General features: G+C 43.5%; 2 protein-coding genes across 7 annotated transcripts; both read right to left on the bottom strand.

The window, feature by feature from the left end:
* Positions 1–12,521: 12,521 nt before the first annotated feature.
* On the bottom strand, positions 12,522–43,857 carry TOM1 (target of myb1 membrane trafficking protein). Of its 4 annotated transcripts, none has more exons than XM_079993867.1 (16): positions 43,698–43,857; positions 34,753–34,837; positions 31,732–31,810; positions 31,111–31,260; positions 30,164–30,298; positions 28,704–28,850; positions 27,939–28,055; positions 27,571–27,704; positions 27,424–27,457; positions 26,864–26,972; positions 26,292–26,412; positions 20,986–21,061; positions 19,582–19,644; positions 15,654–15,713; positions 14,095–14,134; positions 12,522–13,652 (listed from the first exon to the last, which is right to left on the bottom strand). In XM_079993867.1, exons 1-16 carry the CDS (start codon positions 43,747–43,749, stop codon positions 13,504–13,506), a joined length of 1,551 nt encoding a protein of 516 aa, XP_079849993.1. In that variant the 5' UTR covers positions 43,750–43,857; the 3' UTR covers positions 12,522–13,503. The 4 variants fall into 4 exon arrangements, with proteins under 4 accessions (XP_079849993.1, XP_079849994.1, XP_079849996.1 ...); XM_079993868.1 differs by having other exon boundaries at positions 26,864–26,969; XM_079993870.1 differs by lacking the exon at positions 43,698–43,857 and adding an exon at positions 43,101–43,250.
* Positions 43,858–48,203: 4,346 nt separating this feature from the next.
* HMGXB4 (HMG-box containing 4) lies at positions 48,204–66,409 on the bottom strand. 3 transcript variants are annotated; one of them, XM_079992614.1, is made up of 11 exons: positions 66,222–66,342; positions 63,268–63,373; positions 62,536–62,681; positions 61,676–61,751; positions 59,751–60,757; positions 56,977–57,058; positions 55,503–55,567; positions 55,084–55,189; positions 53,697–53,866; positions 50,894–51,016; positions 48,204–48,409 (listed from the first exon to the last, which is right to left on the bottom strand). In XM_079992614.1, the coding sequence occupies exons 2-11, from the start codon at positions 63,296–63,298 to the stop codon at positions 48,365–48,367; spliced, it is 1,851 nt and encodes a 616-aa protein (XP_079848740.1). In that variant the 5' UTR covers positions 63,299–63,373; positions 66,222–66,342; the 3' UTR covers positions 48,204–48,364. The 3 variants fall into 3 exon arrangements, with proteins under 3 accessions (XP_079848740.1, XP_079848742.1, XP_079848741.1); XM_079992616.1 differs by lacking the exon at positions 63,268–63,373 and having other exon boundaries at positions 66,222–66,409; XM_079992615.1 differs by lacking the exons at positions 62,536–62,681; positions 63,268–63,373; positions 66,222–66,342 and adding an exon at positions 62,042–62,158.
* Between the last annotated feature and the right edge of the window lie 44,913 nt (positions 66,410–111,322).

Raw genomic sequence — 111,322 nt, 5'->3', positions numbered from 1 at the left:
AGACCTTTGGTCTGTTCCACTAAGACTAAGGGTATTGTGCTCTTGAAAATAAGTAGGAGATGCTTTTGAAGTAGTACTACATGCTATCTGCAGATCAAGCTGCTGCAAAAAAGTACAGGAGCAGGGCCAGATAAGAAAGGTGGCAACTCTTCGCAGAAATTAATGACATGGAACCATGGAACACTAAGCAACATCATAATATAAGGTGGTTCATTGACTGATTGGTCCAATGTAGATGCAGGGCCTCTCCAATATTGACATGTAGAAAATGGCTAGCTGAGGATGTGCATTTTCATTTGTTTTGGCTTAAGAGGAAGGCATTTTGAGCCAAGTGGCTGGAAGTTCGGAAAAGGCAAATGTGTTGACACTGCAGCTGACTCAGTCAAGCTTCTTCACTGCTTCACTTTTCTTCGCTGGACACAAGCAGATCATTCCAGAACACCATTATGAATGTGCTCAGGTCTGTTGCATGACTAGCTAGCTGTCAGATGCTGACCCATTCATTCCCTGTGTCAATGTCAGATTCCAATGCCATTCTGACCAAAAAATTGTATATGGAATGAAAGGAGGCGCCATCTTGTCCTTTGCCTGAGGCGCCAAAATGTGGCAAGCAGTTCCGCCACTGTGCTCGTTTTGCGTATAAAGTAAAATAATTATATAACAGCACGGGTTGTCACAAGAGGCTGATGCATTCTATGAGCTGATATAGCGAAGTACCATATATGTTGATGACTGTCTAATGGTTCCATGTAAGAATGACCATGAAGGACAATTACCACGAAGTTCTGGAGAGATTCTAGTTTAGCAGCAGGAGCAGGGATCAGAGCCTACAAATGACAGCCTTCCTCGCAGTTCACTTGACTCACATACCATTCGCTTTCAGGCATCGGATTTACCTCACAGAGCACCATCGTGTTTTCACAGGTGTTTCACTGGCATTACTCATCTATTCATCACAGCTGTCCAAGGTGTTCAGTGTGACAGCAGTTTCCCCACTTCAATATGTAGGGACAGAGAAAGAGCAGTATGGGGGAAATAGGGTATAAAACCTGTGCTGTCACAAAGACCCCACATTTATCAGGATTTAAGAATAATTCCAGTGTGGTGTAGGCAACTGATAGAACAGAGTCTGGGAAGCTCAGGTCTGGGGGGTGGGGGGCAAATGAAGCTCTTGAAGCTTCTCTGTACAGTGGTACCTCGGGTTACATACGCTTCAGGTTACAGACTCCGCTAACCCAGAAATAGTACCTTGGGTTAAGAACTTTGCTTCAGGATGAGAACAGAAATCGTGGTCCAGTGGCGCGGCGGCAGCAGGAGGCCCCATTAGCTAAAGTGGTGCTTCAGGTTAAGTACAATTTCAGGTTAAGAACGGACCTCCAGAACGAATTAAGTACTCAACCTGAGGTACCACTGTATGGGCATAGCCAAGGGGGTGCAGGGGGACCTGCCCCCTAGATCAAATAAAACAATAGAAATACTTAACTAACTAACCAATCATGACGTTCTGCCCCCTAACAAAGTCCTATCCCCCCCCCCCAATCCTGGCTATGCCCATGCTTCTCTGCTGGCCCTCAGGACTCCCCTCACTGGCCCTTCTTTCCAGCCTCTTTGCATGTTCATGCCCAGCTAGAATGTGTCTCTGAACTTTAATCATTCCTCCTGCTTGCCTGGATGGAAGCTTAGAGAGGAGTATGTGAGTCTGTGTAGAAACCAGCCTACTGCACAGACTTTAGGATCACCAGGAGTTGAGGAAATATGCCTCTTTCCACCTGCACCAACCAACGGTTTTTGTGTGACAGAAAGATATACACCATAATGCAAAGCAGTGATGAGACAGTATGCTTAGTGAACAGCATGTATGCCTTTGGTGACTCCCAGTATCACCAACCGCACTCCCCATGATGCTCAACAGTACCCATTGCTTTGCTGAACTTTCTCCCCTCATCGAGTTGTTGAAGGCACAGCACCTTACCATAAATAAAAATAAAATAAATCCAGTTGGTAGAGCATGAGAGTCATGGATTCGAGCCCCATGTTGGGCAAAAGATTCCTGCATTTCAGGGGTTAGACTAGATGCCTCTTGTGGTCCCTTCCAACTCTACAATTCTATTATTCTAAATCTGACAGATCTCTGAAAAAATGGCCACAGTGGTTGGTTCAACAATAGCATTGAAGTATTTTTGCACAATAATATTTTCCTAAATTATCATTATATTCTGTTTTTCCTTTAGAAAGCTTAAGATTGCTTACATTGGGTTTTCATTTAAAGACTGCCCTGGTCCCCATTTCCTTAGCTTCGCCATTGTTACAAGGCTAGATGTTCCTGGACTGTACACTGGGACTTACATGCAACGACATTACCAGTTATAGCACATGACAGTAAATCTGAAAGTCAGCCTTAAGTTACCTCCGAGACTGGCTGTATCTTTTCCAGCTTCAGGGAACAATGCCAGAGGTTAGTTTCGGAGAGGGTGCATGTATTACTCAGCAAAAGCAATGCCTTCCTTATAAGGGAACATCGTGACACAGCAAAATGTGCTGCTAAAGCCTCAAAAGGAAATGCTGAATCAGAAAACAGAATGTACAGCTGTGTGCAACAGGAAAAAACAACAGCTATTCTGAAAGCGGTAACAGATTTGTTCGTAGAGGCTGAAAGGCCTCCTTGTCAGTGCAAGGGAAATGCAAGAGGGAATGGACAAAGGTTAACAATTATTGAGTGAATTCAACAATTAAGAAAGCAAAACTAGTTTCACAAGTGTTTTGGTAGCACAATTATGTTTGCCCACAGCCAGGCAACTCACATGTTATACTCCTATGGGGCAGTCATTTGTTTTTCTACAGACAGATCAAACTTTGAGCTCGATGTTATGGTTCACATGCCAGGAAAACAGTGAGGAATTCCAAGGACATTTTCCATTAGACATTTGTGTAGCAGATTGTGCTGAAAATAAAAGCTGGCATTCAAAGCAATCAGCTTTCTAGCCATCATGATAATTAACAAATCTTCCAGAACTGCTGAGAAGAGCAGAGGTTACAACATACCCCACTTTACATGGCAAACTGTGTACTTACTCAGTGCTTGTCTATCTCCTCCAGTTCATGAGAAATCTACAAATGATCTTTAATGTAATAAAAAGGTAAAGGTACCCTTGCCCGTCAGGGCCAGTCGTGACTGACTCTAGGGTTGCGCACTCATCTTGCTCAAGAGGCCGGGAGCTGGCACTGTCCGAAGACACTTCCGGGTCACGTGGCCAGCGTGACGAAGCTGCATCTGGCGAGCCAGCACCAGCGCCACACACGGAAACGCCGTTTACCTTCCCGCTAGAAAGTGGTCCCTATTTATCTACTTGCACTTAGGCGTGCTTTCAAACTGCTAGGTGGGCAGGAGCTGGGACCGAACAACGGGAGCTCACCCCGCCACGGGGATTCGAACTGCCGACCTTTCGATCAGCAAGTCCTAGGCTCTGTGGTTTAACCCACAGTGCCACCCGCGTCCCTTTAATGTAATGCATTCAGTCAAACATTAAACAATGCATTCCATGAAATATAGACCATTTGATAGAGTATGTTTGCTACTGGTTGTGGCTTTCTCTATCATTGCTGAAGTCCCAAACTCATCTACTTGAAAGTAAATTATGGGAAAATAAATTGGATTTATGAATAAACACGGTTATATCAGGGTGTAAGAGGCTGTACCTGATCTCTTATTCTCACAGTGTAGAGAGGAGAGAGGAGCTGTGAAGTAATGATCATATATTTCAAATCAGGAAAGTTGTGGATTAGCACCTTCTTGCTCCAAGTCATCAAATCTTTGGGAAATGCTTGTATTAGTAATGGCCAATGGACCCCCAATTTGCACACTGGAAAGTTTTCCGTTCAGTCCCATACTACAGCAATAGTGCTTCCTGATGTGCTTCTCTCAGTCTCCCTTTCCATCATAGTCCTGTACTTTGGCACTTGTTCTAGACCCCCATTCAGCAAAATGTGTGAGGACACACAGTGTGTCAGCTTCACCCCAATGTCCTCCTGTACATTGGACCCATCTCTCCACTCCTGATCTTCACCCTTCACCCATTCAGAGATTCTTAATGTTTTCAGCTAAGTGTACTGACGATCTACCTTCAGACCATCTGGAGACTGGAGTTGGCAAGGCTGATGTGCAAGGGGGTGTTCAGGATCAGACAGGTGTTCATGGTGCCAATCACCTGAACACACCTATAGTTTCAGTCATTATGGTCCATGTTCTAGTAGAACTGTAATTCCTGGGACCTTAGCAGAGCATCACGCACATCCTTGCAATGCCTTCCCTTGGTTTGTTTCATTTGCACAAAACCAGCAGCGTTTTCCCCTCAGGAAACTGTCTAGATTAATCTAGCCAAGCCACTTTGCAGCCTGCTGTAACATACACATGTGAAAAACAGCCACAAGAACATCTCCTGTTAAGATAGGAGCCAGCATCTCCACTTGCAAAAGTGGTTTGATGCCTTGACAATGAGTCTCCTGTTGGGGAGAAAAAGACCCAGGTGTGGCTCACTTGGTGGGTCAGAGCTGCATCAATAGTCTCCCAGCAGCAATGTTGCTGCGACTTAGTGAGAGGAAGCTGTGTGGATGCACTTGTGGGAGCAGCCAACAGGTTCTTCTAGTGCATCTTCTCAGCTTTGACCTTGCCACCAGCTCAGTCCTCCCCTCCTGGTTAAGTGCCAACAATACCACTGCTAGGAAGCGATTGTTGCTGTTCTGCACCATGGCATGAGCCACTCCTGGAGGGACCACATAGCTTAGTAGAGAGCTCATGTTTCTTTGCACACAGAAGGTTCCAGGTTCAGTCCCTGGCTTAGAAGGATCAGGTAGCAGGGGACATGGGAGACTTTCCCCCTTAGCTGCCAGAGAGCTGTTACCAGTCAGAACAGAATAGTATTGCAACAGACTGAGTTGGCAGCTACCGGTCAGAATGAAATTGGCCAGATTGCTGGATCTGGCCTGAAACTGCAATGCATACACACTATGCGTGCCCAAATGATTTTGATTAAATGAAAATAGATGGTGATCCCTTGGTTCACCTGTATAATATTTGTCAATCACTAGATCATATAGGCTTCAGAGCGTCTGAATCAGCTTAGATGGGAGGGCATGTGGTTCTGGACTAGACTCACAGCAGATGTGAATACAGAGCCTAAGACTGGATTCAAGTCAATCAGTCATTGGCTTGGAACTGCCGCAGATCACAAAGGCAGCTTGATAGGCGAGGCTCATTTTTGTGTAGGTGTGAGATCAGGAAAGTCATTGCAATGGGAAGGAGCATAGTGAGTTCTAAAGGGCTCCAAGGGAGGCCAGTAACCCTGCTCAGTTGGTTGAGCAGGAGACTCTTAATCTCAGGGTTGTGGGTTAGAGCCCCAAGTTGGGCAAAAGATTCCTGCATTGAAGGGAGCTGGCCTAGATTGCCCTTGTGGTCCCTTCCAACTCTACAATTATATGATTCTACAAAATCAGGAAGCTGTTCCACTGCAAACTGGAGGTCAGGTCGTTGTGACTCCTTTAACTACTGCTTGTCCTGCCATACCAAGGAACACTATCCTTAAAGGTAAAGGGACCCCTGTCCATTAGGTCCAGTCGTGACCGACTCTGGGGTTGCGCGCTCATCTCGCTCTATAGGCCAAGGGAGCCAGTGTTTGTCCACAGCTTCTGGGTCATGTGGCCAGCATGACTAAGCCGCTTCTGGCAAACCAAAGCAGCGCACAGAAACGCTGTTTACCTTCCCGCTGGAGCAGTACCTATTTATCTACTTGCACTTTGATGTGCTTTCGAACTGCTAGGTTGGCAGGAGCTGGGACCAAGCAACAGGAGCTCACCCTGTTGCGGGGATTCAAACCGCCGACCTTCTGATCGGCAAGTCCTAGGCTCTGGTTTAACCCACAGTGCCACCCGCATCCCTACACTATCCTTAAGCAGGCTCAAAAACAAAAAGCATCTCTGATATGACAGAAATGACCTTGATCCTAATGGCAGTATTAATGATGCATCTGGAGAGAAGAGAGCACACAATGAGCCCCAGGTAATTATTGCTTGTGTGATGCAGGTGCATATGAGACATCTCTGGAATGAGCTGATGTACACCTTGCTGATGTACACACACATACACACACATACACATACACACCAGTGACTCATCGTATTGACATATATGACAGAAGCTGGACCGACACACAATGCAGGAAACCGTCCTTCAGGGCTGTGCTCTGAAGATATAATAGGCATTGTTCTTGAAGACGGGGAATTCCTCTGGACATTTAGGCTCTAGCCGTATGGACTCTTACTCGGGACTTAAGCCCCACTGAACAGAACGTAACCAGGCAAAAGCCTTCGCTGTGAGCTGGAAAGTGGAAAAATGAACTGGGGCTAAGAGATCTGCCTTCTGTGCTTTTGAAATAGTAACATACACTTCTGGTTCTTACAGTACAATCCTAAGCATGTTTACTAAGAAGTAAGTCCTACTGAGTTCAGTAGGACTTAGTCCCAGGTAAATGTGTATAGTATGGCTTTCTTGTCTTCTCAGATTAACAATTTGGCTAAAAGCAGAGGTAAGACACGCAAGAATAAAATATGGTTATTTTTTTGTGGAGGAGGTTCATTTGTCTTTTCTTGTTTCTTGAAAATTCTATTTGGTTTATATTTCATTTGTTCAAATTGCATTAGTTTTGAGTTCCATGAATTAGCATTTCATCTTAATATTTGTCTTGGAGTGTTTCTCCGCTAATTTCCCTTTTCAAAAGAAAATTGCTGCTCATGGACATCAGATACACACTTTAGTATATGTATTTTGCCCGAATAAAGTGCCAGTTTTGAAGAATGAGTGTGTTTAGGGTCATGCATTGTTTCAGAAAGGACAAATGAGGTAGATTCATGTTTAGATGTGAACTGAATTGAATTTCTAACCCAATCACTGGCTCTTTAATTACATCTGTTGAGAACACAGAATGAGCTGTTGGTTTGCCTAGATGGCAATGGTGGCTGGATATAACGTTGCTGCAGATCTCTCACTCTTTCATGCCAGCTGAGCAAACATGTTCTTAAAAAAACAACCCTGTACTATTTGACTTGTCCTAAATTCAGGGAAATATTAGACATGACCTACTCAGAGTCACAAAAGTCATGACATTGTCTAGTAAATCTGTATAGCCGTCTTTCTTGACAAGTTCAGAATCCCTTAGAAAGCTTACTGTTCCTGCTCATGCTGCGTTGCATTGAGTGTGGAAGTCTGCCAGCTTATAAACCAATGCAACCCATCTCAGTTTTTTTAAAAAATAAATCTTTCAACAGAGAACACAACAGAGTAAAAACTCTGTATAAGAAATAGGTGTAGTTTTAAGGGCATGTATTATTCATATTTCCCCTGGAGTATTCATTAAGGAACAGAAAGAGTTAAAGGCACAGCAATCAGATCGCTTGGAAAAATAGTTGTTTCTAGATCATTCTGAAGGTTTAAAAAAGAAGTAGGGATGTGAGCCAATGCATACAGCTGCAATCTCAGGAAAAGCAGCAGGAAACCATTTGATTCAATACAGGCTCACATGTTCTCACCACAGTGACTCAGCAAAAGTGGCCTCAAGACTGGAACAGCTTAATCAGCAAGTGTGGAGAGGCAAACAAAGCCTACCATGACACAGCAAGATGTAGAGACAGATGCATGACTTGGAAGGTTCTTGAGAGGGTTAGTCAGCACAGTTCAGACCATTAGCTCTTTCTCTGTACCGTGTGCTGTTGTTTTGTAGCTGGAACTCATAATGCAGAAAATATGGCTGAAGGGCTCCTCCAGATTGATGTGGGTTTTTTATGGGTCAGTAAAAAGGGACAGCAAATAAGAAGAGTTGGAACATGGGGATGAGTAGCAGAGCATCCATTTGTCCTAACTCCTTATTCCCCCGCCCTGACACTAATCCTGTACAATACATAAGGATCATGTTGTTACACCTCCCCTCGGAGGAATCCTCTTTGGAAGTTGACTTGGAGCTCCTCAAGGCAGACAGCACAGAGGAGCAACCTGTGTTGAAGGGATTGTGAGGCACAGCAGGGAAATCGGGGACTTCAGGGGTCACAGCAGCTCAACCTCTTCCTCAAGACAAAGATAACCCCTTCACAGAATCAGCAGCAGAAGCTGAACAGCTGTCAAATCCTAAGGAGCACAGGCACTTAAAGGTGAAGTCTCAGCCAGACACTAGAAGACCGAGTGTGTGCCTGAGGAGCAACTCCTCCAGAGTAAATGTATATGTGAGTAAGCTTCACAGGTAAAATGAAATATGCAAGCCACACAGGTATCTTGTGTGTTCTGGGTGAAGCCTTGGAAGGTCAGGTTTCAAAGTCGTCTTCTTCCAGGCTCAGAGTGGTGGAACAACATCTCTGCACCTTGCCACCTTGATGGTCACTAGACCACCCCTTGTTTGGACCGTGGACTGTAAGAACATAAGATGAGCCCTGCAGGGTTAGGCCAATGGCTCATCTAGTTCAGCATCCTGTTCTCACAGTGGCCTATCAGATGCCTATGGGAAGCCCCAAAGCAGAACCTGGGAGCAAAGCATTTTCCCTGCGATTCCCAGTGCCTGCCATTTAGTGGAGTTGGAACATAGCCATCCAAGCTAGTAGCATCTGAGAGCTTTATCCTCCAGATTGCTTCTGGACCTCACTTCTTGTGTTAAAGAACTGCTTCTTGTTCTTCCTTCTTCTTTCGCCCTCCCATTTAGACTCCAGACTATGGAATGGCTCTTATTCTTGGACTTTCTCTGTTAACTCTTAGCTGCTCACCTTGAGGCTTGGTCAACTAATCTTGGGCCATCATGAAATAATGATCCAGTTCTATGTGGATCATACAAGAGAAGAGGGGGAAATGACCTTCCTGTGGGTTAAAAACGGTCATGTGAACTCAGCCCTAAGAGTTCCACTGGCAAAAATAAGAAGAGGAAATCATTTCCGCTACAAGCAGCAGTTATGTGAAAATGCAAGGGAAAATACTGATGGACATATCACAAAAGTTGATACTATCAGCAGTTTCTATTGAGTTCCAGTTCCACTCAGATATGCTCAGCACTTCTAACAGTGGCAGACCATGGCATCTCAGATGTCAGTGGCACTCTGTGCGGCACCAAAATCTGCCCCCTCCCCAATGCCTCTTGCCTTCCATTGAAGTAATAGTGGCAAAGCTTGCTCTGGCATCCCAGAAATTCCATGCCTAGTGCGATTGCATTGGCTGCACTCCCCAAGAGATGCCTCTGCTTCTGAAAAGCTAGGAGATAAATATCCAGTATTTAGGACTGGTGCAAAATGGGATAGTCTGGAGTGCCTAGAGTAGACTGTTCCACTTTAGACTGTAGGGAAGTCGTAAGACCTGAAGTCTGAAATGGTGTAGACCATTCAACTCTTTTCAGATTGTTACCACCTCATTCTCTTGCATATGTAGGTAATGGCAAAGGACCCTTGTATGTTTAAGTCCAGTCAAAGGCAACTATGGGGTGAGGGGCTCATCTTGCTTTTCAGGCTGAGGGAGCTGATGTTTGTCCATAGATAGCTTTCCGGGTCATGTGGCCAGCATGACTAAACTGCTACTAGCACACGGAGGACTGTGACAAGTGCCAGAGCACATGGAAACCTTCCCTCCACAGCGGTACCTATTTATCTACTTGCACTGGTACGCTTTTGAACTGCTAGGTTGGCAGAAGCTGGGACAGAGCAACAGGAGCTCACCCCGTTGTGGGGATTTGAACTGCCGACCTTCCGACTGGCAAGCCCAAGAGGCTCAGTGGTTTAGACCACAGCATATGTAGAAGAGACTGAGATCGAATAAAATGCGTAACAGCTGGATGGAGAGAATAAATCAGAAAGAGCAGCAAACCAAAATGGAATAGGCTTGTCCCTGTCATTCGCATGTAAAATTTCTTAAGAGAAAAGGTCGTTTGAATTGGGGAAGTTCTGATTTCTCAACTAAAGCTGTTGTGTCTCTACTTGTCTGTTATATCTCTGAGAAGCCAGAAAATCAAAGGTTTAGAAAAAAGGTCTTAGAAACCAGGATAATTTTTATTTTATATTAAATCAAAGTTCTGCGGAATGCTCTTCTTGGGAAGACATGTCTGGCACCTTTGTGGTCAGTCTTTACATGCCAGGCTAAGACCTTTAGGCTTCCCCAGGTCTTCAATGTTGCCTCTTATGCTGGTTGCCACTTTTTAAGTTGGGTGTGTGTGCAGGACCCCCTCTCCCCCTCTGCTCACTGCTTTCCCCATTAGTTACTCTGAGCCAGAAAGGAGAGGTGTGATTTTGTGCCCTCTGACACACCCCTGCCCTCACTCAGACAGTTTTATGTATTTTGTACTGTTACTGTTTGTTGTACAAACCATGAGATAACCATGAGTTATATCCCATAGACAAACCATGGCTTCTCTCCAAAATTTGGTTTCTTCTCCAGCTGCTAGTCTTGGGTGGGTGTCTGGGGTGGTGTGTCTGGACAAAGCACAGCGAAGGAAGGATGCTAGGTTCACATGTATCATGAAGCCATAGTTAAAACAAACTAAAGCTCGTAAGCCACCAATGAGCCATGGCTTTTTATCATGGTTTGTTGCCAGTAAACGAAGCACAATTAAACCACTGGGCACATAACACTAAGTTATGATTTAATGAACCATGGTTTAGCATTGCGTGTGAAACGGACCATTGGATACAGCAGCAGCAGCAGTTCTAGCGACCCTGTAACAACACATCTCTGGTGCCAGAACAATGCAAGTATAGAATTGCTTTGCCCAATGTTTACAGAATCATAGAATTGTAGAGTTGCAAAGTAGGCCAACATTGGCACATCAACATTTAGGGTGAAACTTAACCGCCTTTTCATATTATCCCAATTACTGTAATCATATATTTGTACCCGAAGTATTAAATGCAAAGCTCCTAAAGGATTGCCCCTTATGTGAATGCAGCCAGTGTTGCAAAACTGTAGTTACCCTCAAAATAATGAGCCAGCTTTGCTGTATTATAAAATTGCTTAATATTTTAAAATGACATTTGCAGTTTTGCTTCTGCTTTCTGAAACTTGCGCTGTGACACGTCAAGCATTGCTCAGCAGTCAAATAGGGTACTGCTGCCTCTATTTTCTGGTAGAGCTCTTGTACCTTCACAAATTCTTTACAAGGCAGAAATAACACAGGAGCTGTTTTCCCCAGCTTGGAGAAGTAGTCTTAAACATTTTTAGAACATAAAAAGCCTGTAACAGCTTGCCTGAAATGCAAAATAGGCACACGATCATATGCAAGGTAATCCATAAGACGAGGAAGACAAAGAACTGTAAAGTAAGCTCTGCTGACCTCTGCTGGCCTGTTTATTTTGGATGCAAGCTCTTTTACATGGACAAAGAACAAGATTTCTGCATAGAGAAAAAGTGCGAAACTTTTAAGTCTGTCACAAGAAGTGGCAATCTTACCCGGATGTATTTCCCAGGACTTATGCAAGTGGATAGGTTGAGATTGGCCAATAGCTCCTAGCATATAGTGGCATGCCTACATGTACACTCTATGTAACTTTATGTACATGTAACTTTATGTACACTCTGTACACTGATTTATTGGGTTTCCTGCTCTAAACAGAAGTACTTTTTTGTGTGAGAAAAGTATAAAAGGGTGAAGCTGCTGCCTGTGAACATTGGCTTTCCCTGAGCCCTGAGCCATTGGCGATGGTGCCTGGTTGAATGGCTTAGTAGGAGACAATTTCCTAGAGACATTTTAAGAGGCGCTGTGGCTTGGCCCTTTCATCCCCACTGCAGGGAACTAGTTCAGCAGTCATGAATGGAAAGCTCTGGCTGGACAAAGGAAGGACAGAAATCTTATGCTCTCCAGGCCTACAATTTTTTTGATCAGGAGTAATGGCTGATGAAAATCATGGAATACACAGAGATGGCAAAACTGATAGCGGTGATAAGAGCCACAGGTTTAGAATCTTTCAAGGAGGACTGGAAACCTTTTCTGGTCTATCTAAAATAAAACTTCTCATATGCAAAGTCCACAGTGGGGTTTGAAGTCTAAGAAAGAAAAAAAAAATATAGCAGAACCTATAAGAACTTTGTTTAAAAGAATGAAACTGGGTATGATGGAATTTTAAAAACACAATTGCATGTAATTGCAATTATAAACACCGAGGTTGAGTGAGCGGGAATTCATCAATTTTGTAGACTAGGATTATAACTGTTGAGTGATGAAGTGTACCTTTGAAATGAAATGAAATATTAAAAGTGTGTGTGATAGAAATTATTTTTAGTTTGGATGTGATGGCTCTAGTAGTAAATACAGATGGTGTCTGATACCAGCAAGAGCACCATTGTTCCTTTCCTTCCACTGCCTTCCCAGACAGGACTCTGTTGAGGATGCAGAGCCACCATCTCTTGCTCAGAAGCCCAGAATCTTCTCCTGCTCCTCCTCTTCCCCACCTTGCAAGGTGGCATTTTATGCCAGGAGGCAAGGCCCACACTTCAGTGAAAGCACGCACATCTCTAGTGAAGTCAAATATTGTCTTTAATAAGGAATATAAAAGGCAAGTCTCCCAGTTACATGGAATAATTCGGTATTTCACCCCATCAAGCTCCACCCATTAACACAGTGAACGCTGTTTCCTCAGTGTGTTTTCTGATAATGCACAAAAAGTGTCCAGCCTCTGCAGCAAAGAGGGATAGTTTGTGAGGAGGAGCTCTAAGGGAAGGTTATGGCAGGGATAGAGAGATCATGATCAATGGGGGCCGTATGAATTAGTTTCAGAAGAGAGGCTGCCTCCTGGATGTTCCTGTTTAGGAGGCAGGAAGAACCCAGCTTTAGAAGGATTTGGTACCACTGAGAAGACATATGCCTCCTTCCCTGTGTTGCTTCATGAGAAAGGTACCTGGGATGGCTACAGTGAACTTGGGTGTTCTCAAAGCAGTCCTTACACAACAGGCAGTGTTGTAACAGAGGCCCGCTGGGGTTGTTACCCTACTACCAACAGTGTTCTCTGGTCATACAAAGGGTTTCCATCGTTCCTGCTCAGCCAGGGGAGGGCAAAGGATGGAAAAGACACAGACAAGCTGCTCTGTTTTACAACGCAGTGCAGCTGCCTGCAGGGCTGGTAAGAAACTACAGAGCCCACTACCAATTTCCAGCATGGCTTCTTAGTAGTCTCTTCATCACGAAAGGAACAACGAAACTGTCTTGCCCACAAAGGAGGAAACCCAAGCCCGTCGACTCACCAGGCGGCGACCCATTTGGCAGCTCTGCAAACCCTTCCCGCTTGTTTCTCTCTTGCGCCCCCAAATGCAGCAATGATTAATCTAACCCCAAAGCAGCCTAGAAAAGGAGGCAGGAGGAGAGGAAAGGGGTGGTGGGGGAAAGGTGTCTCTTCCCCAACACACTCTCCTTTTGCTTCCCTCCTCTCCTACCCCAAGAAAGAGGAGTGCAGTGCAGCACACAGGTCCTCTTGAAACCACAGCACACCAGTCCACAGTAGGGTTCATAAAGCAAACATTGCCTCCTCTTCTTTGTCCTTCTTCCGCGGAGGGCCAGAGCTGCTGTTGGAGGAAGGAGCTCCAGTTGGGGGACTGGGAAGCGTAGGCAGCCGTTCTGCCACTTTTGCTCGCTCTTCCAGGAACTTGTCAAACTCTGGCAAGGAAGAAAAAAGGGAGAATGAGCAATCAAATCAAGAGTTGGAAAAGCCCCGAGCATTGCTTCTTATGTAATCGTTTCCATGGACTGGACACATCTATAATTCCAGATATATTTGGAGATTGATAGTTCACATTCACTGTTCAGGGGTGCCAATTATAAACACAACGCCTTCATGCAGGACATTTCTACATGATTAAACATGGGAGAAACACATCCCAATAGACCTGTGCAAGGAGAGCCACATTTTGGGATTTTTTAAAAAAATCCCATTTGCTGAAAAGCCATTTGCACAGATTGCTTATTCATAGAAAATGTTTTATATATATATATAAATGTATAGACATGGAATCAATCAGCAGAAAACATCCCATGCCTGCAAGAATTCATTGGAAACGTAACCCTCAAAGGCAGGGCACAGGGTCTGCTAGCAACTTGCCTTCGCTGGTGACACCCTTTGGATCCACCGTGTCGTTTCCCTGAGAAAAGAGAACACAAGGAAGTGTGGAAATTATGGCAGATCAAATGAAAGTGTGCAGGGCTTAATTACATGGACAGAAAATCCAATTTTTATTGGGACAGGGACCTAGTGTGTGCTTACTCACCTTGGTTTCCATCACCCATACCAGTAGAAACAGACAGCATTTTAAGGCAGAAACAGGATGACATGTGGATACCAAAAGTCTACTTCCCCAAACTACCATTTTAGTCAAACAACAGTCATTGCATTTCAGAAAGGATGAAATGCAGAGAAATTAGTTCTACACCAACATCAGAACAGACAAGACAGTGGAAAAAGCAGATCCTGTTTTAGCCAGTAAGTGAGGAGGCTGATTCACACAACTAACTTTCCTGTGGCAGGAAGCTTCAGCTATGTTTGGCCTGCATTTGGTTCATGGCAAACTAGTTATTTGAGAATTGAAAACTCAGGTCATGTTTAGGGTTTACGATGATGTAATCCTGGACTGGGGTGTGTGGAAATGAAATGACCCACGGCACATAGTGTGGCAATGCAAACCACACCTTAGCTCAATATACTGCAAGCAGTGGGTGCTTACAGTAGTTTGCAAAGTAGTAAGAATGGGAAGGGGCATTAGAAGCAAAGGAAACTGCATAATGACATGCCAGACCAGTGATGCATGGAGCTCAGTGAAGTTGGCCGCAGAGGCAGGCAATGTAGTGCCTTCCAGATGTTATTGGACTCTAACTCCCATCAGCCCCAGGCAGCGTGGCCAATGATCAGAGATGATGTGAGTTTGAAGCAACATCTGGAGGGTATCACACTGGCTATTTCTGCAAAAGGGTTTCCGAACAGGCATCTTCCAGCCCCACATGAAGATGCCAGGGATGTCAAACTGTGACCTTCTGATGTGCTTTACCCCCGAGCTAGGACCCCAACTCCAGAGACAGAACACCCAAAGGCTGATTCTAGGTAGCTCTGCCGAGCATCTATTAAAAAAGGTAAAGGGACCCCTAACCATTAGGTCCAGTCATGGCCGACTCTGGGGTTGCAGTGCTCATCTCGCTTTATTGGCCAAGGGAGCCAGTGCACAGCTTCTGGGTCATGTGGCCAGCATGACTAAGCCGCTTCTGGCGAACCAGAGCAGCACACGGAAACGCTGTTTACCTTCCTGCCAGAGCGGTACCTATTTATCTACTTGCACTTTGAGGTGCTTTCGAACTGCTGGCTGGCAGGAGCAGGGACCGAACAACAGGAGCTCACCCCGTCGTGGGGATTTGAACCGCCAACCTACTGATCGGCAAGTCCTAGGCTCTGTGGTTTAACCCACAGCGCCACCCGTGTCCCTGAGAATCTATTACAGATATTTAAAAATAGAAAACTGCCTCATACCATGTCAGACCACTGGTCCATTTAACTCAGTAATGTAGATATTGACTGGTGCAGCTCTTTGGGGTTTTAGGCTCTACCACTCACCTAATAACTACATTCATAATCAGCCATCACTAATAAGTAAGTGCTTTGGCTATGTTACTTACCACATCAGTAGAGAGCCACTGCTCAATATCTTCCATGATGGCAGCTTGGGGGACGGGAACCTGGCAGAGAAAGGGAAAACAACAAAGAAAGGAAGGAAGGAAGGAAGGAAGGGAAGAGCATGAATGAAACCCATTCTTGCAAAAATACTCTCTTAACTGACAGCCGCTTATTTTATTCAGCACTGTTTTTAGGACCAGTATCTGATGGGAATCCATTTCTTAGCTAATTCCAACATCACTTGAGAATGGTAAGATGATTCTCAGGTTCACCTTTCAAATGGCCTAGGCTTACACCTGACCATGAATGACACTGATAAACAGCTATGTCACGGACTGGGTCTCATGGGTGATATCAATTAAGTAGTAGTTTCAGTAGTGACCCTCAAAGATGGCAAAGTTGTTCAGCCATAAGATCTATCGTGCATACATAGTATTATCCAATATTATGCCACCTTGTGCAACTCTGGGGAAAAGGGCAGGATATAAATAAAATAAAATCAATTGGGAAGCCCTTGCTGATTTTTAGTCTTTATTAACACAACATGAAAAAAGTTCTTATTTTGATTCTTAGCATGAAACATTGTGAAGTGGCAAGCATTTTTTAAATCCAGGATTAGATTTTGGTGAATTGTGACAAGCTGCCTCTCACAAGTTGCAATGTATTCCAGTGAACTTCAAATACCACAGAGCAAACTCCCTGTAGCCATGGCATTTCAAAAATATCAATATTGCAGTCTTTTGCATTCCTGGTCAATTCAGGACACACCATCCTGTTTTTCAAGCTTTCCTCCATAAATCAAAGAGGACTGGAAACTTCTGATTTTATTGAATGAAAGCAGCGAATTTGCACATGCTAAACCACATTCTAGTGCCACAGGAAAGTGCCTCAGTGGATTTAACATTTTGCCACCACTTCCTGATGTTAATGCCACTCAATGCTCTCTCTACCGCCACTGAAACAGGTACATCATTATTAGTCAATTGGGATGTGGCATGTCAGATCTGCTAAGGATTCTTCATTCACTTTCTCTCACCCTTCCTGTTCTTAAAGGGTTGGTTTCACTTTAAAGTAAAATTCAGTGAGATTGTTAAATGCAATGCTGTCTGGACCCCTGCCATTCATATTGTCACTTTAGAAAATTGCTGTGTTTACACCTCCAATTTGGAGCACATCTTGGGTCTGGTGGTAAGCCCAGAATTGGTGGACTGGCATGCAGGGTCCACCTGGCTTATCTGTGAACTCCTGGCTGTCTTCAATGGATGGCATGCATTGCAGGTTGCCTTCCTGCATGTCTGCATCTTGGGTACTTGAATGTGCCTGCACATCTCCAGCATGCCACCTTCAAGTTGCTTAAAACAATTTCGTGGAAGATAATCAAAGAGCAGCTAATGGCCATGACCTTCATTTGCTCTGCTTGTGAACTGTCAGCAGCAGACGACTAGTTATGGCTAGAAACCAAATGCTGGATTATCACTTTATGGACCCTGGTGGGACCCAGGAAAGCATCTCATACAATCTTAACACCCATGGAAACATAAGGCCATGCTAAGACTATTGGACTCAGCTGAGAGGGTGAAGTTGATATGTGCAATTAAGAGAAAAATCATTGTCAATATTTATTAAAGATTGGAAACTCCTTTGAATGAAAAAGAATTGAAGTGGATTTGTATGAGGATTGAAGAAATTATTGGTTTATAGGAAGGAATTATTGGGTGTTATCCTGGAGTGGATGTCTTGAATATTTTTCTATATATAGCTGACAGACGAAGAATCAAGAGTTCTATTCTTTTCTTTTTTTCTCTTCCTCCCCCGGCCTTTTTTCTTTCTTTTCTTTTCAATCTATTTTTGGATTGTGTTTTTATTTAGATTAGTTTCTTGGCTATTTGATATTAACCATTGTATACTTTTTTCAAACTTTAATAAAATCTATTGAAAAAAAGAAACAGAAGGCCATGCATAAATTCTTTGGTATTTTAGGTGAAGAGCTGAGCTATTGCTACTGAGCATATAACCTGCATATGCAGTCTAACAGAATTCTGTCTTCATCCTAAACAGAAAGGAAGAGCCTGCATGATACATTGGGTTGTCTGGAATTATACTGTAATTCCAGGAAATGAGGAAGAGGTAGGTATGGCAAGGAGAAAGGCTTACTTCTGCTTAAAAGAGAGAGAGAGCGCAAGAGCACAGAAGAGAACTAGTAATTCCCATAGGTTACCTTAAGGAGAAGTAAAAGCAAGCGGTTTCTTGCTATTAAGTGTAGGAAAGTTTGCTTCTAAATCAAAGAAAAAGTGTAAAAGCAAAATGTCAGACTCCATCTCACCCAAGAAAGAAAAGATCTCTTTAAAGCCATTTCACAAAAGCCTGAGCTATTCTTGCCTAACCTTCTTTCCTCTGCCAGGGTAAAAGCTCTCCATCAGACTGGTTAGCATAACTGGAGATGTGCTAAGGTTTGAGATGGAGTGGCACAATTTAAGAAAACGAAGCCAATATCTCCTTTATCCCTAGAAGAGCTTTCCAGGACAGGGGGAAGACAGGATTACACAAGCCAGTTGGTACAGTGTGTGGGCACACCTTGGACAAAGCATCTCAATGGGTCTTCTAATCCTGTAGCCATTTCCCTCCACCGGTTCAACTGTATATATTGAATTTGGAACCACAGAAATCAAAATGACAGACAGCCCAATACTGATCAAGTTACTAGTGTAAGTTCCCCTTGAGCTGGCTCTTATTGGGCATTGTCGAGAGAATAAGCGAAAGTGGCAGAAACCTGAAAGGGTTGGTGCTGCATGGAGGATCTGGAAAATGGTGTGTCATTCATGAGTTCCCTTCTGTGATGTGGCAGCCTAAGAGCTGGCCAGTAGTACTAACCCCTCATCCCATAGATGTTCTCACCTAGTGGGAGAAACATCTCTAGTCTCCAGTGCAGGAGGAAAAGACAGCAACGGATCATGGATATTTCTTGTAAAATTACGGTACAGATCCCTGGATTGTGAAGCTAGCTGAAAAAGGCTGGGTGGGGGGAGGTTATGCTAATGGATTCAGAGATCAGTTTTTATCCCACTAAGGCAGGAATGGAAAGTCTCTAGCCTGCCAGGCCTAGGGTTGCCAGATTTCAAAAAAAAGTAAGATTCCTGACACCTGCAAAGTTGTTGAGCTTTTTTTTAGGAAGACCCCAAAATTGCTAAGCATTGTTGTTGAGCTTTTTAGGGGAGACCTCCCCCCAAAATAGTGATGTTAAGCTTTTGGACCTGTTTCTACTGCTTTTTCATATATCCAGGTTTTCCCTTACATTTTGACGCTTGGGCAAAATTTCCCCAACACCATTTTTACACCTGGAAGCCAGGACATGTCAGAGGAGTTTTCCTGACATATGGCAAACCTAGCCAGGCCTCTCTTTGCTTCTGGCACTCCAATATATGTCCCTATCCCAACCTGCATTGAACTGGCTTCATGGCCAGACTGCCATGTTTCAATTCTGTGTGCTGATAAAGGAGCTCTTTTCTCAGTGCACAACAAGGAAGGCAAAGTAGAGGCATGTGTGTCAGACATAAAGCATGTGATGTACCTAAATATGTATGCTTTAGCCCCATTCATTCTGTGTGCTGGCCCTGCCCACTTTGGGCATGAAGTCACAAACTACTTTCCTCCAAGGGAATCCCCTGAGGGGAAAATATTCTGCACTGTTGCACTATGTTGATGAGAATATAAGGCTTAAAAATGGTTCCTTGTTTTCTTTCATTGTGTTAAGATTTCTGCAGTCCACGAAGCCTTGTGGACTGTGGATATTATTACTGGGAGAGGTTGCTTGACTTCCAGCCCAGCCACATTACTTTCTCTGATGTCTGTCCCCACACACTATTCAGCCAACACCGCACCCTTGCAAAGCAGCCTCTATTTTGCTCTTCCTTGGCAGCGACACATTCTCACCATTCCTTGGCGCATCATCCAGTTTGCGATTGGGGCTCCATCAGTGGAAGCACCTGGCTCCGGCTAGTTGAGAGAGAGTTTGCTTTCAAAGCAGCTGGAAAAGGTGGGAAATGTGGGGCAGGGTAGGGAGAAATGCAGGTGCCTTCCAGGATAAAGGGCTCATGAGCTCAGAAGGGAGAGCAGCTCCCCCCTACAAATTAAAGAGAGATGGAAAATTTCCTACCTCCTCCCCATTTTTGTTGAACACAAACAGAGTGTGGGAGAACCCCCAAACTGAGCTCATGGCTTATGACCACAAAGATATAGTTGCATTGCCTCTAGGGACGGAAAGGTGTACAACCCCAAACCAGTTTCTTTCCCTATGGGTGGGAAGGTCTGAGTTGAAGAAGGATGGCCTGCTAGCCTTCTAACCCAGACCTTGAAAGGAAGCAGGATTTTAAAGCCTGTGGGATCACAGTTAGTCCAGTCTCATATACTTAACAATGCACTGGCCCAGGGGCTAATCTGGCTGCATTCCTTGCCAGACTGCTCCACACCCTTCTCAAGTGGCTTAATAATATCTCTTGACAGAGAGACAGAGAGACAAGAGAGAGAGGAAAGAAACCTCTAATTTTGTGTGGCTGGAATGTAGCCTACAGTATGATGGCACAAGTCCTTTGGTCTGCCCACCTTTGCCTCTGTGGCCCCTGGAAGGTTTCTTAGGATGGAATGTGGCCCTTGGACTGGAAAAGCCCCCCCCCCCCCGGGTGGATCCCCTAGAAATTACACCCCAAACCTCTTTTTACTGATTTTTGTGATTTTAAAATGCTTATTTAGTTGCAGGCTTTTAAGGCTTTACATCTTGCATTTTGATAGCTGCTACTAACTTGTTACAGCTCAGAACCATTTTCAGCAGTAACTGAAAATGACTGGAGTATTACTGAATTATAATTATTTTTACTTTTTCGTCTTACTGATCGAGAATTGTTTCAACAGGTTACTAGTTCTCCGTATGTACTGAATTCTTAAATAAACTGCTTGATATGCTGATGCTTGCTTGTTGTTGTTGTTTTGTGCTGTGCAATTAGGTACTTATGATTTAATAGTGTGCAGTTGCATGGTCTGCGACTACCGCTGCGGGGACAGGGGAGATGTGTGAGTCCATGTTTAGGTGTTAATGAGAAAGGAAAATACACGAAACTATGTAATTAACCTCCAAAGCTGCTCTGATGAACTGAGTCCTACTCCCACTAGCTCTAGTCAGCATGGTCCATAGTCAGGAATTTTGGGAGTTGTAGTCCCCCTAAAAACCCCATACGGAGGGCACCATGGTATACATGGACCTACAGCTGATGTCTTGGGAAGGCAGGGGGATCATCTTTTACACTGAGTGCTCATGGAATACTTTTATAGTTAGCAACTCACCGCTGCTGTGTTCTGTTGCCGGGCATCCAAGGCTCCAGCTAGTCCTTGCCTGGCCAGAGGGTCTTCATACTTCACCCTGGTAGAGAGAAACAGGTCAAAGAGAGAAAAACCAAGCGGAGAAGCTACTGAAGGTTATGCGCTATGGCATCATCTTTGAAACTAGATATAGAAAATTGATGTGCTTGGGGATCTGGCTTTCCCTACATACACAGGATTGTTTACATCCTTTGTCATAAGGAAGAATGACTGAAATCTGGTGAACGTCAACCCCACACTCTCTCATTGACAGAAGGCCAAGCTGGAATAATTTTTGTGAAAATGTTAATATCGAAAGGCCACTTACTAATCATTCAGCAATTTTTCAGGCTGGATGCACATGTGCTAGCAAGAGCCCTAATGGGCTAGGATAGTCTAAGTGATCATTATCTGAAGTACTGATTTATTTCTAAATGGACACTCTTTGCCCTTCATGACATAAGCTCATAGCCCAATTGGATCAATCGCAGCACCGTGATGCCATTGGGTCTAATATGTGATGCTGATTAGGTGGGATCACTTGAGGATGGAACGAAACAGAGAAAGAAACAAAGAGTACCAGGGCAAGAGCAGGGGAACGGTTGTGAATAGTCACAGACAACCATGGAAAAGTTTATAGCATTATAAAAGGTTTTCAGGTTCCAGGTGGTGGAACCTGGACATTGCCTGTTCTAAAGTAGGTCTGAACCGGTGGAACATGGCTCAGTTGTACTTAGGAATCCCAACAAATGTGACGATTATCTATTTGGCTGCCATGAGTGCTCAAATGCATGAAAGAGTGAGCAATGCAATTTATAAACAAATAATAAACAAATCCCTGTGAGGCAGGTTAGTCTGAGAACCAGTGACTTGCCCAAAAGGATGCCCTGTGAGCATTATGGCTGAACAGTGGATTTTAGCATGGCTCATCTATATCTATACCCAAAGCTTTTGCTATTATACTACCTTAGTTCACACATGTATATATGCCTAGTTAGAGATCCCACTAAAACAGGGACAAGCCCTAAAGTTGCACCAATATTCCATGAGTTTGGGGAGAGTTTATTGTGGGTTTTGCCAACATGGCCTAGCGCTGTGAGTGTCAGCCTTGGTGCTGGTGTCAAACCCAAGCTCAGCCATGTACCAAATGGTTCTAGGCAAGCCCTTTCTCTCCATCCCAACCTGTAACATAAAGAGGGGCTGCCCTCAAGGGTTTGAAGGAAGGTAAAATGATATAAGGATATGTGTCTATCACGCACCTTAAGAGATAGGATATAAATAGAGATTATCCCTTATATGCATACTAGGATACTCAGACCATACACAACCCCTTCATTGCTAATATACACCACACATCTAGAGTTGCGTGTAGAAGTGGAACAATAACAACAACAACTTAAAAAGAACATTCTGTATCCAGACATTCCAAATTCTGGACCAAGAAAATTTCTGCACCCTATAGTGTTCAAATGAAGTACATATGCATAACTTCTCTTATTTTGTACAACAGATGCTGTGATCTTTACAATCTTGCATGGTTTAGTCTGGTATTGCTAATTATGAGCGGAGTCAAGGAAATATGGAGGACACCGAAGCTTTAACCCAACCACCACTCCACCTCCTGAGATTTCTGCAAACACTGCCTCCATGCTTTCAAGCAGAGCTTTATAGACACAGGGACTAGAAAAGTGCCATTTATATATGAAAAGTGGAAAAAAAGAGAAAGCTGGGATTCTCAGAAAACTAAATTCTGCACTCCTTGTCACATTCTGCACTTTTTCTATGCTATTGCAGAACTGTGACATGCACAGAAACCTGAATGCACTTCTGTTCTACCTAAGCACATGCCCTTAAAATACATTCAACATCCCTCCACATTTCTATTTTGTTTCAGGAGACACGGTGGGCAAACTTATGTGGTGCAGATGGGCTTGGACAGACTTAACTGTTTCTGATTAATCAGTGCATGCACAGCTACAAGACCTCTGCAAATATCACGACTGCCCCATTTCCTGCAAGAAATACCTTCAGTTTCAAGACCACCCCGCCCACCCTTTGCCCTCACCCTCCAATCTATGCAGATTATTTCTTACACAGGAAGGCCAATGTTTCCTTGGACGATGACATCCCAGTGGTGAGCTCCCCCAAGCCATGTCTCTGTCCCTCCCATGGTCACCGGGAACCGTTCCCTGCTGGGGCCAAGGGGTTGGGCCACTTTTGCTCAAACTTTTCAAAAAAGAGCTCGTCCGTGAAGGGCCCGCTGTGCACAATGGCGTCAAGGATGAAGTAGAGTGCCACCACCATGCCGCTGATGAGGCAGAAGGGCAAGAAGGGTTTGAGGTGCTGCCAGAAAGTCTGCAGACAGATGTTCATGGGGCTCTGGGAAGACACACGAGCCAGCTGTGGTGGTTGCCCACAAAAAGGGTCTCGGTCTGGAAGCGAAGCCGCAGGAAGGGAAGGGAAAAAAGGCACAGGAGATCATGAGGGGCTGTAGAAGAGACAGTCCTGAGATGGCTTGCTGGCAAGAAAGTTAAAAGTAGGAGGCAGATAGTCCAGTTGGAGAAAGAGGAATAAATAGAAGGAGCCTCTTTATCGGAATGATCACACCCGTCACAGTAGGATCAGGTTTTGCTGGAGAAGTTAACAGTGCTCAGTTCCAGGGTTGGGAGGAGAGTGGCCGGAGTGTGCGCCAAGAGGTTGGGTTTCAGTATAAGATCAGCTGCTTCCAGCCTTCTCGCTCTCTGCCTTGTTTCTTCAAAAATCAACTCCACTCCGCACTCAGCAAACTGTTTGCTGAGAACAACATTCGGACAGCCTGGTACACAGGCTCACAGCATCCTTCTCCCTGTGTCTGGTGTGCTCGACTGGCGCTCTTTGGGAGGGCAATCTGTGAGTCAAGAATTATAAGCCCTTTCAGCGGCAGAAAGAGCTGCAGCAACGGCAATTAGAAGGATGCTGGCTCCCAGCCCGGTTTGCTAAGTGTTGGGGGTGGAGTGCATTTCGTGCTCAAGCGTAACCGCACATGCCCAAAACAAACATCTGTTTCTACAATCAGCAGGGGTCACTGAAAGGCTTCTTGCAGGTTTTCATTACCGAGCCTAGGACTTTTCCCTCAGACACATCTGTGGGTTTTGGAACTACAAGGCCGAATTTGCCGAGTACAATGGAAAAGACCAGATCTTCCACACCTAAGTCCTCTACAGAATAACCATGCTTAGCATTATATACTACTTCCTGAGCATGCAGAGTGCTCTGCATAATTCTAACCAGTAATCCTTCAGGCAGCCAACCTGAAAGATAGGTTGCAATTATAATTAACCCCATATTGCAGATTTGGGGTGGAGGGGGAAAGGGTGGCTGTGAGAATAGTGGCTGCCCTGAAGCCAACTGGTGAATTCATGGCTGAGGTGAAATTGGCCTCAGGAACTTTCTCGTAGCGTTTAGCTGAAGTGCCAGACTCATCCTATTTGTGGGAAGTAAAGGAGATGGGGAATGTTTCAAGGTAAGATCCACTCACTAGTCACTGGCCATCAATTCCTCACCCCCTTGATGTTCCACCATGATGTCCTGTTGCACAGGGGAAGCGTTCTGGGGAAAACATTTGATGGCCCTTCTTCCCAGAAATCCCCACAGCTCAATGGTACATCATGGTATAGCATGTCAAGAGGCTTCTGGAGGAAAAGGCTGTGGCTGTCAGAAGGAACACTGACTGCTTCAGCTGTTACTGCCATGTGGTGGCTGTGAAATAAGGCATAAGGATGTGAGCAGAAGGATGTGAACCCTTGAAATTGTCGCCAAGTTGCTCAAAAAGTTTTCATTGGAGATGAAATCTAGATCATTGTGGCTGGGACAGCAGGAGCAAACAAGGTATGTGACTTAAGATACAGATAATGTATGGTGCAGGGGAAAGCAAACCTCCTCTTTACAGGAATATTCATTCCCTGCTTTAAACTCCCCCTCCCCACATAGTTCAAGTCATTTTTGTATGTGTGAGATTTGTTTTCAAAACTAAGGAGGAAAGGGAAATTCCAAAAACTTGAAATTTTCACTCTAGGTTACCCCAGAGAATTTTTAAAAATGCATTTATTTACTTAGTACCACAATAGCTATTTCCCTCTGGGGACTGTACAACAAAATACTAAAGCAAAATATAAAAAATAATATGAATTCTGTAATGGAAAGAAGCAATGCTAAGTAAAGTAGGTGTGCATCATGAGATGAGGTTTGTCTCCTTTTCCAGGCTACACGCATGGGCAACCATAAGAAGCAAAATACAAGTACTGGGTATGGCTGGTGTTTATTCTCCTGGAGTATTATCTGCAGCACTGAAACACAGCTCTGCTCTCCATTTGGCCCACAATGTTAACAATAAATTATCTATTTCACTGCTGCTAAAATTCCTGGAAGCCATTAGAGAATGACAACATAACAGACAAGGGGAAAAAAAGAGTAGTGGAGAGAGTTTAAGTGCTAATAAAAACTCAAGTCTGCCTTCATTAGTTCTGGTGGGGATGGACAACAACAGCAGCAATAAACAAAACCAAAACAAATCAGTCTCCTAAAAGACCAGGGTTTTAAACAATACAGACAGTCTGCTCTTGAACTCCACCACCAAAGAACATTCAGACTGGAAAATCAAAGATGGGTGTGACATTGGAAGATTCACTCCTGCACTACAAGCAACCCTGCAAAAGGGAAATGGAAGCTGGCGAAAGAGCAGGGACAAACATGTAGGCTTTTTCCTATCCAGAAAAACTGAGCATAAGCAGGGCTGAGCCAACACCGTTTGGAAAACAAAATATTTAACAGCAATTCACTGGAAATAGAAACTATTTGTCCCCAAGGGGCTCTGCACTGACACTCAAGTCCCTAGCGGGCTTCAGCTACACCTGCTGAGTACAAGCTTGTTTGTTTGGTATCTCTTATTAAACATACTATTCATCCTACAAGCACCCTTGATTTCAGTTTCTCCTTTTCCTACTTGTGATACACTAGAATTTAGGACTTATCTATTTGCTTAATCACATGGAAAAAATATCAAAGGGCAGAGGGCCATAGTTTCTAGCAAAACAAGTCCTGCTTTTGAAAAAAAATAAATAAAAATTCTGCATGGATATAAACCATATTTTGCACCGAAAGCCAAATTCCTCTGTTTCTATACATTATGCAAACCTGCATAACTTCTCTTGTTTTGAGTATGAATGAATGAACATTCATTATTAAGCCTGAACAGCCAGCATACAACTCTTGTATACAACACCTAATTTGCCGCAGCAGGTGCTGTCACTTACTCTTTGCGCTGATCGGCCAAGTTGCTGCCTCGGGTCAGTGCAAACATGTCAAACTCTTCCTCCAGCTTGCCAGAATTGTTGAGGGACTGCAGTCCTGCACTGACGCTGCCGGAACCCAGATCTGAAAGGTGTAAAAAGTCAAGAGCAAGGTAACATCTAACACACGTTCAGATCAGCAAAGCATAATGTGATATACTAAGATACCTGTCTGAAAATAGGATCACAGGAGGTTTCATTTCTTTTTGCCGGTAAGGATAATTTTATGAAGGATTGCATGCGCCATGCCTCCTCTGTAAACTACCTCTCCCCTCCCTCCAACCCACTCATCCTAAGTGCTGCTATCAGGGTAAGTTATGAACATCTGCATACATTTGCTGGCTCGGCATGATTGATTCTGCTACCTTATATTAAATTAATTCTGAAGTTTTTAAAGCAAGGACTGAGAGAACATAAAGAAGAAAAGATACAGCAGCTAGAAGACAGGTGAGCTAGTGGCTCCCAGAATCATGGGGTTGGGGTAGTGGGCAGACAAGGAAACCACACAGCAGAAGGGACACAAGTAAGTTACTCACTCATTTCTGCAAGCTGAGATGAGAGCGTGGAGGCGGCTTCTGGTTTTTTTTCTACTGCATTAGGTCCCACATCAATCAAATTGCTTGCATTTTCTGCATTGTTTAGCTGCTTAAAAGAGACAGAAAATTTGCTTCACTATTTTGAAACTGTTCTCACAGCATTTCTAACCAATCATCATCATCATTCATTACTTATATCCCACCCATCTGGCCAGGCTTCCCTAGCGTGGTTCTGCTTTGGGAGGCCACAAGTTTTGAATAATTGAGGAAATCTAAAACACCATTCATCACCCAAAAAAGTCTGAGAAATTTGGAAATAATGGAATCAGCCCCACCAAGAATAAGATAAAATATCTGAATCCGCCACACTGAGGACTGTGCCCCTTGGTTCTAATGTGCTACTATCTTACCCTTCTAAGAAACATGAATAATAATAATAATAATAATAATAATAATAATAATAGTATTTTTTAATTTATACCCCAGCCACTCTGGGAGGCTTTCAACAGATCCTTAAAAACCTTGTTAGCATGCATTAAAAGGAAGGAACACTCATTCACCTTAGCAGGCTGGCCAGATCGGAGCCGTTCGAACCTATAAGAAAGAGAGAGGTGAGCAGATGAGCTCAGGTGGAAGGTTTACACAAGCTGTTTTGCTTGCAAGGAGGTGTGGGCAGAGGAACGAGCAGGGGAGGGGCATGGGAATACCGTTCGTGGCGCAGGAAAATGTTGTTGAGGTTGTCATTGACAATGAGCAGCTCCTCTGTTAGCTGTTCATTGAGGATGCGGGGGATCAGCTCCAGCACGCGCTGCTGCATCGCTTTACATGTCCGGTTCAGCTCCTACCCATGGCAAGAGAACGTACATTGTGAAAACTGAACCAAACAGCCTAGGTTAACAAGTGGCAGCTAGTAACCAGCCCGGGCTAAAAATCCATTCCTGCTACTCGAGTCACTGGCGTGATGGGTTATTTTTGTCGGCATAAGCTAAGCCCACCTCAGCACTTGCTGACCCGAACCAAATTAAGTCCTAACTCACAGCAGCAGAAGCAAACTTGTGTTGCAGTGGCTTCCTACCTGGAGCAGGTCAAGGTCGGAGGTTTCAGCTTGTCCTGGCACAAGCTCCGTAAGCATCTCAGACATCACTTTCACATTCCCATTCACCACTTCCAACTCGCTGCGTAGTTTCCCAATCTGAAAGCATAAATACACCCATTAAGTCCAGCTGGACTTTCCACTCTCAGAGAAGGACGCAGGAAATTACCTTGTACTATCAGACTATTGATTGACCTAGCCCAGTACGATCTGATCTCTCCAAAGACAGGCTTTCCCCCACCCTGCTGCCTGTGATGTATATCTGTGTATACATACGTGTGTGTGTTTATGTTTGTGTGTGTGTGTGTGTGTGTGTGTGTATTAGGACCTGGCCATACCCTTGCTAAACAAATGAGACCTCTGACACTGCTCCTTCAGGCACATTTTCATTACTGTTGTAACTGTGGAACTTGCAACCAGTTGCGACCATGGAAGAACAGGGGTTCCTTTTAATGAAACAGTCTCTTCTCCATATGAGGAATCGAATGACTTGTGGAACATGTGTGTGGGGGAGAACCCCCCAAGCTGGATGTATCACAATAATATCACTACACTGTAGAGATGGAAAGGCCTAGAAAAACCCCGGAAAAATTGGAAAAGTGTGTGGGATATTCAAACTATATCAAACTGTGTTTTTTTCAATTTTCCCGGAAAAAACAGCTTTGGGGAAAAAACAGCCCCCCCCCCCCCAATTTTCCTGTTTTCCCCCAGGCTTTCCCATCTCTACTACGCTGAAGTTGAACCTACCTGCTCTGGTGTTGGTGTGATGGGGGCATCCGTGGCGGCCCCTGGAGAGACAGGGAGAGACACAGGATGCAGAATAGACTCTATTGCTTGAGGGGAGTCTGCTGCTGGTGAATTCACTCCGGTAGGGGAGCCTGAGGTATATACAGTCTAGAGAGGAATCCGTAAAATAAAAGAGAAAGTGGTTCAGTAACAGCTTGAAAAAAGCAAAGGATATTCCCCCCCCCCCCCACTCTATTAATTCACCCAGCAATGTTCTACGGTGTTTTCTGCTCTCTTTGGTGTTCCCCTGAGTAATTTGTTTATTAATTACATTTATATCCCACCTTTATCTTCCAAGGAGCTCAAGGGAGTGTACATGGTTCTCCTCCCCATTTCATTCATACAACAACCCTGTGAGGTGGGTTAGGCCAAGAGATGGTGACTGGCCCAAGGTCACCCAGTGAGCTTCAGGGCTGAGTGGGGATTCGAACCCTGCTCTCCCAGGTCCTAGTCCAACACTCTAACCATTACGCCACACTGGCTCTCCAGTAACGAGCTGGACATGAAGCCTGCCAACCTCCTTACATTCTCTGGGCTGACCATTAATCCTCCTCTATGGCTTCCAAAACAGACTGCCCTCACTGAGATGCACCCCAGCCACAGGTCCCATTGAGCTGGCGGAAACTAGGTTTTTGTCTCCATATGTGCAGTGAGGACTCTAGTAAGCTTCAATGGACTGCTTGCTTTTTAAAACTGAAGAGACTGAATTAGGTCTTGTACTAATGGAGAAACGGCTGAAAATATACTAGGGTCAAACCTTTCAGGCCAGCTTTTCTTCACCATTGTGAAGTAGGAAACCACTTCAGACAAATGCAAATGTTTCCAATAATCCAAATGTTGCTATATCTTATAAAATAGCATAGAAACCTATCTTCATTATACCTGAATGCAACAGCAGTGCATACATTATTGCTGAAAATGCTGGAAACATTCGTAATTTCTACAGTTTATCTTGAACACAGAATTTGGACTCTCAGTTTGTTCCTCCTTTGCTAATGCCTTTCTCTCTGGTTCTTCACTCTGCACACTAGACCGGCTTTGTATTTAAGCCCTTCCCTCGTCGCCATAGACAATAAGCAACAGCATGCAGAAGAGTGCCTGGGATTCCATGCAGGCTTGTGAACTGGATGGCGGAGAAGGGGGAGCAGTAGCTCATTGCATCTCTTCCCCAAACATGAAAACTAAGTGGGCTGCCAAAGGTGAAAGATAATCTCCCTCCTCTGTCCCTAGAACAGAACTGCAACAGGCTGGTGCAAGAGGAATGGAGCTCTCTGCCTCTCTTCTGCCAGTCACTAGCAAACTAGTAAATATGCTTGCAGGCTAGTAACTTTTGTGGGGTTATTTGCAAGGCTGCATTATACTCTTCCAGGAGCTACGGGCTTAAAAAGACCCTCATGCTGAAAGAAAAGTGTTAACCTTACCCTTTGTGGTGTATGGATGGGTGAGAGCATATCCAGATCAGTCATGGGAAACTCCAAGCCTTTCCTCCTCAGGTCCTCATAAACAGCCACAACTCCTGTCAGGTCTGGTGTACTACGGAATGCATCTGCCCAGGACTGCAGAGACAGAAAACAGGTACCGCCTCACAGTCTCATAATCTGTCTTCCCTTTCTTAAATTCTCATGGGGGAGAAGAGCAGGGTGTGTTATTGCTAAGATTCTGTAAGAGCACAGAAAAATTGCATAATGTGGTATCGGGAGCAGGATTCATGTTTCCTGAAAATCTCTGCTTTATTTATTTATTTAGCTTCTAGGCCTTATGGCTTCAAATATATGTATTAAAAAATGTGTCAACTATGTCAGCTGAAACCTCAGCAGTGGCTGAATAATATGTTTGGTAGCTGAAAGCAGGCTTCAGTGCCCTGTCTGCCTTCTTCCTCCTACCTTCCTTCCTCCGACACCGGGATACATTATGCAAAACAGCATATGCTGCAGAACACATTATGCAAATGAGATAATATATTATGCAAATTGAATATATCTCTGTGTGTGTGTGTTGCAGAATTCAGCTTTTCTTGACTTAGGTTTTGGATTGTAAAGAGTGTAACTTTTTACTTTTTAAGAAACAGAATACATCCAGACCTGAAAAAAACCCTGGGTGTGTGTCTCAGCCTAGGTTCAGACTCAAAATAACTATATATATTGTGGGGGGTCACGTTTTAATTCTGTGTCGCTGTTCACGTGCAGCATGGTAGGCACCCCCTGAAGGGCAGACACAGTGCTAGAGAGATTAATGCACAAAGTAGCACCTTGCCATACTTACATTTGAACTGACTTCCTTTGCTCCCTTCTGTTTAATTTGCTGGGAGTTATTCGCCCGCGAAGGAAGGCAACTGTGCACACTTGTGCAACTCATCTCATGCACTCACCTGTATGAGCGTCAGCACCTTGTCGTGTACAATGGCCGGAGGATTGTTTTTGGGAAGAATAGTTCGCACCAGCACACCTTCTACAAAATCCTGGCTAGCGACCAGCGTGTGGAAGCGGTGGCCACAGTTTTTGACACATGTTTCAAGGACCTGTAGAACCAAATAAGAAGTCAGTGAAGGTGTTTTAGGTCCTCCTTCCCATGCAATCCCAACTGGAAATATCAGTATTTCCACTGCAAAAGTTCCAAATGGCATAAGGATATGTTTTGGTACCCAGGGTATTTCCACTTGCTTTTGATTAAATCAAACACGCACAACATATTTTTGTAGTCTTTTGGTGCTTTCCCACTACTTAATCCAAGATTTAACATTCCAGCTCAAATGTTATGCCCCCTTTTTTGGATATACCTCTGAAAGCTTTTTTGGATATACCTCTGAAAGACTTCAGATTGATTTAGCTACTGAAGTTAACAGCATCAAATGATTATAATGGCACCCTTCCCTATAACCCCCCCTGCAATAGATGGCAAGAGGCAAATGCAGAAGACTGTTGGGTTGGGGGTGAGGTGGGAAGAAACTGATGGGTTCTTGTGCTTATTGAGAAAGGAGCATCATACTCACTGTCAAAGCCAGCATCACCTCATGGAAGTTCTTATTCCCTACAATCCTTTTCTTTATGGCTCGGAAAGCATCTTTGGGGCTAAGAACAGAAGAAACAAGATTACAAAAGAACTAGCATTGGAACAGAGACAAAATATGCAGCTGGAATTTGGCAGGCCATAAGGTTTCATCAGTTGTGGTCCTCAGTCACTACTGTTAAGAACCCAATTCAACCAGCCAATCGAGTCTGCCAAGCTAGCCATTCCCACAATGTCAGTATCTTATCCGCAAAGCGTATTTGCTTGAATTAGAGGCAGAAATGCAGATAGCAACAGGAACAAGAATTGCAAAGAATGCAAAGAGCAAGCTACAGATAGGTACATAAATTTAATAAAAAATAAGTAACAAAAAGATGTGCAAGGAAAAGTGTTATTTATGAAACATGTCCAGGTAAGTCCTATATTGTTGTGTCCTTTGGAATGAAATGAAAGAGTCATATATAACATGCCAAAAAGGGACAGCTGTTGGGCAAAATCAGAGAAGAATATAAACAGCCCACCTACTGAAGAATATCCTGTTTCAAAGAGCACATTCATTCTGCAAGCTTGAGATCCATTCCACTGGTAGCTTTACAGGAGTAATAGTGAACATGCTATCTGTTGCCATGTTACGGAAGATGAAGAATTCAGAAAGCAAGACATACAAACCAAACCACCGTTATTTATTTGGGCATGTCTTGCTTTCTTGACACTTTACAAGTTTTCTGGATAAAACCCAAAACTTTAGCAACACCTAACAAACTTTTCAACACCAAGGCAAGAAGCTAATTATCTTTGCATGACTGTGTTGTGGGTGGTTTTCTTTGGCAGGGGGAGAAAGTGGAACAAGATACATTGCGGTATAGAGAAAGAGAAGCAGAAGACAAATGTAACCATGCTAGGAGGCAGTGGATTTTGAGAGCAGTTAATGATGGTTGGGGGCTACCCAGTGGTAATCGAAGCCCAACTGCTGTGCTGTTGCCTAGCAGCAATGCCAGAGGACTCACAGATGTGGGGAAAGGGTGGACCAGCAGATGACAGCTTGCTGAAGGTCCCCTCAAACCTGGAGTTAGCCATGAATAGGATTACTAGCCTTCAACAGAGGGCCTTCTAGGTAGTGGCACCTGCCCTGTGGAACACCCTCCCATCAGATGCCAAGGAAATAAACAACTATCTGACTTTTAGAAGACACCTGAAGGCAGCTCTGTTTAGAGAAGTTTTTAATGTTTGATGTTTTATTCTGTTTTTAATATTCTGTTGGGAGCTGCCCAGAGTGGCTGGGGAAACCCAGCCAGATTGGTGGGGTATAAATATCAAATTATTATTACAGTGGTACCTCGCAAGACGAATGCCTCATAAGACGAAAAACTCGCAAAACGAAAGAGTTTTTCGTTTTTTGAGTTGCTTCACAAGACGGATTTCCCTATGGGCTTGCTTTGCAAGATGAAAACGTCTTGCAAGTTTGTTTCCTTTGTCTTGCAAGTTTGTTTCCTTTTTCTTAAAACCATGCATTCACTTCGAGGAGCAACTCATAGCACGTGGTGTGGTAGCCTTTTTTAAGGTTTTTGAAGACTTTGGTGATTTCTGAAGCTTTTCCAAAGTCCGTGCTTCGCAAGACGAAAAAATCGCAAGACGAAAAAACTCGCGGAACGAATTAATTTCGTCTTGCGAGGCACCACTGTATTATTATTCACATCACCAATGACAGCATATTAAAAGGGCTTCATAATGTTTACTCCGCTAAAAAAAAATACACCAATGAGCCTTGCATCTCCTGAAAACAAATAAATAAAGGCAAACAACCGCCCATGGATTAGACCACACCATCAGATGCACATCTTTCACTCTCACAACAAATTCAGATGGGGAGCTCCTGAGTAGCCTCAGGTAGGACCCAAGCCCACAGCTAAGCTAGGATGCAAATCCATTTTCCCCCAATGTCCGAGTAAAATATGGAACCTACTAGAACAGACCCAATGAGCCATGATGGTGTGTGTGTGTGTGATGCAGTCATGCTGAGCTCACGGTGGGACAAATGCCTAGGGTTGGAATAGACACAGGGGCTGCAAGGCAGGTGCAAGGAGATACAGCTGACAGGACAACGCAGCCTGAAGTCATACCACGTTGCAATAATGAAAAGAACAAGAAGGCGTCCTTTATTTTCTGTGTGGGGAGATATCTGCAGCCACGTAAGCACTGAGCTGCATTCCAGAGAGGCACCACTCCTAATGCATGTTGTTCTTGCCCTTCCTGCGGTCGCCAGCAAGCCCACTGAGAGTTATTTATAGTGTTCAGCATGGATGGGTTTGGCATTCCTCAGATTTCTGGATGCCTCAAGCTGGGTTGTTCAGGGTATGTGTATAAGAGAAGAAGAAGAAAAGATTGGCAGGGGGAAATTAAGGATTTGGATGGACTGGAAACTTCACACTTCTTTGCCCCTCTCTGCTATTACTGTACTATCCGTATACCTGAGAGAACCTCAGTTGGAACTGCACTGAATGGGCCAGCTGAGATTTTTCCTGTCTCCGTAGTCACCAGCCTGGAAAGTATTAGACTCCCAGCGAGGGAAAAGAAGGCAGAGACAGAGAAAAAGAGAGAGAGAGAGAAACGGAGAAGGGAAAGGAGGACAATAAAGAAGGAACCCATTGAGCAGTAAGCTGTCCTTGTGAGAAAAGGAAAAGAACAAAAAAAGAAAATGCCAGTGAAAGAATGCAAGACAGAGTTTAATACTATGTGAAAAAATTACGGGAAAGGTCTAATGGCATATCTGGCAGCTGGTGGTACAAAAGGCGGCTTCAAGCAGAATGTTGCTCTGGCAGCATTCTCTTCTGAAGGTGTCAAGGGACTTGGGCTTTTAAGACTAATGACTTACAATGCCAACTCAAGAGATTTTTCTCTGAACACTTTTTCCACTCATACACATTAGCGAAGTAGACTGACGCAAGTCTGTCAGTGAGCATGTGGATAAGGCCACTTGTCTTGTAAGCAGCACTGGCTTCCTTACCCTTCTTCTGTCTCATTAATGATATCACAGATCTCCATGTTGAGGGCCCAGTTTTCGTTCTGTAGGGAGCCATCAGTAGCTTTCTCTGGAGGAGGAAAACAGACAACATCCCTAGATCTGCTTTTGAAGTATAGAATCATAGTTGGAAGGGACCATGAGGGTAATCTAGTCCAACCCTCTGCAATGCAGGAAACCTTTGCCCAATGTGGGGCTTGAACCCACAGCCCTGAGATTAAGAGTCTCTCTTTTTAAATTTTTATTTATCATTTTCAATTTCATAATTTAAACAATAACAATAATCCAAAAGTAAAACACACAATTTTTTTTACTTCCCTTCCCGCTTCCTTAGTTCATTTTATTATTTTCTTCTCCACTACATATTCTATTTCCCCCCAATATCTTCTTTTTCACCGTTTTTTATCCCAGTAATTCTTACTGCTGAATGTACTCTATCACTGCTAACTTTTTAATATGTTTACAATAATTGTCAAAACAATCTATAAAACATTCTTCTTGAAATATTTTTTCATCCTGATCTCTTATTCTGTTTGTTAATCTTTCCAGTTCTCTATTTCTCTACATTAATTTTGTCTGCCATTCTTCCTTTGTTGGTATTGTATCACCTTTCCACTTCTGAGCACATGCCATTTGTGCTGCTGTTGCATACATAACAAGAGATTTCTGATCTTTAAATACACTTACATCTATTATACCAAAAAGAAAAGCTTCTGGGTTTTTAACAAATTATCTTTTAAAACATTTTTTTCAGTTCATTGTAATGAGATTAAAAGTCTCAGGCTTTATGAATGGCAGCTGCAGCAGAACTGAGAATGGAAGAAAGGAAGAGGCAAGATTCCAAATATACACCCCCTGCCCAATATTTTTTCCCCACAACAGACCTAGAAATAGCCTCCATATGGTCAGAAGCACTGGCAGTCTGTGAGGTCACCATGACATCAGTAGCCTGTGCTGGCCACTGCGAGCCACTCAGCTGCCATGTACCTGAATGGTGGCAAACCCAGCAGCTGCTAAACCTTTGCATCACAACACTTTCTGGTACAAGCAACAGGTCCCCATCCCTCATGTCGCCAGATGCTGGTACAGTAGCCTATAAACAACTGCCTCCTGAGCCACTGCTGTTCCCAGGTCTCCACCTAGCGACAGCTTCTGACTGTAACCAGCCAACACCTGAGCCCTATTCCAGCTTTCTCTTCATGCCGCTGGCTTCAGGCCACTCGCCCTCTGGCAGTGCAAGGATTCTCCTTGCAGTACAGCATCAAAGACACGGGAGGGAAGACAGTGACTTCCTTGTTCTTCTGTTGTGTTGCAAGGAGAATTGCAATGGGGCGCTGTAGTGAAGCAACAGACAGCTAACATGGCCAGCAGCTAGGAGCAGAATCTCCATGCTGCAAGGCCAGAGAGTAGGGCAAACAACACGGGGAAAACACAGCAGCCTGTTTGTAAACTTCCAGAAATATCTACAGTGACTTTTGTCTTCTGGGTTTCTGGGGGTTTTCCTGTTGTTATTCTGTCTCTCACAGCTACAATAAACCTACCATTAAAATTATGGACTGGTCATTACTTCATCAGAGGGCAAACTTAGCAGGGGATCAAATACTTCCCCCCCTCACTGTAGGTTCTTTCGCATTCTTAAGGGCTCCCAAAGAGGCCCCATAAATCAAGCCAAATCAGGAGTAAATACGTGTGAATGTATAAAGAGGAAGGAAAATCAAGCTTCTTATTTCCATATGGATCTTGTCCTATGGGAGCCTTCTCATGAGAGGATAGCGGCTCGCCTTAAGACAGCAAATTCTGGGATACTCATTACAAGGCAAATTGTTACATAGTATTTTCATTATACAGTGGCACCTCGGGTTAAGTACTTAATTCGTTCCGGAGGTCCGTTCTTAACCTGAAACTGTTCTTAACCTGAAGCACCACTTTAGCTAATGGGGCTTCCTGCTGCTGCTGCTGCAAAGTTCTATTTCTGGGTTAGCGGAGTCTGTAACCTGAAGCGTATGTAACCTGAGGTACCACTGTATTTTTACTGGGGGGTGGGATGGGGAAGAGACACACCAAAATGTCATGGATTAACTCTGGTCGTACAAAAATGGAGAAGCTGTTTAACTTCTTAGCAACCAAATGAGTGGGATGGGTAACAGAATGCAATGAGGGCAAACCCAGTCTTCGTCTGATGGTGTCTCTTTCAGTCGGTGTTACTCACAGCAGAATGTTGAACAGCAAGTTGTTATTACCAGCGTCTCCACCCTGTAATCAGCTCAGCCTTAACCCCTTATGGCAAGTGGGCCCAGTAAGTCTAGGCAGAAGCCTGGACTGTGTACAAAGAGAAAATGGATACCAGCCTAGCAGCAGTGGCACATGAAAGTCTGCAAAATATTAGGCTGAAAGAAAGAGGGAAACAGAGAACAACTCTATCTATTGTTCACAGTAGCATGTACCAGTGGCCAGTGGAGTAGTGGGACAACTAAGCATTGTACTTACAAGTACAGGTAAGGATGGCCATCAATTGTACATGGAAGTGCTCCTCTGCCTTTGACAGGTATAAGGTAAGCAGAACTTCCAACACTTGACTGCACTGCAAATATCAGAAAAAGCTTTCCAGGAGAATTTCTGAAGCTCTGATGAAAGGGATGGAGAGGCAGACCTATCACTGCTGTCTAAGGAGTAGTCAAGGATGCCAATGAGATAAGGAGGGCTGGAAGTAATCTGCACGGAAGAGGCTTGGCAACAAGAGTCCTTGAAGGATGGTACAGTCGTACCTTGGTTTTCGAACAGCTTAGTTCTCGAACGTTTTGGCTCCCAAACACCGCAAACCCGGACTGAGTGACTGTTCCGGTTTGTGAACTGTTTTTGGAAGCCGGACATCCGATGGGGCTTCCGTGGCTTCTGATTGGCTGCAGGAGCTTCCTGCAGCCAATCAGAAGCCGTGCTTTGGTTTACAAACGTTTTTGAAGTTGAACACACTTCCAGAATGGATTTCTTCCAAGGTACGACTGTAAATGATAGGTAAAATACATAGCTGCTAAAGTCATCAGATCTTGACGATACACTGAAATTCTCTGTATCAGAAGCTAGCAATTTTAGTACCTTTTTAAAACAAAACAAAACAAAACCCAAAACACACGTGAGATAATTTCTGAGTATACCATACTCAAATTTCATTAGGTTATTAAAGTGGGGGATACCACTTTTGAATACCTCTCTGTGTAAAAAGACTCAGACTGAGCTGTTGAAAAGGGGGATGGATACTTTAATATTCCTCTTCGTTACATTTCCCTCTGCCTCGGTTCACTTTGCTAACCTCTACCCCAATGTGAAGAGATCTATTCAAGGTCCCAAAATATTTACTTTCCAGAAAGGAATGCAAACAAACTGCACATACTCCTCTAGCTGCTCAGGAAAGAGGCTTACTAATAAGAAGAAAAGTCCAAACAACTAGATGACTATTAATCCACCAATTTAGAATCCAGTTTTATTATGGCCAACAGCAAAAGCTTTGGAAATTGAAACAATTCCTTGTATTTTGACGCATGTAAAGTGCACACGGAAATCGGAGCAGAGACCAACACCAGCCAGTACATGGTGAGACAGGAGTGAGATTAGCAAATAAATCCAAGGACATTGTGAGCAACAATATGTAAGGAAGGCTGGGCATATGCTGCATATCCTAAGTAAAAAATAAACACAGAAAATCCAAACTGCTTTCAGAACTAAGGCTGCACATTTTCGCTATGCACAACGATTGTCGGACAGATAGATACAGATAGATAGATACAGATATATTGCAGTATTTCACCTATTTTAATGAAAGTAAATGTCCACATGTTAAATTCTACACAACTTTCCATGATGTGTTTGCTGGTCAGCACAGAACACACACAGGCAAGGTTTTACAGTGGGTGGCTAGCATTCAGTTCAGTGGGGTTTACTGCTAGGTTTATTGCAGCCCAAGAGCTTAACCATATTCTCACTAGGGACCATAGACTCATATTTTAGACTCAGCAGCATACCTGCAACACTGATATAATACTAGCATAGCTTATAGGATTGTTGGAAGAGTTGCTGCGGTAACAACTGGGAAGCATACTGAATCCAATTTTTCAAGTGTCCTGTAATAATTATAATTATTATGATGATTATTAAGTTCTGAAAGGAAGTAAATGTGATAGAACAGACATCTGTCTGTGAAGATACAGGCCTGGGACCTACACCTACGTACCTAGACCAGAAGTATATGGATGCCAGGATAGAATCTTTGTCACTGAAGGTGTTAGGACATGCAAACTGGGGACAGAGCTCAGCTGCCATCTTGGGTATGGGAAGGCCTCCATGAGATCTTTGGGAGAAAGGGGCTGTTCTTCTCCAGCCTAGGTAAAGGTAAATGGACTCTTGACTGTTAAGACCAGTTGCGGACGACTCGGGGGTTGCGGCACTCATCTCACTTTACTGGCCGAGGGAGCTGGCGTTTGTCCGTAGTCAGCTTCCGGGTCATGTGGCCAGCATGACTAAGCCGCTTCTGGCAAACCAGAGCAGCACATGGAAACGCTGTTTACCTTCCCACCGGAGCAGAACCTATTTATCTACTTGCACTTGATGTGCTTTCAAACTGCTAGGTTGGCAGGAGCAGGGACTGAACAACAGGAACTCGCCCCATTGCGGGGATTTGAACCGCCAACCTTCTGATCAGCAAGCCCTAGGCTCTGTGGTTTAGACCACAGTGCCACCTGTGTCCCTCTTCTCCTACCTAGCATAAGACAAAGGTGGGCATCATGTAGATGTAGACCTACCACCCCACAAACCCCTTTAAATTAATTTTAAATAGCATAAAATAGTTGACTGAAGTAAATTAACTCAACAAAATATAAAGTATATTATTTAGTCAAATTATTTTTCAGTAATCGATTATAAAGGAAAACAAATTAAAATCGTTATCAAACACACTTCTCTTCCAGACCCAAACAGAACATGCTGTTATTACTACTAATTCAACTTATCATCTGTTTTATGGAAACTGTCAGTGCCATTTCCAGCAATTAACAATCCCTCTGGCAGACCACAGACATTCAAGCGGAAGTGGTTGTGGGTGAGTGTGGGTGGTCCAATTCTGACACCTGACAATCTAGCTCAGAGTTTTTTTTAACTGCCTAATAGGGAGTCTCCTAAAATACCTATATGCAAAACCCTTCAACGTTCAACTCAAATTGTATCATCTCATTGATCCCATCCTTCATCTGAGTGAATGTGGGATTATCAGATGAAAAAAGAAAGGAGGGAGCATTACCACACGGGACCTCTGGAATGACCTTAAAAACAGAATGAGCTACACACCCACTCAAACACTATCTACAAAAGAAGTGGGCCACAGGGATGCTGACAGTGCTACAAACCTCTTCTGTCACTCTAACTGAGCATTTTAAAGAACACCTTTTTAGATGGACGCTTCATACAGCTGGAATTTTAATCAGTTCCAGCTTCTTATTTGTAATAAATCCATGGGATGGATTTTGAGTTAGTGATGTTTTTTTTAAAAAAAGGGGGGGAGGAAATCCTGGATTTTACCGCTTTGATGAAGATTTACATAAACACAAAGGCTATTCATTGGTCACATGAAGGATCTGGATGCTGGGCTCTGCTTCAAGAGCTGTAATTAGAACCATCCACACCTTCTGAAAACTAACCCAGGGCAACATGGCTTCTGCAGAGAAGGGTGTATCAGACAGCAGACACAGGAGCACAAATCTCACTGACAACAAACATGCCAAATTGGAGGTTAGCAAATGGAGCACTCCAAGCTTCAGCTTGTGCAAGCGTCTCTGGCTTACTTCAAAGTCAGTTCAGGAGGGTGTCAGTTTGCCTCCAGGGTGTGGCGACTGGCAATTTTGTCACACAACATTTAAGTGTTATGTTTTACAGGCTGGTCAGGTTATTTCAGATTTCAGGGGGCTCTGGTATGCTCTATAACTGAAGCATTTACTAGCTGTTCTCAAAATAAGGGCCAGGAAGGATGCATCAGTGAAAATTCTCAGTGCAACTATCAGATTAAGAATTTATTCTAAAGACAGGGTAGAACATCAAGGGCAACATTATATTGTTAACACACAGCACTGGCTGCAAATTTTGCAGTTGTAAAACATAGATTTTAAAATCGGACTTTAACCCTAGCTATTCTCTGTGATATGGTTCAATGCTGATTACATTGTTGTAAACAATACATGTGCCTCCCTTGAAAGAGGGCAAAGCTTTTAAGATGGTTTTGAAACTACAGAATAGGGATTTTAGAAATATTACCTAGAAAGAAATATTGCAGTATTTCATTCAGTTTCAAATCACTTTTACTCAAATGATTCATCAGGCACTACTTCACAATAATCCTAATTGGATAGATTTAGTCTTCATTCAGTATCTTATACATTGTTAAAGGTAAAGGTAAAGGGACCCCTGACCATTAGGTCCAGTCGCGGACAACTCTGGGATTGGGGTGCTCATCCTGCTTTATTGGCCGAGGGAGCCGGCGTACAGCTTCCGGGTCATGTGGCCAGCATGACTAAGCCGCTTCTGGTGAACCAGAGCAGCGCACGGAAACACCGTTTACCTTCCCGCTGGAGCGGTACCTATTTATCTACTTGCACTTTGACGTGCTTTTGAACTGCTAGGTTGGCAGGAGCAGGGACCAAGCAACGGGAGCTCACGCCATTGCGGGGATTCGAACCGCCGACCTTCTGATCAGCAAGTCCTAGGCTCTGTGGTTTAATCCACAGCGCCACCCGTGTCCCTATACATTGTTACTAGGAGATATTTTCTGAAGACAGACATTCTCAGTACAGTACAGTACAGCCAAATCAGTGTGTGCCATGGGAATGAAATAAGTAACTACGAAGAACTGTCATTTTATGCTAGCTCTTCCTCATGTTTCAACTTCTGAATCATCCTTCATTCATCAGTTACAAACTCATGACCAGTAACCATTTAAAGGGATTAAGTCTACACTGGACAGAAAATGCACAATTTTAACCACGTAATATCTCTATTGTCATCTTAACTTTTTTAAAAAAATAAAATAAAAAATACAGTAATCTCCACCTACTGGATCCTGACTCACCAGTGGGTCTGATAATCTCCAGAATTTTCCCATGCACTATGGAAGCTTCAAGTGAACATAGCATTGTCAGAAGATGGATATGAATGACAGAACAGAGCATTTAATTTCTGTCAGCCTTTAGTGCATCCTTAACTAATGAAACCTGGAGAAAATATACAGGATTAGGCACCCCACTCTACTCCACCCCACCTTTTTGGTGTGGGGTGCAGTGGCAGCCAAAATTGTGGTACCCCAAAGCTCTGTGCACAGTGCAACCAAACTGACCACACTCGCCTAAATCTGCCTCTGTGGTGTTCCTGTTTATGTAGAGTTTACAAGGAATCCCGAGGGATTTATCTGACCTCAGCTTTATAATCACTCGTAGCACACCTCCTACAGATACCACTGGATTGCCTCAGAAATAAAAATTTCCGTGCCTTCCAACTCAGAGCCAGTATCAGCGATAGTCATCTGCTAAACATCCTAGCAGGCCCGCCACCAGTATCCACCATGGGCTCTCTTTTTGTGGCTAGACTACCCAAAGTGTCAGGCAGCTGGGTCTCACTGCTGTTTAAATTTCCCACAATACCCAGAGCAACAATGCCAGCTACCCAGGGCTGTTCCTGCCATCCCAGCACATGAATCCATGGATGAAGGGCCACAACCTGTGCCTACCCCATCCATGTACACAGTGCAGGATTTACATATAAGCTAAACAAGCTATAGCTTAAGGCCTCACTCTCTTGTGCCCCCCCAAAAAAATTAAAGGAAAAAAACCCGGATGTACATTTCCAATATATAAGATAAAAAAACAAATAAAATAAAACCTACATACAGCAACAGTGTTTTGTGTTGTGTATTACTTTGATAAAATACATATTTTGTTATGTGCAAATGGCTTTAGATACCTATTAGGTCCATAAATTACCATATAGCATATATTCAACACAAAAAACAGTGACAATTTGCTGTTGGCAAAGGACAACTGGACATATAAAGGGCCCCATCACCTTCAGTAGCTTAGGACCTCATCAAACCTAAATCCGGCCCTGCATGTACACATCTAGTGGTTCCCTGGAAAGAATATCAAGCCTGTTTCTCTGGAAAGGCGCTTTTCTCTTATGTCTCTCCTCGGAACAACCATATGTGACTAGCAACTTTTAGGACTGTCTTTGGAGATCTCTAGGTCAAAAACAAGCTTGCCTGGAATGCTGCAAGGAGGTGCAAACAGAAGGCCCGAAAGCAGCACCTGTTTAAAGTGGCCTGCCAACAAATGCCGTTGCGACACCCGCAGCTTCCTCCACGCCTCTACACAGAGCCACTAGGTTGGCAGCCGAGGAGGGCAGCGGGACTTTCCCCTCAGCCAGGTACCGGTACTTTACAACCTCTCCATATTGTCCTCAGGCAGCCCCCTGCTCCCCTCGCTTTGGGAAGGTGGCCGGGGGGAGCAGCAAAGAGGCTTTGGCTCCAGGGGGCGTGGCGCCAACTCGGAGAGGGGCGCGGCCCCTTTAAATGAGAAAACTTTTTATCTAGTGCGCGAGACTCCTCCCGTCTCCCCCCTTCTCACCACAAGCCCCGATTGGCTTAGGAGGGCAGCCCCGAGAGCCCACCTACTAGCTCGCTCCCCATTGGCTAGCAGTCGTTGCCGATCAACATAATCCCGTCTTCCCATTGGCCCAGGTACCCTGAACCCCGCCTATTCACCGTAAAGGTAATTCCCCCCCCCCGCCTGAGGTAAGAACCTCGACGGGAGGGGGGGGAATGGAGGGAAATACGCGCAAACGCCACAGAAGCGAATTTGCGGAGTTGGTAAAAGGAGGGCCGCGGCGAGGTTTGGCGTTCTTACCGATGCGCTGCCCCACGGGAGAGCTGAAAGGGTTGCCCAGGAGAAACTCCATCGCCGCTGCCGCACAGCTCAGCAGAGATCAGCTGACATGGCCCGCGAGAGCGCGTCACGTGACCTCCTCGGGACCGAGAGAGGCGTGTCCGCGGACCTCCCTCCCACCCCCGCCCTCGTGACGTCAGCGCCCCGGCGCGTTCCAAGCTGAACTTCAAAGGCGATGTTGTTGGGGAGCTTTACGGAAGGGATGACTCAGCGCACCAAGGGGAAGAGCCCGATCCCAAACATGCTCGCCAGGAGAGCAAGCCTTAATGAGTGTGGGACTTGCTTCTTTGCGAGCATGCTTGGGAGTAGAGGTTTTCAGCGGAGAGGTCGATTGGTTTATGACGGTGGCGGGTGACGTCACAGAGGATTGTTAACTGGGACACAAGCACGCCCACACTCTCTCCACCCTTCCCCGGTGGTCTAATATGTTCCTTAGGCAGTTGCTGCTTTTGAAATAGTAATGTGGCCAGTGCAGGTCTTTTGCAATCGTACCTGCGGGTTTCATGGATCGTTGTGGTGCCTGCCAAACGAAAATGTTTTTCCTCCGTTACCATCCAGACTAAAGAAGCACAGGAGCAAAAACCTCAGCAGCTGCTGAAACTGTAGCAAACCAGCTTGGAGCTAGTCTTGGATTAAGAACAGGATACAGATATGATTGGGAAAGATGATGGGCTTCATAGCCTGGTGCTTAGTTGGAGAGGTAGGTTTGTCTGTTAACACAGCAATTAAAAACACACATAGAAATTTTAAACTGCTTCCAGCATTCTCGGTCACTAGAACTTCCTTTGGGAGTGTGTTTAAATCCTGCCTAACCACAAAAAAACCTCACAAACAAAAGAATCATGCACACGAATGTTCGCTTGAAGAGTAAATGGTTTCCAGATTTGACAACATACAGTATATAGGTGAACCATTGTGTTCTTCAAATGAACACACTAGGATTCCTCATGGCTGTTTCATATCTAGGCAATTACAGCACTGGACAGTATTTCAACTTGGGCAGCATAGCAGGCACAAAGTCATTCAGAATCACAGAATTTGTAGAGTTGGAAAGGACCCTGAGGATCATTTAGTCCAACCCCCTGCAATGCTGGAATATGCAGCTGTCGCATACAGGGATCAAACCTGCAACTTTGGCATTATTTTAAAATATTTATATGCCACCTTTCTGAGTAGCACTCTTCCAGAGTAGTTTCAATATTAAATTTCAAAAATAGTACCAATGAAAATGTGTAACATAAAACAAAATAGTAGTTCCAGAGAACCAGCAATTCATGAAGAACAGGTTAGGAAAAAAGGTCTCCTAGCCAGTGTTGCTTATGTAAAGACACCTTCTGACACAGTCTTAAACCTTCTGACAAAGTCTTAAGAATTACACAGAAACCCAATTGCAATCAATAAGTTAACACAGTGACCGTTACTGGTAGATCATACTGCTTGCTTTCAATCTAAAGAAAACTGGTGGAATGAGTGAAAGTAGAAAGATAGTTATGGACTATACTGAGGCATGTAAAAATCACCAAATAGAGAACTTATATAGTTGTGGAGTGTGGGGGTTATGAACAGGGATGTTGTAAAACTGATTTTTTAAAAAAAGAAGTAATTTGCCAAGACCAAACATCTCATAGATGAAATATTGGTGGTCATGAGGCATATGAAATTAATCAAGATTCAAGTTCCGATTTTTAAAAAAGTTTATATACATTAGCAAAACATTTATACAATGCAATTTGGACTAGATGGCAGGAAATAACAAATGTAAAAAAGTATGAGGGGTATATCCAAAGCTCTCCAGTACCAAATGTCACACAACACAGATTATACAAATGTTTACAAATTTTAAATAAAAATACATCAGTACATTTATCTTTTAAAAAGTCAAGTTTGCCATAGTGCAGATGGCAGAACTGAAGCAGAGCCCCTTCGACTGTTTGACTCAAAGGAAGTTTCTGACAATTACCGTATTTTTCGCTCTATAACACGCACCTGACCATAACACGCACATCGTTTTTAGAGGAGGAAAACAAGGGAAAAAACATTCTGAATGAAACAGTGGATGTATCATTTTTGGGCTTCATGCTGTGGCCACAGACATGTGATCTGATGGTGAATTTGGGGTGACCCAATGCAAAGATCCTGAGTATCCCTGTGGATCCATGCTTTGTAACCACGTTTTTGCACCATTGCAGCCCCAGGCAACAGTGGGTGCGTGATTTTGGGGGGGCAGGCTGTAGCCATGGACATGCTATGTGATCTGGTGGTGAATTTGGGGTGACCCAATGCAAAGATCCTGAGGATCCATGTGGACCTATGCTTTGTAACCACATTTTAAGTGGGGAGCAAAGGAAAAACAAATAAGGGACATGAGAGGGGTGTGCAGAGAAGCAGCTGGCTAAGAATGCAGGAGAGGGATTTAACGGGAGGGAGGAAAGAAAGGCAAAAGTTTCCCCCCACCCAAGCCAGCTATCTCTCTCTCTCTCTCCCTCCCTCCCTCCCCCTCTCTCTCTCCCTCCCTCCCCCCTCTCCCTCCCCCTCCCCCCCCTCTCTCTCCCTCTCCCCCAGCAGCACAGAAGCACAGAGAGGAATTCCCCTCTGCTTGCCTGGAGGGGAGGGGCTTTCCCTGCTCTTTGTTCCGTTTCAGCAAACACAGCAACGAAACAGAGGTGGGTGGGCAGTAAGACCCTGAGGCAGAATGCAGGAAAGCATCCACTTCCTCTTTTCAGTTTTCCCTTCTCCGTGAAGCGCCGCGATTTGATTTTTGCCTGATTTTTCGGCTCCAGGGACCACACATTCGCTCTATAACACGCACAGACATTTCCCCTTCCTTTTTAGGAGAAAAAATCTGCGTGTTATAGAGGGAAAAATACGGTATCTAGGTTTAAAGTGATTGCGCCAGGATTCTCTTCACCACTCAAATGTTACTTGAGACACAAAAGGCTCTGTAAAAATCAAGACGTTAGCTCCCAACACATGGGCTTGTTTACAGAATAGCACCTAATACAGCTAGCCTGTCCCCCTTGGGATTAACTAGGGAAAACTTGTGAAGAAAGTGATAACTTTTTTATTAAAATGTTGCCAAGAAGTTTGGAAAAAGTGGGCAGAAATAGTTTTCATACATTGAGCCTGTGATCCTAAAGTGGGTGGAGTATGTGGAATGCAAAGGTGGTTCTATTGCCATTGTCAATTTCCTACTGGGCTTAGAGCCAGCTGGGCGGAATGTGGGTAGGGGCTTTTAAACTGCCAAGACCACCCTAGGGGTCTGAAGACAGGGCATGGAATTTATTTATTTAATTTGCTAGTCCTGGAACCAAAATTATCCCACTGTCTGCTACTTTTAAGTTTTCTAAATAACAAGTGGCAGAATATAAAGTTTTCAATTTTTGTTTCCAGCCACCATCCAAATCCCACCGCTACTATTTCCTTCATTGTCAGCCTATGCTTGAAAACGGCAGATAAAATGTAATTTTGGCAGGGTATCCAGGTAAAAACACATAGTTCTCATTTTCCATACATGGTTGGTGGAGGGAATTTTTGCTTTCATTATAGCTATATACATAAATATACAATATAAATTAATCTACTACAGATGCAGTATATGAAAATGTAAATACACATGTTAAAAATGCCACACTTCATCCTAGGTGAGAGAGAAGTGCTTCCTCAAAGAGCAACAGGCACTCAAAGCGCTAAATCCTGTGGCTGGGATAAAGGACCTGCCCTCTCATTGTCTTCCTCTCAGCTAAAAGCCCTTAAATTTCAGCTTAATCACTGCCTCTACAACACACATTTCAGCACCATGAGAGGAGGACCACGTCAGTTCACTGCTGGTGATAAGCTATTATAAATCAGTATGTGAACTGTAAGGGAGCTGGAGGAGCCCCGGCCCTCATTCTTTTATGGTGTCACCTTAGGTATTAGTATTTGAAGGGTACTGGGGGTGGGGGTAGAGAGATAGCAGAGAGGAAGAGAAATTAGCTAAAATCAGGAGGAGTTGAAGGTGGGGCTTGTGGATCCTCGTCTTTAGAATATCCCAGCACAGTTCTAAAATACCACAATCCATTGATTAGTTACAACCTGTGAAGAAATGATGCAGGCTTTCACTAGGATTTACTACTTATCCATATTAAGAAGCCCTTGTTTCTCCTAAGAATTTGAGAATTCACTCACCACACCTGAATCTGTATTTAGCAACCTACTTACAAGTGGAAGATTTAATGAGGATTCCTGGTGCCAGCACAAGCCCTCAGCAAAACACTATCCCCTCAACTTTCTTTCCCAGCATTATTTTAACAACATGCAAGCCAACCAAACTTCAACCAAACTTGCTTGACTTTTCCAAGTAAAACCAATTCATTAAAAAAAAAACCCAACCATATTAAGGCTAATCTATCAAAATATTTCCCAACTCTTAATTGTAGAGACATCCAATCTGAGACAAAACTGATTCCCACAAATTACGGTTGAAACTTTTCGTAAAATCAAGCAAAATAGTTACAAGTCTATTTGATATATTACAGATAGAAAAACTCAAAGCCCTATACATTGTCCTCTGGAAGAATACTAGGATAGTGTATCTGTACACACTTCAGTTACTTGGCAGCAGGTCACTTCCCATTATCCTTTTCCTGTCAGAGTCCAGGCATGATGTATGCAATGTTGTCCAATGTGTTTGACTGGAAAGGTAGCCAGGGAGAGAGAGAGAGAGAGAGAAATGCATATTAAATTGAATCAGTATCTTATTAAAAAAAACAACCAAGCATGCTTTTGACATTAATGCAGCAGAACAAATGACTTAGGAAAAACCAAACACCTAAAGACACGACAAAGGCAGACAGAGTGCTTCCTTAGGAGATGCACAAAAGCCTGTAGATCTTTCAGAGGTACTGGGGAATATTTTCATTTGCCCTGGGCTTTGATAGCTGTCACTAAGCCAATAAAGAAATCTTTCAGCACCAATGATTTTGTGGCACCCAATTCTATAGAAGCCAGGGCCACAACATTTGGCTGGTCTTGGTAGCTGGACCAAAATCTGTGGTCCTCAGGACTTTCAGCACATGAGCAATAAGCTCCATGATGCTTGCAGGGGTTTACTCCCTGGAAACTAGCCCTAAGATTGCAGTAAGGTCCTATCTAATTCACATCTGAGTAGACAGTAAGACTGGGTCACTGACTGTGTGTTTTATCTTTGCTACTCATTGCCAAAACGGTCACCTCACCCCCCAGAGCCAAAGGCTTTATACTGATCACAGAGACTCAAAATGGCAAGACTCAGCCCTCTGTGGAACTGGAAAGGGGAACAGATATCTTTCTGTACTTCTGTTGTAACCCCCAAAGCTCATTGCAAGTCTTAAGAGATGATCCCCACTGCTTCCTCAACTCCAAGATGGAGAAGAAAGGACAATGGAACATTCACCATGGTTAGCAAAACTGGACTGCTGCTCAAAATTAAGTTTTACTGATTTTCTGCTTTTTAGCACTGAACGTATTAGCTTGCTGCATTGTGCTTTAATTTTTAACATGGAAGGTGCCTTGAGCATCCTAGAAAAGGCAGGATATGAATATTTAAAATAAATTCAAGACATGTTTTTATAAAATTGCAGTTCTTACATAACACAGCCGCCTGCTGGTAGAAAATATTAACAGCAGGTTGCAGAAGGAACAGCCTTTAATAAATGTTTCAGCTGCCTGGGACAAATGAAGCAACTCTCCACATAATTAGGTGTGCTCCACAGCCAATGTGCTGTGATGGTTAAAGGGTTAGTTTAGAATGGGGGGAGACTTGGGTTCAATTCTCATTAGGTGAACTTGAGCCTGCCACCACCTCTCAGGCTAACCTATCCAACAGGGTTGATTTGATATGTTGCCTTGTATTCATTGGAGAAAAAGTAGGATATGGATGCTATATTGTTTTCTATCCTCTATTGCACTATCCTTTATTTTTATTTTTTTACTTTACACAAGCTTTCTTTCAATAACAAAATCATTATTTATTTATATCCCACCTCCCCCCCCCATGAGCTCAAGGTGGCGTACATAGTTTTGCCCCTTCTCATTTAATCATCACAACAACATCCCTGAGAATTATGTTAGGCTGAGAGACAGTGGCTAGACAGTGGCTAGAAAGGGCTCAGGTCCTCTACAATTTATGACTGGCCCAGGGTCACCCAGTGAGGTGCAGAGCAGGGTTGGGATTTGAACCCTGGTCTCCTAAGTCCTAGAGGGACGCGGGTGGCGCTGTAGGTTAAACCATGGAGTCCAGGACTTGCCGATCAGAAGGTTGGCGGTTCGAATCCCCGCGACGGGGTGAGCTCCCGTTGCTCGGTCCCAGCTCCTGCCAACCTAGCAGTTCGAAAGCACGTCAAAGTGCAAGTAGATAAATACTACCTCCGGCAGGAAGGTAAATGGCGTTTCCGTGTGCTGCTCTGGTTCGCCAGAAGCGGCTTAGTCATGCTGGCCACATGACCTGGAAGCTGTACGCCAGCTCCCTCAGCCAATAAAGCAAGATGAGCGCTGCAACCCCAGAGTCGGTCACGACTGGACCTAATGGTCAGGGGTCCCTTTACCTTTTACTCCTAAGTCCTAGTCCAGCAGTTTAACCACTACACCACACTAGTCCTCTAAATATTCTATGCATATACAATGAATACAAAATCTGGTATGGAGTGTATATTGCATCATCTCACATACAAAAAAGTGTGCTTTGAACACAGGAAAAGGTGGGACTGAAGTGCAACAAGGAAGACATGTGGACACCACATGTGGACGCCAGTATTGCACCCCCCATATGTTGTAAAGAATACAACTCCCATTGTTACTGACCATTGACCATGCTTGCTAGGGCTGATGGGAGTTGGAGTCCAACCACAGCTCGAAGGCACCACACTGGCTACTCCAGGATTAAAAATACATGATTGTGCAGAAGGGCAGATGGGAAAAAAAACACACAACTTGAATCCTGCTAAGTTCAATCGGCATTTCCTTTCTAGAAATTCCTTAAGCTGTGAGAGAAGAGGGTACTAACATGGGAGTATCCTACATATACAGCAAAGTGCTGAATGTGTGCTACAATTATGGCAAAAACCATGCCTTTCATGGGCAGAGGGAAGTGGTAAGAAATAGTATGAGACCTTGGCATTCCAAAACAACACAGAACTTACCAAAACGTGTTTGGGGCAGCCGTTTAGTTCAGGGAGCTGGGACGTCAGGCATGCCAAAGGGCCTAGAGCACAAATGATTGAATCTAGGAGCACTGATAAACTTCCCGATACAGCTACCATACCCTGGGAAGGAAAGAGATTTGTCATGATGTCAGTTTGTTATCTTTGTCTTAGGCCCAGCACGGATTCTCTCATTCTCATGGAGCTGGCAACCCTGATTTGCTTATTGAAGTGCTCTTCCCTTAGAAAAGATGAAGCTCAGATGCAGGAATGAACGATCAGAGATGGAAGTTATACTTTCTCATTTTTGAAGTTATTTCTGGCCACTTCTACTCAATACACCACGGCTGCAACCCTGCGCCCTATGTTTAAAGCACCAGGCAGAATGATAAATATGGGAACACAGCAGATGACAAAGCAGCTTTGCGCAAGATGCCAGTAAGGTGCTCCCACCCTGTACTTCCTTACTGTGATGCTTAAATGTTTGATGTGCTGCTGCTGTCCTGCTGTACACTGTACCTGGAGCTTCCATATAGTCATCATGACTACAAGCCACAAATTAAGGGCTATATGAGGGGTTGGAAAGCCTTTCCAGCTCAAGGGCTTCATTCTGTTCAGGGAAGCATATTCTAGTAAAGGGCAGAACAATTAATGTAAATCTTATCTCTGTACAAGAGGCTGGTTTTTTTGACACGCCCCTCGAGAGCCCATCCAGGCAAGCAAAAGTCCTTCTCAGAGTTCAAGAACTCATTCCAGCCAGACAAAAACAAGCAAGAAGTCTATCAAGCAGGGCTGGTGAGAGGCATCACTGGGGAAGAGGGTGTATGGCTGGGGAGAGTCCCAAGATTCACGGACAGTACTGGAGGGTTGCATTTGGCCCCTGGGCTTAAGGACCCACACCCCTGGGCTGTTAAACATCCATGTTCAGAGGCAATAGATCTCAGTTTCATATCCTAGCAGGGTTTCCCAAACTTGGGTATCCAGCTGTTTGTTTGTTTTTTTGGTCTACAACTCCCACCATCCCTAGCTAGCAGGACCAGTGATGATGAGAATTGTAGTCCAAAAACTGCTAGAGACCTAACTTTGGGGAAACCCTGTGTTATACTAAGAACATAAGAGGAGCCTGTTGAATCAGGCCATTCTGGTCTCTATTCAGGGTCCAACCACATACCCATGGGAAGCCCAGAAACAGAGCCTGACTGTAGCAGAAGTAAGTCATATAAACAAAGTTGGAAACAAAAAAATCACCTGAAAGCAAAAATAAATAAAGAATACGAATAAAGGGAAATGTACTCAGGAATTGTATACCCAGACACGAAAGGTAGTTAAACTAGTAAATGAGGGTAAAATCAATTTGGGTGGATTGTTACTTCATGCTACTTTACAATGCAAGAGCTTTTCACTCTTAATGGATTCATCATTTCAGGGCAAACTGTTTGGGTAGCTGCCAAAATCCCCATTTGGGCATTTTAATTTAATGTCATTAGCAGTAATGCAGGGCGTGTCATCTTGTTCTGCGCAGGCAGTCATCCCAGAATGATGCCATGAAATGGCTGCGGGTAGTTTGTATAATAGACTAATGTGATCATCAGTTTCCATCTAATCCCTCAAACGCAGCAGTAGCCAAGCAAGAGCTGTGTCTTATATGTATTTTGGAAAACATTTATTCTGCTTTATATATATAAACCTTAGTTCAACCAAACATCTTGACATAGAATTGGAAACCATGAGATTTTTTTTAAAAAATGATAGCAACTCAGGAATGAAGCTTGCTTAAACCTGCAAAAGTGGAGTCTTGATACAGTGGTACCTCTACTTATGAACACAATTCGTTTCCGGGTGCTGTTTGCACCCCGAAAAGTCTGTAAGTAGAGTGTCGCTACTACGCAATAGAGCACTTATGTACGAAGCGCACAGAACGCTTCTGCGCATGCACGAAGATCACTTCTGCGCGTGCAGTGAACCCGGAAGTAAATACTTCCGGGTTTGCCGCATTGGTAACCTGAAAAGCCACAACGTGAAGCAAACGTAACACGAGGTATGACTGTACACAAATAAGAGCCCTTGGGGCAAATAAAGTTCCAGTGAGTGGTGTACACACTTGTTCAATTTGGCACTGAATGCAGTATGCAGAACAAGCAAACTTGTTCAATTCAGCTTATTCCAATTACCGTATTTTTTGCTCTATTGGACGCACTTTTTCCCCTCCAAAAATGAAGGGGAAATGTGTGTGCGTCCTATGGAGCGAATGCAGGCTTTCGCTGAAGCCTGGAGAGCAAGAGGGGTCGGTGCGCACTGACCCCTCTCGCTCTCCAGGCTTCAGGCAGCTATCCGCAAGCCTTCTGAGCCTGGCGGGAGTTCCCGCCGGGCTCAGAGGGCTTGCCGAAAGCAGCCTGTTCTGGGGGCCGGAGTCGTGGGAAGCTCGGGCTTCCCCCGTCCCAGCCCCGCAGCTAAAAGCCCCAGGAGCAGCGACGAGGTTGCTCAGGCTTCCCTCGTCCCAGCCCCGTGGCTAAAAGCCCCGGGAGCAGCGGTGAGGTTGTGTGCAATCTCGTCGCCGCTCCTGGACCTGTTTTGGGGGCTGCGGTCGGGGGAAGCTGTCTTGGCTTCTTTGCTCTTTGGGGCTGGGGGGGGGGGACATAATTTTTTTCTCTTTATTTCTCCCCCTAAAAACTAGGTGCGCCCTATGGTCCTGTGCACCCTATGGAGCGAAAAATATGGTAGTTATCTGAACTTTGTGAATAAAATAGCTCTGTTGTTTAAAAATGACATGACTACATTCACGTGTGAAGGTTCCTGCACCTACCTCTGTCTCCTGTAGCCTGTGGCCAATAAGACTTAGAGATTCACCCAGTAATTGCAGATGTGCAGCTACATCTATGGGATCCGTTTCAGGAACTTTGACAGGTGATGCAGATAGCACTACAGTGCTAGATGGAGACTTCTTATGGGGTGAAAGTGCCCCTGTTAGAGAAGCTGAAAACAGAAAGTAAAACACTTATTTCTGCATTTTCCATATTACGAAACTGCACAGTTTACATAGCCAAACTGTATGGCCATAGAAGTTCAGCCCACACTATTTCTTTAACTTACTTTATTTTTAATGCAGTTTTATTTATTTATGAACCATCTCTTACATTTGGCTCTAGCTGATTCACAAACATACCACAAAACAGCTAAAAAATAGTTTTCAAAACAGTACAAAAAGCAAAAGATAGGTGGTTTGTTTTTTTTTACTGTTTTTAAACCTTTTCATCCAGAGAGAGAAGCTTGTTGAAACAAAAATGTGTCCAATTCTTTTGCAGCTACAGTAGCAACAGCCTTAAGGAAGCTGAGAATCAGTCTGTCCTTAATTATTCAGGTTTCACATTGTTGGCCTAATTTGTACAGATCTATTGGGAATTTGCTCCAACAGCATTTTTTGAGCAGCTTTATATTCTGTACCATATACCACACGTGGAATAACTTTCCCCAGAAAGATCTTTCAAGTGCAGATCTTAGATTATCTCCTCAAAGCAAGCATAGCTTAATATGACCTTACTTATAGGTTTGGAAGTCCTGTGGATACCCAGGTATGATTCTGATTAAACTGCATTCCTTAATATTTAAAGACCTTAAAGTATTCCAAATTACAGTGGTACCTCTTTTAAGAACTTAATTCATTCTGGAGGGCTGTTCTTAACATGAAAACGTTCTTAACCTGAGGTACCACTTTAGCTAATGGGGCCTCCTGCTGCCGCTGCACGATTTCTGTTCTCATCCTAGGGCAAAGTTCTTAACCCGAGGTACTACTTCCGGGTTAGCAGAGTTTGTAACCTGAAGTGTTTGTAACCCGATGTACCACTGTAGTATTACTGTCTGTGTATGTGGCCTAGGCCTTCTATCAAACAAAATAAGTTTTGTTTTAGCATAGTTCAAAGGTAGATGTTCTTTTTTTTCAAAATGAAAAGAATTCAAAATCTTAAAAGGGTCCCTCATACTAAGCATGGATGAAGATACAAAGGGCATGTCATCTGCATAAAGCAACATGGAGGGTCTGCCATCAAAAACTGTGTGGGATAAATACTGAGGTTCTTTGAAGATCCTGGATTACACATACACACTCAAAATGGACTAACAGAAACCCTCGTTTTACACTTGAACAGCCTCATTTTAAGAATGGCATGGAAGAAACAGTGGAATGTAGAGGTTACCTTTCAGTTTTGGTGCACCCTCTGATGAGGTTGCTTTCCTCTTCACTGTTGTAGCCTCTGCTTTATTCTGCTTGTGTTGCAAATACTGCGCCTTCTGCTTCCAAACCTGAAAAGAATAGGGAAAACAAAACTAGTGTTAAAAAAGGCAACATCAGCTGTCCAACCATACAGATGGAGCAATTGTAAAACAGGATGTCTGGCCAAGTGTGTGTGTGTGTGTGTGTGTGTGAGAGAGAGAGAGAGAGAGAGAGAGAATATCAATACCAAACATTTTCCATTCGCAAGCAGGGGTAGCTGATATGCAATACACAGATTTGGAAGGTAATAAATACAAGAACCATGGTGGCGGTATTCCAGGACCAAGTCAGTTTTCTGCCTACACGTGTCATTTTCTGTACAAATGTTTATCAGATATTTACCAGCTTATCTTTCTCCGGAAGCTGCTTCCAAACTTCTGCCAGCTTTTTGCTCAGATCACCAAAATCTAACGGGAAAACAGGGAAAGTAAGCCATTCAGAGAAAAGCAGAGATTTTCTATGTACATTCAGTTAACTACTTGAACCGTTATAGGACTCATTGTTTACAATACATATGATGCTAAAATGTCTCATTATTGTCTGCATACATGGAAAAACAATCCATGGAACAGTTGCAAAAACATCACAGCGAGGAATTTGAGCAAGAACATAAGAAGAGCCCTGCTGGAACATACTAGAGACCTAGCTAGCCCACCTCTTTCCCCCACAGGGGCCAACTACATGCCTATGGAAAGCCCACTAGGAGGACATAAGTACAGCACCACTCCCACTTTTGTTCCCCAATGAACAATATTTAGAGGTATACTGATTCTGGAGGTATCACACAGCCATCATGAAAAGTAGCCTTATTCTCTATGAATTTGTCTAATCCCCCTTTTTAAAGCTCTCTTACATTAGTGGCTGGTCTAGTCCATTCCACACAATGTTGTAATGCATGTTACATGGTCAGGATTTGGGACAAAAAGTGGAAAGGAGCAGGAGCCAAGAAATTCAGAATTCTATGCTTGGGAGGATATGTGACAGCAGAATGGAAGGTAATTTCTACCGCTATGCATATATGTGGCATTTAATCCTGTCATCTACCCAGAGAAAAAATATTGTACGCCTGCCTACCCTCCAAGTATTCACAATTTAAATGCTAACATGTTTGTTCCTAGCAAGGGTGCTAAACATTTTTGGTTTATGACATAAACCACAATTGCCCGTTTCTAACAGGGATCTGGAGGTCTGATATGGTTGTGTTTCTTAAGTTTGAAAAAACCCCACACCCTTCAGTCCCTTTACATGGGGTTCTGCAGAGGGGACAAGGATGCTGATCTAGACTCCCCAAGCTCCAAAAGTCATGAGCACAGAGCCATCTTGAATCCAAGGACTTTTGAATGCCCTACTTGATAATCACACCTTGACCAAGCAGTGAAAAATGGCATTTGCATTATAACCCTTAGTGCCATTTTTATTTCTGCTGCCACTTTAATACCAAAGAGACGGCCCAGAATGATTGGTTATATGCTTTCTGAAAAAGTGTATTGCCCAAATTCATAATGGGAACACAGAGCCTTCGCTGGAGCAGACAGAGTTCTTTCAAACATTTAAACATTTCTTCTCCGCAGCTTGTGCTTTCGTTTTGCAGTGGCCCAATGGGCAGGATCCAACATCATGCCAGTAAAGATGCCAGGCACCCCCCTACCTATCTCTCCCCTGCCTCTCCTTTCCAAAAGGTCCCCCAATTCTCTGGAGCAGATTTTAGGGGGTATACAGGTGGGCTGCAGGGGGAAAGAGAGAAAGTGAAGTGCAGTGTGCCAAGCAGGATGCCACAACTGGATATCTCCCAAACCTTACCGGACACTTCTATTACCTATTCCTGGATGCTCAGCCACAATGTTCACACGATACTCTTTACAGAATACTTGGTAGGCAGACATGTTCTTCTTCTTTGGCTAATCAGGAAGAGGAAAAAGAAAGCAAGACGTTTATGTTGGAATATGTTGTAAAATATTCAAGCTCCTTTAAAAATCCCCAAAGAAAATAATCTCCTGGTGCATTCTCTTAGACAAGTTAGAAGTGGGTTAATTTCAAGCTGACTTTTTGTATGATGTATGTTATCTAGCTACTTATATTCATACTCAGTCCTTGAGGTCATTGTTGGAGACGTCTCTGAGTGGTAGTGCCAAATGAGACCCAGAGGATGGATATGAAAGAGAAGGTATTCTCTGTGGCAGCACTGCATCATCTTTCTCAGAAAGGCATGCCTGGCACATACTTGGTAACCTTTTCAGTACCAGGCAAGTACTCTTTTATTTTCCCATGCTTTTTAATGGATTTTTAATCAGTAGATTGCTTAACATCAAGGTTATTTATATCAAAAAGAAAAAAAAGTCAATGTAAGTCTGATTTAAATCAAGTTTCCTACGGATACTTCTTCCTATTTCCTAAACAATGGTGGGAATCTGACCATTAAAGAAGGTTAATTTACAACTAAGCAATACCATTTGTTGTTACTATTTTTAATGCAATTTTACAACTTATATATACATCATACAATATTCATAATTTATCTCTTATCTTCAGACTTCCCAGTCTATCTCTCTCCATGGCATTCTAGGTAGTCTTTTGTCGGCTGCATATTCTATTATTCCACCCATTCCTTTAGTTAGTGTGTGTCTTCCTTTAATTAGTGTTATCTGCTGCTCATATGTTCATTCCTACTTGTAGGTTAAATTGACTATTATACCCTCTAAGATACTCTTCAAAGCACTTCCTCGCATCTTATCTGTGACTCATCCTTATTTCTTAATTTCAGTTACTAATTCTGTGTATTCTATCAATTTATTCTGCCAAATTTCTTTTGTGAGTATCTCTTTCTTTCAATTTTTTTGGATATACTACTCTAGCTGTGGCAGTCATAAACAATACCATTTAAACCACTCTTTCTTACAACTAGGTCTTGCATCGCTTTGTTGCACTGTTCCTTCTCTACTAACAGCTAGAATGTATTTAACCCCTTCCCATATAGACCATCTTGGCTATGAGTCCTGGAAGACTTGCTCCCTGCCTTGCAGACCTTTCTCTACCTGGCCTGGGAGGACAGGGCTGTGACTGACTCCTGCTAAAAAAGCTGAGGCTGCTGAAGAGAATCTTGGACTGAGGCATTGTTTAAGTGGTTTTGGGAGGGGAGGTTTTGCTGTTAATTTTTTGTATCTTTTTTTTTGTATCTTATGAGTTATGTGGAAATGGTTCAATTTGGTTGTGTACTTTTTGATGTCTTGTTTATTGTTTACGACGACTTTTGCTAGTAATTTTTTATATGTTGTAAACCATGGCTTGAGTGTGGTGTAACTTTAGAAAGGTGGAAACAAGTAAAATAACTGATTGACTGATATTAGGTCTTTCTTACAATAAGCCCCATAACAGCATACAAACAAAGTTAAGTATGGGGATATACTGCACAGTGGGCATTTTTGTTTTCTCTTCTTTCCAGTATGGATCTTCTCTGCTTCACTCTTACCTTGATAGGTAGACGTCTGAAAGGTACCGGGCAGACTACAGCAATTTATTTTCATTAGGTTAAATTGATATGCCTATGTTTGGCAGGTAGAGTATACATATCCATATTTCAGAAAGGATCCAATTGGTTTTTCATTTACATAAAAGCCTTTTTTCAAACTCAGCGTGGGCTATATCTCACCACACCATGACTTAGTATTATTAATTTCCATGGGTATACTCTGCATAACTTAGATGGACAGCATCCTGTATCTGGTAGAGACATTGATTGAATTTAGACATTTACTGTAGGGCCAATGTTCGAAACTCCCATTGTTCTAGTTGCATTTTGTGACAGGGAATTTCATTTTTTTGGGCATTTTGAGGTTTTGATTTTAAAAGTTTCAATGCCTATTTGTATTTAACTTGTATTGATTTGTATCTGGTGTGCTGTGTTTTATATTGCAATTTTAAAGTTTCTTATTTTATTCTGTAATAGTTTTGCTATTCTCACTGTATTTTATCAATGTTTATATACATGACTCAAAGAGCTTCAGCTACTGGGCAGTACAGGGCTGCCACCAATGAATAAAATAGCTACTTCTGCCAGCTACTTTTACCTAAATATTTCTAAAGCAGAAACCAATTTGTTTCAATGTTAAACACATTCCGGGGGGGGGGGGGGGAGAGAAGTGTACTCCTTTAGAGTGTTTCTGCTTATCTGCAGTTCAGAAATACAACAATCAAGATAATTTACTGTATTTTTTGCTCTATAAGACTCACTTTTTCCCTCCTAAAAAGTAAGGGGAAATGCATGTGCGTCTTATGGAGCGAATGCAGGCTGCGCAGCTATCCCAGAAGCCAGAACAGCAAGAGGGATTGCTGCTTTCGCTGCGCAGCGATCCCTCTTGCTGTTCTGGCTTCTGAGATTCAGAATATTTTTTTTCTTGTTTTCCTCCTCCAAAAACTAGGTGCGTCTGGTGGTCTGGTGCGTCTTATAGAGCGAAAAATACGGTATATATTTGGTTCCTATTTCTGAAGTTAACTAACAAAACTGCAAAGAACAGTCTAGAGCCCACTATTTTGGGAACAACAGTCCTCAGCATTTCTAATCACCCACTTGTGCTGCCACTTTTTCCTTTTTACCTTTTCTTTGTCCATTTTTTCAACCTTCTCCTTTTCTTCTTTCTTCTTCTTCTTCTCACTCTGGCCATCTGTATGGAAAACAGGTGGCGGTGGAGGCGGTGGTGGTGGAGGGGCAGGAACAGCAAACTGCACACTGGTTGGAGAGACTGGGAGTGGAGCTGTTACTTCTGCTACTGCCAGTGAAGAGGAAAGCCCAGAAAGCCCAGAACTCTTCTTGGATTTGGAATGCTTCTTTTCCTTGTGTTTCTCCTTGTCCTTCTTCTTTTTGCTCTTCTTTGATTTCTTCTTCTTCTTTATCTCCCGATACGAATCATCAATTACTAGCTCTCCAGCTTCCAGTTCACCTCCAGAGGACGAACCCGATTCCGCTTGTGGTTCCAGGCCTGAAAGCTCAAATTCACTGCTTTGGCCTTCAGGGAAGAGGGGTGTGTCTGGGCTAAAGCTCTCAGCAGCTGGAGAGGGATGGGGATCCTTCTCCAGTGGTTTGTGCTTCTTTCGGGATGATTTCGAAAAGCCGTGTGAATCATGACTTGGGAGAAATGATCCCTGCTCGTCCCGAGCTGACTTCTTAGAGGATTTCTTTGTGGCTGACGGATGTGGAAAGGGCTCCTCCGTTGTGCTTCCCCCCTTCTCCTTCGGTGAGAGGATGAGTTTCATCTTTAAGCCATCAGGTTCACGCAAGGTCAACATTTCAGTGTTCACATAGGGGGGCTTCACCTTTTTGGACTTGTGGAAAGTACTTTCATCCAAGGACAGGTCACTGCTACTGCCACTCAGTTTTTTCTTGTGGTGTTCCTTCTTGCCTTCTGAATGGCCAGAGGCAGAGAGTGAAGAATGAGATGACTTTTCAGATGTTTTCTTTGAGGACTTGGAGCTTGTGGCCAAAGGCGAGGTGATGGCCTTAAGCAGATCCATGGCAGTGTCAGCAGAGGGTGGGCTTGTCACTACTTTTTTCCTCTTCTTTGCAGACGATTCCAAAGGCAGGGATAACTCAAATGAAGAAAGTTCTGAAAGAGTTCAGAGAAGAAGGATCAATGGAAGTATACCCAACAACAAGTGCATCTTCACTTGCACACCATCATAACTTCGCGGCCTCATGTCCGGGTGAAGGTAGTTGGTCTTGAACAGCTAAGAGCTATCCTACAGTAAATCAATTCTGGTTTATAAATCAGTGAGGCCAATTGGTGAGGCTGAAATATAAGGACACATTGGTTTTTAAGAGGCTATTTTGTTTCTGGTTTATTCAGTAATGGTTGGCAGCTTTTACCTGACCTGTGAGTGGTGTCAGTGCAATGTTCTGGGAGAGGGGAGGTGGCAGTGATAAACAAACACACTGACAGCTGATCTTGCCTCTTCTCCTGTTGGTAAGCCAGTGACACCTGTGATAAGTTGGTGAGGCTTATTTGACAGCAATACAAAACCAAGCCTCGACCGAGCCCTGTGGAATACTCTGCCAATAGATTTATCAGCACCTTCCGTTTCAACCTTTAAATGCCTGCTGAAAACCTTTCTATTCAACAAGGCTTATTCAAGCAATTCAGAATGCCTATTTCCATAACATTTAGCTGATTTCTGACTTTTAAATTTTATTTGTTGTTTATTGTATGGTTTTATGTGTGACTGTTGTAAGCTACTCTGATGCTATTTATGAACAGTGGTATATAAAGATTTTTGTAAGCAAATGAAAATAAATTAGCTGTCAAAGTGAATATGCAATATATACAGCTGCCTCCCTTTCACTGATTGGCCTCTCCCTTATCTATCTTTAGACTGGAAGCTTTGTGGGAAAAGACCTGGCCTCTCACTTTACCTCCAGGAAGCACAAAGCCTATTGGCAGAACCTTAGAAGTACAAATTGAACCTTAAAATCACCTCTCAACTTTTCTCCTTTGTCATATCCCTTCCTATGTTGCTTCCACTCTTACCTCTGCAATAGTACTCGTTGGAGTGCTTCCTCTTCTTCTTATAAGCGTCTGTCCCCAGCAAGAAAATGTCACTTTCCTGCAAAAGAAGATAACAGCACTTTAGAAAGAAAAAGAACCAAGTAATGAAGGCATATACATATTAATTTCTAATACAGATGATCATAGACGTCACATTAGCTAACAAATATGCTCTCTATGGCATGGCATTTCTGTGCTTTGAAACAGAAGATGGTCTGAGTTGCCATGTGAATTTTAGAAATGATATTCTCAAGAGAAAGCAGAACTTCCCTGTTTAAGAGCTGAAAACAACTTTTCCAAGCTGAAGATTTAGAAAAAACAACAAAAGCAAAGCTAAAATATAATCACCTCTAGACTAATAGGAGAGATTTCAGGTCAAAGGAAATGTTTTGAGGAAAAGCTATCTGTGTTAACATCTCCAGGGAATTGAATGAGATAAATCACACCTCATTATTTTTCAGGCTATCTGCAAAATCAGGCAAATAACAACATATCAGTTTGCATCCTGCAACAATATAATGATGACCTATGCATCCAAAAGAATAATTTCTATTCTGTAATGATCATTCAATCTCTAATTCAAACAGCAGTTTAAGATGAGTGGATGATAAAAAGTTACATTCATCTCATCCTAGTTTTTAGAAGAAGGGGATACCATTTTATTGAACTTTCTAAAATAGGGAAATAGTATGACTTCTACATCTGTTTCTATAACTCCAAGAATCCTCTTCTCTCATTTCTCTTAATGTGGCATTTAGTACCAACAGAGCATTTCATATTGGGCTGGGAGAGGCAAAGTTGGACTGACAAGCTTTTCTTATTCTCTTCTCAGACTCTCTCACCTTCAGCCTCTTCTGTGAATTCTTCCTGACCTGAGCAGCTATCTCCTCCTCTTCTCGAAGCAGGTCCTTGTAGGAACGTTTCTTTTCTCGCTGGGTTCTGCCAGCTACTAGTCCCACGCCATCAATTCGGTCACTCTCTAAGCAGTCTGAAGGAGGAAACACTGGCGTGGTCAGAAACAATCAAGGCACGCTCTCATAACTGTCACTGTGGCCAAAGATAAAACACAATGCACAAGAGGAAGCAAGCAGTCACATACACACACATACACACAATCTACGCACTACTGTAAAGCACTGCCCCAAACTTTTAGGGAAATGCTTTAGGCTGCCGTATCAAAGGCTGAAGTTTTATTCCTACTCTTGGGTTTTCCGCCCTTGGATAGCAAGAACTGAAAAGGCTTCTCAGCCAAATGAGGACGTAGGCATCAGTGTTGTGCTGTGTTGAAGGTCTGGATCCAGTCCCCAATCCAATTATAATTCTACGGAGCTGACAAGGGTTAGGAAATGTTGCTTGCTGCCAAGCCTGATAAAAATTAATCAGCACTTTGGAGCTTGTGAGACTCGTGTTTCAATCCAGGTACACTTAACTTTCTGAGTACAAGGGAGGGATCTGGAATGCTGCAGAAACCCAATCCATGCAGGACACTGGCTTTCTTTCTTAGTCTCTCACTCCACGGACTGGGGGGGTTGTACTTTCCTCGTAACACCTCTCAGATTATGAAACAATCCTACCTTCTTTTTTCTTGGAGTCATCATAAGCCATGGTGGTCCTGCAGGGGCCTGGGAATGTGTTGCCACGCCTGGGCTCCTTCCCCCGTTCCCGTCTACAGGACAAGGTCTAAGAAACAGAGAATGAGAATAACCCTCCCATAAAGTGGAATCATAATGCAGAAAGGGACTGAATGAAGATTTTTTTTTTTTTAAAAAAAAGAATGAAATGGGAAGCAGGAGGGTGAAGTGGTGTGCCTTCTCAGCAGTTTATCTTTATCCTCCAGACATTCCAGGGCTTGGAGAAAGATCCCAGATTCAGCAGGCAGTTTGGTTTAGCTGATTTTCATGTTAAAAAGCAGGAGAGGAATGTTTTTCAAGGTGAGAACCAAGCCTCTGTTCCACTAGTTTTAAACAGATTAACACCATGTGATCTTTTTCAATGAAACACAAGGACAGTGACCAAATAACTATATTGGGCTTTTGTATTGTTACAATATGTTCAGGGTGAGTACTGTATTGAATCCTGCAGTTTTTAAAGGAAAGTGTGTAAGAGCCATGGAGGTGAGGGAATGAGAGTTTTATAATCTCTTATTCTAGGATAAAGTGAATTGACTGGAGAGAAGAATTTAATTTTTCAGTCCTGTGTGATGTTCAGTGATATCAAACTTTAGAGGCTAGTGATGGTGCAGCAATAGTAGGCATTAGTCCTATTATTCCCACAGGTGTTGTTCAGAGTACCAAACTGGGGAAGGAAAAGGGAAGGAAAAGGAGGAGAAAGAGAGAAGACTGAAAGAAGCAGTCCTTTTTCCAGGGCCTCTGCAGCATTTCCAGTCTCTGTCACCTCAGATGCTCAGGATTTCCCCAACCTGCCTCAGGAAGAATTCAGGAAGTGGGGCACTTGCTATTTCTGTTCTTGAATAATGCTTTATTCCCCTTAAAATGACAGACATGCAATATCTCTCAAAGCATAGTTGTGCAGTTTTTATTTTGAGTCTCACAATAATTTTAAAAGATTCAGCTCCTGAATAAACATGATTTCCCCTGTATAAACCATTTGAATTTTGAATGCATTTATACACAGCTGTCATAAAAATGCTGAATTAAAGCATAGGTTCTTTAAAAGGGGAGTTTTGACCTCCTTATAGTAATGTATTTTACAAATAATACAAAAATACAAGATGTTAACCAATGTCAGCTGTTAGAGATATTAATGTAAACTAGTGGGTTAAGTTCCTGAAGAATATTTCAACCTGTGAATGGAATATTTCATCTGATGAAGAAGACTTTGAAGAAAAGTTATCTGCATATTAGAATTCCCTCAATAATTGTTTATGATACATTTATAACAAATTCACTAACAGAATAAAGGGAGCTCAGAAACCTTGCTTTTGCATATAAGCTAGAAAACAAGCCTCTGCTTCTTCATGTACCGTACTTAAAAGGTCAGGCCTCACACAGACAATCATACAATAAGCTGTAACTCAGCGGTACAAAGCAGGGCTCCCTGGTTATAGGCAGAAAGGACTGGACGATTTACAAGATTGACAACTCAATTCTATAGACACTTATTTAGCAGTAGGTGGGCTTGAACAAAGTAGGATTTACTTCTGAGTAAACACTTGGAGGAGGACGCCGCAAGTCCTGTAAAAATGGGTGTTCACGACCAGTGCTTGCAAGTTACTTCTCAAGTGATTTTAACAACCTCAGCAATTTAATTTTGTTACGTCATGCAGCCATCTTTCATAGGAATACTTCTGAGGCTTCCAACTTGCCAGTAGTGGATAGGCTATCAAGCATTTAACTACAATGGTTATCAGCAACAGTTTTAAATGACATGGTGCCTGGAAGAGTGGTATACCACAAGCGGTAAGGGAACAGTATCGCCCATACCATGAAGTCTACACAGGCATTGGTTATTTATGTGAAGAAAGGCATCCACCCATTGCTCTACTGCAAGGGACTTACGAAGTCGCATGCCTTTATAAGATCAGAAAAGGGCAACTTATGTTTCCAGCGTTATTCTCCTAACAGCTCTACTGTATTTGTTCATACGTCTGGGTTAGCTCAGTTGGCAGAGCATGAGACTCTTAATCTCGGGGACATGGGTTCGAGCCCCAGCTGGGCAAAAGATTCCTGCATTGGAGGGCTGTTGGACTCTTGGTCCCTTCCAACTCTACAATTCTACTAGCAAGCGTCTGAATATTAGGGCCAGCAGATGCCTCTTATTTCCTGACACCCAAGCCCTTGTGGAGCACCATAGCCCCATGCAGCAAGTCCTGGGCCAGCTCTTTACCCTTGACCTGGAGCCCAACCGTGCCCCGTTGCTTCCTTCTGGCCGGCTCAATGCCTGCATTTCTCCCCCATTCAGCACCAGCCTGCCACCATCCCATTCATTCATTCTGGGCATCCAATCGAAGCTCCACAAAGGCCACCGAGTTCGGAGCCCGGCAGCGGAGCACATTCCGGCTTGACACAAGTCACCGCAGAAAGGATGCCAGAGATCCAGGAGCAACAACACCCCTTTTGTCTGGGGAAATCAAATCAAATAGTTTTAAGAAGTAGGGAGGATCGTTTCCATCGCTCCCGACAAAGGACAATGCCTCGATTATTATCGCCCCAGTGGCCGGAAAACAGCAGCGGGCGGAGCCTGCGGGCCGCTGCACGGAGCAGCATCCGAACCCAGAGCTGGTAAGCAGCGGCCAAGCCCGCGTCGCCGGCCGCTTCCTCACCTGCGGCGGCTGCTGCTGCTGCTGCCCATTTCTGAACTGCACCTGGTCCAAGCGGCGCAGCGACGCCCTCTGTCGGCAACTCCCGCTCGCCCCTGGGATGCCCAGGCGCTACGCCCACTGCGCATGCGCACCCGCCCCTCGAGGGGGTGGGGGCAAGGACCCCGCGCGACCCATTTCCCGCCTCCTCAGTTTGAACTGGCCCCGGCCGTTGGCCGCCCTGTGGCCCCTCGCCCTTCGCGCGCTCACCCCAGGCGGGCTTCAGAAGCCTCCGAAACGGGGAGGAGGGATTTGTCGACGCAGCGAGTGGCGGCGGGCAGATAACGGAGCGACCTGCCCCCTCCCGGCAGAAGGTTGCCTTCCCTCCCCCGCGGCGGAAGGGGGTGGGGGAGCGGCCAGCCTCAGATCGCCTCGCCGCTTCGAGCGGCCGCCATCTTGGTGTGGGAAAGGGACGCCCGCCAGTTTCAGCTGCTAAGGCAAAGCAGCCGAGCGCCGAGCTCCTCCGCTCTCGACGGCGTTAAGAGAGCAGAGGCTGAAACCTGGCGCCGAGTGCATCGATTTGCCAGGTGTTTGGGCTTCTGCGAGCGAAGTACAAAAGCCGGTGCTCAGGATGCTATCGAGCGGCGGTTCTAGGACCCTTTTGGGTTGCGATTTTTATTGTTGTTCAGAAAATAATAAAAGCAAATGTATATCAGAATCTGGGGAGCCTGCAGTTCAATCCTAGGCATCCGGAATCAAGTCCCCGTATATGTACAAAAATGGGACTTTCCCCCCTAGGTTTTGTGCAGAATTTCGGTAACTACAGTTGAATACAGTGGAATTTGCTTCCTAGTAAACCTGTGTAGCGTTGCCCGTTCTTAAATACGTGAATACAAAGAGGCATTTGCTAGTGATTTGTCTTTTTGTTTAATTAAAGGCTTCCTCGTGTACCTAGACGGCAGTTGGCGGTGTGGCATGGGTCTCACTACGATTCTCAAAGAGGTTTAAGCAGTTATGTATAGGGGAAAACAGGGAACTCAACCTTAGTCCAATTTGTGATCAGCTCTTAATTGGATCAGGAAGTGGCGCAGGTATGGGAAAATAAGAGGAAGGAATAATTTAACCTGAACTCTCAGGCATACTACGCTTCCCTTGGTGTCCAATAAGAGAATGTTAGCGCCCCCCTTTTTTCAATCAAGTGTTCACCCAGTGTTTACACACTATTGGGGTTCACCACTGTTGTTACTCAAAACTGAAAAATGTTTACAAAAAGATGAAATGTGTTAGCAAAAAAAGAAAAAAGGGAGAGCACAAATTTGCACATCCTGATTTATATATATCTATGCACTTCTCAAAAGAAGTACTGTACTACAATTTATATTGAAATGCAATACATTTCACCATAGTGGAGAAGACTGTGACCTAGGAGCATGCTTCGCCTGCTGTCCAGCTTCTAACATTCAATGGGCAACTTCAGGACCCCTCCCTCCTTTCTGATAGTTCTTTATCTTTAATCTGAGTTGGACGAAATAGTCCTTTAAATAGAGGACTCATCAAATGGAGGACTGCCCTGAAAGTCATTCATTGCCTACTATCTCTTCTGAGCACAACCCTGAAGGACAGTTTTCATAGGGGCGGTTTTTAGGGAAATGGTGTCATGGGCCAAATTTGGCACCCTCGAAGGCCAAAATTGACCCATGGGCTATTGTTTACCTGTCAGTTTTCCCCTTAAAACCACTTCTGCCTTTGTTTATCATGTAAACAAATCCAGAACTGCTTCAAATTACAAGGGCTATGTAGACAAGCTCTCAATAAACACAAGTGCAGGAAGCAATTCTAGCATTAGAGGCTGAAGGAGTGTATTTTGTATCACATTTGAAAACCAGGATGATGATGACATAGAATAGATAAGACAGACATATGATTAGTGAATAGGGACAGGGAATGTGTAGAAAGCTTTTCTCTCTGCTTCCAAGAATTAGGCATAAATGTACTTCCTTTGAAGGTTAGTTATTATAGCAAATGGTTTAGAGGCATGGTTAGGTTGCGTTCCAGATTGTATGTGGGTGTGAGAAAGCATATGTTTTCCTTTCAGTCTTAATCATAGAAATGTCTCATTTCTTTGAAGGAAATGAATTTTAGTCATTAGAATTCAAATCACTTTGCTACATGAAGTTACTGAAATGCTGTCTATACCACACACAAAGCTTACATGATGAGCTCACTTTTTGCTCCTCTAGTTTCACAGAAGTGTTTTGAAAATTCTATTATGTGTCTTCCAAGCCAAATTATGAAAATGAGTGACACAGGCTATGTCACTATTGCAGCAACATCACAGAGAGTGGCTTCCTACATTTAGCAACTCTACGTTGCAATTCTGTTGCAAATACATAATGAAAGGTTGTTTCCAAATAAAATGCACATAGACACATGCTGACGTATGTGACTTCAGAAAGTCTTTGGACAACTAATACCATTTTGTAACTAAGCCAAAGTACACGTAATTGAAATAATCACATATCCTCCCCCCAACGCTTATCTCCACTTCCCTTCTCTTGCTTCTCTATGTCTGTTTTTCTCCTGGGGTGGGGATCTGACCTGTTCTTTATGTATGTATGGATGCCACTAAATAGATTATATGGCAGGTATATCTGTACCTGCAAAAGGACAATTTTGAGCATTATAGTGTGCTCCCAGTTGATCCTCTGTAAGTAGGAGTTGAATTCAGCACCTTTTAAATTTGTCACCAAATACAAGCTCTGCCAGGTGTTTAGGAGCTCCTGATCAGGGCTTCTAAATGCATCTGATCCCAGCCACAAGTTGGATTTGCTCAAGGTGCTGAATTTAAGTTTAGCACTGCATACAAGCCATGCTGGACTTAGCTGCATGCAGGAAATTGCACATTTCCCACACGCAGCTGATTGAGGGCAGCTGATCCCTTTCACAAGCAATAGTTTGCCCTTTTGGTTTATGCACTGGTATTTTAAGTTCCAGTGTCAGTTAATGAAAGGTAAATCCCTTGGCCATCGTAGGTTTGAGAACCAGAACAGAGTCCAGCTTAAGTTTCAATAACATTCGTAGATGATTACTGAGGGAAGTTCCATTGAATTCAGTCAAATTTACTTCTGAGTAAATATACATAGAATAGGGCTGCTAGCTAGCATGATACACTTGCATCCAAACTTGTACCTTCACTGTAAAACTGGTATATCAATTTCTATCTGTGTAAAGCCATATTTTATTATGTGCTGCAGCAAAACAGTTTTACACTCTTCCACAAGTATTAAATCAGCTTGAGAGGCTTTTGGATCTGCTCCTTCAATAACACTGCTCCTCTCTTATTCCACCACAATAATAGTCCTTTTTTATTCTATGGACATGAACAAACAAATAAAGAAATCAGAAAGTCTCCCACACACTGCCTATTTTGGTCGTTGTTAGTTTGCTTATTTATTTTCCATTCTGTAATTGTTTCTGGTTGAAGAAACCTGAAGAAAAGATTATGATGACTAATAGATTTGCACATTATCAATGCTCAAACACCCCCATAAACTGCTCTAGTAAAATTAGTAGGATGAGCAGCTGTTGTCATGCTTTTATTCCAATGACAACTGTAAATGAATTTTAAGGCTTTGTTCACATAGAATTTGTCTATAATATTCAGAGAGGCGGGCAGCTGACTGAGCACAAGAACAGCAAATCTTAGGAAGAGGAGGAGGCAGAAAGAAGGAAAACAGATTTTCCCTTCCATTCTGGGTATGTACATCTCTACTTGAGATAAAGCAGCACAGCACCTGTTACCTTATCAATATACAGCTATCATGATATTTTCTTAATTTGCATTCTTCATTCTTACCTGAAAAAATTAATTTTAAAGAAATCATTCACAAATGTTCCCTGGGCTCAGTAGCCAGCTGCTTCTAGTAGCCAATGAAACTAGACTTTCTCACTTTCTATATATTTTATTTCCTTCATCTACATATTCCCTTCCCATAGACCATTTTAAAATAATGCTTACAGCCTAAGATCTGTGATACAAGAAGGAAAAGAAAAAAGCAAATTCATGTTCCAACTTTTTCATAATACATCATCATGGACTGGGCATCATGCGGGTGGGCTGGGGAAACTCAGCCAGATGGGTGGGGTATAAATAATAAATTATTATTATTATTATTATTATTATTATTATTATTATTATTATGGGCAGCCAAATGGCAATTGGGCCCAGCTGAGCCAGTGGAGAGGTCCTTGCATAAGGAGCTGCCTTATAACACATCACACCATTGGTCATTCTAGCTCAGTATTGTCTACACTGACTGGAAGTGGGTTTCCCTTGTTTCAGACAATATTTCCCATACCCACTTGGAGATGCTGGGGATTGACTTTGGGCTTTTCTGCAGGCAAATCATGCACTCCGCTGCAGAGCTATAGTCTTTCTCGGTGTTTCACCTCTTGCTCTGATGCAGGAAGATTGAAGAACTGCTGACATTCTGTAGCAGCAAAGTAAGTCTGACAACAGAGGTGTTGTACAATCTCACCCCTCCAATCTGTGACTGTTACTGCATTTTCTTACAAGGCACAGTTGTATTGGCTGAGTGAGCTTCGGAACAGATTTAGGATAGGTTTAAAGCTTGCAACCCACCAAGCCAAATGCAGCCTAACCTTGCACTGTGGTCTGCTAATTGCTTGAAGGTTCCCAGTGTCTACATCAAAAATGGCATTTTCTAGGCCCAGCGAGAAGGTGTGTGCAGGAAGTGTATATGTGTACAGTATGCACATACCTATTTGGAGGACCTAGTAATATGAGAGTGCTGTCTCTGAAATCAAATTCTACCTTTGGAAATAGACAAAGTGGTAGTCTAATGCCCTGTGAAAACCATTGAATCCATTTTGCACTGGAAGTTGACTGGTACTGTCTACTGGTAATTATGGCAATGTATATGCAGTGTTGCTGGTTATCTCTGTTCTTGATCAATGCCACATTCAGCTCCTTCAGGGCAACTTGGAATAGATTTAATTGTGCCTAGATTTTCTTATTTTACTCATGTCATAAAATGCATATATTGCTTGATTGTAAAAACTCAACGTGGTTTATAAAGAGAAAAAAGTGAAAAGCAAATATTTAAATAATTCAAAAAATTAGTATCAGCAATAAACAAAAAATAGATGCACATGCCATCTCAATTGGGGGGCACAACAGAAATGGCCTTTTTGCAGTGGCCCCACATTTCTGGAATACTTTACTAGCTGTGCTTTTGTAGACTCTATCACTTCAAGATTTTATGATAATCCTTGCTTATGTGTGCTTTTTCAACTGTGTTCATGCTTTTTTAAAATAGTTTTTAAAAATATTATTTGGGCTGGTTGGTTTATTTTCCCTGACTTCTAATTATTGTATTGTATTGCATTTGAACTTTACAGCATATTGGGTCATTTTTTAAACCTTAAAGGTGGCATACAAATATTTTAAAGGGGGAAAAAATCATGCTTATGCACATGGCCCGTTGGTGGTGCTGTTAACCAAGGTTTCCACTCCTCTGTCTCTTACACTGCAATTCTGATTAGAATCACACACTTTCTTCCCTGCCACAGTTGCCTAACGTATAATCACAGCAAGACACGAACGCCCTTCCAAACTAGGCTATACTGAAAGTCTGCATTAAACATGAAAGTGTGCATTAAACATGAACCAGCCCTACCGAGTAAAGATTCCTCTTTGAGCAAATATATGTTTCCCCACTATATTACTGTGATATTGGTCTTTCTACCTCAATTTCCTCGTTTAACTAGATTTCAGATACTGGGAAATTAGAACAACAGCACTAAGGGGCACAGAATGTTGCTCTACCTGTATGCCAGGAACTCATTTTTTCACTAGGCTATACTTAACATGATTATGTTATGAGAGGCCAGCTATACTGAGAGGTCAGTATATTTGGCCCATAGACCAGAAGTTTTCTATCATTGCTGTAGACTACATTTGGAGCAAGATTTGGAAGCACTTGGCCACAGCAGTCTGAGTGTGCTCCAGTAGGCCTCTCTTGTTAAAGAAGAAGAATAATTTTAATAATGTTTATAAAATTTATATCCTGCCCACCTTGCCAGGTTTCCCCAGCATCTCTGGGAACTTACAACATAAATAAAAGCACAACAAAGCATCAAACATTAAAAAACAAAATAGCCTATACAAGCAGCAAACAAACCAATAAATCAATGGAAACCAATAATAATAACAACAACAACAATAATAATAACAGTAATAAACACTTTACAGTGATACCCAAATTAAGATAATCGCCAACCCCAACTAAACGTTTAACCAACATCAACATCAATAAACAGATGACTCTCTGGGCCGAATTATAAAGCATATTATCATAAATGTGCAGCTACTGTCCAAAATGGTGCCCATGCAACTTGTTCATAACTTTTACTCAATAGTCTCAGCATCAGGATGATCTTCTAGAAGATCTTATCTGATGCATTCTTCAGTTCCCCATCCCCACTATACATGACTGCTGTTGCTTGGAAGGGAAGGGAGGGAGGTGTCAGGTGTCAGGGAATCTGACACCCCCCCCCCCACGGTAGGCTGCCAGGAATAGATAAGACAGGGAAAGTTCTTACCAATGTCTTTTATTCCATATTCACAGAGAGAGGCTTAGACATGCAGCCTCTTGGAGTAATGGTGTTGCTCCAAGTAATTCACCCCCCTCCACTTCCACAATTGTCAACAGCACCACCCACCTTATTGTGGCCATTTAGGGTCATTTGTCTCCAAGCCCTTTGCTCTCCTACTTTCAGTGCCTACCGGGTTCTGGGAGAGGGGGCCAGGTATGGAATGCTAATGTGTCAGCCAGCTGCTCCGGCTCTGCCTCCTCCTCCTCTCCCATTATTTCCCAACTTTGCCCTTCATCTGCCTCTGTGCTATGACCTCCCACAAACCACTGTTGTAAATCTATACTGTTTTCCTCTTCTCTGGAAGGTTCAGGCTGGGGAGGTGGTCTCCACCACTCCTCCTCTGTCCTGTCTCTGACATGACGTGAAACGAGTTCTGTTAAAAGTTATAGAGGAAGAAAAGGAACTAGATGAGAAGACACTACATCTTCACTGTCCCTAAAGTTTTGCACTGTTCAGTTCAAGTGCTATGTAGTTGGACTTTCTCCCCTTAATATAACTTTCTAAAAAACTTAGGCCTTTTCCAACTCACACACCTTTGTACCTGAAAACCTATTCACTCTGGTGGTTGAAATTGACAAGATTTGTACAAGTTCCCCCCTTCTAATAACTGGTTTTAGGCTTTCTAATCATTGAACATTACTAAGAAATTAAATTATTCAGCCATTATTGGTCTAAATGCACTGAGTACCATCAGATTTTGTTTTCCTTTAACTAAATAAAACTTTATTATTATAATAAATAAGCCTGCCTAATATGTCATATCATCTAGCCTTCAGGGCTGTATCCAAGTTCATCAAGAGGAATCAGACTAGATGAAAATTTTCTACCCTTAAGGCTTCTGAATGAAAAGAGGAACTAAAATGAGATACGAACATTAATGGAGACTCATCAGCATCAGAATAAACTCAAAAATAGACATGACATCTTGCATTTGCATAACGCTGTCAGCTGCTACTATAGAGACAGGGATCTATTACCTCTGTTTATGCTGCTGCTAACATAATTTATAGCAATTTATTCTATAAAAGTAGATTGTAACTGTTGGCTGGGAGGGGAAAAAGAAATCACCTTAGCTGCTCTGACAATAAAAATGGTAATGTGTATAATAGATTTCTGATAAAGTAATTTGAATGGTGAGCTAATATCTAGGCTTGGCTAAATGCATTTTAGTGAACCTCATCACAACCCAGCAGCTAATCTAGATGCATTTATAGACAGAAAGATAATTCCGTCTCCTGACCCATGCAACTTTTGTTGAATGGGACATGATATCATTCCACCCACAATAGCATATTCTCTAGAATTCCGGAGAGCAGCTCACATCTGAAGAAAGAGAAAGTGCTAGGATAGAGTCAAGTTTCGTTTCATTTCATGTATGCCAGCTATAAAAAAAACTTCATTCTTATTGATTTATACAGTTGTTGAAGCATGATTCAAACTGCCTTAGAGGTTAGGTGCTACTGGGAGCTATCCAGGGTGCTGCCCACTATACTTGTTTGTCTTTTGGTCTTTTACATTTGCTTTCCTTGGCCTTGCTTATCTGGGCCTGCCTTTTGCTTTACTTGACCTTGCCTTGCTGAAGCCTGGCCTTTGCTTGACTTTGCTTTCTGGATCCTGAAATAGTGGTATGTGACCTGGTGCCCCAAGATTACGGACTCAGATATACAGCTGCAAATAAAATGTTTTAAGTGTGTTCTAATATAAGGGACACGGATGGTGCTGTGGGTTAAACCACAGAGCCTAGGACTTGCCGATCAGAAGGTCGGTGGTTTGAATCCCCGCGATGGGGTGAGCTCCCATTGCTCGGTCCCTGCTCCTGCCAACCTAGCAGTTCAAAAGCACATCAAAGTGCAAGTAGATAAATAGGTACTGCTCCGGCAGGAAGGTAAACGGCATTTCCATGCGCTGCTCTGGTTCGCCAGAAGTGGCTTAGTCAAGAAGCTGTACACCAGCTCCCTCGGCCAATAAAGCGAGATGAGCTCCACAACCCCAGAGTAATACGCGACTGGACCTAATGGTAAGTGCAATATACCATGTGGCATTAGATGGTGATGGTGAACCTTAGGGAAATTCAATATATTTTTAAAAACGCTTTAAAAAACAACAAACCCATTTACAGAATGGGTTTTTTTAAATATGTGTGTAGATTCCACTTGAGTCTACTACATGCTCCCACTTGGGCTGGAATCCTGTCCCAAGGGTGGGACCACTTCTGGGGCAGAATGCTAACTAGTTTCCAAAAGCTAATTTACCGTGATGCCGTTAGACTCCTCAGAGATCTGGGATTGGCTGCACCTCTAGTTAACAAGTTAGTGGCTAACCTGAATTTGTTGCCATGTAATGTGCGGAATGGCTCTTACGCCTTTCCTGTTTTTACAAATCATTTCAGCACAGCTGTGTTGTACCATGCTGCAAAGCACCCCCAGTCCCATTGAAGAGGGTTTGCTATTACTGATCTAAGCTGGAGACTTTTTAGCTTTGCAAAGTTAATACTTCTCTAGCCCCCGCTCCCCTCCCAAAAGGTCAACGACACCAGGAACACCCAATCTAAGGGTGGGACCAAACATGTATTTATGGCAAGACAACATGGAGCAGTTGCCCAGAGTGATACATCTGAGGAATAGGCATTGCACCATCAGACATGCCTTTTAATTGGAGCTCTTTCCCAACCATTGCTCTTGCGGGGGGAGGGGTGCACACACAAAATGCAATATGAAGGTCACACTGCCAGTTCCTCCTTGGTCAGAGTGACAGAGAGAAAGCAGGAGGAGCAGCAGGAGAGAATGTGTGTGCATGGGGTGGTGTGTGTTTGTGCTTTGAAAAAATGGTAGGAGGGAGACAGATAAGAGACTTTGAGCTAACTCACAGGACATAGAGAATGTGAAATGAGTGATGGGCTCTGTGCTCACACCAGTCAGAAATAAATGCTACATATATAAGACAAGTAGGCTTATGGTGTGTGAGAGAGAGTATGTATACCAATGCTCTCCTTAATCCTATTTAATTTATTACTTAGCCAGCAGAGTAAACAGTGGACTTAAAAGTTCCTTTTTTCCTCCCCTGCCTTCTAAAACAACCAGCTGGATGATATGTGATACAGTCCACAAGATGGGGAGTGAAGTGTCCAGCCTGCCAAGATCAGGCTGGCAGCACCAGCCCTGAAACTGACTCATTCCAAAGCAACTCTAGAGAAGCTGTTTGTTGGCTTCACAGTGGCAGCTAAGTCCTGCACAGGAGGGAAAGTCTGAAAATTGGCTCTGTGCCTTGTGTGAGGGATTCCTCTCCTTGCAGGCTGAGCTCAAGTCACAATACAGCAGGAGCACAGAGTTGGGGAAGCTGGTTCCTCAGAAAAGTCACGGCCAAGAACAATTCCCAATTAAGCTGACACGGCACTGCCACCATGGTTTGCAATAAAGCTGTGACACTATTGGGAATTGAGAGAGGAGAAGATTTTGAGTATTTAGGAAACTAACAAAAGAGTAAATGTTAAGTTGGGCTTGTATGCAGGAGGAAGGGAAAGGTGTATGTTTGAGAATGCTGGATGTGAAAGAGAGATGGGTCAGAGTAAAGGACTCAGGGTGGGGGTAGGTGGGGGGGTCATATACCATTGAAACAAGGTGGATGTTGATTTGATTTTTTATATATTTTAGCCCATGTATTTAGTCCACTTCCTATGAAACATTTCTAAGTGATTAGCAACAATATTCTCCTCAGAGGAGAGTGCGTTAGAGCCAGCATCTGACATGTGCTTTAAGGTGCCATTAGGACACCAATATTCTAAGTTTAAGTGGCTTCATTATGGGTCATGTTGGCCATCCCTGCCCTTAAATATCAACCACCTAATCTGTCCCGTAAAGATGCAGGGCTCTTACAATACACTTTCTCACTAAGGACTTCGAATAGTCTTAACCAATAAGAGACACGATTTCTGCCCTGTTGACACAATGTGCTACCACAGTTCAAGTAAGAAAGACAATCTTGCTTGACTGTACGTGGAGCATTGCTTTAAAAATACAGGCTGGCTCCTTTCGAACAGCCTTAGCTTCACGGCTCCTACAGTGAGCTGTTTTGTGCCTGACTTGCTCAGCTGAGCTGCTTTGCAAAAACGAACTAATATTGATACTTGTTTCTGAGCTGAAGGGATAATGCTTTAATCCTCTTAGGGTGGGATTCTGACTCCACTGAAATCAACAGCCAGATTCCCAATGGTTTCCGTGGGAGATTAGGTTTTTGAGGAGGGATTTGAATGGGGTAACTTGACAGAGAGAGGCTTTTCTAAGCAGTGGACACAACGTGGACACAGGCACAAAGGAGGTCTGTAGGGCAATGAATCTCTTTAACCTCAAAGGCAATTTTTTTGTGACCTGAAAATATTCATTTCCCTCATTATTCTTACTGCCTTCAAAGTCCAAAATGTTATTAGCAAACATATAAAATTAGCCAACCCTCTTTAAAATCTAGCTCCAGTGTTGGGTTGGAGTGACCTCTTGGGGCAATGAATTCTATAGGTTAATGCTATGCTGCACCAAGAATTATTTCTTGTCTTATTGGTTCACAACCTGTTACCCTTTAAAGTCAGCAAGTGGCTGCTGCTTCTCGTAATGTTGGGGCGTGAGGTAAAGAGAGAGAATCAATCTATTTTGCAGCAAACCTTTGATCATCCTGAATGCCTCAGACATGCCACCTTGTAACCATTCACCCTTGCAGGCTCTCATCCTAAATGGCCTCTCTAAATGGCTCTCATCCTGCAGTCCTTCATCTTATGCAAATTCATCTGCGTTGCTCTGTTGACCTTCACCAGACCTTCCCAATGACTTCTACATATCTTTCCTTCACTAAACACCCTCCTGAAAAGCAAACTATTCTGATCCACAACTTATTGTGTTATTCAAAAGGTCAATTCCTATATCTGCACTGATTCATGATGATGAATGTGACGGCCCCCACATTCCTATTAATTGCCCCCTAATCTTCAAAGAGATGCAGATGCTCAGCTTCTTTAAATTCAATGCAGATGCACCAACTTCTGTTTTTTAAGTAAAAGGGATTTCATTTTGTTTGTTTGTTTATAAAATCATTTGGCCCTAGTATCACACTGTGGTCTTGAAGTGTGCCCGCAAACTGGCTCACAATAAGAGAAGCACAATAATATCCAGTTACAATACTATAAAACTGTGCTGAAGATAATCAACCAAAACACTATCTGCAAGAAGACAAGACATTCAAAGCCTGATTAAAAGCTAGGTAGAATAAGATCATCTTAGCTGATTGCCTAAGCTTAAAAGAGAAGGAGGCAGCTGAACCTGTTGAGCGTGTTCTAGCTCTGAATTTCCTCCTCTGAGCAGGAGATTGGACGACTTGGACCACCAGCAACACTCTAGGAACCTCTTTATGGTGGAAGTTCCACAGCTTGGCTGCTGCAACTAAAAAGGTCATACTCCAACCAACCATATTTCATAGATGGTGGGTCATGGAGCAAGGCCTCTGATGATGACTGCTTTGAGCACATTGTAAGCAGACACCTGTTAAACTTTGGTTGCCTTTCAGGATCCCCTCTAACCCCAGAGTTCCGTCTCCTCCCTTCAGCCAGAAGGATCATCTCATCCAAGCTCTGATGATGCATTCAAACACATCAAGGGATTTCTGATAGAATCTTCTCCTTAGCATTATTAACTTGTGGCCCTCCAGGTATTGTTGGAATCCAGTTCCCATCAGCTCAATGATTAATTAATTTAAAGGAATGTTATTCCACTTTTCAGCCAAAAAGGCTTTCAACACAACTTTCAGGATCACTAAAAAAAAAAGTCCTGTCAGTCTTAACATCTAAAAAGACACAACCTAAGTGGAAAATGGATTGGGAGGGAGGAGGAAATGAGCAAACTCAGCTATGAGTTTTAATTACCAGTTCTTCTAATGACCAGCTAGGTGGAAAAGTTCATGGAGAGAATGTGCTAAAAACACAGTTATTCCAGTGCTGTCTCCCTGTCCAAAGATTTTCAGATGACAGCACCTCTAAAAGTGCAGCTTACATTTTAGAACATGAAATAGGAATACAAGCTTTTTAATCTCAACCAGTTCATATATGAGTTAACACTTATTTCCCTCCTCTCTCTCCATTGAGTGGTATTTGCATTCAAATTTCACCCCCCCCCAAAAAAAAACCCCAAATCAAAATCTAACACAGAGAAAACACACAAACCAATTTCCTCCCATTTAAAACCTAATTGCAGGGGAACAGCTGAAAGAAGAGACTGACATAACTTTCTTCTTCAGGGAGAGAGGCGTTTTCTTGTATTCATTCATGAATGTCAGACAAGCAATTGGTAAGCTGTTCAATTGCACAAATCTCCATTAAATGCAGATGTCAGTCTGAGAAAATATAAATGTTCTGAAGTTTTTTAAAAATGCAAGAGAACAATTTCTGCTCCAAACGGTCAATGGCTCAGGGATTCATAAATTCAGCTGCACAGATGCCAGTGGTGATTTAAAAAATTGTGTCTGGCAAATAACACCCCTGAAAAGGCAGAAAATAGACTTCCATTCCTTCCATGTGTGCAAGACCTGGCAACTTTTAATATGATTTCCCCACCCAATTGTATTCCTTGTCATCTTTTCTAACCCTGTGTCACTTTGCCATCCTTTATCATCTCTGCAACCATTTTGCTTATTCTTTTTTGCTCTACTTTTAGACTCAAACTGCCGTTTCCCTCTTTTCTCCTAGTTCCCAGTCAAAGCTATAGCCACTGTAGGCTCAGTCTTGGAGTTGGGTGTATATGTGTACAATCAGAAGATACAAACATGTTGGGGAAATGGTGGGTGCAGCTGCATTGTCATCCAAGGAAATGTAGCCGGACTCTCAACTGGGGAGCAAACATAATGCTCCATGGACACAGAGGGAACCAATATGCCCATGGAATTGGGGGTGGGGTGGGGGGAGTGCATTCTGCAACACTGGATTCACCCAACATGGAGAACCAGGTAGAAACACCAGTTGCAGCCAGAGGAAAATCTGAGCTACCCTCTGTTGTAGTGGCCCTCCACACATGGTCATAGGATGGCTAGCTTGAATCCCCTTGTGACAAATGTGACAGACTCTCTCACTAAAGATGGGTAATGAAAATGACTGGGTGTGCAACAGGTTCAACTCTCCCTGTTAACAACGCTAGAGAGGTCTGTTTTAACTATTTGTGGTAGTGTTTTATTAAACCACAATCAGGTGTTTTACTTCTGTGAAGGATGCCCTGTGTCCACTTATTTCCCATTCAGAGGTTCATAATAATGAGAAGGCATTTCTGGAACAAAACTAGATTAATAATAATTTATAATAATAATAGTATTTTTGTACCCTGCCCACTCTGGACAGCTTCCAGCATAATATACAGAAACAACAGAACACCACACATTAAAGGCATTCTGATACAGAGCTGCCTTCAGATGTTTACTGAAGGTCGTATAATGATTTTTCACTTTGACATCTGATGGGAGGGCATTCCCCAGGGTGGACTCAACTGCTGAGAAGGCCCTCTGCCTGGTTCCCTTCTCGTAGTGAGGGAAGTGCCAGAGAGCCCTTGGAGCTTGACCTCAGTGTCCGGGCTGAACGATGGGAGCTTTATATTTTATTTATACTCAAGGAGGGTTTTTAGCTTGATGACTACTCATGCAAGGCACAATTCTTTGTTTCAGGCAAACACTATTTTCAGAGAACTTTTAAACCTTAATCAGCACTATTATTTAAAGTTTATTTCTGGATGGATTATTTCCACCTAGAATGGGTGCCCCCAGACTGCCACTATTTTGCGGAAGAAAAGAAGAAGAAGAAGAAGAAGAAGAAGAAGAAGAAGAAGAAGAACCCTGACTTTTGCAGTTAGGAAAGTGATGAGATAATGAACCAAAAATTGTAAATAATATTATAAAATTTATAAAATTATAAAATTTACACTGTTGTAGAACATCCCTGAAAACAAATCAGGATGAATACTTAATAAAGACTGGACTAAAGGTGCTTTCAGATGGCCACTGTTTTCAGGTGCAGAGGACGAGATGGTTGGACAGTGTTCTCGAAGCTACCAGCATTAGTTTGACCAAATTGCAGGAGGCAGTGGAAGACAGGAGTGCCTGGCGTGCTCTGGTCCATGGGGTCACAAAGAGTCAGACACGACTAAATGACTAAACAACAACAAATTTTCAGGTGAGATTCAACCACAGCCCGACAAATTCAGACAGCTGATTTAGGGCTCTGGCAAAAAAACAAAAACAAAAACAAAAACAAAAACAAAAACCCCACTCCCCCAATATCAGACTTTTTGCAATAAGGAAAACTATGAGAAAATGCACTGGAAAATGTGAGATACCTCTGGCTTTGAAAGGTCACCTAAACTCCCCACAAACAAATGGGTATGACTGCTCATTAAACAGGCAATGCCGTCTAATCTCTCTGCAAACAAACCAGGTTGAATGCTCATGAAGCAAGTCATCTGGAAGCAAACATAGCCTCACCTTTGTGTCAGCTTTGTGCAATGAGATCAGGATGAATGCTCAATAAAACAGGTTGTCTGGAAGGGGCTAGAGGAGGAGGAGGAGGAAGCTGAATGTGTCAAAGGAGAGCTCAAACCCAGGCAGGGTTTGCCAAGGCAATGCACCACCACCATCTGGGCTAGAAAGCACACAGGAGCATATTACATCTCTTCTGATAGCTGGGATGGGAATGAAGTGGTAATGAGCAAGATGCATATGCATGCAGGTGCAGGTAATGACATACAGGCAGGAAGGCAGTGCATATGCCACTCGAGAAACAAGTCACTGTATGCAATCCAGTGGGCATGGGGAGGCAGCCAACTCCACCTTGCCTGAACCCAAGGGGTTCTGTGGATGTTTTTGTCATGGCAATGGTTTATCTGGTGTTCTGCTGCTCCTGTAACCCCTGAGCTGAGGGGTATTTGGTACATGGTTGCCCCGATTAGATAGCAAGACTCTTGGGGTGAAATTATTATTTTGTAGCATCTTTGATTTCCGTGGTAGTTCGCAGTGCACTCTTGGTTTTCCTTGTCACTTACGTAGGGCACCCCACCCCCCGCTATTCCAAATGAAACAAAATAGTCCGCAAGGAAAATAGTTTATTCTGTGGAAAATCACAGTCTGCCAGCAGTGCACACATTATAGAGATTACAGCATTAAAAATTTAATTTGAGAAATTCTAAAGCACTTCATATTAAAAACTCCCTGAGATATACTTAAGAGAAAATGCTTGTAGAACTCATAAGCTAAGCAATGCTTTAGTTATGAAACGTTAAACTATGCTTTAATTTATCAAGATCAAGTTTGTGTCACGAATATTACATTTCTATTAATGCAGGATATAATTTTCTGTTCTTTTACTTTCGTCTTTTTTGGCAGCACCCTGCTGTAATATTTTTCTTGAGTGGGGGGGGGGGAGGTTAAGGGAAAATATATACATGCTTCAATTATATTGATGTACCATTGTATGTTTTTTTGAGAATCAGTGATTCCCTGGGTCCCTTCCAAACCTGTGATCCTGTATCTGTGAGGATACAAGGGAACCTGGTGAACCAGTCAAACTAGTTCCTTTGTTAAGGTAATGGCCCAAGCCAGTCAGTTGTATTCATCATTCACATCTTAAACAGTGGGCTCTGTTGTGATGGAGACAAATGGGTGGGCCTTTTCCCACCTCACCTGCCTGGATGCCACATCATCCCAGGATGAAGAAGAGGCCAAGACGGGGAGGGCTATATATGTGAAAGCTGTATGAGTCTGGCTCATGCTGGAAGCTGGACACAAGGAGAAAAGTGTGCTCTGTGCTGAACCCCAACTGTCTGGGGTCTGCCCTGGAAACCTAACAGGGATGCAAAATCTGCTGGTGTGTTAAAAACTGTGAGCCCTTCCATCGTATGCCCAGGTTGTATTTATGTGTAAAGAAAACCATATGTCCTAAAGACACCGCAGTCTCTGCTGACCTTCATTCCAAGGAAACTGAACACTTGGCAATGGCGGGAAGCCTTGCTTGCAGATTACTCAAAAGTATTAATGCTCAACTCAGTGAAGACTGATTCATAATGAAGTTCTGCCTCAGTCTGCCCCCATCTGCCTGCCTTCTATTTACAACCGGTCCAGTGGGCAGGACTGCCTGTCAGCTTTCTTCTCCTGCTTAGTCTCAGAGTTGACCTTGTAGAACTCCGCAGAAAGGAGGATGGGGACAAAGCAAGAATGAGTTGGTTCTGCCTGTCATTGGCTCTTGGCTCCTCCTACTGTTGGCCTCTGCCTTCCTCCCTACTAGTCCCAATGGGTACCAGCCACCAATGCAACTTGCCGATGAGCAAGTTACAGGTATGCATGTGGTGTGTGTGTGTTTGTTGTAAACAGTGGGATCAAAGAGAAATGTTGATGGGTTACACGGACATCCCAACCTTTGTGAGCTTATCAACATAAACATTTCAAGCCATGGATGATAGAGCTAGACCTCTTGATTAACTAAAGTTCCTTTGTTCAATGATAGCCACTTTCAAGGTCAGTTACAGAGTGTCTTGGGAGGCTGAAATGTTTCTTTAAAAAATGCCCCCCCCCCCGATGCCAGTTAAAAGTCCATTTATTCATTTGCATAGAGACTGGCGTTTCTGTTCTATGTAGAACACAAAAAGGCAGTGCTGGCAGATAATGGTGTGTAACACATTGCAAGATGAACACTGCTAATTATATAATTATCAGTTCTGCATATTAATTCCCTCTGAGCTTACTATTCACAAGTCCACCCAGGAAAACCCATGTGTATGTGTTTGTGTGCATCTACTTGTAACAAAGGATAACACTTTCTGCAACTGATGAAATGCAATGTGTAGTTGTGCCATAATTTGTGAAAGGTGCCCAAGACTCTTTGCTGTACGAAAAATATCTCTCACTCCTGCCTTGAGCCAGTCCTTGAGAATTCTAAGAACTGCCCCCTTGCACAATTTCCCCAGTTCTCTTGATCTCCAAAGACCGCTAGCTCTTTCCAAGTCTGTAGAGAGCTTGTGTGACTAAGGACCAGTTCCAGCCATCTTTGTGACGCTTCCCTCCCTAAGGTAGCTAGTAGCTGGATCAATTAACCAAATGTGAACATAACAGGAGAAAGTCAACCTGCCTACACCTTCCACAAACAGGATTCTGCTTGTGCAGGCCACCACAATCATTTGGGTGAGGGTAACAAGGGAAAAACGAATATAAAGTGGGCTGAACAATCAATAAATCTGGCATATTCCTTCTCACTTGTCAGTCAGGAGGGAATGAAGCTATATTTAAAGCTATCTGACTGCTGTGCCTAGAGCCAGATGCTATGGCTGCTTTTGTTTGGTGGCAGGTTTCAATGCCCCAAACCCCCTAAGTGGGTTTGTGTGTTCTCTGCAATTTCCCCCTGAGGAAATCAAAGCCAATGCCAATTATTCAGATGAGAATATATTTAGGGCTGGCAATGTTCCTGTCATGGGTTGCCAATGAAGCACCCAGGGATGCACAGCAGCCTTGGAGGCCTTCCCAGGTGCCCACAGGGCCCTATCCTCCTCTCCCCCTGAAATTGGGCTTGAAAGAAGCCTAATGTAGCTAAGACAAGGCATCTTCCATACCCTCCAACATTTTTCCAATGAAAATAGGTACATCCCATTCCATAATTATAATTTTACTATTTATACCCCACACATCTTACTGGGTTGCCCCAGCCACTCTGGGCGGCTTCCAACATATATAAAAACATAATAAAACATTAAACATTTTTTTAAAAAAACGCTCCCCTATACAGGATTGCCTTCAGACATCTCAGGAGTCAGATAACTCCATACCCTCCAACATTTCTCTAATAAAAATAGGGACATCCTAAGGAAAAGTGGGACATTCTGGGATTAAATCAGAAACTGGGACGGCTTCTCTAAATCAGGGACGTTCCTGGAAAATAAGGACACTTGGAGGGCCTGGTCTTCAAGCTTAGTTACCACAGGGGAGGGACAATTTCTGGGTGACGTTATAGCTGTGGAGGGAAGTAGTAAGCCTTCCCTCCCCAATGGTGACCCCTTACACCAAAACATGTCCCACCCTCTTGCAATTAACATTCTTGCAGCAGCGTTCCCCCCCAAGCCTCATTGTGACAAAGGGAGGGGGTGAACATCCTAGGTGTCCAGAGTCCCAGTCAGTAGAACGAGCAGGAAGGATCCCAAATGCAGCAGGGCTGAACCACCCCATTTGGAAGGAACACGGTACCTTCTAAAGAACAAGACCCACAAGACCATTAAGAGTAGAGCAAAAATTACCTAACAGTACTGTTGAATTAGCTCAGATGCTGTCTGGTATGAGCTTAATTTATAGAGAAGGAGAAAACAGCAACTTCTGGAACTGCTGATCTGGTACGTTCCTTGAGTGCTAAAACACATGTGCCATTATTAGGGTTTTGGGGAAAAGATGTCTGAGAACAGCGTGATCATTTCTATTATTTTAAAAATAGCTTTTAGATTATGCCCTTTATTGAGTTGGTGGCACACCAGCCTGATGGCCATTGCATTTGAATTTCCCGTTACATCCATTTTGTGCCATCAAGGCAAACTCATATTTGCTGATTAATGCTATAAGCCGAGAGATTTGCTCTTCCCTTTTGTTTCGTTATTTTTCTAAATTGAATTTAGTACTGGCAAACGGCTGCACAATAATGGATTTAGAGTTGGAAATATTTTTCTTAATCTCTAGCACACAATGTCTGTGTGTTTACAAGATATGCAAATTTCTTTACCACTTCTCTCCCCACCCCCCAAATACCTTTCCATAATATGAGTCACAAGAACATCCCTCCGAGTTAACTGCAAGTTAACTCAGAGAGATGCACATTGAATTACATAACTGGAATGAACCCCCAGGTTATTTAGCCTAAACCATTGAATTGAGCCACTGGGATGTAACAGTTTAACAGCACTGCCTCTAACACCCAAACACAAGAATATCTTTCCCTGCCCTGGACAGTAGTGTAGTGGTAGATTTTGAAGTGCAAGGCATCCAAAAAGAGTCCCAAAAAAATGCAGACTGCAGATTATATGCATAATCTTACATGTATCTATATACAGTACAATGGTACCTCAGGTTAAGAACTTAATTCATTCTGGAGGTCCGTTCTTAACCTGAAACTGTTCCTGAGGTACCACTTTAGCTAATGGGGCCTCCCGCTGCTGTTACACCGCCGCCATGCAATTTCTGTTCTCATCCTGAAGTAAAGTTCTTAACCCGAGGTACTATTTTTGGGTTAGTGGAGTCTGTAACCTGAAGTGTCTGTAATCTGAAGCGTCTGTAACCCGAGGTACCACTGTACCTGTTATGTATTGAAGTTATCACCCTGGCCACCAGGGGTATCATGTATATAGTTTTCACTCAGGTCCACATCAGTTAATTTAGGCGGGAAACCCTGGGTTGTTGTTGTTACAATGTTGACAGCCGGCTGCCTATAAAAGCAGGCCGGCTGAGCTGTTTGCTGTTCAGTTCAGTTCCAGCTTACTATAAAGAACCACTTGGATAAATCTCTGCATCTATTTTAAAACATATTTCTGAGGGATGAACATAAATGTACAAGTGATGTTCATAAAGGTGGCAGACAGCCCCAACAGCTGCATGAATCATAGAATCATAGAATCATAGAGTTGGAAGAGACCACAAGGGCCATCGAGTCCAACCCCCTGCCAAGCAGGAAACACCATCAGAGCACTCCTGACATATGGTTGTCAAGCCTCTGCTTAAAGACCTCCAAAGAAGGAGACTCCACCACACTCCTTGGCAGCAAATTCCACTGTCGAACAGCTCTTACTGTTAGGAAGTTCTTCCTAATGTTTAGGTGGAATCTTTTTTCTTGTAGTTTGGAACCATTGCTCCGTGTCCGCTTCTCTGGAGCAGCAGAAAACAACCTTTCTCCCTCCTCTATGTGACATCCTTTTATATATTTGAACATGGCTATCATATCACCCCTTAACCTCCTCTTCTCCAGGCTAAACATGCCCAGCTCCCTTAGCCGTTCCTCATAAGGCATCGTTTCCAGGCCTTTGACCATTTTGGTTGCCCTCCTCTGGACACGTTCCAGTTTGTCAGTGTCCTTCTTGAACTGTGGTGCCCAGAACTGGACACAGTACTCCAGGTGAGGTCTGACCAGAGCAGAATACAGTGGCACTATTACTTCCCTTGATCTAGATGCAATACTCCTATTGATGCAGCCCAGCATTGCATTGGCTTTTTTAGCTGCCGCGTCACACTGTTGGCTCATGTCAAGTTTGTGGTCAACCAAGACTCCTAGATCCTTTTCACATGTACTGCTCTCAAGCCAGCTGTCACCCATCTTGTATTTGTGCCTCTCATTTTTTTTGCCCAAGTGCAATACTTTACATTTCTCCCTGTTAAAATTCATCTTGTTTGTTTTGGCCCAGTTCTCTAATCTGTCAAGGTCGTTTTGAAGTGTGATCCTGTCCTCTGGGGTGTTAGCCACCCCTCCCAGTTTAGTGTCATCTGCAATGACACCAAATGACACCCAAATGGGGAGGGGCAAGACTGAAGGCCAGTGTGCATTCTATAACTAAAGTTGCAAAACTAGTTTGTGGATAAGTATTCATTGAGGGGCACTGGCTAGCGTAATCCATTGCCAGAATCCTATCCAATTTTGTATTTCTTTATAGTTACTATTTTCAGCATTTGTGCTACAAAACTGCACCAGGCCACCGGAAATGAAGAAATCAGTTGTGTGGGTACACTCTCAGCTATTTTCTGCTCCTGCTTCTATAAACAGGAAAGCAAAAAGAACACAGGAATTTGTCTTGTAGTGATTCAGACTACTAGTCCAATCACTCCACTGACTGGCAGCAGTCTCCCCCAGTTTTCTGACAGGATATTCCCAGCCCAAGCTGGATAATTCCAGGGATTGAATCTGGGACCTTTTGCACGCAAAATGTGTGCTCTTATCACTGAGCTACAGAAAAGTATATTGCACCTAGGGCATGTAAGATTCCTAGGGGCGGGGAGGAAGAAATTGCAGGGCAGAATTTACAAAAAGAAATGCTAGTGATTTCATGTCCCTCCTCATACATTAGTGACATTTTGTTATCACAAGTATTATTTCAAAGGTTCTGGAGTATAATCAACAGTCGCCATTCCCACAAATGCGCAGAATAAAATGTGTCTAGCACAAGTGAGAATCCATTTATTGCCTCCGAGTTGCAGGAAACTGAAATTACCACTTAAATAGCCTCTCAGTTCAAGCGAGGGTAAATCGATGCTGACCGCGTAGAACAAACAGTCCAGATTTTCCCAAAGCTGCAGACCATCATAATTAATCTATTCTTGTCGAATGAATATGGAGGTGTTATCTCCTTTTCCCCTGCTTGCATCTCTTTGATCGTGTACGGTAGGCATTATACTGTACTTGGGTGGTTTGTCAAGTTTTTATTATTTGGGTAATTTCGTATTAAAAAGGGAAGGTGAAGAACCTTGATGGCAATTTGGCTGCAGGGCTAGAATGAATTCTTGCAAGCAAATCACTGCGGAGTCATTACTCTTGCCTGCTAAATATCTGGATCAGCTGATACGCAAATCGTACTTCCAGTCATGCCTGTACAAGATTACACTGAAAAGATTCTGAATCACTCGCTGGCACTTGTGACATAACATCTGCAGCAACTCTGTGTATCCTCATTTGGCATGCACATCCACCGTGGTTGAAGCCCAAGTAGGGAACCAAAGTGGGCCATTTTTGAAGTACTCAGACCTCCAAAAAGAGTAAGCTGAAACAGTCTAAAGCAGGGGTCAGCAAACTTTTTCATCAGGGGGCCAGTCCACTGTCCCTCAGACCTTGTGGGGGACTGGACTATATTTTGAAGGGGGAACAATGAACGAATAATAAGGAATGAATTCCTATGCCCCACAAATAACCCAGAGAAATAAAAGCACACATTCTACTCATGAAAAAACATGCTGATTGCTGATTCCTGGACCATCCACAGGCCTGATTGAGAAGGCAATTGGGCCACATCCGGCCCCCGGGCCTTAGTTTGCCTACCCATGGTCTAAAGCAAAGTAGCCCACTATCTGAAGCAGTGAAGAGGGTTCTGGACCTTGGGGCCTTCTCATATGAGAAGCAAAGGTAGCAGAACTCTCCATAAGATATCCACACTGCCAATAAGCCTGTGAAACAATCAGATCTGTACATCCTGCCTCAGTACATAAGGTTCCTCACACCCGTGGCCTGGGTTCTTGGGCACTCTCTGATATCTCCTCCAGAGCTACAGGAGCATTTATCTCCGAAGTGTAACCACCAAAGTGGCTGGCTAACTGCAAATTAAGCTTCTCTGGGGCATGGGGCAGTGAATAGGAACCGCTACCCAGATCAGTGCCTGATACAGTCCCAGTCTGAGCTGCTCTATTGCTTGAAGCAGCAGCTTTCATCCTGGCTTCAGGTTCCAGCCTTCCCAACCTGAGGAATAGGGCTTAGCTTCAGCAAGGCGGTAGCCTCATATCCCTCCAGATTGTATCCCAATGCTTTCCCTCTCAGTGCTTTTCATTCCCCCTAAAAAATGTTAAGGGGTACTCTTATTTTGACTCAAGAAAATCACCATTTTACTGTTCAAATCATGAAAAATAAATACACTAAATTGACAAAAGTACAACGATTTGCAAAATGTTTAGGGGTATGCGTACCGCTATGTCCCCCCAGAAAAAAAACACTGGTCCCTCCCGTTTGAGAACTGCCACAATTGCAAGAAGCTATTTAAGAGCCTTCAGTGTTTGAACTCCTCAGATGCTAGTTTGTAACATTATTCCTATTCATTGTCCATTTGCATCCCTTCTCCTCTTTTTTCTAGATTTGCCACTGGTTCCTATGTATGCCTTATTGTGGTTGAGCCAGTACATGCATAATTGAAACCAGCACATATTTCCCCCTTGCCATTTCCCCCTTCCTCTGTGGTTGATTTTGGATTGCGAACTGCTTGGGGGCACAGAGGTGTCATGCCTGCTTGCTTGTTGCTTATTTATTTATTTATAATATTTATTTTCAATATTTTTAGTGTTCCCTTCTCCTGTGTATATAGATGGCGCTATATAAATAAGAGATGCCATTATAAATGATTTATACATGGTGATACATAACAATAATGAAATAATACAACCAAAGTCAAGCACCTTTAGACCCCATTGATTTTGATGGGAGAGTTAAGCATGTTGTCGTTGTTTGGATAATCCTGTGCTATGTACATCTTCCATGGTTTATACAGACTTATCCATCCATCTGATCTTTCTAAATAGTTGTGGACTAATATTCCTTTCCTGCTGCAATATTTCTAGGGCTGTCACCCTATTAAAGAAACCATCAGTGGATCATCTACATGAGTTTCTGCTGATCTAAGTGATCCATCAAGTTGGAATATGCATAAAACCAATAATCCACAAGCAAATAATGCTTTCTTTATTTATAGATGATGTATGCATGTTGTAGTGAGCATCATGACAGAAAAAGGCACTGCCTCATGTCAGTGTGAGAATGCTTGCCACCTGCAGCTTTTTTATATGCTTAAGATTATTATTATTATTATTATTATTATTATTATTATTATTATTATCTCCCGAATTTATCAAAACAGCCATTTAGTTTTGAAATAAATTAATCTAACCAGTTAGTCAATTAAGGCTGCAGTTCTATGCACTGACTAGGGAATAAAAGTCATTGAACTTGAAGGGGGCTTATTCCTTAGTAATCAAGTATATGATTGTGCTGTATCAGTTACAGCCCTAAATATTTCCATAGGCAAGTTTCAGTTTAATTAATATATGCAGCACAACAATGGCTAAACTCCTGCTTTTGCTGCTTTGCCCCATGGAAGTTTGAATGGGTAGCAACTTCTTTTGGGGGAAGAGGGAATAGCCCCTTGCTACATTTTTAAAAATAATAATTATGATGAGTACTAGACACCTACCTGTCCCCATATATGCATCTTGAATACAGAAAACAAAATCAATTTTCAGGCTGGTGGATGATCCTAATTAAATAAAATGAATAATTTATTCAAATAAAATGAGACGTGCTGAGACTCTCCAGGGAAGCTATAAAAATGATAATGCCTTCTGTTAGGAAAGAAATGTGCCAATGCTTGCCTTACACTCAGGCCTTTTTATTTCCACGGGCAACTTAAGACCCTTTAGATGATGGAGCATCAATATTGTGTGTTTTGGACTGTGCCAATTTTTGATGTATAATTATGGGTGTTTTTTGCATGAGACACATAATCATGAACACCTTTTTTTCTTTTCTTTTTTACACTTGTTTTCTTTTCCCCACAAACAGGAAACTTCCACCTCCCCCATGCCCAACTTTTGAGATTCTGTTTGCAGCCAGGAAGTCAGCGATGCCAAGAGGATAATTTTTCCGTGACATGTGCTGAGCGATTCTTGCATAAAATTGCTAAGCACTTGACAAAGTCATAATCGCTAGTTAATGATCCATTATGCAATTGCCATAATTAGCATTCTTATTGATATTACCTTACTGGAATAATTGGACTAGTATAACCTTTATTTGCAGAAAGGGAAAATGGTCCATCAGTGCTGTCAAAAGACTAGCATCATTTGGACATTGTCTCTTTTGAATGGCTTGTGCAAACAGCTTAGATAATAACATGACGGCAACTTGGAATTTATTGCTAAGCACATATACAAAAAGAAACAAGACAATGCATAAAACATTCTAAGTAGATTTCATTTTAACATTCCCAAGCCAATTCCTGGTCTTGTGACTGTGATTTGTTTTAAAAGTTTTTAATACTGAATGTTAAATTGTTGGAACCTGCCCCAGGACTTGCTGGTGAAGGGCAGGTGAAAATGATTATGATAATACTTAAGGCCAAAAAAGTCCATCATTACCAGGAGCTCTGAATTTCGGTTAAGAAATTTCCATGACCTGGAAAAGAATAAATTCTGCAAACCTGGTAAATTATTATCATTTCAATCAGGAATATTTTTTATTGTAGTTTTTGACTTTCTTATCTGCAGGGGGACAGAGAGGGAAGCAATGGTGTGCAGGAGCACATGGAGGGAGAAAGCAGCCGTCAGAGGAAGGCATGGAAAGTTGCACCAAATGACAAAGCCCTGCTTCTTACATGCTACAAATGCTCCCATACTGGGGCTTCTCTGTGAAACCATCTTGCCAATGTGTGCAGCCTGTACCTGCCATTGGTGTCAGGTGAGTTCCGTGTTAGTGACTGAAAGCAGACCAGCTTCTTCACTTGCTAAAAAGCTGTGATGTGAAGTGCTGCAAACTGAGCTCACGGGCTTCTACCTTTCAGCAAGTGCTCAACACACACGACCCATTCTCACTTTTTGTAGCGGTGGACATCAATGACCTGTCCACCACCGTTCTCATAAGGCATGTGTGCTGCCACGAAAGAGAATGCAAGGTCGCGGCCCCATCTGCACCATACACTTGAAGCAATATCATACCACTTTAAGCAGCCATGAGCCATGACTTCCCCCAAGGAATCCTGGGAACTGTAGTTTCTAAAGGGTGCTGAGAGTTGTTAGGAGAAAAAAACAAACCCATTCTCCTCACAAAGCTACAATTCCCAGAGTTTCCTGGGAAGAGGGATTGATAAATCACTCCAAATTGTAGCTCAGTGAGGGGCTGCTGGGAGTTGTAGTCCAAATCCTGGGCACCAGGTTGGGAAAGCCAATTCTGTATCTACGGTGCATAATATATAGGCAAGCCCCAAGTGATACCCATCTCTTGTCTTCTCATGGGACTGAATTTCCCTGAGAAGAGTAAATCAGCAAGCAGACAGACCGTGCTCCTTGCCCAGCCAATCCATTGCTTTGCTGTATGATATATGCTCCCCTGGCTCTCCTTATATTAGGATAATGAGCCAGCACTGACATTTCTGTCTCTGCTGTCAGGCCAGCAGAAGGCCTAGATTGGTCCTATTCCAATATTATCAGGCAATTAACCTTGACATAAGTCTTTTCTTTCCAGAAGCCTGTTAGTGCTCTTGGAAATTCAATTTTTTTCTTGATAAGGGGGATTCAGAGAAGGGGTGAAAATTTATCACCTACTGCGAAGGATGTTAGTCTCTTAAATAAGGAGAGTGCAGGTATCTTTAAGCCACTCTTATCCTCACCAATGCAGGGGTGTGGGGAACTGCTAAATGGAGGACGTTTTTGCCCTTTTGTTACAGAATCTATTTAGATTAATATCTACAAAGGGAAGATCACAGTTATTTGTGTCCTGGTAACTTCCTGGTAACTACTGCAATGTGTTGTATGTGGGGCTGCCCTTGAAGATGGCCCAGAAATGTCTGTTTGCACAGAAGGCAGTTGCTGTGATATTGGCCAGTGGCTGGGAACATATCTCCAGATGTTCAGAAAGAACTCCACTGGAGAGCCAGTGTGGTGTAGTGGTTAAGAGTTGTGGACTCGTAATCAGGTGAACCGGGTTCTCGTCCCCGCTCCTCCACATGCAGCTTCTGGGTGACCTTGGGCCAGTCACACTTCTTTGAAGTCTCTCAGCCCCACTCACCCCCCACAGAGTGTTTGTTGTGGGGGAGGAAGGGAAAGGAGAATGTTAGAAGAAAAAAGAAAGAACTCCACTGACTTCCTGTTCACGACTGTGCTCCTTTCAAGGTTCTCTCTTACCCATAAAGCCCTTCATGACTTGGTCTACTGCTCCCACATCAACATGTCCATGCTTTAAGGCAAGCTTCCCCAACCTGGTGCCCTCCAGGTCCTAGCTACACCATACATTTAAAACACATGGCTTCCTCCAAAGAATTCTGGCAACTGCAGTTTCTTTAGGATGCTGGAAATTGTAGCTGTGCGACAGGAAAACTAGAAATTGCAGTTAACTTGAAATCCAGCATGTAGGAACTTTACATGGACTAGGACTTGACATTGGTCAGGGCTTAAAAAGCACCAAAGGCTTCCAGTCCATTTTGGAGCACAATTCAAAGTATGGATGCTTATATTTAAAGCCCTACATAACCTGGGACCTAGGAAAATGTGGGAACACCAATCTGGCTTTTCAGAGGCTACATTTCTGGGAGAGCACCCGGACCTTCCAAGTGTCCCTATTTTCCAGGGACAGTCTGGGACTTACAGAAGCCGCCCCAGTTTCTAATTTGATCCTGGAATGTCCTGCTTTTCCTTAGGATGTCCCTATTTTCATTGGCGAAATGTTGGAGGGTATGATAGGATACCCCTATTTTCCTCGAAGAAATGCTGGAGGGTATTGGAGTTATGTGACCCCCAAGCTGATAAGTAACTATACAACCTTTAGAGGACATCTGAAGGCAACCATGTACAGGGAAGTTTTTAATGTTTAATTTGTTTATGTTTTTTTATAATTTGGAAGCCTTCCAGAATAGCTGGGGCAACTCAGCGAAATGGGTGGAGTTTAACAACAACAACAACAACTGAATAGGGCATCTCTATTTTCATTGGAGAAATGTTGGAGGGCATGCGTTTCCTCTGAGCACACCCGCAACAATCCTTTGCATCTGTGAATCAGAGGGCAGATCAGCAGTGACAGGCAAACTGTCTCATCTGCTGTGACAAGCTTCGATCTAAAGGAAACCTATAACTTCCTGGAACAAAGCTTGAAAACCACCACTACAGAACAGAAAGACCATGGGGTAGGCAATAGCATCATGATTTGTGTTTGCATTTGTCTGTACAAATTCCACTTTAATCAGGGTCACCAACTCTCCAATTGATGGAAGAAGACTTCATTTGGGCACTCACTCAGTTGCACAAGCCTAATTGATAATCCAGCGTGATATAATAATACTGCTGCTGACGTCCCACTGGAATGCTACCATGGTGCTGGATCCAATAAATCACTGCAATCTTTAAAAGGAGTGTTAAATGAGCACTGCATTATAAACCACAAAGCACATTAATCACCCTGCTACAAACCGTAAATATGACAAGTACATCCATCAACCCAGCACCTTTTTTTCAGGTCCACGTACAAGCACGTTAGCAAGTTAATGGCTTTAGAAAGCCCGCCTTTCTTTAATATACACCCTTGGCATACAGAGTCTTTTATTAATCATGGTTATGGGAATTAAGGTCTTGGCTCAGCTTTTCACAAGTACTACTCAGGCACTAAAGTAATTTGTGGGCTCCTTTTTCTGAATCAAGGCCATCTATGAGAAAACTCTGCCCATCTAAGGGTGATTTGGCTTATCGATTTGGCTCAAGTGCTCAGAATTGGGATAAGTTTGTTCCCTTGTCAGCCACATTAGCCTGAGTCAATAGTCTGGTGTCAGAGCTGCTTCCTAGCCTGTTAGACGCAAATCAGAACTAATGCAGGAAAAACACTTAAAATTGTTCTGCACGGCTGCTGTCCCATGGTCGGCCACAACAGTGGGCCACCCCCATTCCAAAGCACATGGTATTTACGAAAGTCTGTGGCTGGACTTGTATGCTTGTCTCATGTTCGGAACAAAAATCAATCCAGCAAATACAATCAGCATTCACTGTTTCATTCCTGTCAGTTCACCAACAATAAGGAATTTATTATGCCCCTCCCGCAACTTGCACTGTTTCCTCTGTGCTGAGAAGAACAGGGTGGAATAAGGTAATGGCAAGGCAATTCACGTAATTAATTACATAAGTTATGTCATTTCAGCACAGGGGACAGTGAGACAAAGGAAGGTGTTTTTGGCGGATGCTGAACTGCAGCAGGACGGAAGCAGCGCTGCATGCGATGGATACAGAGTGGAGCAGGAAATGGTGCATTTTTACAACCCTGGCCTCCACTCCCAGCTTGCATTCCTGGCAAAATATTATGGCAAGCCAGCAGTGAAAAAGAGGGAGATCCCAGGATGCTAAAAATACTACAGAGTAGCTCCTTAACTGCTCATCCACAACAGGAGGCAGGCCTGCATTTCCCTGTCTTTGCCTGCATCCCACTATCTCCCTGAACTATGCTGTCAGGGACTAGCTGGAAAATGAGGAAGGATGGGAAGCCCCAGAAGAAGAAGGCTCAGAGCCAGGGGAGGAGTGCTGGTGGAGCACTGAAGAGGATGAAGTGGGGTGGGGAAAGAATGGTTGGATGCTGAAGAAGCAACAGGCTTGAGCGAGAAAGAGGAAGAAGAGGCAGAGGCAGAAAGCACTGCAGATGTAGGACAGGTGGCTGAGGAGTGGAGGGGGCTGAGTTAAGCACCAGATTCACAGGACCCTGCCAGTCCTACTGTATTCAGCTCTCCTCCTCCCTTGTCTCCAAGAGCAAGAAGGGCTTTGCATGCAGCAGAGCAAATAGCATAGAGAACACAGGGAGCCCCTCCCAGAAGGAGTTAAAGACTGCAGAGAAAACAGCTGGTTGGGAAGGAGACATTAGGGGGAAGTGGGAGGCACAGATTAATTCTGGCAACTGCTTTACTGAGGCCAGTCTTGCCTGTAGGTTTCTCTGTTTGTAGTCTGTTTCCTCGAATAAAGAATCAACTTTATTGCCTGTCTTTGAGTCTCTGTGCTGGCCTGCAGCTGAACCAGCCCTGACAGATGCCAACTTTGCTCCTTCCACCCTCTTCCATAGGAAAAGCAACTGGTTTTTTTCTCCCTAGTTTGCAGTGAAGAGATGGAGGCAGCTGGAAAATGCTGTTACTAGACTAGAGGTGGGAAGCGCAGGGAACATATATTTTTTTCTCTGTTCAGAGCCACATTGTCTTGGGGGATAATGTGTGTTGGGAGTCACATGTGGGCAGGGCTGGAGTGTGGGACCAACACAGGTAATGGGGGGGGGGGCGGACAGGGGCAGTGCTCAAAAGTGGGCATGCCACATCCTTTCCACTCTCTTGGATTGCTTTCAGAGGGCTTCCCCCCCCTCCTTCCATCCATTTTGGTTTGCCCTCTTGCCACTCTCCTTCTCTGGGCTGCCCTTGCCTACCTAAAATCAAGCTACAGGTTTTGCATCCCCTGCCTGGACTCATTAGTCTCATCACATGCAGATGCTCTGGCTCAGTGGGAAGATATCAGGGAGGATGATCTTACAGCCCCAGCTAACTCCAATTTCTATGAAAAATACCCCGCATTAAGCAGAAGTGAAACCTCAAAATGAAATGTCAAAGGGAAAGTACAGCTCTTGATCTCACACTTCGTAGCTCAGGCCAGCATTTAGAGAACACCTGCTGAAAATGGGGAATAATTAGAGAAAATTCATGTCGATAATTACAGAACCCAGCAGCTCGCGCGTGCTGTAACAGAGTCCAGAGGAAAAAACACACACACAACCACAACCACTGTCCTGAGAAGTGAACCAATTCTTGCATATCTTAATTGGCCTTCGTGGACTGGAGGAAGAGAGAGTTGTATGTGGGGGTTACTTTGCTTATCCTGAAATTATCTGACCAGAAATAGTTGTCTCTGAGTGCCTGACCTGCCAACATTATATGCTTTCCAGAGGGCCACATTCTAAACTATAACAGACATTGCTGAACACAACCTGACAAAATGTAATAACCCTTAAGCAGCTTTGCAGGGCAAAGCCAGCCATCCTTCTGGGATGAGGCAACCCGGTTAATGAATTGTAATGTTTGGTGGCAGATGGGAGCAGAGCAGGTTGGAGTCTTGTTAGCCCACCTCCGATCTGTCTTCCTGAAATATCTTGGCACACTTTTCACACCAACAAGGTTTCTCATATTCAGGATGGAATCTGACTTTTCTCTCTTTTAGTCCTCTAAAAAAACAACACATTTTCCTTTCAGTGTACTTGAACATATTACTGTACAGCATGGAGCCTGGAACTAACCCCAAAGTATTCCTATGTGAAAAGCTATTTCTTGGCTTTCTATCATATCCTGGTCCAGAGAAGGGAAGAGCAGGGAGGAAGGGTGGGTCAAATAGAGAGAGGGAGGGAAAGGAAAGGAAAGGAAAGGAAAGGAAAAGGGGCTGTCTAAGAGAGAGAGAAGGAGGTGTCAGAGAGAGAGAGAGAATAAGGAGTGGCAGAAAGAGACAGCAAGACAAAGAAAAGGTTACCACACCTATTTTTGGCTCTGGACACACCTACTGCCAGTATGAAATTCCTGACAGATTGCCCCCAAGGAAATGTGTCCCTCAACAGTAAAAGTTTGCCTGCAGTTGCTCTAGTGTAACAACCTGGCATAAAGCAAGGAACAAAACTCAGCTGAAGGCTATGTGGATAAAAAAGCCCAGAAGAGATATTATTTGTAAGTGACTCCCAAGGATGTGCTTCTTTAAGACAGGCTGAAGTCTGGGACTAGTATTGGGCCAGGAAGAAAGACCTAGGAGCAGGCAGTGGCAAACTTGGGGCTTTCAAATTTCAGCAGCGCCCTGTGAGACACCAACATTCTGTGCCCCCCGCCTCTTGCCTTCCATTCTACATTGTTGTTGCAGTGCCCCCTGTGGCTCCCTCTTGGCTCAGTGCCCAGTGTAGGCAAATCAGTCACACACCCCCAAATCTGCCTCTGGAAGGGGCAATATCTGGCCACCACACCTGATGTATGCCATACTGAGCTACATGATTTTGTGATCCTCCTTGGTGGAAGGTAGCCTAATATACCTCACAGGGTTGTTATGACTGGGAGGATTACATTGGGGTGTGTGAGAGATCTGTGTCTTCCACCTTCAGCTCCATGGAGGAAGGACAGGCTAAAAATATAATAATAACTGAAGGGGAAAAAATCACTCTAGGGATCAAATGGTCAAAATGAACTTTTCCCAGTATAGCTGCACTTTAAACACCCAATAGCACCAAATGAGAAGTGTGCAGGGGAGCCTGATTCTTACTGTAAAGTCAGTGCGTGGGGAGAGGAGGCCAATTTTTTTACACACCCCCTTCCCAACTCATGATCAGAATGGAGAGTTTGCGACTACAAAAAAATGTCTGCTCTGGCACCAATAGAGACACCACCTCTCAGGCTGCTAGCTATGCCAGAGAGCTAATCATCTTGGTGCTAATCATGATGGGGGAACTGAAGAGATATACCTCCCATCTGCTGCCTTCACAGTAAGAGTTGGGTTCCTCATTCTTGTAATTATTTACATAAAAACCCAAGGTGTGTTCTTGCCACTGTGTACTAAGCAAGTGCCCAGATCGGCAACAAGGAGCTACTACTGCCTCTGGGGAAGGGCCTCTCTGCCGCTGCCCTGAGTATGAGCAACGGCAAGGAAGATGGCATCCTCAATTTATCAAGCACCCTAATAAGACGTCATGTCAAAAGGAAATGGAGAAAATTGCATTTGGTCTTTGTGGAGCGAGACGGCAGAGAGGCCACCGGGCTATTTAACAACCTGCCATCGGACCCAGAATTGAAATGGATGACAAATGGGCTCGGGAGATCAAACCCCAAAATGAGTGCATGTGACCCCCCCCATCCTGGATAGGCTTTGCACACCCTTGACAGAGACCTAAGGGGATGTCCTTTTCTGAGACTTTTGCTTGTCAGGGCAACAGAAGGATGATTGAATTAAATTAAACTGAATTGCTTCTGTCAGTCTCTTGTCACTGACACTTCCTGCTATTCAGTCAAGGGCTCTCCTCAGGTTCCCAGAAGCTTCTTTTGACCAACTAAACTAGGTGACAAGGTTCACAAGTGGGAATGTCACTCCCAGGAGATGGCATCAGCACTGCAGATTGTCTGGTTATCCTCTTATGGAGTCAAATCCACAATCGGGCCTGCAGTTATGACAGGAATGCACGACATGGTCTCACACTTCTGTGTATTGTTCTACTAAGTGAAGACCCAGCCATGAAATAGACAGATGGGGCTCATTGCTCTACAGTGTATTCCATCTATACCTTGCTCCCTTAAGCCCTTTTCTGAACCAACCTCAAATGCTGAAATTTTTTCATGAGGACTTCTCTTTTTTGTTTTAAATCAGAATCTGAAGCAGGAATGTGGTAAACTGAATTTAAGATTGGGAAAATGAGAAAGCAAGAGAAACTGAATTGGACAGATTTGTCTCTCCCTAGAAACATGTCCCTCAAAAATGACAGCACACATTCCATATTCTCATGTGATTTACATCAAGAAATACAATCCAAATATAAAATCACACACAAATTAAACATCTTAAAAAGAAATTTAAAGTTATTGTACAATAAAACCCCAACCTCCCCACGACACCAGCACAATCACAACAAACTACCAAGCAGCAGGAAAACAGAAATGATGGGGAGAAAAGCAAAGTATTGGCCTAGGGCTAAAAGGAGGATAATGTCAACACCAGGTAAACCTCTTTAGGGAGAGTTTCCACAGGCTGAGAAGGACCACTGGTGTAAAGGCCCTGTCACATCAAGGCCCACCCTCCACACATCTACAGGAGATTGACAGGCTGACAGGGAGAGAAGCGAAATCAGACTAACTCATCATTGTAAGGTTTCTGCCGTAAAACTGCTGTATCACTCATGTAAATAGCTGTGCTATCTGTCTCCCATATGGCTGATAGGAAGGGTCATGCCTTCTGTTACTTAGGCTGACAAGCCTACCACCAGTTTGCAAACACAGTTCCAGATTTCTCTCTCTCTCTCTCTCTCTCTCTCTCTCTCTCTCTCTCTCTCTCTCCACCCCTACCGCAACTGATCTTAACGCAGTAGTAAGGCGGCAAGGAGGGTCAAGTTTATAAATGACTATGGAAAGTTGGTTTCCATGGCTGCCAGCAATTACTGTGCAGCCTTAGATGAGTGGCGATTACAGCCCAGAGCTGGGTTTTTTTTATTTTTTAAATGCACATCAGTGAGGCAAAATAACACATGACAGATTTAATTCAGTGCTGCAGAAAGGGGGAGACAGCTCACTTCTGGAACTGAAGACTTCTCTATCAGAAATGTTCAGACAGATGCCTTTGGTCAGATGCTCTCGTCTCCACTGCAATGCTGAACGTCTTATGTTTAGACTCTTGAACTCTATTTGGGCCTTCTAACCCTTGTACAAGGAAAATAATGTGAGTGCAAAGAACCACTCTCCACGGCCACCCATTGACCTCCATGTGTTGGAGGGCAAAAGTCTGCAGTGAAGAGGGAATAGTTTTCCCAGATGATGTAGAACCTCAACTGCACAGAGCAGGCAAAGCAATTGGTAAGCAGAGCCAACTTCTCCTGGTTTTGGTCCCCATCCTCCTCCCTGTTGAGTTCTGCAAGGGTAACTCTGAAACTAAGGAGGAAGCTGACAAAGTACCATTCTTTGGATTGGTTGTAAGTAGGAAGACAGGAAGACGGGCAGGTGGGGGCTGGCTGAGGCTGGTGGGGGCACTGCCTTCTTTGTCCTAATGAACCAACCTGCTGTGGCTAAAATTGCTGAATGGGCTCATGCCATTCTTAGAAAGGTGTGTACAAATGGGAATGCAATAAATTCGTGGAGAATGGAGCAGAATCACCTCTGCTGGCCATGGCCATAATTTCCATGTGTTTATTGTGGGTTATATTCAATGCTAGTCATACTTAGAGTAGGCAAGACTAACTTTTACTCTAAGTAGAACTTAGTTGGATGCAACCCTATGTCGTGTTAGTAGACCCAATCTGTGTACAAAATACACATATCCAGCAGAAATGTTGGTTACAGGTTATGTAGACAGACTGGGGCCAGCAGGTGCATCCACATCAGTAGTGGTCTTATGCTCTGATATTCTTAGTACCAGGCCAGGGCTCCTTGCTGATCAGCTAGGTAAGCCTAGCCAAAGATGATGTGTGAGTTCTGCTTCCCCTTCCATTCCTGGTTTAGGAATATAGGATGCCTGCCTTATATTCACTCAGACTATTGGTCCATCTAGCTCAGTATTGCTGGCAGTAGCTCTCCAGGATTTCAGGCTGGGTTCTCTCCCAGTCCTACCTGGAGTTGAGGGAGGTTGAACCTGAGACCTTGTGCATGACCCTTCCCAAGGTGGGCCTGCCCCTCCTGTCCCTGCCTCTCCCTATGATGAGCCTATTCTATGTAGATGCAGGGACGGCACAGCACACACATCTTCCTAGTGAGGGTGGTGGTGGTAGGAGATGCACGGACTCAGCTTTGACTACTTGAGACACCCTTGTGCTTGTTCAATTCTCTCTTGCATTGGACACCAAAGCCACCACGGCTGTGAAGAATGAAAGGAGGCATGCAAGTGGCAGATCAGCCCTTCTCACTCCAAAAGGGGCAAATGCGCTCTCTCTCTCTCTCTCTGTTTAAACTGTGGGCTAAATGATAGCCCCTTTCATGGTCCTGGGTGCCAGCTTGCAGGTCATGTGGTCAGGGAGCAATGCTCCCAACAGAACATTTCTGCGTGCTGCCTGCCATTAATATAGTTGTCAGATGCTTTATTTATAACATTATAAACCCATATTGCAGGGCCATTCATTACTATTAGCAATCAATTAATAACAGATTACCATCTGTGCTGGTGCAACTTGGTATTGCTATTTAAACCACAGTAAAGGTTACCCAATTAAGCAATGTATAGTGATTAATACTCCTAGCTGTGGGACTTTACTAGGGCATTTCAAACTACCTTCACACCATCTGTGCCTCACTGAAATGAAAGAGAGAGAGAGAGAGAGGCAATTCTGCTGTTGTAGGAAGAAAAGCATTATGAAGACTGAGAGCTGAAATATGCCGAATAATAGCAGAACTTTACAAGCACCAAGGTGGCAGTTCTACATGGGATTTAGCCTAGATTTAGCTTCAGGCACCCTACCACGAGTGCTGAAAGAATGTCTTTGCAGTGGCATGGTGAAAGCTGGAGGCTATGCCTGGCAGATGCACACAACTGGCACGCTACAGATTGATGCAGGCGAGAGCCAAGAGGCTAGTTTTATCCCATGGCCACAACGTGATGCAATGGCCATGAGAATAGTTATGTCACTGGGCGGTATCAGTGTCTTCACATACTGTATCCATCCAGAGCCTTCACAAGCAAGTAGGCTGAAACTTAAAATATAAATAAATGCATCCTCATAAGCAAAACAGGGAACTCAAAAACCAGTCCATGATCACAGAGATATTACTGAAATATGAAATTAAAGGATGGATATTAGAGTATCTAAGATTGCAGACCCTGGGGAGGTCACTTCGGTGCTGCATATGCAGCAGTTTGACTTCACCCCCAGAGGCGCACTCCATTGCCTCTGAAGAAAGATGGATGCCAACAAAGCTTACCTTTGGATATGATGCTCCATCAGGGCAATTTTTTTCACACAAGTGCAAAGGGATGGATGAATCTGTCAATTTCAGTTTCTCATTTTTCCAATTTTAAATTTCCAACTTTCCAGTTTCCACATCATTTTGCAAATTTCTATTTTTAAATAGTCCTCACGAAGATTCACAAGCCTTTTCGCTTGAATTTCTCCCAGTACACACATTGTTGTATCCAATTTTGCCAGATACACACATTCTTGCAAAGCGTATTTTCCCTAATATTTATATTTTCCCTAATACAAAGCATTTTGTGTGATATTCACACTAATACATGCATTTTTATGCACACTTTGCTTTAGTACATACTAAAGAACTTCATTGCAAAACTTCATTGCAAAATTCAGAGAATGTGCAATTTCCAAAGGACTGCTGTGTTTTAGTTGGCATATTGCTTTGGAAAGTGTAGATTAGATTGCACAGAATTGCACTAAGGGAAGGGGCATCAGTAACTGGAGGTAGGTCTGGGCTCATTTTATTAAGGTAAACCCCTCTGTGTCTGCAGCACTGGAGATACTTCTACACGCTGATGCCTTTGAGTCTCAGTGGAGGGGATTGCCTTCCTCTGCGAAGTGGGCTCCATGTAACTGCTTAAATGGCAATATAGAATGGAGGGTAATTTCAGGGCACACACAAAATGTCAGCACTCACACTGCTTGTTTTAATGCAGGCATTTCAAAAAGGCAAAAGAAAAGATCAAGGCATTGATTTCCTTTCTTCAGGAGGAACTCGAAAGGACAGAAAGGCAGTTGCTTGCAATTTATGATGCTTCCTCTCTAGTGGCAAAATAGATGATACAAAGAGAAGCATCATGGTTATTGCATAAGCATCAGTGCATCTCCACTAGTGAAATCTGTACTAGGACTAATGGCATAATGGACCTTAGGGAAGGATGGTGATGTTGCTGGACTCCAACTTCCATCTCCGCTTATTTTTAGCCATGCTAGCAGGGCCATTGGAAGTTGGAGTCCAGCAACTTCTGCAGGGCCAGAGGTTCCCCATTCCCCCCTCCAATTCTTCAGCACAGGTAATCTCTGCTTGCTTAATCCCAAAGCAGATGGCTAGAAAGAAAAATTAGATTGCAATCCTGGGCATACTCATCTGGGAATAAACATAACTGAGTGCAGTGGGATTTGAATAAACACAATAGGATTGTTCTGCATATCTCTCACGGTATTAGGATATGGAGTTAATAATCTCCAGGATCTATTTTAGCTTTCAGGTAGCTAAAATTTAGAGTTATATTCCATATAAAGAAAGTGGGGAGAGACAAAAAGCAAAACAATCTTGCCAGTGGCATGATCTGTAAACCTGGAGCATGACAGAACCATTTGACTCAAAAGTTTTAATTGTTTCTCAGATTACCTATATGGAAATGGTCAAGTACATACCTGAGGAATGGTACAGGGCAAATCTAATAGGAAGGGGATGTTGAAACAAGTTCATTTCACCATTAGCTGCAGCTCCTTCATCATTTCTAGAAGAACTAATGGAGTTTAGCTCAATTAATAAAAATGCATTCCTTTGCATTTAAAGCAGAGCAAAATGCCAAGAAGTATATCTTCATTTTAATGGCACTTTATTGTGGGACTACAAAGGATGTCAAGGAAGCCCATTTTGAAATCTGACTTCAGCAGTGGAGGAAAGTGGTTCTTGTGGTACTGTGGCTGAAGTAGCCCTAATCCCTACTTAGTCACCCTCAAAGTGTTTATTTCCCCATTACTACTGGGTTGGAGTACCTTAGAGTACCCTCCAGACCTCTCTCTATAGCTCTTTGAGTCCTCCTGAGGCATGCGGGGAGGCAGCTGCTCCCCTAAATCAAGTAAATCAATAAGAATAATTAACTGAGGTTCTGCCCTCACTAACATGAAGCCCGCCCCGCCCCACCCCCCGACATAAATCCTGCTGGATGAAGGCTAGAAAAGTGTGTTTGTAGAAATGATCCAACTGTAGGAAACCAAAACAAAATAAAAAAATTCCTTCCAGTAGCACCTTAAAGACCAACTAAGTTAGTTCTTGGTATGAGCTTTCATGTGCATGCACACTTCTTCAGATACGAAACCAATACATTCATTGTTTATCTCCTCACTTTTTGCCTCTCGCTCTTCCCACCACCAGCAGGCAGCATGTGGCCTCTCACAAAGTTGTCCAGAAAGGAATGCAGCCCTTGGGATGATAAAAGGTTTATTCAGCCTTCTTTCACTAATACATGTGAGATACTTACCCTCCAACATGTCCTAGCAGAAAACTGGGACACTCGTTTTCTTGGGCTTTGCTCCTTCGCAAGTCATATGACCCGCAAGAGAGCACGGCACCCCAAAATGTATGTTTTGGGGTACTGTGCTCTCACGCAAGAGCACACCAAAAATGGGATGTCCTGATTTAATTGGGACAGTAGAGGGGTATGGAGATATAGACTCTAGACACATGACTGGATCAAAGCACAGCTAGATCGTTCTTTTTCTCAATTCAGATTGAAGCTGTTTGGAGGGGGGAGGGGAACACATCATGAAAAACATTGGGATAGATATGGATTGCAGCTAACATCCCCAAACAGCATTGTATACGAGTAAATGGGAGTATGTATACAGACTCTATCTCTGAGGAAATGAACCCTGCATTAATCTTAGCTTTCTGATATTCAAAGGGTGCACTAGACAGGAGAATTTCTCTGCGTAGCTTAGCGTAGCCTGTGTGTATATTCCGAGATGCCAGGGCAATTACTTCCTCCCATCAGCTGGCATTCTTGTTCTGAGGCTGGTTCCAGTGAATCAAGGACACCGTGACATGCACAGGGAGCACTGCTCTACAATTGCCAATTGCGTTAAAGATTTAAAGTGCCGTATAAGTGCTCAGTTTTATCATCATCATCACCTCCACTGTTTCCCACCCTGCGTCGTCTCTGTTTATTGATGTTTGCATGCTTCCCTCTGCCAAAATGTGCTGTTTCTTTACACCATGGATTAGGGAGACTCAAGGAACATGAATTATTCTTGCTGTTCAGATAGTTCCTGTTTGGTATTCTGGTGACTGTAAAGAAAATGGATTTGTCATGTAGCTAATATAAACAGTGAGAGGGGGGATTTTTTACTTTGAAAAAATTATGAGAACTACCTTGATGCTGTCTCTTTAATTATAAAATGTCAGTGCTGCAACGCTGTCTAGGAGGGAGAAGGGATGGCTCATTTCAAGCGTGCGACGCCATAGCTCAGAAAGGAATGCTCTTGATCAGTGCGCATTGCGGGATGCCAGCAGCTCATTAGGCAATTGCATGTTCCCGCAGACCCAGAGGTACTTTGATTTCCATAATCATATTGTTTTCATCTTTTAATTATTGATAACGTTCTTAGATGAACATAGACTTTCAAATATATATTAAGCCATGTGGCCTTTTTCCAGGAATGCAAACAAACTTTGGAGGGACCAGAGCTTTTTTCCCTGGCGGAATTCATCAGAACTGCGTTCTGGCACCTCTCAGGTGGGTGCCATTGCCATTATAAGAGAACAAGGGAGGCATCCCTGGTGAGTTCTGGACCTCTTTTTCTAGAAAAATAGCATTGGGAGGGACCCAGCGCAGATGAGATACAGTGTCTGTAGACTGATCTTGCCCTTTCTCAGTAGCACCCTCATCAAATGATCTGCATTGGCTGCCAATGTGCTACAGGGGCAAGTTTAACATTCTGATGTTAGTATACAAAGCCCTTAGCAGTTCCAGAACCAAATACTTGTGAGATTGCTCCCTAGTTGGGAATAATTGTCTGGTAGAACAATGATTCCCCATCCCTGCTCTACACCACTTTCCATGTTAGGTGGTGGCTAAATGCAAAACCAATAGCCCACCAGGGCTTGATCTATAACCTTCTCTCTCTCTCTCTCTCTCTCTCTCTCTCTCTCTCTCTCTCTCTCTACCTTCCTCACTCTTGGCAGGACTGATATGATTTTAACAATTGTGTGTCAGGAAGGGATGTGAGTGTTGGGATGTGTCCAGGGAGATGGAAGCATTTGGCAGGCCCCCAGCTGGCTCTAGCTACCGGCCGGTAGCTGGGCGAACTCCGGTTCTCAGAACAGCATCAATCAGTGACTCGAGCCTGAGAAGCCTTCAGAGAGTGAGCACGCTCTAATCAGCAGAGTGAATAACTTTTCACAATGGAAGTGGCGGACAGAGACATGTGTAAGCATATTTACAGCAGCAGGACAAAAGAAAAACATGTCTGCTTCCCTTCGTGTCCAAGCAAACAGCAGTATAGCCAAAACAATATACAGCGGAAGTTCCCAGCAGACTGTGCTGGAAGTAAACAGACATGTGGCATACAACAATCCACACATCTGTTCTAAAGGTGGAATGGAACTATATACTAACAGTGCGTTCTCTCAACATCAGCCTGCACTAACAGACGAACACTCTTCACCAGCTGAATTGCTGACTGCCGTGCAGCCCTTAGGCACAAGAGCCTGGCCTGATTCTGAAGGAATAGACTTTCCGAGCAGAGTGTGTGCCATCCTCTCAGCCTCGAGCCACATTTAATTAACGAAGCACTGGGGAAATGACAGTTTCTCAACATCTATGTGCTAATGTGTAGCCTTTTGCATTTTGTTTGTTGATTGCATTGTTTAAAGAGCGACAACAAATGAGCTCTAAATTAATTCCAGCAATCATAAGAGGAGCCTGCTGGATTAGACCAATAGCTCCTCTAGCCTAGTATTCTGTTCTCACAGTGGCCAACCAGATGCTCATGGGAAACCCACAAGCAAGACATGAAGACAAGAGCATTCTCCCCCTAACCCCTACAAAACCCCTACAAAAAAAGTCCTTAGTTGTGCTGCCCCTAAGGAGTCCAAAAATTCAGGCAGTTGTGTTGATACATTATATACCCTCAAATTCCAGCAGGTTTTTGACTAAATATTGCTACATAATGACAATAGTTCAATGGGGCTCCTTCACTATATCCCCAAGGAAATCAGTTCCATGTCACTAAATACTATCTCAAACATAATTTAATACTAAAAAAATTCCTTCCAGTAGCACCTTAAAGACCAACTAAGTTAGTTCTTGGTATGAGCTTTCGTGTGCATGCACACGAAAGCTCATACCAAGAACTAACTTAGTTGGTCTTTAAGGTGCTACTGGAAGGAATTTTTTTTTGTTTTGACTATGGCAGACCAACACGGCTACCTATCTGTAACTATAATTTAATACTGTTTGCTTTCCCAGTCCCCACAACAGCATTCTGTTTCACCTGCAAGCATCATGCGGCCTCCACAGACTGCACCCTGGACAGGAATGGTGCATCACTTAAGAAAACAGCCTCCAAAGCTAATCTGATTATTCCTTTAAAAAATATGCAAAGGAAAAGCAATAATCCTTTATGGCAATTAAGTGCTTTAGATCAGGCAGGGCCTAAGTGGTTCAATCTTTGGACAAGGATGCCTGAAGACCAGTGTCAGAAAGTGACCACTAGGTGTTGCTATTGTCTGAAGGTGGGCAGTATGGACAAAGCATGAATTATGCAAACCATTCTCTCATCCTGTTGCATTTTCAGTAAAAACGAAACAAAGCAAAACTGTCTAATAATTTAAATTAACCTTTTTTAATCAAAAAAAATCTCAATCAAGATGATTGCACAATGGTCAAGTTTGCACATAATTCAAAGCCAAACCATGACATAGCTTGAAAGAGCAAACATGCAAGCGCTGGGAAAGGACCATAACCAGTGGTAGACCATCTGCTTTGCATACAGAATGCCCCGGGTCCAGTCCCCAATAGCATCTCCAGGTGGAACTGGGAATGTATCCAATCTGAAACCCTAGAGAGCCACTGCCTCTTTGTGTAGACTAGGCAGTGCCGGTCCTCTCATGAGGCAAGGGGAGACAACTGCCTCAGGTGGCAGGATCCACAGGGGCAGCAGATCTTGATGAAGATCTTTACTCCTCCCTTGTTCCTGATGTAGATCTTCACTGACCCCTTCTTCCATGGCAGGGAGCTAGATGCCATTTTGTGGTTCGCCTCAGGTGCCAAAATGTCTTGGGCAGGCCCTGAGACCAGGGCTGGCCCACCCATTAGCCTTGATGAGGCAGTTACCTCAGGTGGCAGGCTGGGGACAGCTGGGAGGGGACAGAAGGGGTCCTGAGGAATGTGGCTCCTCCTCCTGATCCTCCTTTTTTCTCCCCTGATACCTTCAGAGCACCAGGGCTTCCCCAGGTGTCCTGCGACCACATCGGGTGGTAGTGGGGAGACAGTGCCATTTTCAGTTTCGCCTCAAGCAGCAGAGCATCTTGAACCAGCCTTGGTGTAGCTAATACTGAACTAGATGGACCAAGTGTCTAATTCAGTATAAGTCAGCTCCCCATGTTCCTTTATGAAGGAAATTTCAGCTGTTTTGCTCCTCCTTTGTGCTAGTTGGAGAGAACAAATGTTTCCTCTCCTAGGCCTGGCTGTTTCTGCGCTTTGGTGAATTACCTTTCCTCCCTATGTCTGTCTCCAGGGTCAATAAGATGTACCTTCCTGTTGAGGTTCCCCTTTGAGGATTGTTTGGTCTTTGGTGTAATTGTGGCAATAAACTCATAACATGGAAAGATAATGTAATTGGGACAATAAGGCGTAGAGATCTACTTAGCTGTAATGAACACTAGTTGCCATGAATGCAAGAGGGGTGTGGTGGGAAGGCTTGTTCATATATTTGTGCTCCTGGCAACAAAAAGGCCTTAGTGTTTGCAAAAGCCACATTAGTTCTGCATGAGGAGATGGGCTCTTTCTCATCAACAACTGACCTATGACCACAGAGTCCTGCAACGCCAGGACTGAGATCAGGATGAAACAGGGCCAAATGCTGTCAAATCGTCTCATTTCCCTTATGGAAATGAGGTTCTGGTACTGATCTGTTTTCTGGTAGAACACCAATACATCTGCAAGTTCTAAAGCGATCTTCTACCACCACCTGGTTTAATTTCCCTCAGTGCCTCAGAGTAACACTAAGCAGTGCTATGTTTCTAGGAATAAAAGGTGCCAGAACTCTCCATGAACTCCTCCCTTGTTCTCCTGAGAGGTGCTGGAACTGAGTTTGGGTGAATTCTGGCTGGAAAAAGGCCCTGGCGCTATGTCGGCATCATTCTGAGAAGAGAGCATGCATGATGTCGTGGTTAAAATGTTGGAATAGGACCTGGGAACTTCAAACCTCCACTCAGCCAGGAAGCTGACTTGGGTCAGTCACTGTCTCTTCAGCTGGGAGTTGAAGTCAGCAGGACTTACTTCTGCATACATATGTGCTGTGAACTGCCCAGTCCTAGCATTTGAATACTCTCTCTTTCTTTTCAGGCTGAGTTTTCAGCAAAAGCAGCCTTGTGCATTCCAGCCTACTAATCGACAAGGAAGGGATTTAGCACCGATGCAATCTCATCAAAGTAAATAGCTTCCATCTCTGAAAGTGCACAGCCAAAAATGTCTCCTTTAATCACTGGCTTGTGCGCTTTTATTTTCTTCTTCTTCCAAAAATCAAGCTAAATCACAACACGTGTAAAAACCTGATTGCTCTTAAGTAGTACATGCAATCCTGTGCCAGGTTGTCTAAAGAAGGGCATTGGTTGTAAAGTCCTTGATGTCTTCATATTAATTTTGGTTCTGCACTGGCTAGTCTGTGCTTTTAGGGAATCATAAGAATATTGGAACTTGCCGTATACTGGGTCAGCTCTGAAAAATATCACTGGAAATCTCTTCCCCTGGCACTTCAGAATACAAAGTGTATTCTATTTACCGGTACTTCTCACATTTATCTACCACCTTTTCTCCAAGGTGTCAGGTATTCTCCCATTCTAGCCTTATAGCATCCCTTTGAGAGAAGCTATGCTGAGAAAGAGTGCAGACCCTCCAAGTGCCCCTATTTTCTAGGGACAGTCCTGGATTTACAGAAGCCTACCCAGTTTCTCATTTGATTCTGGAATGTCCTGCTTTTCCTTAGGACATCCCTATTTTCATCTGAGAAATGTTGGAGGGTATTGTCAGGGAACTGCCATCGGAGCCAGAGGGAGAGAGAGGGCTCCAGAGGGATTCCGGAGAGCGTCCCGGGATGGGGAGAAGCAGCCCATCTTCTGGGGAAGGAAATCAGCGTAGCACCAGTGGAGAAGGGGGGCAGATGGGGGAATCGGCGAGGCGGTCCCATGACTCCTCGCTGGGGACCAGCGGGAAGAGCATGGGTCCTCCGCTGCCCACACCCTCCTTGCACAGAAGGCTTCCGCACAGGGAGAGTAGGCGGAGACTAGGCGTCAAAGAGCTTCTTTGCTGGAAGAAGTTCAAGAAACACCCACTGACGGATTCTGCCAGCGATTGAGACAGCCACGGGCGAGTGGCTGTCTGGACGGAAAAGGTTCACTCAGGCAACCCACCCAGGTGTGGCGCCAGTTTACGCACAAGCAACCCCTAGAACCATTACAGGTATGCAATAGGAAGTCCCTGTTTTCATTGGAGAAATGTTGGAGAGCATGAAGTGACTAGCCCATCTTGGTCACATTCACAGAGTGGTGATCTCTCTCCACAGGAAACTC

Source organism: Podarcis cretensis (genome assembly GCF_951804945.1).
Source record: "Podarcis cretensis genome assembly, chromosome: 10".
Lineage (NCBI taxonomy): Eukaryota > Metazoa > Chordata > Lepidosauria > Squamata > Lacertidae > Podarcis > Podarcis cretensis.
This window is presented reverse-complemented; position numbering and strand designations above follow the sequence as displayed.

Bases quoted from the DNA above. Each gene is read 5' to 3' on its own strand.
- TOM1 (XM_079993867.1), bottom strand. From the start codon at position 43,749: ATGGAGTTTCTCCTGGGCAACCCTTTCAGCTCTCCCGTGGGGCAGCGC. The intron at 31,811-34,752 runs GTAAGGAAGCCA...TTCTGTTCTTAG, and splicing joins ATTAATGAGACAGAAGAAGG to CCCCAAAGATGCTTTCCGAG. The intron at 21,062-26,291 runs GTAAGTGACAGC...TCTCTCTACCAG, and splicing joins TTGGCCGATCAGCGCAAAGA to GGTGAAGTATGAAGACCCTC.
- HMGXB4 (XM_079992614.1), bottom strand. From the start codon at position 63,298: ATGGCTTATGATGACTCCAAGAAAAAAGAAG. The intron at 55,568-56,976 runs GTAATAGAAGTG...TTTTCCCGTTAG, and splicing joins GGCTGAGCATCCAGGAATAG to ATTTTGGTGATCTGAGCAAA. The intron at 55,190-55,502 runs GTAAATATCTGA...TATTCTTTTCAG, and splicing joins TTCCGGAGAAAGATAAGCTG to GTTTGGAAGCAGAAGGCGCA.